A 144,179-nucleotide genomic window follows, 5' to 3' on the forward strand; every position below is an offset into this window, starting at 1 on the left:
TTGCCATAATATTGAGTGATTGACCAAATCGAAACCGCTGCTAAGGTCAGCAAAGCACAGATATAATGAGCCAGACTTAGCCTTTGTGTAATTTCCAATAATTATGCCTAAATTAACACATTGCTACACGTTTCTCAGCCCTTTTTTAAACCCATACTGGACTTCAGTCAGTACAGAATTGGCATTAGCCCACTGCTCCAATCTTTGTAGGAGGACCCTCTCCATCAATTTTGCTGAAGAGTCTAGTAGCGGAATTGGGCGGTAGCACTTAGGGTCTGATGTATCCCTGTTCTTAAATATACGGGCTATGATTGAATCAGCCCAACTAGTGGGGGTCAAAAATTTCACAGCTGCATGAAGTACCTGGGTCAGAATGGAGACCCAGAGCTCTCCCTTTGCCTTAAAGGCATCAACTTGGATGCCATCTGGACCTGGTGCTTGTCCCCCTTCACTGCAATCTACGACAAGAAAAACTTCCTACAAAGTTATATTTAGGGTTTTTCTCTCTTTAAAGCTATCTGTCTCATTTATGAACATCCAATGAGGATCCGAAGATGCCTGAAAAATGCCCAACACAGATATTAGATGGAAGAAAAGAGGTGAGCTTTGAGGCTGCATCATCTTTCAAAAATGGAGCATTTGCCTTATTCCTGAACAGAAGAGCATCATTAGCTGCAGCTGTTTGGGTTAAATTGGCCCAGGCTTCTTCCCTATGCATCCTTTTCCTATTTCATAGAGCACCCTGGTAATCCTTCCTAAATTGATTAATAATAATATAGTCCTGTGGGGATTTACGCAGTGCTGAATGCAACCTTTTAGCATAATATGCATAGACATACTCAAACCAGCCATGCTTTCTTCCAGATCCAGGCTTAGGCTCCTTAGTCAAAAGCATATTCAGTGTCCCAATCATAATTTCAAACATGTGTATCAGTTCCTTATTGTCAATATTATCCCCTAGACAGTACGCAAATTCTGCCTAACAGCTTCTCAAGTATTGCTGCTGGATTTTCTTCCATCCATTTAATTCTAACACCACCCGGTCTTACAGCAACTATATTATCAGCCTTATATCCAATCCTCTGTTCCCCTGATTTAATTAATATTGTAGCAACTAGTGGGTTATGGTCGATTATTGTGGTCTCCACTCTCTATAGTCTAAACCTGCACTCCTTAAGGAGAAGGAGTCTAGGAAATAAACAATTGTCATACTAGCTCTTCTACCAATAAACAAGGGAATCTGAGGTTGGCCCACTCCAACTATGGTCTCTAATAAGCGTAGATCATATTTAAAGATAGGATAATTTAGTGACCCCCATATCCATTATGTAAAAAATGAGAAACTCTATTGCCTGCGTGATCAGTTATATCACATACTAATTTGGCATAATAGGTACAATTCTGAGTACTAAAGTCCGCCATCCATATAATAAAACTACTTAGGGGGAAACCCCCTAGAAATAATTCTAGATCTGCTTCTAGGGATTCAACCACAACACTATGGCCCTCATTTTAACATTGGCGGCAAATCCCGCTTACTGCCACGGTGATGACCGCCAACATATCGCCTCAGTGGTGCATAGCCATTCCTCATTTTATGACACACACACCAATCAGACAGAATACTGCCACACACACAAATCCACCAGCCCAAAGGACAGTGTTAAACTGTCGGTACCAATACTCAAACCGTTACGCCAACAAAACAATGCCCACCACATCATGACCTACGAACCGAGATGGACATTCAAAGGCGGTAAACCATTGGCGGCCATTGGCGGTACATACCGCCACGTTCAGATTGGACACCCAAATACAAAACAACACTACATTGGCCAATACCAAAAACACACACCTGACACTTATACACCCACCACACCCACCCACAGCACCATAAAACACACACCTACATTACTCACAACCCTTCACCAACAACAATTACTGCCAGAGACAACTAGACACTCTCACCACATACAACCATACACCTCTCACGCACCCCACATCACACACCCCACCACATTACTCAACACACTCTCACCAACACACAACACACAAAATCCAGGTCCCCACTAAGGCAACCTTGTTTCACTGATGAGGAGTTAAGGGTCATGGTGGAGGAAATAGTCAGGGTAGAGCCACTGCTGTTTGGAGCACAGGTACAGCATATCTCTTTGCCAGGAAGATGGAGCTATGGCGGAGAATCGTGGAAAGGGTGAATGCTGTGGGACAGCACCCAAGAACAAGGGACGACATCAGGAAGAGGTGGAATGACCTTCGGGGGAAGGTGAGTTCTGTGGCAACAAGGCTCCAGCTCGTCATACAGAGGACTGGTGGTGGACCCCCACCTCCTCTCCCACAGCTCACAGTATGGGAGGAGCAGGTCTTGGAATTACTGCATCCTGAAGGACTTGCTGGAGTAGCCGATGTCTGGACACTGGTAAGTCAACATTTACCACTTATCACCCCTATACCTGCATGCCATCACAGCCCCCTCACCCTCACCCTCACTCCCATCACTCCACTCCATCCCACACACAGCACCTACACATCTGACTTACCCCAATGCCAAACCCTGCGTGCCATACCAATGCATGGACAGCCCTCCCAGCCCTGCATGGACACCCATCACTAAAGCATGCACATCACAGGGAAACTAACAATCCCACAATACATCACCATACACAAACAAAGGTGGCAGGGCAACAGCAACGATCAAGGGGAAGCCAGGGATGTACAATATGTCACAGACATGAAGCATAATACATCACTTACATCCCCACAGGTGCCCCAGCCACTGTCAGTGGAGAGGAGGTGCCACGACTATGCAGTCCCCAACAGAAGATGCCCCCAGTGATGACAGTAACTCTGGACTTCAGGATCTGGATCAACAACCTGGCCCATCAGGGACCTATGGACAGTCGGCCACCCCAGCCCGCTCCCAGTCCACCACAGAGCCTCCCCCATCAGTATCCAACACCACAACACCCACCCAGTGTACCCACACCTCAGTCCCCAGGACCCTTTAATCAGCAGTGTGACCACCTGTACAGGTACCCCAGTCCACACCTTGCCCCCAAGACAATCAGGGACCTGGGGTCGGTGTCAGTGGGCACACCGTTCAGGGGACAGAGGCACAGGGCAAAAGGGACACTGGGAGGACCGCTGTGTGCCAGGGGGAGGACAGGCCCAGGGAACCGACTCTCCAGGAGGCACTTACCGAGATGGTAGGAGCCTACCAAATATTCCCCGGACACGATGGGCCAGATCTTTGACAACATGCAGAAGAATAGGCGGCTGCAGGAGTGACAGTATCAGGGGATCAGGGAGGACGTGCAGGCCTTCAACACCACCTTGATCTCCATAGCAGGAGTGCTGGCAGACATGGCCAACATCATGAGGGAAGAAACAGCACAGCAGTGGGCCCCTACCAATAGCCAGTCCATTGACCAGCCCTCCACTTCCGCTGCAGCTAGTGGGCAGGAGGCCCCGCCATAGAACCCTCAGGCCACCAGCACCCCTCTCCCTGCAGAAGGTGAACCACCCTGCAAAAGTTCCCTGCGACCTAGACAGAAGCCAGAGACACTTGCCAAGACCACCAACAGGAAATTAGACTCTCCTGGTTGTCCCCCTTGTGTCCCACCCTGTCGGCTTGTCCACTTTGAACTGCCTTTACTCCCCATCCTATGGTCCCTTGGACAATGGGCATGTGCTACAAACAGTCTGGAAAATTACCCTGGACTTACCTCTACCATCACCCCATTCCATTGCATTTTTCCCTCAATTGCATAGCACTACAATAAACACCCTTGAACACAACTTGACTATTAGTATTTTATGTGTTGAAAATGTGCATTTATGGAAACAGTCACATCTAGTGCAAATGATCTGAACACTGTGAGAGCATAGAAATAATGACCTATAACTGTCTGCAGTCATCACAACAGGACACAGTTGTCATGTCATCAACATCTGTAAAATGACCATCCATGGGTGACAGTAAGATGAGATGCAATGGAAGTTAATGCCATCATGCTACAGCCACAGAAAAAAACATCAATAGTCAGATGAATGATCAGTTGCAATGTCTCACCTGTGTGTCATTGGATGTATTGACGTATAACTGATGTTCTGTTGTCCTCATCCTCATCCTCTGCCTCCTCATCCTCACTGTCCTGAGGGTCCACTGCTACTACAGGGGCATCTCCCGTCTCCTCCTCCTGCAGAAAAAGTCTGAGGGCCAGGTTGTGCAACATGCAGCATGCCGCTACCATCTGGCAGACCTTCCCTGGTGAGTAGCACAAGGATCCACCTGTCAGATGGAGGCACCTGAACCTGGCCTTCAGGAGCCCAAAGGTCCTCTCAATGATCCTTCTGGTTCTCGCATGTGCCTCATTGTAAAGCTTTGCAGTCCCTGTCCTGGCATTCCTCACAGGGGTCAGGAGCCACAATAGGTTTGCATAGCCAAAGTCACCTGCAAGTATTGAGGGACAACATTTAGCCTTACACAATGCTATGGGGATGACACCTGAAGCCATACACTAACATAAAGTGGGTGGGGACCCTGGCTCACCTATTTGCCACACTCTGTGCCTCTGTAGTTGGGCCTTCACATTTGGGATGCTACTATTCCTCAGGACAAAGGCGTCATGCACCGGCCCAGGTTACTTGGCAGTGACGTGGGAGATATACTGGTCCGCCAGGCACACCATTTGCACATTCATTGAGTGGAAACTCTTACGATTCCTGAACACCTTTCATTCTGGGGAGGGGGGTGGGCAAACGCCATATGTGTCCCGTCAATCGCCCCAACAATATTGGGCCAAATATTCTACCTGTTGGAAATCTATGTAGATGCACAGGTGTTTCACCAGGGCAGACAAAACTCTTGCCAGCACGATTGAAAACAATGGCTGTGACATTCCTGCTGCCAAGCTCACTGTCACTTGGAAAGAACCAGTTGCCAGGAAATGGAGCACTGATATTACTTGCACAAGAGGCGGGATCCCAGTCGTATGACAGATAGCTGAGATCAGGTCAGGCTCCAATTGGGCACCCATCTCTGTGATTGTGATCCTGTCCAGTCTATAGGTGAGTATAATGTGCCTGTCCTCCAGTGTAGCCAAGTCCACCAGGGGTGGGTACACAGGGTTGTCTCCTCCTCCTGTTCATCCGCAGCGGTAGGTATCTAAGGGACACAAGAGTGAGTAGGCTGTCACAATTTGAACAATGGAACCACCACCTCAGTGTACTTAGTGCATTTATGTGATGGGACAGTGGGACTGGTGAGGTATGTGCAAATCTAGGCAGTGATGCAGTTAAGGTTGATTTGATCATTGTCCAACACCATGAAATGGCGACCGCCTGTCCTGTATGACAGGTAGAAGTGAGGTAACTCTGCCGACGCTTGGCATCGTGGCAGAAGGTGGTCTTGCACCTCTATGCAATTCCTCATTGGATAATATGGGGCTCTATGGAATACAGTGGCAAATGAAGATCAGCACTGGCAGTGATGGTGTACACCGCCGCAGATGTGACGGTGTACACTGCCACGGATGTGACTGCCATTTTCCATCAGATTCCTCACTTGTTTCCTGACCTTCAACAGGAGAACACCTACACTGCGTGTGCTGCTGTGACCTGTGTTTGGAACCTACCATGGCCCGTATGACCCGGGAAAGTGCCCCTGCCTTCACTGCGGAGGATCTGAAGCGATTGGTCGATGGGGTCCGACCCCAGTAAGGACTGCTATATGGGCCTTCAGACCAACAGGTGAGTACACATTGGGCTTGATGCATGTGTGAATGATACATGGAGATATGTGTGCAAGGATCGTGTCATCAGGGGGGGATGTCTTGTGGTGTGTACATGGTGGCCTCCCAATGAGGAAGGGTTGCCCATCGGAACTTGACCCCCCTGATGGCCCGCATACTGGCGGTGGCCTACCCAGAGCCGGATGGGCGCTTGAGGGCCTCACAGCAGCCACAAGGGGGTTAGTACAGTGGGCGTTACAACTATAATTGGTAGGTGGTATGGGATCCAGGTGGTGGTTGTGAGTTAGTGGGTGCCCCTTAATGCCAGGTCAGACATTGCAGCATGATCCAGCTCAAGGGTAATGGGTGTATGGCAAATGCAGGTAACCTAGCTTGCTAGCATTACATGTCAGTCAGGGCTTTGTGGGTCCCAGGTGGGGTCCAGTTGGTGGTGTTTGGCCCTCATCTTGCCGTGGCATCTAGCCAAATCAATGGCAGTGCAATGCATAGTACTCAATCCTGTTCCCTGTGTGTGATGGTGCTGTGTATGCTAACTGTGGTGTTGGTGCAATAATTGACCCAGTGTTTCCTTTCTCTCTCCCCCCCCCCTTTTCTTCTGTCATCTTGTCCATATGTGTATTAGCATCATCTGGTGGAGGATCAGGGGCACCGGCGATAGAGGGAGCTGCATCACATAGGACCCAGGAGGCAGAGTCCACCGAAGCTGAGGGAACCAGTGGGATGGAGGGCAAGGGGAGCACCACAGCGGAGCTAGGAGGTGAAAACACAGACTCAGATACCTCCTCCGATGGAAGCTCCCTGGTGGTGGCGGACACCTCTGTGACCCCGCCAGCTGCAGGTACAGCTACCACCCACGTACCAGCACCGCCCTCCCAGTAGCCCCTCAGCGAATTGCCCATGCCCACTCACCCAGGAGGGTGGGCATCTCCTTCGACCCAGGCACTTCAGGCCCTGCCCTAGTCAGCCCTGCTGCCCTGACTGAGGAGGCTATTGACCTCCTGAGATCCATCTTTATGGGGCAGTCAACCATTGTGAATGCCATCCAGGGCCTGGCATCCCAGATGCAGTAATGTAATGCATTCCTGGAGGAAATCCAGGGTGGATTGGCGGCACAACAGAGATCGTTTCAGGCTCTGGCCTCCTCTAGGATGGCAGCCACTGCCCCTGTTCCTTCCGTCCCCCTCCAACTACCACTTCCCAGTCCCAGTCTCCTCCACCCCAACCTATCCCATGCACACATACAGATGAGCATGCACACAAGACAACATACATGAGTGGCACAGACAAACATAAGCACCACACTTCATCCCACGAGTACTTATGCAAACACTGGACAGTTGCAGACACAACCACATTCACTGCCTCCACTGTCTCTCCTTCCTCCTCCTCCTCTTCCACCTCCATCCCAGTCACGTTCACAATCATACCTGCATGCACTGCATTAACATCCATCACCAGCATCACCACACCAAGCAGCACACACACCTCACTTGCAGACACCTCCACTACATCTATCCACACCTCTCCTGTGTCCTCTCCCACCCTGCCTGTCCCCCAAAGGATGCAAGCACTTAGACACCCAACAGCCATCCAACTCACATCAGCACACTGCCAATGCACCAGCACCCATGTCCAGCAGACATACACCTCCAACAACCACTCCCTCAACCTCCACTCCCATCCCTCCTCCCTCATCCCGCCCCACTGTCCCTAAGAACGGGCTTTTCCTTGCCCAACTTGACCTCTTCCCTCTCCCTCCTCCCCCGTCCTGCCCATAAGAGCAGGGTCCCAATGAACCAGTCCAGCACCTCAGCCAAACAGTCCACGCGGAGAGGGAGGCACTTCCTAGTCATGGAGGCAAGACAGTGAAGGATCTCACTCCACCAGCCAAGAGGGGTAAGGATCCCACACCTCCTGCCATGAAGGGGAAGAAATCCTCAACCCCTGCCAGGAAGGGTAAGGATTCTACACCTCCTGCCATGAAGGGGAAGAAGCCATTGACTCCAGCAGAAACTGTCAGGGTGGCACCACCACCATTACCACCACCACCACCAGTGGTCATGGAGCCCTCACGATCATCTGAGCCAGTGCAGCCCACTCCTCCTGCAGAGGCTGCCCAGGAGGCACCTTCACCTGATGAGACAGTACAGCCCTCACCTCCAGATGAGACAGTGCAGCCCTCTCCACCAGTGGAGGGCATGTAGGCCACCCTCCAGGGACTGCTGTACAAGTGGCCCCATCCAGAAGCAGTGGGCAAGTTCCCCACCTGTGAGACTATGAGCTTGCACTCCCAAGCAGAGTGAAATGGGCATGGAGCCCCCTCCAGAAGCAGTGGGAAAGTTCCCCACCTGAGAGACTGTGACCTTGCACTCCCCAGCAGTGGGAAATGGGCATGGAGCCCCCTCCAGAAGCAGTGGCCAAGTTCCCCACCTGAGAGACTGTGAACTTGCACTCCCCAACGGAGAGAAGTCGGCATGGAACCCCCTCCCGAAGCAGTGGGCAAGTTCCCCACCTGAGAGACTGTGACCTTGCACTCCCCAGCAGTGAGAAATGGGCATGGAGCCCCCTCCAGAAGCAGTGGCCAAGTACCCCACCTGAGAGACTGTGACCTTGCTCTCCTCAGCAGAGAGAAATGGTCATCGAGCCCCCTCCATAACCAGTGGACACGTTCCCCACCTGAGACACTGTGACCTTGCACTCCCCAGCAGAGAGAAATTGGAATGGAGCCCCCTCCAGAACCATTGGGCATGTTCCCGTATTCAGCTGAGGTGTCCCCATCCCCCTGAGGTGCCTGCCCACTTGCAAACTGATGCCCCTGCAGGGTTCTATCCGGATGATGCCAGGAGTCGAGTTGGGCCTTGGACTGTACCCTGTGGCCACGTGGGCCCTTAGCACTTTGGACTGGGCATTGGACCTTTGTGTACATTTGTACCTATCTGTTTTTCATCCAATTAGTTCATTTGGTGGCTGTTCGCATTCAATACATTATCATTAAGCATTCTTATTGTCCTTGCATTATTATGCCGTGTATTGTGTGCCATTATTTTTCGTGTGCAGCTGGCTGTGTATATGGTGTGTGTGTGTCGGGTGTGTGTTGTGCGTGTGTGTTTCACTCTCCTTTTCCTCCCTCCCTCCCTTTTGTGCTAGGCAGCTGTACTCACCATCGTCGTCTTCAACGGTGTTGTTGTTCCAGGTGGAGCACGGCATAGATGAGCACGGGGAAGACTTGCAGTTCTGGTTCCATGACTGCTTTGTCCTTCTCTGTGTCCCTGATGGTGAATCTTTCATCTTCTGTGTTCTGTTTCTGCCAGGCTTTTGATGGCATTGGTACCGCCAAGAAAATCATGGCAGTTTCCTGTGTCATGATATGGTGGGCGATACTTTGTCTTCTGCCAGGCTGTTGACAGCTACTGCTGTGGTGAGTGTTGCCAACGCCCTGGCAGTTGGTGTGGTACATTGGCTGTCTATGGGAGTTCTCACCATCATGGTCATAATTTGGCAGTAATTACCGCCAGCCTGTTGACGGTAATACAGCCACTTTAAAAGTCACCGCCAATATCATAATGAGGGCCTATGTGAGGAGTCAAAGATATTATTATAATAATTGATTAGGACTAGATCAGGTCCTCCCAAGTAAGACAACCACACAAATTAGAAATAAGAAGAAACACAGAATGTTCTCTTAACTATCACATTTGCCAAATTAGAAATCAAAATTTGGAGGCCACCATTTGGATCACCTGGTGTCATAGGATCTGCTGGAGTAAAAATGGCCAGGAAACCCTTAATATGGGAAGGACTTACTTCCCATGTTTCCTGTAGGCATATAATGAGCAAGGTACTAGTAATTTGGACTCACTCAGGGGCATCCAAATTATTTTTAAAACCAAATATGTTCCATGATATGATTACATGTGCCCCTTTATGTTCCTTTATTTCTAGGGAGAAAAGTACATCATTATCATAAGCTGTTCCTACAACTTCTGTTCCTAATACTAGCAGGCGTGGTGTACCATTATCAGAAGCTGTTCCTCCATCTTCTGGGTCTAATTGCTCTATGCTACTATTACTGGAACTTACAGCAGATCTAACACTCCACCCCTTATTAATGCAATGAGAGCCATATAAGGGATCATCTATGTGCACCCAATCACCTGATGTCCATTCCCATTCTGTCAATCGACACCTTGTAACTCACACAAAACAAAAAATCTATTGTATGTAGGAATAGCAGATTGATAATTATTCGGCTGGGATTGGATGCATATGACAGGGGCTGGTGTCTCTGTGGAGTGGCCGCAAATGACGACATAAATATCCTAAGAGTAGAACTGCTATACTCCTAGGGTTGAGATTAAACATTGAGGATTTGAATAGAGTTTCCCTTGTGGCTCAGAGATGTTTAACATTCATGAAAACACAATACCCCGTGAAAGCTTTCCTAGCTGGTCCAATCCAACTACCTTTTCTCATTATAATTATAGAGTCAGCTTTTGCTAATGGGAAGATGGACTTCAATTGCAACCAATGAAGGACCTTGTTTCTCAATTGTTCTGTGGACTCAACCTCATTCTGTGGCAAAGGATGGATATTGGCCATACTAGCCACATAGGAGGAACAAGCAGGAGGTAAATCGATAATCAAGTTACTGTCTACATTCATTGGTCTTACCCTCTGTCTCTCCGTCTGTTCAGATTTAGCAAACTGACGTATACCATTCAATATTCTTCCTAGGGAAGATGTAATAGGAAGGCTTTCAGTGGCAGAGGGCCTTTTGATATCTATTCTAGCAGTGGCCAGCTGAGTAGGTACCAGAGCCGCATTGATGACACCAGAGTTAACACCTGAGAATCCTATGGCATCTAAGATAGTGCCTTGATTCCCGATTTCAGCCTTAATCCTCTTTGTAGCAGGTGGCCTAATGGGAGCCACTGCGATAGCGGCAGTGCTCCCTGGGCTACCTAGATTATTATTACCTGGCAGTAAGACATTTTTTAGGTCCATTAGGACACTCTCTATTTCTCTAAACAGGTTTGAATTGGTTCCAGCATGTTCATAATATGTGTTGTCAGCCATTCACATATCTAATCTACCATACTATGCACAGGTACTGTAGATTTATCACTTATGCTGTGACTCAAACTGGGACTTGTACTACACAAAGACTCTTGAGGGTCATGGCACTGCCTTTTTGAATTGTTTACTTCATCAACCCTCCTCCTTTTCCCTCCATTCTTATTTATTGTTTTTGCCCACACAGTAATTTGTGCCCACTCTGAGGTACCCAAGTTATCCAAATTCCCCCCAGTACCTACAGGTCTGCCTCCTAGAGCCCCTCTATTTTGTCTAGTATCTAAATGGCTTAAACCACACTCAGTATTATCAGAAGAGGCAACATATTGCATTAAATTAATGTTCATATTAGCTGAGGATGTCCCAGATGGAATCAATTAGGACTCCGATACTGAAGTCAGTGGCAAAGATAAACAGCATTCCATGGTTTCAATCACTTTATCGATTGCACCTACAGCCCTTTGTAAGTAATCATTAACAGTAGGTCCAGGTGTGGGCTTCAGTAGGGCTGTTCTGCGCTTCCCCATAGCAGAGCAAAAATATGAAAAGGTGCAAGGGTAGAAGGTCTAACTGCTTTAGACTTAGAGCTAAAGTTAACGTTTCTCACAATAAAGCATATAAGTTATTTAGAAAGCCACAAAATAAAATATCCACCGTTCCTTTGGAATTACTGCCAGGGGAGGTGGCCCAGCACAGTCTATTCTAGGCTATGATGAGCTAAGACGGGCCGCATGGCTACTTTTATGTGTCTCTGGGTGCCAAAGATGACGATGAGTGACCTGCTGCCATGTTGTGTGCCGGTTACTGGATTGCACATCCCTTCCCGGTCCAGGCTGGAAACAATTTATCACTCAGTGTGATACCCCACACAGTAGGGCAGTGAGACTACTTTTATGCACCTCCGGGTGGCAAAAGTGATGATGAGCAGCCTTGTGTCTTGTTGTATGCTGGTTACTGAAGTGCACGCCCCCCAGCCCAGCCTAGAAACAATGTATCACTCTGGTATCCTGCGCAGTGAGGCCGTTAGAATACGTTTAAGCACCTCTGGACATGAAAGGTGATGATAAGCGGCCTCCTGCCGCATTGTATGCTGGTTACAGAAGTGCGGGGGAACACCCCGAGCAACACTCATGGAATGCCCCTTTCTTGCAGTGTTATGTGTGAAAAGGGTCCATATTTACAAGGCCATGAAAAGCCTTGCAATGTGGCTTTTCAAGGTCATGTAAATAAGGGCTGGCACACTGCACCACCAGACTGTCTAAAAAATGGTGCTTCAGTGGCGCAGTGTGCCTCTAGGGCCTTGTCAATGAGGACCCTTGTCTTCACAAGCATTGCTTGTCCCTTCTGATCTCGATGTTCTGGTGTTTGTTTTACTTTTTGGCAATATTTTACTGCCCTTTTGCTTCTGACTTAGCCAGTGTACTGACATCCAGGGGCATCAGATAATCACTTCTCAGGGCTGTGTGGGTCATTTTCCCAAGCTGTGTGGTAATACTGACTAATCCAACCCACTGATCTCTCTTCACCTCCACACACGTTTAAGTGCCATTATTCACATGCTTTGGAGCTCTTGTCAGTTGTGTTGTCTTTAGGGTGGGCAGAGCTCGCAATGTCCCACTACACGAAACTCTTTGAAGTGGTCAAAAATCTCTCTTGTGCTATGTGGACCTCAACAGTTGGAGTTTCTCCGTCTCTCCCATTCACCTTGCATTTTATGTCAAACTCACTGGGAAGTAAGGGCCAGATGCAGGAAACGATTTGCGAGTCGCAAACGGCAAAAATTGACGTTTGCGACTTGCAAATCGCATTTTCCTATACATTTCAGAATCACAAATAGGAAGGGGTGTTCCCTTCCTATTTGCGATTCGGAGTGGTATGCAATACCATTTGCGACCACATATGCGACCCCTTCCACTTTGTGAATGGACCCAAAACAATTTTTTCAGGGCAGGTAGTGGTCCAAGGGACCACTGCCTGGCGTGAAAAAATACCGAAACTAAAGGTTTCGTTTTTTTTTTAAAGTGCAGCTCGTTTTCCTTTAAGGAAAACGGGCTACACTTAAAAAAAAAAAAACTGCTTTATTTAAAAGCAGTCACGAACATGGAGGTCTGCTGACTACAGCAGGCCTCCATGTTTGCGAGTGGCCATAGTCGGTATGGGGCCGCAATTTATGACCCACCTCATTATTATTAATGAGGTGGGTCTCTGCGACCCCATACCGACTCGCAGACGGTGTCTGAGACACCGTTCTGCATTGGAAATTGCGACTTGCAATTTGCAAGTCGCTCCGACTCGCAAATTGCAAGTCGCAATTTCCAAGTTTGTTACATCTGGCCCTAAGTTCTTGTGATCAAAACAAATGCAAACGGCATCACGCAGTTCACATGGGTGTGGCCATCTTGTTTTTCTTTGGCGCTAGGACTATATTTTGAATCCTTCTATCTCATTTCAATCCTTGTCCTCCTATTTAGTCTACCTCTCATTGTATTTTTTGTATTAGTGTGTGTTTTTGTATCTGTCTATATCACTTTTTTAAAAACATTTTTTTAAGTTTTCATGGCTTTTTGTATTTTTATTTGTTTCATTTCCTTCCCTCCTTCCTTCTTTCCTTTCTCCCTTCCTTCTTTCCTTCCCTCATTCCTTCCTTCTCCTGTTTCTTTTTGTTTTCTTTACCCACCGAGGGACATGGCAGAGCAGGGCAGCACGCAGGGAAGCTGCGGCGCCAGGTCCACCTGAGAAGCCAGCCGCAGCACCCACCTATATTGTGGGCGGAGGCACCATCAAGAAGTGCAGTCAGGGTCCATCTTTTGTGAGCTAGAGGTGGCAGCACTGTTTTTTTTTTATGTGTAGAGGCATCTCCACTCCATGCTAGCAGCTGGCAGCATGCCTGGCAGAGGGTACTGCCTGAGGGAGTGTTGGCTGCATTGGAGGAGGGTGCATAGGTGTGTGCAGTGTACCAGCCAGGTCCAGCGACACACCGTTGGGCAGATATCCTCAAGTAGGAGCAGGACCTCCTCAACCAGCGAGGTGTTGAGGTTCCAGGGTTGGGTCAGGATTATATTATTTTTTGCGTTTGTTTCTACAATGCTAACTTTTTTCCCCAAATAGCATTCTGTTCACACTCAGAGGAAAGTTACATTTTGTTTACATTAAGAATACTATTATGTGGTCAAGTTTCAGCTAGGCAGGTGCTCGGGACTAGGTAGTTGAACTGATCAGTGCTCACTTTGGCTGATTAGTGTCCAGGGTGAAATGGAAATATAATACACCTAAAGAAACTGAATGCTGTATCGCGGCTGTGTACCTTTGGTGGATGGATGGATAGATGGATGGATGGAAGGAGAACTTGATAGATGAATGGATCAAAGGAACCTTCTGAATAAAAAAAATGAAATCAAAATGAAAAAGGTAAACAATTGAAAAAAAAAAAAAAAAATTCAATTTTGAATAAAATATAAAATAAAAAAAAATAAATTAACAATTGAAGAAAAAATATTTAAAAAAAAAAAGAAAAGGAAAGTTAAAATATAAAATAAAAATCAAAAAGAAATGTAAATTAAACACATGATTAAGAATTGCTGATTTTAGTATTCAAGCCCATGGCAAGGGTACACTTGCTGAATGCACACAATGGCCGCCAGCCACATGGTCAAACAACAACAGCATGGAAGCACAGGGAACACAGAACACATGCAAGCCTAAGGCAAAGGGACCTTGGCTTGGTACACAAAATAGCCACCAACCACATGGTCAAACAACAACAGCAAGGAGGCACAAGGAACAAATAACACATGTGAGTCTATGGCAAAGGAACACAGTCTGGATGCACAAAATGGCAACCAACCAGATAGTCAAACAATGACAACAAGGAGCAAGGAGACATTGTGTCAGCAACATAGTCAAACAACAACATAGAGCAAGAAGGCATGTCAAACAAAGAACACCTGCAAGCCTATGACAAAGCAACATGGCTGGATGCACAGAATGGCCATCAGCCACATGGTCAAACACCAACTGCAAACAAGGAGGCATGGAGAATAAAGAATACATGCAAGCCTATGGACATAAACTACACAAAAGGGCCCCTGGTCAAATAGCATGGAGAAGAAAGACAAATGGTGGATGACAACAAACACACACACACTCATACACACTGGTCATAAGGAGGCATTGTGATAACACTGAAGAAAACACTACAATTAATTCAGCAATGCAAAACACAAAACTTAACCGAGCTATAAAAAATTCACAACAACAAAAACAACCTCCTATGCCATCAAATATTACCTCACAACATACATACTTTTTGCAAACAAAATATGAAATGTAACCAATAGCCAACAATTTTAATTTAATCCAATGCCACCCATGCCCTATATGAACTTTTAAAAGTATATATCACTGAAACTTTTATTTCATACATTGATGACTTCTTGTACTGGGCCTACTGGCTAGATGGCCCTTTGGAAATCTAGACCACATAGTAAAATAATTTTACAAATGTTACAAACATGTAGAAAAGGTACTAAGCGGTGCAGCCATTTTTCCTTACAAAACATGAAAAATCAATTAAGTGCAAAATAATTAATAACTAGGCCCAGACATAAACTCCAGGCCACCACAATACTATTTAAAAATCAAATTAAAGGGCAAATAAATTCAGGTTCATGCCCAAGCAATCAAACAACATTGTTATGCAATAGTTGCTGATCTTACTTGTGTGATTTGCAAGCTCCTTGTGCCACCAGAACATCACTTTTTGTGATTCTCCAGTTGTTCTGTGCACTGCACCATATTTACAAGGTGGTGCTAAGCCTCTTTTTTTTACTTAACGCTGCCTTGTAAATATGGGCCCCTTCAACACAGTTTTCTTCAGCAGAGGGGCGTGCAATGGGTGCTGCTGTGGGAGCTCTACAGCAACACCAATAAGTTTTGATGCTGTCCCAGATTTACAAGGAATCATAAATCTCAGGCAGAGCCAAAAATGAATGCTACCCCTGGGGTGGCGTTAGCATGGCACAACAAGGAGAAATCCTTTTATTTCTCCTGGTGTCTACATTTTGCAGCACACTTAGAAAGAGCAAAACACCATGAATGAGTGTTTATATGCAGGAAAGTGTCCCTTCCTGCACAAAAACAATCATTCAATTATGATGATTTGTTACTTCTATGTGTGCCGCATTGTGCAGCACACATAGAAGTGTCAAATCACCATTGTAGATTGTTTATGTGGAGGAAGGGACACTTTCCTGCACACAAACAATCATTACCTTCAATGCAGACACCCTTGCACTTTGGTGCAAGTGTGCTTACATTGGTGCTAGGCAGCTAAATTTAGCACCAGCAGTAGGGGAAACCCAGGGATGCACCATATTTTTGTAAATATGGCATATCCCTCCATTTCATAACTGATGCAACTCAGCATTGCCAATTTTGGAACCGGACTGCGCCAGTTCCTTGTAAATCTGGCCCAAAGTCCTTAAATCCAAAGGTATATCCGGGAGACAAAGAGAGTAAATCTTCCGCCTCTAAATCCAAGTGAAAAGTGACCAGGAGATGTACAAAGCACTTGGAGGAGCCTGTTAGGCAGGGACAGGAAGTTGGAGTCTCTGGGGCACTCCTTCCTGTTTGAAAAAAAAGACTTCTCACATAAAAAAAACTTGAAAGGTCCACTGGAGAAGAAAATCAAATCAAAACCTCTTTTTGACTAGACACAGATGCATTTTCCAGCAGAAAATCCACTCAAGGTGTGTTCGTACTCGCGAGTGGGGCTGTTTTAGTCACTCCTGCGGCCTGAAGCAGAGCGAATAAACGCAGTCTCTCACATGCGGCTAGGAGCATGTGCAACACAAAGATGCAACACAAAGTCTCACACGCGGTCGTTGGTGGCCCAAGAGTATCATGGCGCTCGCAATTGAGCACCAAAAACAAATCTTCATGTGCACACGAACTCCAATTACAGCCAATGGCAGAATTCAGGAACTTCATGCTACTCCACATAGTGCAAACTGCCCGAATTCCACAAACTCTACTCGCAGAGCATGGTTCTCCACAGGGGACTAGTCCTATTCCAGCAAAGGCCACCTGGGCATGATAAAGTGGTGGAGTATAGCTGATCAAGCTCATGATGGCCACAGGGACTCCTTGACATGGGAACATGGCAAATAGAACTGGTGGTTACCTGAGTTGGTGGGTGCATGCTCTGGGACATCTCTTTTGCAGTGCAAAGGATTTGAAGTCAATGCATGCTTAAAGCATAAGGGCACTCAATAGCAATTAAAGCAAAGTTGTTCACAAATTACAATTATAAATGGCAAAATCTAGGTCTGGACTCAATCTTTTCCATGGGATTTTAGATTTTTTTTTTTCAGAGTGCCTCCTCTACTCACCAAGCACAGTAGCCAGCCCCCCTGGGTCAGGTAAAAAGAAGATATATCCATGCCTATGGCATGCACTGCTGCTACTAATCAGTTCTGCAGGCACAAGGAATTATTCAATACGTCACAGCTTCAGCGCCACTGTCACTTGTTCCTGCAAACAGCAGCTTCTTTGACAGGTCTGTGAGTCAGAACTCGGGGCAACTTCAGCTCCACATCAGTGCCCCATTGGTCCTCAACCAGAGAGCAAACTTAGGCCTTCATTACAACCCTGGTGGTAAATGCTGCCTACTGCCGTGCCGACGGCCGCCAATATACCGTGACCGCGGGGATATTACACTACGGGTATTATGACCCACACTAAGAAATCCACTACTATACAGACACCCATACAAGTCTGCCAGACCAAAGGTCAGTGATAAACTGGCGGTACAAAAACCCACACCATTACGCCAACAGGAATACGCCCACAGTATCACGACCCATGAATCACCGCAGCGGTCTTTCAATCGCGGTAAACCATTGGTGGTACACACTGCCGCGCTCAAAATACACACATACTTACAAGACACCCCCACATTGGACAATTCAAATTACACACACCTGACACACATACACACACCACACACCCACACCACTATAAAACACACACCCACCTTACCCACAACCCCTTACAGTGAAAAAAAAGATAGCAAGCAGAGAGAGACAAGCCAGGAGCACCCACTCAATCAGAGGCACACAACATCATTACCCATACACCATCCACGCACCTCACAACACAACACACCAAACATCATCCCACACATACCACTCACACCACATCCATGGCACCCCAAAGACACCCCAGGTTTTCAGCGGAGGAGCTAAGGGTCATGGTGGAGGAAATCATCCGGGTAGAGCCACAGCTATTCGGATCACAGGTACAGCAAACGTCCATTGCTAGGAAGATGGAGCCATAGTGGAGGATCATGGACACGGTCAATGCCGTGGGACAGCACCACAGAACTAGGGATGACATCTGGAAGAGGTGGAACGACTTACTATAGGGGAAGGTACGTTCTGTGTTTGCAAGACACCAGGTAGCCGTACAGAGGACTGGCGGTGGACACCCACCTCCTCTACCACTACTAACAACATGGAAGGAGCAAGTCTTGGCAATAATGCATCCTGAGGGCCTCGCAGTAGTAGCAGGAGGACTTGACTCTGGTAAGTCAAATCTTTACTACTGCAGCCCCCCACCCTACCTGCATGCCATCACAAAATCCTACCCATACCCTCACCCCCATCACTCCACCACCTCACACATACCCAACTATCACAACCCACCCATCCCAATACCAAGCCCTGCATGTAACACCAATGCATGGACCCCCATCACAGACCTGCATTGACACCAATCACCACAGCATGACCAGTAGAGAGACTCACCCACCCCACAAAATCACCATGCACACATGGCAAAGCTGGCAGGGAAATCACAATCATACAGGGAAACAGACCCGTGCACAAGATGGCACACGCAGATACAAGAACACTGCTTTTGCATCCCACAGGACCCCTACTCAAAGTCACCGGAGAGGATGTGCCAGCTACATCCAGCCCCCCCAGAAGAGGCCCACAGTGACAACAGCAGCTCTGCATGCCTGGATCAGGATGACCAACCTGGCCCATCAGGGACCCCTGGACAGTCGGTTACCTTGCCACAGTCCCAACACACCACAGAGCTTCCCCCTCAGGAAACACCAGCACAGCACCCACCCAGCGGGCCCATGCCACTGTCCCCAGGACACGTCAATCAGCAGTGTGTCCACCACTACATGGACCCCAGGCAACCCCACAAACACAGGATGATCAGGGACCTGGGGTCAGTGGCAGTGGGCACATGGTGCATGGGACAAAGGCACAGGTCAACAGGGAAGCTGGGAGGACTGCTGTGCGTCAGGGAGAGGACAGGCCCAGGAAACCCACTCTCCAGGAGGCACTCTCCAAGATCATGGGAGCATACCACTATTCCCAGGAGACCATGGGCCAGATACTGTACAAGTTGCAGGAGACCCAGCAGCTGTAGGAGGGACAGTACCAGGGGATCAGGGAGGACCTCAATAACATCTACACCATCCTGGTCACCATTGCAGGGGTGCTGGCAGACATGGGGAAGACCATGAGGGATGCATTGGAACACCAATGGGCCCCTGACACTAGCCACACCGAAGAACAGCCCTCTACCTCCGCCGGCGCTACTGGACAGGAGGCCCCACCATAGGACCAACAGGCCACCAGCACCCCAACCCCTACAGAAGGAGAACCAGCCTGCAAACCGTCTGTGCGATCCGGGCAGAAGCCAGAGAACATTGCCAAGACCCCTGCCAGGAAATAATACGCTCCTGATTGTCACCCTTCTGTCCCACTCTGTCACCTTGTCCCCCTAAAACTGCCATTACTCCCCTTCCTATGCCCCATTGGACAATGTACCTGTGATACAAAGAAACTGGACTCTAAGTGGACATTCCTCCACCATCACCCCAGCCCACTGCACATCCCCCTCTACGTATGAGCACTTAAATAAACACTCTTGGAACAAATACTAATCTTGAGTCTGTCAAATGATTGAATCATGTAGTAGTATGACATTCTGAAAACATTGCAAGTCATATCTACTGTCATTTATACATTGGTATGACCTTTAGTGGGTAGCAGTAAACATACCAGGAGCCAGAGAGGGCCACAGAGATCTGAAAATAGAGATGCCAAAGGGTACAGTAAGTGCCCATAGACATACGGAAATCAGGCTGCCATGTACAATGTCCAACAGAAAACTGAAATGTAAAGTGAAGTTACAGTGTCTTGCCTGTGTGTCACTGGAAGTACTGCTGTATTATATTACTTCTGTTGTCCACGTCTTCTTTCTCTGCCTCCTCTTCCTCACTGTCCACAGGCTCCACTGCTGCCACAAGACCATCTCCAGGCTCATCATCCTGCAGAAAAGGCACCTGGTGTCTTAAGGCCAGGTTCTGCAACGTGCAACAAGCAATGATGATCTGGCACACCTTCTTGTGTGAGTAGTACAGGGATCCACCTGTCAGATGGAGGCACCGGAACTTGGCCTTCAGGAGGACAAGGTCCTTTCAATGATCCTCCTTGTTCGCCCATGTGCCTCATTGTATGGTTCCTCTGCTCTTTTCCTGGCATTCCTCACTGGGGTCAGTAGCCATGAGAGGTTGGGGTAAGCAGAGTCACCTGCAAATATCGAGGGATACCTGTTAGACACACTAACCCTTAGGGACAACCACATACCCAGACACAAACTTGTACTGGGTGGTGACCTTGGGCTTACCTATTAGCCACACTCGGTGCCTCTGGAGTTGGCCCATCACATGTGGGATGCTGCTATTCCTCAAGATAAAGGCATCATGTACAGTACCAGGAAATTTGGCATTCACACAGGAGATATACCTGTCCGCCAAACACACCATCTGCACATTCATAAAGTGATAGCTTTTTCTATTCCTGTAAACATTTCTGCGGGGTGTGACAAATGCCACATGTGTACCATCACTGGCACCAATGATGTTGGGAATATGTCCCAGGGCATAAAAGTCAGCTTTCACTGTGGCCAAATCATCCACCTGGGGGAATATGATGTAGCTGCGCATGTGTTTCAGCAGGGCTGACAACACTCTGGTAAACACGTTAGAGAACATTGGCTGAGACATCCATGATGCCATGGTCACTGTTATTTGGAAGGAACCACTTGCCAGGAAATGGAGCACTGACAGGACCTGCACTAGAGGGGGGATACCTGTGGGATGGCAGATAGCTGACATCAGGTCTGGCTCCAATTGGGCACACAGTTCTTAGATTGTGGCCCGATCAAGTCTGTAGATTAGTATAATGTGTCTGTCCTCCATTGTCGCAAGGTCCAACAGGGGTCTGTACACCGGAGGATGTCGTCATCTCATATTCAGCCTCAGCAGTTGCAGCCTATGGAAGGAAACGGTGAGCAGGGGGTCATATTCACACATCTATTGCACTAATGATGATTGTTTTCCTTTACAGAACCAGTATGTGAAACTGAGAGTCAGTTGCTGTGCCAATGTCTGCTGTGACGCAGTTAGGTGCCATGCATTGTGCCCACCTGAAATAGAGGCTGCCTGACCTGTGAGGAGGGACAAGTGGAAATTAGGTAATTCCGCTGGCGTTGTGAGCCGTCGCGGTGGGCGGTCGAAGACCGCCTCGCAACTTCGCATTGGTTATCATTGGACCCTTTGGGTTCCAGGACCCAATGGTGATGTACGCCGGCAGTGACGGTAAACACCGCAGCGGATGTGACCGCCATTTTCTCTCTGTTCACTCACTTGCTACCTGGCCTTCAACAGGAGAGGACCTGTCTAGAATCGACAATGACTCATGTGTCTGGGGAAAAGGCCCATGCCTTCACTGTGGAAGAGTTGGAGAAACGAGTGGATGGGGTCCTACCCAAGTACACGTTACTCTGCGGTCCTCCAGACAAACAGGTGGGTACACTTTGAGCACGATGCGTGGCCATGAATGTATGGAGTGCTGAGTGTGTAAGCCACATGTAGGGGGGGCTGAGGGGTCGTGGGCAGAGTTCTGCATGTATGGTGGTCAATGTATGTGCGTAAGGTGATGGGAGGGACATGGTGGGCCGTGAGGATGACAGTCCGGACGGTATGACTAACCCTTTTTCTACTGTCTTTTCCCTGCAGGTCAGCGCCCACCAGAAAAAGGGTATTTGGCGTGCCATCGCCAAGGAGGTGCGGACCCTGGAGGTCTTTGACAGGCGGAGCACCCACTGCCACAAAAGTTGGGAGGACCTGCGCCACTGGGCAAAGAAGATGGCCAAGGCCCAGCTGGATCTGGCCTCCCAACGAGGAATGAGTGCCCGTCGCACCATGACCCCCCCTGATATTCCGCATCCTGACAGTGGCATATCCTGAGTTGGGTGGGAGCTTGAAAGCTTCACAGCAGCCACAAGAGGGTGAGTACAGATTCTGAATTATGACTGTGCACCCGTTAAGAGTTACCTGGGTGGGGGATGTGGGCTATGGGTGCCCTTAGGCCTGAGTGAAGATGGCAGGGTAGGTCCCTTGTTGGGCAGGCTCTGAAGCACTCCAACCCCAATAGTGTTAGTGGGTATCTACTACTGGGCAGGGTCCTGTGGATTTCAGGTGTGCAGATAATTGCGGTAGGCATTGTACCCCATGACCTGGTAACTATCTTAGTAACTGGTAGTGCATGGCCTACTGCATAGGGCTGCTCCCTGTGTGTTGTATACGCCAACGGTAGTGGTGTTGCTGGCATTGACCAAGTGTATCCTCTGTCTCTCCCCCCCTTTTTGTTTTGTCACCCTGTCCTTGTGTGCATTAGCATCATCTGGTGGAGGAGCAGAGGCATGGGCGACGGAGGAAGCTGCATCCCACATGGGCCTGGAGGCCGAATCCACCGAGGGTTAGGGCAACTGTGGGACAGAGGGCGAGGGAAGCACCACGACGGGGACAGGAGGGAAGACCACAGACAGCGACTCCTCCAACGATGGAAGCTCCCTGGCGGTGGCGGACACTTCTGTGCCCACCCCAACAACAGGTACAGCATCCACCCCCCCTCAGCGTGTTTCCTGTGCCCGCTCACCCAGTAGGGTGGGCATCTCGTTCGCCCAGGCACCTCAGGCCCTGCCCCAGTCAGCCCTGCTGCCCTCAGTGAGGAGGCTATTGACCTCCTGCCTCCTGAGATCCCACACTGTTGGACAGTCAACCATACTGAATGCCATCCAGGGTGTTGAGAGGCATTTGCAACAAACAAATGCATACCTAGAGGGCATTCACTCTGACGTGGTGGCCCAACAGGGAGGATTTCAGGCTCTGGCCTCAGCACTGATGGCAGCCCTTGTACCTATCTGTAGCCTCCCCCTCCAACTTTGTCCACCCAGACCCAATCCCCTCAACCCCAGCCTATCCCAAGCACACCTTCAGACCAGCATTCACCCAAATCAACACACAGAAGTGGCTCAGACAAACACAAGCACCACACTTCCTCTCACAGGCACTCACACAAGCACCATCCCCATGCAGACACACCAACATCCACTGCCTCCACTGTGTCCCCTTCCTCCTCATCGTCCGCCTCCCTTCCAGTAGCATCTCCATTCACACCTGCATGCACTACATCCTCATCCACTACCTCCATCACCAGCACACCCATCACAACACGCCCCTCATGGGCAGTCACCGCCCACATGTCCCCTGTGTCCTCTCCCAGTGTGTCTGTGAGCCCTCCTCCCAAAGTACACAAATGCAAGCACCCATTCCCCTCACAGCAGCATCCAGCCCATGTACCTGCACCCAAACTCAGCAGACAGACACCTCCTATAACCACTTCCTCTTCCTCCACTTCCAAACCCTCTCCCTCTTCCAACCCCAGTGTCTATAAGAAGCTTTTCCTGGCAAACATTGACCTCTTCCCTACTCCTCCCCCGTCCTTCCCCTCGGGCCAGGGTGTCCAGAACCCAGGCCAGCACCTCAGCCACCAAGTCGATGTCCGCTGTGGTACCTACAACTCACAGAGGCTCAAAGGGGGCACCCGTCAGCCCAGCCAGTGTGCCACCAACCCCTGCAAAGGACAAAACCATTCCACCACCTGCCAAGGTGAAGAGGGGGACAGCATGCAGCAAGGGCAAGGAGCACAAACCTCCCAGCAAGGCTTCCTCAAAAACTCCAGCTGCCAGACCCAAGGTCACACCACCATCTGCCAATGTGAGGAAGGGGCAGAAAACACCAGGGAAGGCACTTCAGCCATCAGAGGCTGCAGGTGAAGGCCTGGTGGCTACCAGCACTACTGCCAGCCCTGCCACCTGCACTGTGGCCAGCTCCGCCAGCAGCCCCACCGCTAGCACCGCCACCTGCACCGCCACTAGCACCACTACTGTCAGCAGCAGCAGCAGCCCCAGTGGGCAGCTGTCCGAGGCTGCAGGAGAAGGGCTGGAGCCTCCCTCTACCACTGGCAGTACCGGCACCTTCACAACAGCCAGCACCGCCACCTGCACTGTCACTAGCACCGCCTCAGGCCCCACCACAAGCACCGCCACCCGCACTGCCACCTTCACCAATGACAGTAGGACCACTACCAACAGCAACATACCCAGTGGGCAGCCGTCCAAGGCTGCAAGAGAAGGGCTGGAGCCTCCCACCACCACTGCAGCACCCGCACCAGCACTACCACCAGATTGCAGCCTTAGCCGCCCCAGGATGGAGTCTAGTCCTGCCTCCGTGGACTATCATGCAACCTGTTTCCTGCAAATCTTGTGCCTCAGACACCAGGTGAGAGACTGTGACCTTGCACCATCCGGGATAAAGGACACTGGTCACAAAGCCCCCTCCAGAACCAGTGGAGATGTGCATCCACTCACCACCTCCTTGGCAGGATGAAGCACACTGGGCACAAAGCCCTCTCCAGAACCAGTGGAAGAAGGCATCCACTCACCACCTCCTTGGCAGGATGAAGCACACTGGGCACAAAGCCCCCTCCAGAACCAGTGGAGATATGCATCCACTCCCCACTCCTTGGCAGGATGAAGCACACTGGGCACAAAGCCCCCTCCAGAACCAGTGGAGATATGCATCCACTCCCCACTCCTTGGCAGGATGAAGCACACTGGGCACAAAGCCCCCTCCAGAACCAGTGGAAGAAGGCATCCACTCACCCCCTCCTTGGCAGGATGAAGCACACTGGGCACAAAGCCCCCTCCAGAACCAGTGGAGATATGCATCCACTCATCCTATCCTTGGCAGCATGAAGCACATGGGCACAAGGCCCACTCTAGGCCCAGTGAAAGAAGCCATCCACTTGAAAAACTGTGGCCTTTCAGTCCCCAGGACCAAGCAGTGGGCATGGAGCCCCCTCGAGGAGCAATGTCATTATTCCATCTTCCGGCTGAGTTGGCCCCCCCCCTCCCAATCCCCCTGAGGTGCCTGTGTGTTTTCGACCTGATGCCCCTGCAGTGTTCTCTCCGTATTGAGGCAGGAGTCAAGCTTGGGCTTGGCCCATGATTTTTGGCCCAGTGGCCCACGGACATTTTGAATGGACAATGTACTGTCTTATGTACATATTGTATATTTTTGTAAATACTGCTTTTTTATTTATTACGTATATCTGCCTATTTCTAAAAAATCACTGTTTAACTCAATTCCTTTTGTCCTTGCGTTCTTCCAGGGGGTTACAGGGTGTAAATGTAATGTTGATGCATTTGTTTGTGTGTATGGTGTTGTGGGTGAGGGTGGGGGTATTGCGTGTTACATGTGTGTGTCACTCTCTTTTTCCTCCTCCCATCCCCTGTGTACTAGGTGCAGTACTCACTGTGGTCGTCGCCGGCGACTTTCGTATTCCTGGTAGATAAGGAGGTATACCAGCATGGGCAGGACCTGCAGCTCGGGCTCCATGGCATCCTGGTTCTTCATTGAGTGTCAAGAGGTGAGTGGTTTCCCTTCCAAGTCCTTTTTCCGCCGTGCTTTTGATGGCGTTGGTACCACCCCTGAAAAGCTGGCGGATTGGCAGGTTGTGATGGGGTGGGCTGTACATTGTCTTCCGCCTGGCTGTTGGTAGATACTGCCTGTTTGTAGCTATCGCTCTGGCGGTCCGAGTGTTAAAGTGGCTGGATGTGTTGGCGGTTTCCACCGTGGTCGTGATCCCATTTTTTGTACCGCCAGCCTGTTGGCGGTATTACCGCCGCTTTAACACCGACCACCAGGGTTGTAATGAGGGCCTTAGTGTCAGAAATCCAAAGATAAAAAGACCAACTGTCTCTTTTTGGGGGCTACAGTGCAACAATAGAAGCCAACAGTTTCCACACCTTCAAAGATCAGTTCAGCAGGGCCTACAGATAGGCAGTTTTGATATGTGGATAATCTTCTTAGCTTAAATGCCCAAACAATTATGACCCCCCTGTCTCTAGTTTACACTAGGCCTGGAACTTGTGGATTTTTGCTCTGTAGATTTCTAAAAAAAAAAACCTCTGGGAAATTCACTGGAACTCTGCAAATAGGTGGAAGAATGCTTGTTTGCCCATTCACATTGCTTGTTCAAGCCAATATTATGTTCTGAGCTGAAAAAACAGAGCAACCAGCACTACTCAGTATGCATGGAAGTGTTGCTGGGCTTGCTTTTTGAATCCAGTTTTAAAATCTTTCCCATCCCACTCGTCTACCCCTGATTTACCTTTTTATCTATGTGTTTCTTCCGGTGTGTGTATTTTACTTCTTTGTCTTTTTTTTTACTTTTTCCATGACTTTTTGTGTTTATTTTGTTTTCGCTTTCTGCTGCACCCCTCAAGGGTCATCACTTAGCCCCACTCTGTTCAACACTTACAGAACCCACTGCCACAACCTTATTTCTTACACAGATGATACTCAGCTTATCCTCTCGATCTCAGAAGACCCCACCTTAACGAGGTTCAACCTCCACTGCTGCATGACTAGTGTCAGTGACTGAAAGAAGACCAACTGCATGATACTCAACACGGACAAGACAAAAGTACTGATCTTTGGGAACAGCACCTCTTCATGGAACAACACCTGGTGGCCTTACGAAGTCCGATTCACACTCACAGAAAACGCCCGCCATCTCAGCATCATCCTGGCCGCAAACTCACTATGAAATACCAGATCAACACAGTCTCCTCCACCTGCTTTCACACCCTCCCCTTGCTCCAATAGATCTTTAGATGGCTCCCCATCAACACCAAGAAAACCTTTACTCAAGGCCTAGTTACCAGCTGGTTGGACAATGCAACACATGTTACACAGGAGTCGTCACCTGTTAGAAATAGGGTCTTTGGTTGGCAGTCATGTTACCCCCTGTCCAAGAACGGTCCCTCACTTTAGCCAGCGCAAAGGAGAAAGACACCTGGTTAACCCCCACTAACCCTCTGTGGTAGCTTGGCCCGAGCAGGAAGGCTTAACCCAGAAGCAATGAGTAAGGTATTTGAACCAACACACACAGTGATACAGTGAAAGCACAACAAAATAGACAACACACCAGTTTAGAAAAATAGGTGATATTTATCCAAACATGACCAAAATGAGAAAAATCCAACATACACAAGTCAAGATATGAATTTTCAAAAGAATAAGAGTCTCATTCCATAGAAAAAAATGGAAACATTGATCTCACACAAAGTACTTGGTTTGTGTCAAAAATAAAGCCACACAGGCGAGCGTGCGTCGGAAAAGTCAGCGTTGCATTGATTTCTTACTCACGAGTGAGGTCGCGCGTCACTTCTTCTCCAGTCGGGTATGCGATGAGTCATTTTTCTGTCCCGCAAGAGAGCGATGTGTCGATTTTGAGATGGGGTACCTCGGATCCAAGCAGGTTCACGATCACTTTGACGCCCAGCGACGATGTGTGAGAAATCCAGCCGCATGGGGTTGGAAAACCATGCTATGTGGGGTTTGCATAAATATCAGCAGCAGCAAGCAGGTGTTGTGTCATTTCTCCAGCCGTGATGTGTCGATCTCCCAGCCGCATTGCAGGTGGAGCGTTGATTTTTGCAGCAAAGCCAGTGGCGTGTCGTTTTTCAGCAGTGTTGCAGGTGGCATCTCAAAATTTCCCTGCAGGGTGTTCTGTGCCTAGATTTCAGTCCATGTTCTGTCAACTTTACCTCTCAAGGGCCCATAGACTGGACAGGGCACCAGTTGGCAGGGCAGGAGTCTCAGCAGATAGTCCAGGTGCTGGCAGAAGAAGTCTTTGATGGCCCTGAGATTTCAAAACAGGAGGCAAGCTCAGTTCAAGCCCTTGGATATTCTTTTCAAGCATGAATACACAACAAAGTCCAGTCTTTGTCCTCTCTCAGCAGAAGCAGCAACTGCGGGCCAACCCAGCAAAACAGTTGCAGGCAAAGGGGCAGAAATCCTCCTTCAACTCTTCAGCTCATCTCCTTGGCAGAGGTTCCTCTTGATTCCAGCTGTAATCTAAAAGTCTGGGATTTTGGGTCCACTACTTATACTCCTTTCTGCCTTCGAAGTAGGCAAACTTCAAAGGAGAGTCTCTGTTGTTCACAGGATCCTGCCTTGCCCAGGTCTGTCCCAGACACACACCAGGGGGTTGGATAATGCACTGTGTGAGGGCAGGACCAGCCTATTCAGGTATAAGTGACAACTCCTCCCTCCACTCTAGCTTAGATGGCCCATCAGGATATGCAGGCCACACTCTAGCTCCCTTTGTCTCACTGTCTAGAGGGGATTCACAAACAGCCCTACTGTCAGTCTGACCCAGACATGGAATCCACAAACAAGCAGAGTCACAGAATGGTTTAAGCAAGAAAACGCCTACTTTCTAAAAGTGGCATTTTTAAACTGACAATTTAAAAACCAACTTTGCCAAAAGATATATTTTTAAATTGTGAGTTAGGAGACACCAAACTCTACATTTCTATCTGCCTCCAAAGGGAAACTACACTTAAAAGATACACTCATGCTAACCTATGATAGAGATAGGCCTTGCAACAGGGAAACCCGAATTTGGCAGCATTTCACTGTTTGGACATGTAAAGCTCATCAGTACATGTCCCACCTTTAACATACACAGCACCCTGCCCATGGGGCTATCTAGGGCCTTCCTTAGGGGTGCCTTACATGTACAGCAAGCATTTGCAATGCAACAGGTCTTACATTTGCTCGAGTTAGAGCTATTAGCGTTATAAACTCCTAACAGGTCGTGCTGAAATTGAAAACCAAAAATCTGAGCACGATCGCAGTATGTAAAACCCAGAGCAATCGGGCTGTGTGGAAAATAAAAAGATAAAGTAGTGCAGAACCCAGGCTGAAATCATGGAGCCTTGTATGTTTTCCATAGAGGGCTAAACACCGGAAACAGCAGAGTGTATGCATGCCTTTCACTAATGAAATCAAGAGGATTTTAAGAAGGCAAGCTCACAAACCAATGAAAGTGACAGGCGTGACATGCGCATGGTTAAAAGCCCAAAGAGAGATTACAAAAGGGACAGAGCGCGGGTGTGCTCAACCCTAAAAAGGGAAGGTTTGGGCCTTGCAAGTGGGTACACTTGCCAGGTTGAAATTGCCAGTTTAAAACTGTACACACAGACACTGCAGTGGCAGGTCTGAGCCATGTTTACAGAGCTACTTAAGTGGGTGGCACAACCAGTGCTGCAAGCCCACTAGTATCATTTGATTTACAGGCCCTGGGCACCTCTAGTGCACTTTACTAGGGACTTACTAGTAAACCAAATATGCCAATCATGGAAAAGCCAATTACACATATAATTTACACAGGAGCAGTTGCACTTTCGCACTGGTCAGCAGTGGTAAAGTGCCCGGAGTACCAGAAACTGCAAAAACAGAGGTCAGCACACATCAAAACATGGGGACCAGAGACAAAAAAAATGGGAGACCACGCCAAGGATGGCGGGTCTAACACCGCTCATCTCATGAAGAGACTGCAGACTATTTAGAACACAGCTTCTACACTCATCTGTGACCTCCCCAAACAGACCCACATCACCCCCACCTCAGAAATCCCACTTGCTCCCTAACCATAAAAGATTCATCTTCAAGATACTTACACATGCCTCCACAACTTTGCTTTTCTTGCCCTTACACACTCAACACATCCACTGCAGCTACAGTAGAGGATGATCCTTTTCTACCTCTGTGCCAAGGCCTGAAACAACTTCCACCTCTAAAAAGCACCCTCTCTACAGGAATTAAGGCCCATATTTATACTTTTTGACGCAAAACTGCGCCAACGCAGTATTGCGTCAAAAAAATTAGCGCCGGCTAACGTCATTCTGAAGCGCCATGCGGGCGCCGTATTTATTCAATGACGTTAGCCGGCGTAAGCCGCCGGCGCTGTCTGGTGTGCGTTAAAAAAAACGACGTACACCAGGCAGCGCCGGCGTAGGGGGAAAATGGCATATGGGCGTCCACAAATGGTGCAAGTCAGGCTGAGGCAAAAAAATCGCCACAACCCGATTTGCGCCATTTTTTTACGACGCCCATCCCCCATTGAAATGACTCCTGTCTTAGCAAACACAGGAGTCATGCCCCCTTGCCCAATGGCCATGCCCAGGGGACTTCTGTCCCCTGGGCATGGTCATTGGGCATAGTGGCATGTAGGGGGGCACAAATCAGGCCCCCCTATGCCACAAAAAAAAAAAAAAAAATACTTACCTGGACTTACCTTAATGTCCCTGGGGTGGGTCCCTCCATCCTTGGGTGTCCTCCTGGGGTGGGCAAGGGTGGCAGGGGGTGTCCCTGGGGGCAGGGGAGGGCACCTCTGGGCTCATTCTGAGCCCACAGGTCCCTTAACGCCTGCCCTGACCCAGGCGCTAAAATCCGGCACAAATGCGGGTTTTTTAGACCCGCCCACTCCCGGGCGTCATTTTTGCCCGGGAGTATAAATACAACGCATATGCATCGCAGTCATTTTTTAAGACGGGAACGCCTACCTTGCATATCATTAACGCAAGGAAGGTGTTCACGCAAAAAAATGACGCTAACTCCATGAACTTTGTCGCTAGACGCGTCTAACGCCAAAGTATAAATATGGAGTTAGTTTTGCGTCGAATTTGCGTAAAAAAAAAAGACGCAAATTTGGCACAAACGGAGTATAAATATGCCCCTAAGTACTTGGCTTTTAGACAGAGCCCAACAAGAACCCAGTGCCGATTTGATTGATTGACTGATCGATTTCTTCCTTTAGATCTTCATTTCTGTTTTGCTATTTTCTTTTATTATTTTTATTTTTTGTCACCCCAGTGCGATAAACAAAAGTTAGCAAGCGGCAGCACAAGTGCCACTGCAATAAGCTGCACACACTGCAGTCACCAGGGCCACCAACAGGTGCAGCTCTGCCCATTTTTTCTGAGGTAGAGGTGGCTGTGTTTTTTTTTTATGTGTGCAGCTGACAGGCCTGGGAAAGGGTATACCCTGCGGGAGCATCAGCTGCTATGGGGAAAAGAGAGACAGTGTGTACACCATAGCACTGGGGTGCAGCATACAACATAGCTGCTGATGCACTGCTTGGCAGACCTGCTAGATCGCAAACAGGGCCTGCTTGACCTGCTAGGTGTCAAGGTTGCGGGGCTCAGTGAATAATTATTTATTTTTTGCTATCTAAAAATACTATTTTTTTCAAATATCATGCTACTTACACTCAGAGGTAAGTTAAGTTTATGTTGTGACTAATACTGATTCAGCTTGACCTAGCCAGATGCTCAATGATACCTACTCATAGTCGTTGGTGCTCACTTGGGCTGATTATTTAAGAAGTCATGCAGACTCCACTGTCCTGTCACTAAGCTAGTGGTAGTATATCAGTGAGTTAGTGTTCTCTGTGCCTTTCGTTATTTAGCTCATACAGTCCCAGTCTCCCAATCATGTGTAGTATCTTGCCATTGAAAAGGAGGAGTGAGTTGGCCCATAAAGGGGGTTGAGAAGTGAAGATCATTTGTTGCCATGCACTAGTTATTCAAAATGTAGTTTAGGTTTAGGATAGCAGGAATAGGGCATAGTTTCAGGAAATTAGGAATAGATCAACTCAATACTAGTACTATAGACAATCTTATTTAGAAAGGTTCAATGCTACTATGTCTGCTTGTCAAAATATTTTTGGGAGATTAACTGTATCATTAATAAAAAAATGTAACTTCTTTATTTCTTAACTCAGCACTCAAGGGCAAGATGGCATCACAGGCAGGTAAAGAGGCTGCCACCACCAGTGCCACGGAAGGTGCACCCCCCACCAACACTGTGTTGGATAGTTCTGCTGGCACCAGTAAGTCCTGTTATTATAATTATTTCCTTATCTTTTGCCTCTCCCCAACATTAGAATATTATTTTGCCTTCTTTGTTTTTTTACAATGTCTCTTTTTTCAACTCCTCTATCTAATTTTTGTTAATAAATTCTTGTTATTCCTGTATTATCCTTTTTTCTATGACATATTTCTGTAGCTGACTTCCTCCTGTCTGTATTCTGTAGCTGTCTTTGTTAATAAGCTTTCTCTCCCCCTCATATGTCTTGTGGTTATGTATGACTACAGCCTGATTTATACTTTTTGAGGTTTGCGTCAAAAAGTTTACCGCCGGCTAACACCATTCCTGGATGCCAGCTGGGCGTTATATTTAAGGAATGACGGTAGCCGGCGGTAAGGTCCGGTTAGCGCCAAAATAAATTACGCTAACCGGGTGGGGGAGGCACAGGGGAAACAGGAGGTTGTGCGTCGAAGAATGATGCAAGTCAGGTTAGAGTCCAAAAAAAAATGACGGTAACCTGACAAGCGTCATTTTTTGACTCACAACCCCCATGGACATGACTCCTGTCTTAGTAAAGACAGGAGTCATGCCTCCTTGACCAATGGGCATGCCCAGGGGACATATGTCCCCTGGGCATGGTCATTGGGCACAGCGCCATGTAGGGGGGCCCATGTTAGGCCCCCTATAGCACTTGTAAAAGAAAATTTAAAACATACCTGGACTTACCTTAGATGAGTCCCCCCATCCTTAGGTGTCCTCCAGGTGCGGAAGTGGCTGGGCGTGTCCCTAGGGGGCAGGGAAGGGCACCTGGGGACTGCTTCCATGGTTGCAGACCATGGAAATGAGCCCATAGGTCCCCTAACGCCTGCCCTGACCCAGGCATTAAATAATAGCGCTAAACAGGCTTAGCGCCATTAATTAAGGCCATCCTCCTCCCGTGCGTGATTTTTGCACAGGAGGTTAAATAAGGCGCAAAGGCCTTAGAGTCATTTTTTGCCCGGGAACACCTACCTTGCATCTCATTGACGGAAGGTAGGTTTTCACAGTAATGAAATGACGTTAATCCCAATATTTTGATGCTAAACGGGTCTAGCGTCAAAATATAAATATGGAGTTAAGTTTGCGCCGGATTTGCCCCCAAAAAATGACAGAGGTCCGTCACAAGCAGAGTATAAATATGTCCCTCAGGGGCTCGTTATGAGTTTGGTGGTCCCGCCAGAGGACCACTAAACTCATGGGCAGGACGTCACCACCATGGCGGTGACATCCCTCAAGCGTATTACAATGTTCATGTGGGAACCAGCGGAAACAGTGCTAGGAGATTGGCCTTGGCTCACTTAAGAGAGTCAAGGCCAATATCCTAGCACTCCAGCACCCTCAGAATGCGCAATGTCTGCAGTGCAGATAGTGTGCATTCAGACAGAGCTGGGTAGGTGGTCACCACCATGAAAAGGCTGGTAGAAAGTGGGGTTGTAATCATCTAGGAGGCTCTGAGTTTAGAGCCGCTATGCCTGGTTACAAGACCAACCACCGCCAAACTGTCGGGATCTATGATCCTGGTGGGGGCGGCGGTCATTAGGCAGGTCTGCCTGCCAAAGTTGGTTTTGCCGGTTGTGCAACCTGGAGTGTGAGGATTCAACGGTCAACGTGAGATTGGCGGTCCTCGGACTCGTAACGAGTCCCCAAAGAACAGATTTTTGGTATGAAGGTTGCATGCCAAAGTAATCTATTATTCACCACACATGTTTGTTGGGTGAAACCATCAAAAGGAGAGAGTGGCCATGGTGATGGACCCCTCTAATGTTGTGTTATCAATTTGTTTGCACAGTATACCAGCAGTTTCCATAACAGTGGAGCAAGGCAAGAAAGTATGAGATCCCATTGCATTTGCCAACCAAGAATATGGGCCAGATGTATCAAACATGTTTGCGATTGCAAACGGTCCGCTGGGGCAAAAATGCGTTTTGGTCTGTAACAAGTCTAATTTGCGATTCAGTAACTTATTACCGAATCGCAAATTGGATTTACGAATATATACCAATTTGGTATTAGGTAGGGGCGTGTCAAGGGCGTCCCTTCTTAACACTGAATCGTAGAGGTATGTATGATTGTTTTGTGACTGTGAATGTCGTCGCAAAAGGTGGTAACCCATTTGCAAAGGGGAAGGAATCCCCAAGGGACTCCTTCCCCTTTGTGAATGCATGCAAAAACGTTTTTTAAGAGGAGGCAAAGGAAACTTTTAATTTTTCATTTTTAAACGCATCCCATTTTCCTTTTACGGAAAATGGGCTGCATTTAAAAAAAAAAAAGATTGCTTTATTGAAAAGCAATCACAGACATGGTGGTCCACTGAGCCCAGCAGGCCACCATCCCTGTGACTGTAGCCATTTGCAATGGCTCACAAATTGCGACCAACCTCATGAATATTGATGAGGTATGTCCATTTGTGAGCCCTTGTGAATTGCAGTATGGAACTCCTGGAGTTTCATGCATTCCAATAGCGATTACTTAATTGCGATTCACAAAAAATCGCAATTGGGTAATTGCTTTTTGATAAAATGATACATCTGGCCCAATATGTCCTTCATTGACCATCCCACCCCTTCATGGCACTTCAATGACTCTGAGTCTTGGTAACTGTGCCCCTCCATTATGAAAAGGTTTTTGGTTGGCTTGACTATAAGGCTTTTCTATCACTGTCAACCAACATACCTCCCACAGTGATAGTTTGCATTCCCTTAAGCCTTGTCACTTAAAACCAAGCCACTTCAGAGGCGGGGTCTGATTCTTCTGTTGCTGGTGTTTTTGCTGGTGCTGTTGATGGTGGTGGCTTCTGTGAGACAACAGCACTGCCCTCCATGGAGGTTGAAGGATGCACACCATAAATCCTACCAGGGTCTCTAACTTCCAGCTGTTCCTCTTCCAAGTCTCTTGCTTGCTGAACAATCCACATCTTGCATAGAGAAACATTCTCTTCTGAAAATGTAAAGAAAGTGGTCAGTATTTTTTGTACTGTGGATCAAGTATTGTGGCACAGAAGTATTTTTTGGGGAACACAATCTCTTTTCGGAGCCTTCGATTGAAAGCCAAGCAAAGGATTAAGCTCCAAACCAGCTCATATGCTTCTCTGAATGTCGTTCTCACTGGTGAACCTTTGCTACACCCTTTGTTAACTGGCCTTGTAGGAGATGCAACAACAGAATAGCTTGGCTTATTGTACTGTCTGCCTTGCTGGCTTCCCATGTGAAAACCTCAAAAGATATTGCATTTGTGTCAATGTTTGACTAGGGTCCATTTGTCCACCTCCATAGTCACGCTTTTCCCAGTTTTATCCCCTCTTTCAGTTACATAGTTGGTAAGCAATCTGTACTGCTTAAACAGATGTTGCAACATGTAGTAAGTTTAGTTCCAATGTGTTAGCACCTCCTGTATGAAGGCTTTAACCGATGTTCTAGTAGCACGCTGAATGATCCTCAAATGCTTCCACACTTTAAAATAATGACTGAAGGTAGTGGAGATTCTTCTGCAGGTGGTCAGTATGTTGCTGAATATGTCTTCTTTTTTTAGACAATCCTGCACAATCAGGTTGAGGCAAAGCACCAAACACAGGACCATGAAATATCCACCATCTGCCATGTCTCTGCCTAAATAACTGTCATTATCTGTGGCAACAAATCGAATTCTGAGATCTCTGCTTCACAGCCATTCAAACATCTTGCTGTTAATTATTCCAGGATGTTTTCAACTGGATTTCTCGATGGTGAACATCGCTACTGTTGCATGCCACCAAATGCCCTTCAACGTTTCTTCAGCATTACGACCTCAAGATAGCTGTTGCCTAACCTCTCAAAAGAGATCCATTGTGCAGCTATACACATGTAATCAGTTACTTGACAATTAGTCCACACATCTGTCACCAGGAAGATAGCGTGAACAGCACCCTGCTTCAAAGCTTATCCAACCAATTGCAACACATTATGCAAGAGTGCTGGAACAGCAACTCTGGCAAAATAGGTCTGACTGGGAACCTTCCATTTTGGAAAGATGGCTGCCACAGATTCTGAAATCCCACTCCTTCCACAAAATAAAAAGGGAGGAGGTCCAGTGCTAACATTTTATCCAGCTCCCCATTGTACAAATGCCATTGGGTGGTTGCTTTCATAGGGCCCATCTTGCCTCAACATGCCCATAATGGTAGCTTGTATTGTTTTCTTTTGTGGTGCTGTGAAACAAATGACTTTCAGAGAGGACCAGGAGGTGGTAGACTCAATGTGGGTCTTGGGGTAGCCATCAGAGTATGCGTTGGTGTCTCCATCTGAGCCTTGTGTCAATTTGAGGTTGCAGGTGTGGGTGATGATGCTGGCACACTGCTGGGGACAGGCCGTCTTCCATCCTCTTCTTTCTCATTACCTCCGTGATCTGAGTTGATTTCCCTCTCCCATCAGCATCATCACCTGCACAATTTTTTTAAAGTGCTCCTTATACCAGATTGTGTGACTTTTTTCATATTGGTCGTTTGGCCTCCAGTACCATAGTGTTAACCACGCTTACTTAGAAGAACATTCATGTGGCAAATGGAGCATAATACAATGTTATCCTCCTGCTTGATAATTCTAAAGATGTCCTGAACTAGGGAGGAGAACTTTTTTAGTGTGCCATTGGTGCAACTGCCAATGCCTGAAGAACTGGAAGTAGGTCCGTTTGTCGACAATTGCCTCTTTGCAGTGCATACCTCGACTGAGGTAGTGGTAAATGCATTTCTCAGGGGGCTTTACAAATATGGAAGCTGGTGGTGGTGATGGATCCAATACCATTTCCCTCTGAGCAGTCTGAAAAGGAGAGGTATTGTCAGCTTCCATGACAATGACTGGCTCATCCTCCTCCTCTTCCATAATTCTAAGGCTTTCAGGAACACTTCTTTACCCTTGTCGCTTGTGGCAAGTCTCGGACACAGCTGGTGCCCAATCCATGTCCAGATCATCAGAGGTAACATGGAGAAAATGGTAGAGTATCCTTGATTTTCTTGCTGGTGATCGGGAAGCAAATGGTTCAAAAAGAGAAGCATCTTACTCAGCAGGAACCTCAACCTCCTTTTCTGCTCCTACTTCCCAAGTAACTATTCCTGGCTCTGGCTGCAGCTCCTCTTGTCCAATTTGCTCAGTTTCCTGTGATGATTGGGTTTGTGGGTGACTAGTCTGTGGCTGAGGATGGATGACTAGTTTGTGGCTGAGACAACTCCAACTCAGACTTACAACTCATTATCAATCAATCAATCAATCAGGGATTTGTACAGGTGGCTATTCACCGGTGAGGGCTCAAGATGCTGGGGGAGTAAGGGTGGGGTAATGAGGATCAGTCAAAGAGCCAGGTCTTGAGGTCCTTCCTGAACTGAGACAGGGTTCTAGATTGCCTGAGGTGGATGGGGATGATGTTCCAGGTCTTGGCAGCGATGTGGGAGAAGGATCTTCCTCTGGCTGTGGATTTCCAGATGTGGGGGACCTTGGTGGGGGCCTGGTCGGCAGAGCGGAGTTGTCTGGCAGGAGAGTAGAAGGAGAGTCTGTGGTTTAGGTAGGCTGATCCGGCGTTGTGTAGGGCTTTGCAGGTGTGGGTCTGGAAATTGAAGGTGATTCTCCTGTCGATAGGCAGCCAGTGTAGGTCTCTTAGGAGAGCAGAGGTGTGGCTGTGTCGTGGGGCATTCTTGATGAGGTGGGTGGAGGGATTCCGGATGCGTTGTAGTGTTTTTCAGGTCTTGGCAGTGGTTCCTGCATAGAGAGCATTGCCGTAGTCAAGGCGGCTGCTGACAAGGGCCTGGGTGTCGAGAAGGGGCAACTCACCTGAAAAGCAGGATGTCTGCAGGGGCGATGGTATGCTCCTTGACCTCCTGGAACACCTCTTGGCACTTCCTGGTGGACACAGAAGCCCCACAGGTGTCCCAAAAGGAAAGGGGGAGTCGAAGAGAAAGAGACAAAACACTGCCACATCTTGCCAGTCCAGCCAGGCACCCTGTATCCTATTGGAGGGGCCAGGTCATTGTTGACAGAGTGATAGTAGAATGAGTGCACTTAACTTCCTTGAAACTGAATCTCTCTTTCTGATAAGGGCACGGGAGCGGTAGAAGAACACCAGGATGATAATAATAACTGTTGGCACAATTACTAACACTGCCTTACCAAAAACCCAAACTGAGTACCATAACAATAAGTACTGAGACACTAGGGCTGGCTTCAAAGAGATTCACTGTTGCACACTACAGTTAGAACTGTGGTTGCACTTATCATGAAAAAGAAAGACGAACAAGGGCATCAATTATATCACATATATAACTTTCCTGCATGCATAGGATTAAACTAAAAGGAACAAAAACAATCCAAGAAATACAAATGTCCACTCTGGGTTCAAACAGTTAGGGTGGCACAGTTTGGTTTGGTTTCACTGTGTGTGTGAAAAAACCCTTCAAAAAGCAAATTTCCCAAACCTGAAACACAGGCATGAATGACACAATTTAAATCCACAAGTTATGCTATAAGAGAAAGAAAAGTCATGTAAATGCTCTTTTAAAATTGCACTGTCAGTTTTTGTAGTACTTGAGCCCAAGCAGATTTCCTGAAGCACATTTAGGCAAGTAACTACAATAATAATGTTGAATGTTCAGAAATGAACTTGTCTCTTCAAGATAAGCACTCTGCCAAAATAAGAGATCTGAAATACACCAGCTGTTCTGTGAAAGCGCAGCGCTAAAAGAACAAACTCCCTGGAAAATATTAGTTACTTAGCTGCAGTCTTTTCCGATGTGCTGGAGGAATGTCTGGTATCAGCTGGTACAGGAACAAAAAAAATAATTGCCTCAAAAGTCCTGAATACGAGGATGACAGCAGGGGCTGGACTGCCAAGTCAGATGCTGAGATCAAGAAGCAAAACAAAGCCAAGCAGGGAGGAAAGCTTCACTCTGCTATTTTAGCCAATCAGGAAAGCAGTTGAGTTTCCACATGTGGATGAGTCACCACACCCAATTAGAAGCACATGTCTACACCACACCCAATTGGAAGCACATGTCTACACCTGCTCACATTAGCAAACATGCATTGGTAAAACAAGCATTGATAAAACCAATTGTGTAGCACAGCAAATTATGGCCCTCATTACAACCCTTGCGGTAAATGCCACCTACCGCCGTCTGATGGCCGCCAACATACTGTGACTGCGGCGGTATTCCGCTACGGGTATTATGACCCACACTGAGAAATCCGCCACTATGCAGACACCCACACAAGTCCGCCAGACCAAAGGTCAATGATAAATTGGCAGTACCAAAACCCATACCGTTATGCCAACAGGAATACACCCACAGTATCAGGACCCACGAATCACCGCTGCGGTCTTTCAACCGCGGTAAACCATCGGCGGTACACACCACTGTGCTCAAAATGCACACACACTTACAAAACTACTCCACATTGGACAATTCAAGCTACACACACCTGATACACATACACATACCACACCCACACACCCAATCCAATATAAAATATACACCCACATTACCCACAACCCTTTCCACAAAAAAAAAAAGATTGCCAACAGAGAGAGACACAAGCCAGGAGCACCCACTCAATCTGAGCCACAGAACACGATCACCCATACACCATCCATGCATCTAACACCACACACCACAACACATCACCCCACATATCACTCCACACATCCTCACACATACCACTCACACCACATCCATGGCACCCCAAACACACCCCGGGTTTTCAGAAGAGGAGCTAAGGGTCATGGTGGAGGAACTCATCCAGGTAGAGCCACAGCTATTCGAATCATAGGTGCAGCAGACGTCCATTGCTAGGAAGATGGATCTATGGCAGAGGATCGTGGACAGGGTCAACGCCGTGGGACAGTACCCAAGAACAAGGGATGACATCAGGAAGAGGTGGAATGACCTACAGGGGAAGGTGCGTTCCGTGGTTGCAAGACACCAGGTAGCCGTACAGAGGACTGGCGGTAGACCCCCACCTCCTCCCCCACAACTAACAACATGGGATGAGCAAGTCTTGGCAATAATGCATCCTGGGGGCCTTGTAGGAGTAGCAGGAGGACTGGACTCTGGTAAGTCAAATCATAACTACTATATCCCCCACCCTACCTGCATACCATCAGAAACTCGTACCCCTACCCTCACCCCATCACTCCACAACCTCACACATACCCCACCATCACAACCCACCAATCCCAAAACGAAACCCTGCATGTAACACCAATCCATGGACCCCCATCACAGACCTGCAAGGGTAGGTCGCTCCCCCTGCCGCTGCAGCTCTTCCAGGTTCCTGAGTTCCTGAGTTCCTGAGACCCACCTCACAGTAAGTACCCCCCGCCTCCCAGCCCCTCGCTCTGCCCCGCGCTACTCACCCTCTCTCCTGTTCCTGCTTCTTTTCTTCTTTTCTTCTTCTCTGTTCTTCTGTTCTTCCTCCTCGCTCCTCGTCTGTAATCTTCTTCTGTACTCTTCTTTCCCCCGTCTTCACTCTTCTTCTCTTCTTCCTCATCTTCTTCTGTGGTCTTCTGCCCTCTGTTCTTCGTTTTCTGTATCTTCTTCTGTGTTCTTCTGTGTTCTTCTGTGTTCTTCCGGTCTTCCTTTCTTCTCTCCTTCCGGTCTTCTGATCTTCCTTTCTTCTCTCCTTCCGGTCTTCTGTTCTTCTGTTCTTCTGTTCTTCTGTTCTTCTTGTCTTCTGTTCTTCTTGTCTTCTGCCTTCGGCTCCTCTGCCTCCTCCGTCCTCTTCTCCCCGCGCCTGCCCTCCTGCTCCTGCCTCATCCCCCTCCCCCACTCGCATCCCCCTCTCTATCTCCCCTATCTAACTCGTTCACTATCTACCTCCCTCACTCCTCCTAACTACCTATCTCTCTATCTCTCTATCCCACTATCTAACTCCCTCACTCTCCACCTCCTCCTATCTTCCTATCTCTCTATCTATTTCCCTATCTATCAATTTCCCTATCTATCTATTTTCTCTATCTATTGCTCTATCTCTCCCCCCCTCCCTCACCCCCTCTATTACCTATCTTCCTATCCTCTCACTCTACCTCTCAACCTCACCCACCTCTACAACCCCCCTCCCCTATCTTCTCAACCCTACTCCTATCTTTCTCCCTTATCTCCTAAACCTCCTAACACTCACCCACCTCCACCCTTAAACCCTCCTCCCCCAGCTCTTCTCACTCTACCTGTCCCCCCCCTCCCTCGCGCTTTCCCGCCGCGACCTCCTGCACGCCCCCGCCCCCCAGCTCCCATTGGCCCCCACCTGACCCCTCCCCCCTCCTACCTCATATGGCGGCCGCTGCGCGACAGTGGTAGCGACCCTTGACCCAAGGGTAGGTCGCTCCCCCTGCCGCTGCAGCTCCTCCAGGTTCCTGAGTTCCTGAGACCCACCTCACAGTAAGTACCCCCCGCCTCCCAGCCCCTCGCTCTGCCCCGCGCTACTCACCCTCTCTCCTGTTCCTGCTTCTTTTCTTCTTTTCTTCTTCTCTATTCTTCTGTTCTTCCTCCTCGCTCCTCGTCTGTAATCTTCTTCTGTACTCTTCTTTCCCCCGTCTTCACTCTTCTTCTCTTCTTCCTCATCTTCTTCTGTGGTCTTCTGCCCTCTGTTCTTCGTTTTCTGTATCTTCTTCTGTGTTCTTCTGTGTTCTTCCGGTCTTCCTTTCTTCTCTCCTTCCGGTCTTCTGATCTTCCTTTCTTCTCTCCTTCCGGTCTTCTGTTCTTCTGTTCTTCTGTTCTTCTGTTCTTCTTGTCTTCTGTTCTTCTTGTCTTCTGCCTTCGGCTCTTCTGCCTCCTCCGTCCTCTTCTCCCCGCGCCTGCCCTCCTGCTTCATCCCCCTCCCCCAATAGCATCCCCCTCTCTATCTCCCCTATCTAACCCGTTCACTATCTACCTCCCTCACTCCTCCTATCTACCTATCTCTCTATCTCTCTATCCCACTATCTAACTCCCTCACTCTCCACCTCCTCCTATCTTCCTATCTCTCTATCTATTTCCCTATCTATCGATTTCGCTATCTATCTATTTTCTCTATCTATTTCTCTATCTCTCCCCCCCTCCCTCACCCCCTCTATTACCTATCTTCCTATCCTCTCACTCCACCTCTCACCCTCACCCACCTCTACAACCCCCCCCTCCCCTATCTTCTCAACCCTACTCCTATCTTTCTCCCTTATCTCCTAAACCTCCTAACACTCACCCCCCTCCACCCTTAAACCCCCCTCCCCCAGCTCTTCTCACCCTACCTGTCCCCCCTCCCTCACGCTTTCCTGCCGCGACCTCCTGCACGCCCCCACCCCCCAGAACCCATTCGCCCCCACCTGACCCCTCCCCACCCTCCTACCTCATATGGCGGCCGCTGCGCGACAGTGGTAGCGACCCTTGACCCAAGGGTAGGTCGCTCCCCCTGCCGCTGCAGCTCCTCCAGGTTCCTGAGTTCCTGAGTTCCTGAGACCCACCTCACAGTAAGTACCCCCCCCCAGCCCCTCGCTCTGCCCCGCGCTACTCACCCTCTCTCCTGTACCTGCTTCTTTTCTTCTTCTCTGTTCTTCTGTTCTTCCTCCTCGCTCCTCGTCTGTAATCTTCTTCTGTACTCTTCTTTCCCCCGTCTTCACTCTTCTTCTCTTCTTCCTCATCTTCTTCTGTGGTCTTCTGCCCTCTGTTCTTCGTTTTCTGTTTCTTCTTCTGTGTTCTTCTGTGTTCTTCTGTATTCTTCCGGTCTTCCTTTCTTCTCTCCTTCCGGTCTTCTGATCTTCCTTTCTTCTCTCCTTCCGGTCTTCTGTTCTTCTGTTCTTCTGTTCTTCTGTTCTTCTGTTCTTCTTGTCTTCTGTTATTCTTGTCTTCTGCCTTCGGCTCTTCTGCCTCCTCCGTCCTCTTCTCCCCACGCCTGCCCTCCTGCTCCTGCCTCATCCCCCTCCCCCACTCGCATCCCCCTCTCTATCTCCCCTATCTAACCCGTTCACTATCTACCTCCCTCACTCCTCCTATCTACCTATCTCTCTATCTCTCTATCCCACTATCTAACTCCCTCACTCTCCACCTCCTCCTATCTTCCTATCTCTCTATCTATTTCCCTATCTATCGATTTCCCTATCTATCTATTTTCTCTATCTATTTCTCTATCTCTCCCCCCTCCCTCACCCCCTCTATTACCTATCTTCCTATCCTCTCACTCTACCTCTCACCCTCACCCACCTCTACAACCCCCCCTCCCCTATCTTCTCAACCCTACTCCTATCTTTCTCCCTTATCTCCTAAACCTCCTAACACTCACCCCCCTCCACCCTTAAACCCCCCTCCCCCAGCTCTTCTCACTCTACCTGTCCCTCCCTCCCTCGCGCTTTCCCGCCGCGACCTCCTGCACGCCCCCGCCCCCCAGCTCCCATTCGCCCCCACCTGACCCCCCCCCACCTCATATGGTGGCCGCTGCGCGACAGTGGTAGCGACCCTTGACCCAAGGGTAGGTCGCTCCCCCTGCCGCTGCAGCTCCTCCAGGTTCCTGAGTTCCTGAGACCCACCTCACAGTAAGTACCCCCCCCTTCCAGCCCCTCGCTCTGCCCCGCGCTACTCACCCTCTCTCCTGTTCCTGCTTCTTTTCTTCTTTTCTTCTTCTCTGTTCTTCTGTTCTTCCTCCTCGCTCCTCGTCTGTAATCTTCTTCTGTACTCTTCTTTCCCACGTCTTCACTCTTCTTCTCTTCTTCCTCATCTTCTTCTGTGGTCTTCTGCCCTCTGTTCTTCGTTTTCTGTATCTTCTTCTGTGTTCTTCTGTGTTCTTCTGTGTTCTTCCGGTCTTCCTTTCTTCTCTCCTTCCGGTCTTCTGATCTTCCTTTCTTCTCTCCTTCCGGTCTTCTGTTCTTCTGTTCTTCTGTTCTTCTGTTCTTCTGTTCTTCTTGTCTTCTGTTCTTCTTGTCTTCTGCCTTCGGCTCTTCTGCCTCCTCCGTCCTCTTCTCCCCGCGCCTGCCCTCCTGCTCCTGCCTCATCCCCCTCCCCCACTCGCATCCCCCTCTCTATCTCCCCTATCTAACCCGTTCACTATCTACCTCCCTCACTCCTCCTATCTACCTATCTCTCTATCTCTCTATCCCACTATCTAACTCCCTCACTCACCACCTCCTCCTATCTTCCTATCTCTCTATCTATTTCCCTATCTATCGATTTCCCTATCTATCTATTTTCTCTATCTATTTCTCTATCTCTCCCCCCCTCCCTCACCCCCTCTATTACCTATCTTCCTATCCTCTCACTCTACCTCTCACCCTCAACCACCTCTACAACCCCCCCTCCCCTATCTTCTCAACCCTACTCCTATCTTTCTCCCTTATCTCCTAAACCTCCTAACACTCACCCCCTCCACCCTTAAACCCCCCTCCCCCAGCTCTTCTCACTCTACCTGTCCCCCCTCCCTCGCGCTTTCCCGCCGCGACCTCCTGCACGCCCCCGCCCCCAGCTCCCATTCGCCCCCACCTGACCCCTCCCCCCCCTCCTACCTCATATGGCGGCCGCTGCGCGACTGCGCAGCGGGCGCGCCAGAGGCAAGCCCGTCTGCGCCCATCCGTGCCTGTCCCGCGCCCAGCGCCACGACCCCTGGTCCCCAGCTCTCCCAAGCCCCGCTGACCCGCTACGACCCCACCACCCTCCACGCCCTCAACCCAGGACGCTCCAACACTTGCTTCCAAGCTCACCCCAAATGCACCCATGGACCCTTCGCCTGCAACCCCTGCAAACGCACCTTCCACCACGCAACAACCACGACCACAAGCCCACGCGCCATCAACCACCTCAAGTGCATCCTAGTAAACGCTCGCTCCGTCCACAAACACGCCGTTGAACTCTGGGACCTCCTGGACTCCATAGCACCGGACGTTGCCTTCATCACGGAGACCTGGATGAACGCCTCCTCGGCCCCTGACATCGCCACTGCCATCCCCGAAGGCTACAAGTTCTCCAGAAAAGACCGCACCAACCAGGTAGGAGGAGGTATCGCCATCGTCTTCAAAGACTTCATCAGCGTCACCACCTCCACCGAAGACACCCCTCTCGCCGCTGAACACCTGCATTTTCAGATTCGCACCGATCCGAAGACCACCCTCAGAGGATCCCTCGTCTACCGTCCTCCCGGGCCACGCGCCCCTTTCAGCGAAGCCATCGCCGACTTCATCTCCCCGCACGCCCTTGCCTCGCCGGACTATATCCTCCTAGGTGACCTCAACTTCCATCTGGAACAAAACAACGACCCCAACACCACCACCCTGCTCGACAACCTCGCCAACCTCGGCCTCAAACAACTGGTGAACACCGCCACCCACATCGCCGGACACACGCTTGACCCCATCTTCTCCGCCAGCAAACACATCTTCTTCAGCCACGCCTCCGCCCTACACTGGACCGACCACAGCGGCGTCCACTTCACATTCCGACGCGAGACCCGCCACCTCCGCACCCAACCCATCCCTCGTCGACAGTGGAACAAGATCCCCGAAGAGCAACTCTTCTCCGCACTCGCCGCCACCCAACCCACCCTCACCACCGACCCCAACGACGCAGCCCTCAACCTCACAAACTGGATCTCCAACTGCGCAGACATCCTTGCTCCCCTCAAACGCACGCATCGACAGACCAACACCAAAAAACCTCTCTGGTTCTCTGACACCCTCAAAGAATCAAAGAAAACTTGTCGCGCCTTTGAGAAAGCCTGGCGCAAGGACCGCACAGCTGACAACATGACGCCCTCAAGAACGCTACCTGCGAACACCACCACCTGATCCGTCCTGCCAAAAGGAACTTTTTCACTGACAGACTGGACAAAAACCGACACAACAGCAGAGAACTCTTCAGCATCGTCAAGGAGTTCTCCAACCCCAGCGCCAACGCCAACGCCGTCACGCCCTCACAGGATCTGTGCGAATCCCTCGCCACTTTCTTCCATCGCAAGATTAGCGACCTCCACGACAGCTTCAGACACCAGACCCAACCAAACAACACCGAACCGGCATCCACGGCCATCACCCTCAACAACTGGTCCCACATCAACACGGAAGAAACCAAATCCATCATGAACTCTATCCACTCCGGCGCCCCTTCAGACCCCTGCCCGCACTTCATCTTTAACAAAGCCGACGACATCATCGCCCGCACCTCCAGACTGTCATCAACTCTTCTTTTTCTTCTGCTACCTTCCCCGAATGCTGGAAACACGCCGAAGTCAACGCCCTACTAAAGAAACCTACGGCTGACCCGAGCGACCTGAAAAACTTCCGCCCCATCTCTTTTCTGCCTTTCCCAGCCAAAGTAATAGAGAAGACCGTCAACAAACAGCTGACCACCTTCCTTGAAGACAACAACCTGCTCGACCCCTCACAAACCTGATTCCGAACCAACCACAGCACTGAAACCGCCCTCATCTCAGTCACTGACGACATCAGAACCCTGATGGACAACGGTGAAACAGTCGCCCTCATTCTGCTCGACCTCTCGGCTGCCTTTGACACCGTCTGTCACCGCACCCTAATCACCCGCCTCCACTCCACCGGAATCCAAGGCCAGGCCCTGGACTGGATCGCCTCCTTCCTCTCAAACCGTTCCCAAAGAGTTTACCTCCCTCCGTTTCGCTCAGAACCCACCAAGATCATCTGCGGCGTACCCCAAGGCTCATCACTCAGCCCGACACTCTTCAATGTCTACATGAGCCCCCTCGCCAACATTGTACGCAAGCACGACATCATCATCACCTCCTACGCCGACGACACCCAACTTATACTCTCCCTCACCAAGGACCCCGCCAGCACCAAGACCAACCTACAAGAGGGTATGAAGGACGTCGCAGACTGGATGAGGCTCAGCCGCCTAAAGCTGAACTCTGAAAAAATGGAAGTCCTCATCCTCGGCAACACCCCGTCCGCCTGGGACGACTCCTGCCCCACCCCCACAGACCACGCCCGCAAACTCGGCTTCATCTTGGACCCTCTTCTCACCATGACCAAGCAAGTCAACACTGTGTCCTCCGCCTGCTTCCTCACCCTCCGCATGCTCCGCAAGATCTTCCGCTGGATCCCCGCCGACACCAGAAAAACCGTGACCCACGCCCTCGTCACGAGCCGCCTAGACTACGGCAACACCCTCTACGCCGGGACCACAGCCAAACTCCAAAATCGCCTGCAACGCATTCAAAACGCCTCAGCCCCCTCATCCTCGACATACCCCGCAGCAGCCACATCTCTGCACACCTGAGACACCTGCATTGGCTCCCAGTCAGCAAAAGGATCACCTTCCGACTTCTCACCCATGCACACAAAGCCCTCCACGACAAGTTACCGGAATACCTCAACAGACGCCTCACCTTCTACGTCCCCACCCGCCTCCTCCGCTCCTCTGGCCTCGCTGCTGTCCCTCGTATCCACCGCTCCACGGCGGGTGGGAGATCTTTCTCCTTCCTGGCGGCCAAGACCTGGAACTCCCTCCCCTCCAGCCTCAGGACCACCCAGGACCACTCCGCTTTCCGGAGACTCCTAAAGACCTGGCTGTTCGAGCAGCGATAACCCCCCCTTTTTTCCCCTAGCGCCTTGAGACCCGCACGGGTGAGTAGCGCGCTTTATAAATATTAATGATTTGATTTGATTTGATTTGAAACCCATCACCACAGCATGCACACTACTGACAAGCACTTAGCCAACCCAAGCACAACTCACACAAGCCAAAGCTGCCTTGCTAATAACAACCATAGAGGGAAACATACCCATGCACAAGATGGCACACGCAGATACAATAACACTGCATTCTCATCCCCACAGGACCCCAAATCAACGTCACCAACATCCAGTACCCCCCAGAGGAGGCCCACAGTGATGACAGCAGCTCTGCACGCCTGGATCACAATGACCAACCTGGCTCATTAGGGACCTCTGGACAGTCGGGTACCCAGGTACAGTCCCAACCCACCACAGAGTCTCCCCCCTCAGGAAACACCAGCACATAACCCACCCAGTGGGCCCATGCCACTGTCCCAGGACACGTCAATCAGCAGTGTCTCCACCACTACAGGGACCCCAGGCAACCCGACAAACACAGGACGATCAGGGACCTGCGGTCAGTGGGCACATGGTTCAGGAGAGAGAGGCACAAGACAACAGGGAAACTGAGAAGACTGCTGTGTGACAGGGGGAGGACAGGCCCAGGGAACCCACTCTCCAGGAGGCACTCTCCAACATCCTGTGAGCATACCACCATTCCCAGGAGACCATGGGCCAGATACTGTACAAGTTGCAGGAGACACTGTGGCTGCAGGAGAGACAGTACCAGGGGATCAGGAGGACCTCAATAACATCTATGCCATCCTCTTCACCATTGCCGGGGTGCTGGCAGACATGGGCAAGACCACGAGGGAGGCAGTGGCAAATCAACGGGCCCCTGACACTAGCCACACCGAAGAACAGCCCTCCACTTCCGCCGGCGCTAGTGGACAGGAGGCCCCGCCACAGGACCAACAGGCCACCAGCACCCCACCCCCTGCAGAAGGAGAACCACCCTGCAAAAGGTCCCTGCGATCCAGGCAGAAGCCAGAGAACATTACCAAGGAAATAGTACTCTCCTGATTGCCACCCTTCTGTCCCACTCTGTCACCTTGTCCTCTTTGAACTGTCATTACTCCTCTTCCTATGCCCCATTGGACAATGTACCTGTGATGCAAAGAGACTGGACTCTAACTGGACATTCCTCCCCATCACCCCAGCCCATTGCACATCCCCCTCTACGTATGAGCACTTAAATAAACACTCTTGGAACAAATACTAATCTTGAGTCTGTCAAATGATTGAATCATGTATTAGTACAACATTCTGAAAACATTGCAAGTCATATGTACAGTCATTTATACATTGGTATGACCTTTAGTGGGCAGCAGTAAACATACCAGGAGCAAGGGAGGGCCACAGAGATCTGAAAATAGAGATGCTAAAGGGTACAGTAAGTGCCCATAGACATAGGGAAGTCAGGCTGCCATGTACAATGTCCAACAGAAAACTGAAATGTAAAGTGAAGTTACAGTGTCTTACCTGTGTGTCACTGGAAGTACTGCTGTATTATATTACTTCTATTGTACACATCTCCTTCCTCTGCCTCCTCTTCCTCACTGTCCACAGGCTCCACCACTGCCACAAGACCATCTCCAGGCGTATCCTCCTGCAGAAAAGGCACCTGGCATCTCAAGGCCACTTTGTGCAACATGCAACATGCAGCGATGATCTGGCACACCTTCTTGGGTGAGTAGTACAGGGATCCACCTGTCAGATGGAGGCACCAGAACCTGGCCTTCAGGAGGCCAAAGATCCTTCCAATGATCCTCCTTGTACGCCCATGTGCCTCATTGTAACATTCCTCTGCCCTTGTCCTGGCATTCCTCACTGGGGTCAGTAGCCATGAGAGGTTGGGGTAACCACACTCACCTGCAAATATCGAGGAATACCTGTTAGACACACACTAACCCTTAGGGACAACCACATACCCAGACACAAACTTGTACTGGGTGGTGACCTTGGGCTCACCTATTAGCCACACTCAGTGCCTCTGGAGTTGGCCCATCACATATGGGATGCTGCTATTCCTCAAGATAAAGGCGTCATGCACATAGCCAGGAAACATGGTATTCACATGGGAGATGTACTGGTCCGCCAAACACACCATCTGCACATTCATAGAGTGATAGCTTTTTCTATTCCTGAACACTTGTTCATTTCTCTGGGGTGAGCAAATTCTACATGTGTACCATCTATGGAACCAAAGATGTTGGGGATATGTCCAAGGGCATAAAAGTCAGCTTTCACTGTGGCCAAATCCTCCACCTGGGGGCATTCAATGTAGCTGCACATGTGTTTCAGCAGGGCTGACAACACTCTGGTCAACACGTTTGAGAACATTGGCTGAGACATCCCTGATGCCATGGCCACTGTTGTTTGGAAGGAACCACTTGCCAGGAAATGGAGCACTGACAGGACCTGCACTAAAGGGGGGATAACTGTGGGCTGGCGGATCGCTGACATCTGGTCTGGCTCCAATTGGGCACACAGTTCTTGGATTGTGGCTCAATCAAGTCTGTAGATTAGGATAATGTGTCTGTCCTCCATTGTCGCAAGGTCCACCAGGGGTCTGCACACCAGAGGATGTCGCCATCTCATATTCATCCTCAGCAGCAGAAATCTATGGAGAAAAACGGTGAGAAGAGTGTCATATTCAAAAATCTATTGAAATAATGATACATCTTTTATTTTACAGATCCTGTATGTGAATCTAAGAGTCAGTTGCTATGCCAATGTCTGCTGTGATGCAGTTAGGTGCCCGCCTGAAATGGCGGCTGCCTGACCTGTGAGGAGGGACAAGTGGAAATGAGGTAATTCTGCTGGCGTTGTGCGCCGTTGCAGTAGGCGGTCTACAACCGCCGCGCAATTTCGCGTTGATTATCATTGGGCCCTATAGGTTCCAGGAGCCAATGGCAATGTACGCCAGCGGTGACGGTACGCACCGCCGCGGACGTGACCGCCATTTTCTATCTGTTCACTCACTTGCTACCTGATCTTCAACAGGAGAGGACCTACATTGCAAGTGCTGCTGTGACCTGTGTCTGGAAGCGACAATGGCTCATGTGTCTGGGGAAAGGGCCCCTGCCTTCACTGCAGAGGAGTTGGAGAAACTGGTGAATGGGTTCCTACCCCAGTACACGTTAATCTACGGTTCTCCAGACAAACAGGCGAGTACACTGTGAGCATGATGTGTGAGCCATGAATGTATGGATTGCTGTGTGTGTAAGCCACACGTGGGGGGGGCTGAGGCGTCCTGGCCAGAGTGATGCATATATGGTGGTCAATGTATGTGCGTCAGGGGATGGGAGGGATCTGGTGGGCCATGAGTGTGACATTCTGGATGGTTAACTAATGCCCTTTGCTGCAGTCTTTTCCATGCAGGTCACCGCCCATCAGAAAAAGGGTATTTGGTGTGCCATTGCCTAGGAGGTGCGGACCCTGGGGGTCTTTGACAGGCAGAGCACCCACTGCTGCAAACGGTGGGAGGACCTGCGTCGCTGGGCAAGAAAGACGGTGGAGGCCAAGCTGGGGCTGGCCTCCCAACAAGGAAGGGGTGCCCATCGTACCCTGACCCCCCTGATGTTTCGCATTCTGGCTGTGGCCTATCTGGAGTTGGATGGACACTTGAAGGCATCACAGCAGCCACAAGGGGGTGAGTACAGATTCATGACTTTGCGCGCAGTTTACCTGGGTGGGGGATGTGGGCTGTGGGTGCCCCTGGGCCAGGGCAAACATGGCAGGATAGGTCCCTATGTTGGGCAGGCTCTGAAGCACGCCACCACCAATAGTGTTAGCGTTCATCAACTACTGGGCAGGGTCCTGTGGGTTTCAGATGTGCAGATAATGGCGTTAGGCATTGTACTTCATCGGCTGGTGACTATCTTAGTAACTGGTAGTGCATGGCCTAATGCATAGGGCTGCTCCATGTAAGTTGTGTACACCAACCGTAGTGTTGTTGCTGGCATTGACCAAATGTATCCTCTGTCTCTCCCCCCCTTTTTGTTTTGTCACCCTGTCCTTGTGTGCATTAGCATCAACTGGCGGAGGAGCAGAGGCACCGGCGACGGAGGGAGCTGCATCCCACATGGGCCTGGACGCTGAATCCATCGTCGGTGAGGGCACCAGTGGGACGGAGGGTGAGTGGAGCACCACGACAGGGACAGGAGGGGACACCACAGACAGCAACTCCTCCTCCGATGGAAGCTCCCTGGCAGTGGCAGACACCTCGGTGCCCAGCCCAACAACAGGTACGGCCGCCAACCCGCCTAAAAACCAGCACAGTGGATCAGGTCTTCAGGCTGGCTATTTTATACTGGACATATGTAGTCCTCGCCAAGCAACATTTATACGTTGTTTTTGTTTATCTATGATCTGCTTTTGATTTGGTCCCAAGAGAAAAACTGTGGGAAGTGTTGCATAGATTGGGAACCCCATCCAACATAATGCAACTGTTAAAGCGATTGAATGAAAATACATATGCACAAGTGCGTTGGGGCAATCAAGGTGAGTTGACTGAAAAAGTCCCCATTCAAAGGGGAGTTTGTCAAGGCTGTGTGATGACTCCACTATTATTTACCTTATTTAGTAATGAGGTGGTGCACCTTGCTTTCCTGCCAGAATGATGCCCCTTCTTTGAATGCACAGAAACTTCCCATTCTTCTTTTTGCTGATGATTCACTTCTAATCTCAAAGACACCGATGGGTCTACAAATTCTTGTCGATAGATTCAATTAATTTTGTAGGGAATATGGGTTGGAGGTGAATATCAGTAAAACCAAACTGATGGTGTTTAGCTCGAGTCCTGAGAAAAGATGAATTATTAAATTGGATGGAGTCCCCTTGAGCAAGGTTAGCTCAATAGATTATTTGGGTGTGAGGTTGAACAGCAAATAAAATTGGGAGGACCAGATTAGTAAAAGTGCGGGGCTATTAAACCACAGAACAGCATCTATCCTGCACTTTTATAAAAGTTCAAAAACAAAATCAGTATCTCCAGCTATTAAGATTTATATGGCTAAGGCGCAGGGAGCTGCTGTCTATGGTGCAGAGGTATGGGGATCCTCCAATAGTAATAAGCTAACTGTGGGAGAAAACAATTTTGCGAGGGCTTTGATAGCATGCCCCCACAGCACACCACTGATCCCAATGTTCCTTGACCTGGGGCTAAAGCGAGTAGCTGATTTAATTTCTTTAAGACTTCTGTTATACTGGATTAGGATTTGGACCACCCCCTGAATTTGATTTATACAAGGCCTCATTGCTCGATTTGTTAAAGAGACCAAATGCTGTTATTATTCTCTGGATGAAACATGTGTCCAATTGGTTTCGAATTCTGGGGTTGGGAGACTATTGGGAGAATCCCAATAAATTAGTGAAATCCCATAAAACTGTTTTGAAATCAGCTTATTGGTCCTATGAATGGAACAACTATATTTGTTGTAAATCTCATGGTCGATTAATTAACCTTTTTATTGATTTTTAGTGGTACCCGCAGTATGAATCTTATTTAAATATTATACCATATTCACAGGGTAAAGGTTTATATGCTAGATTCCGTTTTGGGTCCTTACCGTTGTCGTCTTTGACCTGCAGCTGGGGGCCAATTACTACTTCAGATATATGCCCGGCATGTGGTGGTGCCCCAGAAACAGTTGAACATTTTATGCTTTTTTGTCCTGCATATTTTATTCCGCGGTCAAAATGGATTCGAAAAACCTGTCGAGAAATGGGGCTGAAAAATTGTAGTATAGCAATAAGGGTTTTAAAAAGCCATAGTTCAAATGAATTAATTTTAGCAGTTAGCAAGTTTTTAATGGCAGCATGGGATATACGTTATTGCCTTTTAAATAAGGACTCATGAAGTGTGCCCAGGCAGGATTTTAGATGAGTAGTTCGATATTATACGTATGTATTTATTAATGTGTTTTTTATTAAATTATTTAATCATTGTACAGATTATAAAATGAGATGAGATTTTTCTTTTAATGTATGTGATGCTTTGATGGTTAATTGACTGAATAAAGCATTGATCTGAAAGTCGCCACACCCTACCAGCACCGCCCTCCCAGCAGCCCCTCAGCGTGTTTCCCGTGACCGCTCACCCAGGAGGGTGGGCATCTCCTTCGCCCCAGGCACCTCAGGCCCTGACCAGTCAGCCCTGCTGCCCTCAGTGAGGAGGCTATTGACCTCCTGAGATCCCTCACTGTTGGGCAGTCAACCATACTGAATGCCATCCAGGGTGTTGAGAGGCATTTGCAACAAACAAATGCATACCTGGAGGGCATTCACTCAGGCGGCCCAACAGAGAGCATTTAAGGCTTTGGCCTCAGCACTGATGGCAGCCATTGTCCCTGTCTCTAGCCTCCCTCCTCCAACTTCCTCTACCCAGTCCCAATCCCCTCAGCCCCAGCCTATCCCAAGCACACCTTCAGACCAGCATTCACCCAAATCAACACACAGAAGTGGCTCAGGCAAACATAAGCACCACACTTCATCTCACTGGCACTCACACAAGCACCATTCCCATGCAGACACCCAACATCCACTGCCTCCACTGTGTCCCCCTCCTCCTCGTCATCCACCTCCCTCCCAGTAGTGTCTTCCCTCCCACCTGCATGCACTACATCCTCATCCACTACCTCCATCAACAGCACGCCCATCACTGTACACCCCTCACTGGCAGTCACCACCCCCATATCCATGCACACGTCCACTGTGTCCTCACCCACTGTGTCTGGGACCCCTCCTCCCAAAGTACACAAACACAAGCACCTACACACCCAACAGCCATCCAGCTCACAACAGCATCCAGCTCATGCACGTGCACCCAAACTCAGCAGACAGACACATCCTACAACCACTCCCTCTTCCTCCACTTACAAACCCTCTCCCTCTTCCCTCCCCAGTGTCTCTTAGAAGCTTTTCCTGGCAAACATTGACCTCTTCCCCACCTCTCCTCCCCGTCCTTCCCATGGGGCAAGGGTGGCCAGAACCCAGCCCAGCACCTCAGCCACCAAATTGTCATCCGCTGTGGTTCCTGCAGCTATCGAAGGCTCAAAGGGGGCACCTGTCAAGCCAGCCAGTGTGCCTCCAACCCCTGCCAAGGCCAAGGCCAAAGCCATTCCGCCACCTGGCAAGGTGAAGAGGGGGAAAGGATCCAGCAAGGGGAAGAAGCCACAACCACCCAGCAAGGGCAACTCAAAGACTCCAGCTGCCAGACCCGAGGTCACACCACCATCTGCCAAGGTGAGGAAGGGGGAGAAAAAAACAGCCAAGGCACTTCAGCCGTCCGAGGATGCAGGTGAAGGCCTGGTGTGTACCAGCACAACTGCCTGCACCGTGGCCAGCATTGCCAGCAGACCCACCGCTAGCACAGCCGCAAGCACCGCCGCAAGCCTCTCCACCTGCACCGCCACCTGCACTGCCGCAAGCACCTCTACTGTCAGCAGCAGCAGCAGCCCCAGTGGGCAGCCGTCCGTGGCTGCAGAAGGGCTGGAACCTCCCTCTACCAACCGGCAGCACCAGCACCTGCACCACGGACAGCACCTCCACCTGCATCGCCGCTAGCACCGCCGCAAGCACTGCCACCTGCACCGCTGACAGTAGCACTACTGGCAGCAGCAACAGCCCCAGTGGTCAGCCGTCCAAGGGTGCAGGAGAAGGGCTGGAGCCCCCCTCCACCACTGCCAGCACCCCCCCAGCCCTGGCACTACCACCAGTTTGCAGCCGTAGCCGTAGCCGTCACTGGGTGGAGTCTAGCCCTGCCTCCATGGACTATCATGCAACCTGGTCCCTGTAAATCTCCGGCCTCAGACACCCAGGTGAGGGACTGTGAACTGCCACACCTCAAGTGTTGCATCACTGGGCACATAGCCCCCTCCAGAACCAGTGGAGAACTGCATCCACTCACCCTAGACTGTGGCTTTGCACTCCCCAGGACCAAGCAGTGGGCAAACCACTCACTTGAGAGACTGTGGCTTTGCACTCCCCAGGACCAAGCAGTGGGCAAAGCACCCACTTGAGAGACTGTGGCCTTGCACTCCCCAGGACATCGCTGTGGGCATGGAGCATCCTCCAGGAGTAGGAGCGTTGTCCCATCTTGCGGCTGAGGTGCACCCCCTTGACCCTCCCCATGAGGTTCCTGTGTGTTTTCGACCTGATGCCCCTGCAGTGTTTCTCTCCGTATTGAGGCAGGGGTCAAGTGTGGGCTTGGCCTATGAGTTTTGGCCCAGAGGCCCACGGACATTTTGAGTGGACAATGTACAGCGTTATGTACATATTGTATATTTTTGTAAATACTGTCTTTAGAAAATTGCTTTGAAAACTGGAAAAATGGGATTAATACTACTTTGGGTGACCAACTGAAAATGGCTGCTGGCCACACAGTCAAAAAACAACAACCACAAGCAAGGAGGCATGGAGATCAAAGAAAACCTGCAGGCATATTGCAAAAGCACACCGACTGCCCACATGATATGGCTGCTGGCCACATGGTCAAACAACAACAGCAGCAAGAAAGGAGGCATGGAGCACAAAGAGCACATGCAGGCCTATGACAAAAGCACACTGCCTACACAAAATGGCCACCAGCCACATGGTCAAGCAACCACAACAGCAAGCAAGGAGGACAAAGAACATATGGAGGCCTATGGCAAAAGCACACTGGCTACCTACACAAAATGGCTGCCAGCCACATAGTCAAACAAAAACAACTGCACATGGAGGCATGGAAAACAAAGAACACATGTAGGCCTCTGGCTAAAGCACACTGACTGCCTACACAAAATGGATGCTGGCCACATGGTCAAACAACAATAACAAGCAAGGAGGCATGGAGAACAGAGAACACCTGCAGGCCTATGGTAAACAACACTAACTGCCTACATAAAATGGACACCGGCCAAATGGTCAAAAAAGAACAACAGCAAGCACGGAGGCATTGAGAAGAAAGAACACATGCAGACCTATGACAAAAAAAACACCCTGACTGCCTACACAAAATGGCCACCAGCCACATGGTCACACAACTACAAGGTCAAGCAAGGATCCATGGAGAAAAAAGAACACATGCAGGCCTATGAATGGATGCTGACTGCCCAAAATGGCTTCTGTCCAGATGGCCTAAATAGCAAAGACAAAATGGTGGCCTGTGCCAAACAATCACACACACACACACACACACACACTAGCCAGACAAAGGAGGCACAGTAAACCATGAGGAAACCACTCCCATTAATTTAGCAATGCCAAAAATGAAAAGTGAGCTATGGACATTTTCACAACAACAAACATCCTCCCAAGGCACAATAGCATATTGCCCCACCAAAATACACTTTTTGCAGAAAAAAGAGGGGAGTACAAAAAAAGAGAATTAGCACTCAATCCATGCCGTCCCTTGCCTAAATAATTATGGATGAAACTTGCATCACAGAAAAGGCAATTATATATACCCCATGACGAGTTCTGGATGAATGGCTTGTGGGTGGACTAGGCCACATGGTAAAATAAATTAATAGTGCACATTTAACAAACATTGAGAAAATGTACTTAACTGTGCAAACTTTTTCCCTTCTTAAAGAGAAAAAGTAAATACATAAAATTAGGCCCCTACTGCAACTCCAGGCCACCCACCACAACTACAATAAAATGTAAAAATTAAATAAATGTACAAATATAATACAGGTGCATGCTCTCCATCAAACAACACCCTTATCCAAAAGTTTTTTTTAACTTACTTGTGATATCACAAAAACAAAGTCCTTAAAATCCAATAGTATATGCAGCAGACGGGGGTCTTTTTATCTTGAAATCCAAATGAAAATTCACCATGAAATGGACACAGCACTGAGAGGAGCCTTCTGGACAGGAAGAGGAAGTTGCAGCCTCTGGGGCACTTTATTCCTGTTGAAAAAAAAGCAAAGTAAAAAAAAAAGCTTTTTGCACTAATAACAACTTGAACTGAGTGTTGGAGTAGAATTTTAACTCAAAATTGTAACTCAAAAAGGGATTTTAGAGTTGATATACCTGCTTCTTGAGTTTAAAACATGTATTTGAGAACCAGAGACACAAGATTTTGTGGTCACTGGCCTCACAAAACAGAGCAGGAAGCCTCTGTGGTGATGAGAAACCACACTAGCAGGTGAGAACGCTTGTTTGATTTGAGTTGGAGATTTATAAAGTGCATAGAAATACTCTGAAGTGTCTAGGAGCTATAAAGGACAAGGAACAGTGCAACTAAACCCTGCAGATTAGGTGGCCATCAAGCATTCAACTGCGCCGACTAAAGATCTAGATTTTTTTGAACGTTTTTGAAACAAAAGTAAGGATGTTACAGATTTTTAACAAAGCCTCAGGTGCACTAATGGAAAATAATTCTGCCACACATCATACGGTGGAATTACACAGCATGGCGGGGAAATTAGTGCACAAATATATACCAAAAATGTGCCTGGGCCAATCCATGGGCCAACATACCACCAGAAAAACAGTAACAAGAATGTAAAAAATCAACAAAGATAAAAAGCAACAAATAGACATCAACAACAATTATCCCACCCAAATACATTCACAAGTTGCAAAAATGTACATTATTCAGTCATCTCACATAGAAGACAAATGGTGAACGAACATGTGGGGAGAAAGGTGGCCATGAACAAAGTAAAATGTCCAGCTACATGGGTCTGTCCTTCTGGGGCCAATTCTTCCCTAGTCCAAACACATGTAGCCACAAATCATCTAAATTTGGCATGAGTTCAAACCAATCGAAGGACCCCTAAAATGTTTCTAGCAAAGCTGCAATGAAAATGTGAAAAATTATATCAGACCAGACACTCTTGGGTGGTATACCCCAAACCTTTTGATTTCACCCCTTCTGTGTTGCTGTATTTGTTTTTGTTGGCTTTAGAACTCTGAGCACAGAAACACAGCTACCAGTGCTAAAGTGGTTGCACTCATTACTCCAAGCACATTGCATTTTGCTTAGACCCAATTGACGTATTTCATTTTCTTGTAGGACCCTAGTAATCTGGTACTGTGTGTGCCCAGGGCCTGTTAATTAATTGCTATTAGTAGACCTAAGCATTCATTGCACCACCTACTTTGATAGCCTTTCTAAACATATCTCAGGACTACCATTAAAAAAGGAAGATTGGACCTGCTACTTGAACTGAGACCCATCAGAGTGACTCCAAGGGCTAGCGGACTGGCCTCCTGTTCTAAGCCACAGAGACATAACGTATACTAGAGGCCTGTCCTCTATCTGCTCAGCTGCAAAGACTCAACTGGCCCTGCCTCTGCCCAGCTTCTGGACCCAGGAGTGAGTTCTGATCCCCAAGTGGTGTACACCTGGTCATAGACCCTTGGCTAGTATTGAAGTGTGCTCCTTCTGGCCCATCGGTGGGCTTCCTGAGAAGTGATCAAGCATGACATAACACAAGGCAGTGTGACATAGGACTTCACATCACAACAATTCGCAGCTCTGGATCAGCAGCCTTATCAGAACTGAATCAACTTGTAACTCCAGATCAAAAATGATGCAACTTGACACAGCACAATTCAGGAACTCACATCTCAATGCAATTACAGCCAGATACATTGTCAAGCAGGCTGAATTCAGTCCTATACCAAGCCCGTGTTCCATAGCATTTGGCTTGAACTCGTGACTTTGTCCCATTCCATCATGACCAGATAACCCATTAGGGGTTATGACCTTTTTGGTGCTACTTATACTCAAAATGTGAAATCACACATCTCAATTTATACTGATTGGATCTTTGTTGTTTTAGTATCATTTTATTCATTAAAATTTATCCTAGTTCTCTAAATTGAAGTGGAGTAGTTACTCAGTGGTGTTGTCACGTTTTTACTTTTTGAGTTAGTGGTGCATAAATACTTTACACATGTCCTGTAAGTAAAGCCTGACTGCTTTTTTGCCACACTATGAGAGTTAAACATAGCTTAACTTAGGGCCTGATTTACATCTTGGTGGACAGGTTACTCTGATACAGACATGATGGTTATTCTGTCTGCTGAATTGCAATTATCATAGGATATAATGGTATAGTAATACAGCAGATGAGATATCCATCATGTTTGTGAGTAAACATGTCCGCCGAAATCTAAAACAGGCTCTTAGTGACTTTTGTGAATCATCCTGACAGGGGTTGTGGTTGTTGCTTGAGAAAGGTTACCACTTCCTCAACCTAAATTTAGTTAATTTCAAAGCCTACAGCAGATTAGGTTCCAAACCATAAAAACACCACAGTATAATCCAAAAAGGAGGAAACATATCTTATCCCAGGACTCTACTACATCAAAATATACATTTTCATTACACTCCAATTCAATAATCCCACATGCACTCTCTCGTCCAATATCTAGGCCATCCAGCAGCGCACCAACAAAATGAAAAGAAAAATACCAAAATAAATTATAATTGTGACTGTTTCCTTCCAGGATCTAATTCTAATATGATCAAGTGCCTAACAAAGAACAGGGAGAATTTTTCAGGACAGAAAGAGGAAGTTGGTACAGTATTTTCAGAAGCCTTACTTAAATGCCAAGTCACCTGTAAAGAAATACTAAATAGATTTTTAAAAGCTGCGTTTTGCACTACCAAAGTTACTTGAATGAATCACTTCAGTAAAAGTTCAAAACTAAATGGATTTTGGACTGAAGGGAAGGAAGGGAAGGAAGGAAATAACAGTTACTCCTGTTCAGTTCATTTGCGTTATCCCAGTGATCCCACAATTCTTTTTTTTTTTACCCAAAAAAATGAGTATACTTGACATGGCCTAATCTCACGCATTAAGCATGCCAGAAATTACAGGAGATTTTGCTGTTGTAAAGGAAATTTCGCTTGGACTCAGTCAGACAATGGTATGACAATTTTAGGAGGAGAGCAGTGTGAATGATGAGTGATACTGTGGAATCTTTGACAAGACTGCAGTGTCCGGTTGATTGTAGGACATAATTACTTTGTGCCACATACTATTCTCTAGTTAAATTTGTGTAGCCTCATACCCTTCACAGTATTGGGTAAGAACTTTTCTACTGCTTCCTTAATCCTGTGTGGGACCGTAGGAGGAGCTGAATTTGATCACAAACACCTCTGGTTGTTCTCTATTGTTTGTTAACTTGACCCAGATCCACAGATGAACTGGATGGAGCCGCCTTGTTATCCTCACAGGTTTATCCCACTCACATCTTTTCTTTCATTTATGACATGTGGATCAGATGACTACACTCAACAGGTCATCAGTTGCTTAGGAAGGAAAATCACCACTTGCCTAAAGACGTTGAAAGATTAAATGTAACTGGGTGAGAAAAGGATATTTCTAAAGAATCACTCCACTGTAGCACCCTGATCAGTCTTGTTGTGTCATACAAGAGTGTTGAAATTGTCTGTGAGGATCCTATCCACCTGGATAGATACCAGTGGGCATTTGGTTTTTGTTAAACTCAAAATACAGTCCCTTTATTCTGTCTTAGGCTTGGTCTATGCCGCAAGTGTCTTTACAACACGATATGCTATAGGGACACATGTTTGAAGGAACCTGTCCCTCTAAATAGTGTGCAAAACCAGGCACACTGTGTGGAGCGTCAGGGCAGCCACATGTTGGTTTACAGAGGTAAAAACTAGACTAGCTAATGCTCTAATTTTTACGGTAGCTTGGTTGAGCAGTTAGTCTAATCTTGAAGAAGTACAAAGCATCTGTTGTAACTCAAATTGTTAATAAAGCAAGACACACACTCAAAATAATAACTCAAGATCTTTTTTAAAAAATACTTCAGATTTGTATTCATTGATTATAACCAAGATCATCAAAATTATGAATTTTTAAAGTTTAGAAAATGTCTATGTGAATAAGCACCGTATGAATCAATAGAGAAATACTTAAAAAATGAATATAAAATCAGGCAGTGCGTTTACCAATGTCTCCTCTTACAGAGAGGCTCAAGTCATAAGAGGACTCTGAGGACCAGCTGCAGAAGTACGGGCAGCTGTGGGTTTCAGCAGGAGCAGTTGCAGAAAGTTGTTGCAGCTGATGTAAGGCCACTGCAGGAGACCACTTGGAGAAGCACTGCACAGGTAGACTTTAAGGTGAGTCGGGGGGTCCCCTTGGACTGTCAGGGTCACAAGGGGTGTGGGACCCTTAGAATACAGCTGAATCTTCCATGCTGGGCACAGGGCAGAGAGGTGCAGGGCAAATCGGTAAGCCATGAGCAGTGTGCAAACATGCCCTTGGAAGCAGGAGGTAGGTAGCTTTGAGGGTCACTTGCAGTTCAGAAGGGAAACTCTGGTGTGGAGTCCTGGTGTTTTCTGAAGTCCCTCGAACGGGGCTTCCTCCTGGCCCTTTTTCAGTCCAGAGAGGACTGTCCTTCTGGGTAGCTCGACATTGAGTGACCAGTGCCTGGGACTATTGCACAGTTTGGCCACTGGATGACACAGTGCCACCAAGCTTGGCACACTGGTAGACTTCAGACTTGGAGTCTGTTGGGTGACATTTGATCTGGCTGTTGCATCCAGTTCCTTGGTCAGCAGCCAGTCAGTGAACTGGACTTCACTAATTTTTTAGGTTGGGTGCAGGAGAGTGATATCTTCACTCTGAAGGGAGATGTTTGGCAATTTTTAGAAGAGTGGAGGTCCTCTGGGTGTTTGTAGAGTCTGACTGATGTCCAAGCAACCCCTCAGAGATGATTGACGAGTCCTGGGTGCCGCAGGCAGGGTTTGGTGCCTTCTTCTTGGGGCAGCAGGACTTCAGTTCTCGAGGATTGGGTCTTCTTTGCTGCTGGTCTTCTTTTGACCTTGGAATATGAATCTCTGATCTGGGGGTGGTCTAGGGGTGCCACCTAAATACTGTATTTAGTAGGAGTTTAGGGAAGTTCCTAGTAGTGACCAATGGGTCATCAACCTTAGGGTGACACCCTCTATGTGATCTCTTCCTGTGGACAAAGGGGCATATTTATACTCTGTTTGCGCCAAATTGACGCACATTCAGCGCAAACCTTTCACCATATTTATACTATGACGCCAGACCCAGCGGATGTCAAAATTCCTCCATGTGCGTAATTTTTTGGATGCGGGAAACCGCCTTGCGTTAATGACATGCAAGGTAGGCGTTCCCGTCCAAAAAATGACTTTAAGGCCTGTGCCCCTTATTTATACTCCTGCATCATTTTGACGCACAGGAGGGGGCGGGCCTTAAAAAACGGCACTCAGCCTGATGTGTGCCGTTTTCTAACGCCTGGGTGAGGGCAGGCGTTAAGGGACCTGTGGGCTCACTTCCATGATCTCTGAACATGGAAGCAGTCCAAAGGTTCCTTTCCATGCCCCCAGGATTACCCCCTGCCACCCTCGCCCACCCCTGGAGGACACCCATGGATGGGGGGATCCATCCCAGGTAGGTACAGGTAAGTTGGGGTAAGCATAATTTTTTATTTTTTTAAAGTGGCATAGGGGGGCCTAATTCGGGCCCCCCTACATGCCACTGTGCCCAATGACCATGCCCAGGGGACAGAGGTCCCCTGGGCATGTCCATTGGGCAGGGGGGCATGACTCCTGTCTTTGCTAAGACAGGAGTCATTTCAATGGGGTTGTGCCTCAAAAAATGGTTCAAATCCGGTTTGAGCCATGATTTTTTACTCAAACCTGACTTGCACCATTTTTGGATGCACAACCCCCATTTTCCCCTATGCCGGCGCTGCCTGGTTTGAGTCATTTTTTTTTCCCTCTGACTAGCCCGCAGCACCTACTAATGTCAATCCTTAAATAAGGCACCTGCCTGGTGCGTAGGAATGGCGTTAGCCGGCGGTAAACTTTTTGCCGCAAACCAGCGACGGCGCTGGTTTGCATCAAAAAGTATAATTATGTGCCAGAGTTCACTGCCCTATCCCGGTTAGGCTATTTTCCTGCCATGCAAGATGCAAGAAAGTGGAATGGAGGTGTCACCTCGCATGCAGCACATTAGGGGTGGTGCAAGAAAGTAGTGGCCACTCCTCCTGTCCTTTGTGCATTTGACCACTGTTAGACTTTTCATCCTTGGCGTGGTCTCCCTTAACTTTTTGCCTCTGTTCCCCAGGTTGTTGATGTGTGCTGGACTCTGATTTTGCTGTTTTTGTTACTCTGGGCACTTTACCACTGCTAACCAGTGCTAAAGTGCAAGTGCTCCTGTTTAAATTATATGTAAGTGGTTCATCCATGATTGGCATATTTGAATTACTAGTAAGTCCCTAGTAATGCGCACTAGAGGTGCCAGGGCCTGTAAATCAAATGCTACTAGTGGGCCTGCAGCACTGGTTGTGCCACCCACATAAGTAGCTCTGTAATCATGTCTCAGACCTGCCACTGCAGTGTCTGTGTGTGTATTTTTACACTGTAAAGTCGACTTGGCAAGTGTACCCACTTGCCAGGCCTAAACCTTCCCTTTCCTTACATGTAAGGCACCCCTAAGGTATGCCCTAGGTAGCCCCAAGGGCAGGGTGCAGTGTATGGATAAGGTAGGACATATAGTAATGTGGTTTATATGTCCTGACAGTGAAATACTGCCAATTTCGTTTTCACTGTTGCAAGGTCTGTCTCTCTCTCATAGGATAATATGGGGGCTACCTTTAAATATGATTAAAGTGTAGATTCCCCTAGAGAAGAGATGGACAGGTGGAGTTTGGGATCCCTGAACTCACAATTTAAAAATGCATCTTTTAGTAAAGTTGATTTTGAGATTGTGAGTTTGGAAATGCCACTTTTAGAAAGTGAGCATTTTCTTGCTTAAACCATTCTGTGACTCTGCCTTGTTTGTGGATTCCCTGTCTGGGTCAGTTGACAGTTGGGTTGTTTTTCACCTCACACCAGACAGTGACACAAAGGGAGCTGGGGTGTGATCTGCATTCCTGATTAGCCATCTCTGCTAGGAGGGAGGGGTGGAGTGGTCACTCTCATCTGAAAGGACTGTGCCTGCCTCTGACAATGCTGTCTCCAGCCCCCTGGTGTGTGTCTGATGCCTTGCCTGGGCAAGGCAGGATTTCACAAGAAGGTGTGAGTCCCCTTTGAAGGAAGGTGACTTCAAAGACTAAAATGGGTATAAGAAGGGCACCCAAACTTACAAACTTTAGAAACACTTCTGGAATCAAGGGGAACCTCTGCCTGGAGAAGAGCTGATCGCTGAGGAACAAGTGCTGCCCTGCCTGTGACTGTGCTTTGTGGAGCTTTCCTGCAGTGCTGCTTCTGCCAGAGTAAGAGGGCAAAGACTGGACTTTGTGTGCCTTCCATCTTGAAGAAGAAATCTCCAAGGGCTTGATGTAGAGCTTGCCTCCTGTTATTGAAGTCTCAGGGATAGCAAAGACTTCTTCCTGCCAGCACCTGGAGTCTCTGGAGAGACCCCTACTCTGCTCTGTGGTGCCCTTCCAGTTCCTGGGACCCTGAAAGGAGAGGCTGGCAGCCTAAGGACAAAAATACACGCACCGCGCACCGTGCGGAGAAAAGATCGACGCGAATCCGATCGCGGCTGAGAAAACGACGCGACGCCGGCTCCGCAGCTGAGAAACGACGCCGCTGGAAACGCGACCGGAGAATCGACGCCCGGAGCAGGAGAAACGACGCGCAGCATCGCTGACGAAGGCTGAGAGATCGCAACCAGCGCCGCGGGACTTCGGACCGTCGCGTGGCTGGCTTTTTCGACGCGCCTCGCCGAGCCGAGCTGTTTTCGACGCATATACCCGTGCCGGGTTATTTTCGACGCACACCGCCCGTGCGGGGTTATTTTTGCCGCAAACCAGGTACATTTACACGCTAGCAGCGCTAGTGTGTTGTTACAACTACCTAAAGACTCTTTTTATTTTAAACCTTTTAAAAATCATAACTTGACTTGTGTATGTTGGATTTTTGTCGTTTTGGTCTTGTTTTGTCTAGATAAATATTTCCTATTTTTCTAAACTGGTGTTGTGTCATTTTGTAGTGTTTTCATTAAGTTACTGTGTGTGTTGGTACAAATACTTTACGCCCAGCACTCTGAGGTTAAGCCTACTGCTCTGCCAAGCTACCAAGGGGGTAAGCAGGGGTTAGCTGAGGGTGATTCTCTTTTATCCTAACTAGAGTGAGGGTCCTTGCTTGAACAGGGGGTAACCTGACTGTCAACCAAAGACCCCATTTCTAACATTGGTGACCAGCGGTCGGGATTTGGACTTGTATTTGTACTTGACATACAGTAATTAAGTGTACACTACTGTTTTGATCTCAGACCACTACGTGACCACATACTACTAGTCTTGTGATTTTTGTTTTTTTACTTGGACTGTTTTTCTCTGCATTCAGTTTCTTTTTTTTTCACTGATCCCGGGATTGACTTTGCTGAAACTTCATTTGAGAACTTGCTTTTCTGTTTTTGGAACTGTGCATATTTTTTTAACCTCTCATCATGTCTCAGTCTGGAGATGCCCTAGCTGAAACTGCTTTTGATTTGGAGAAATTGGAGAGCTACAAGGTGGCTCAGTTGAAGCAGTTTTGTAGGAATGTTGGCTGTCCCATTGAGAGCTCATCCAAGAAGGATGAGTTGCAAAAGGCGCTGAGGGCCTGGGTGACAGCCAAAGCAGCTGAGGGGCACACAGATGAGGAGCCAGAGGGGGAAGAGGAGTTGCAAGTCACTCACACTGATGTAGTGGGTGGGCCTGCTATGTCTCAGGGGAGAATCTCCAGGGCAGGTAGCAGTGTGTCCTCCAAGAGTCTGACACCTGGAGAGTTACAGGACAGACAGGCAGAGAGGGAGTACCAGTTGGAGTTGAAAAGGCTCAGTCTAGAGGTGGAACAGAGAAAACTGACCCTTGAGGGGGAACAGAGAAAGCTGACCCTTGAGGTGGAACAGAGAAAGCTGGCCCTTGAGGAAAGGAAGATAAACATGGCTCATGAGCTCAGTTTAAAAGAGATTGATCAGAGGAGTCAGTCCAGTAGGGATGGTGGCAGCAATTCTACAGTGCAGCCTGAGAGAAGGGTACACATCCCAAAAGACCTTGTGAGGGATTATAAGAGGGAGGATGACATCTACTTGTGGTTCAAGGGTTATGAGTCAGCTCTCCACATGAACCTGGTCCCTGAAGCTCATTGGGGGGCAGCCCTGTGGAAGCATTTTGAGGCAGAGGGGAGGGACACACTGACGGCCTTAGGGGATGCTCAGAGTCTCACCTACCCTGCCATGAAGGAGGCCTTACTTACCAGGTATGGTCTCACCCCTGAGCAGTACAAAGAGAAGTTTAGATCCTACAAGAGAAAGGAATCCCAAACATGGTTGGAATGTGTTGATTCTTGTTGCAGGTCACTGGATGGTTGGGTGAAGGGCAGTAAGGTAAACACGTATGAGGGGCTTTACAATTTAATTGCTTGGGAGCACTTGTACAGTTTATGTTTTCCAGAGCTGCGCCAGCACCTCATTGACAGCAAGCTGACTGACCCCAGGAAGCTTGCACAGGAAGCGGACCGCTGGGAGAGCACCAGGGTCCAAAAGAGGTATGGGGGAGACCACGCCAAGGGTGGGCAGGGTCCCTCTCAGAAGAAAGGGGGGGGTAAGGGCAAACAGGATGAGTTCTCTAAAGGGCCCCAAACTGATTCCCAGGGTAAGGATTCCCAACCCCCCAGTGAAAAGAGGCCATGGTTCTCCAAAGGGAAGCCAATGGCAGGTGGTCCCCTACGTAAGTGCTATTCATGTGACCAGGTGGGTCATGTGAGGGGGGACCCCAAATGCCCCAAAAGTACACCGGCACCCACTGGTGCACCGTCCCAGGGTTTGGCCAGTGTAGCGCTTGGGGAGGAGTTGGTTTCAGGTAGGTGGGAACCAGCAGAAATGACCCTTGTCTCACTAGGGGACAGTGAGATGGTCCAGAGAAACCTAGTGCCTGATAACACTAAGAAGTACAGGCAATGGGTGACCATCAATGGACAGAGGGTGGAGGCTCTGAGAGACACAGGAGCCAGTGTGACTACAGTGAGGAGTCACCTGGTGTCTGAAGAGCAGATTGATCCCCGGGTACTTCACCAAGTAGTTGCAGTAGACAACTCTGAGCGCCTCTGCAGAGTGGCGCAGGTTCCCTTTGAATGGGGGGGGGTCTCAGGTTCCTGGAAAGTCGCTGTGAGTCCAACCATGCCTGTTGATTGTTTGCTAGGCAACGACCTGGAGGATTCCCCTTGGAAGGAGGTGGAACACAGGTCTCACTTAGAGATGTTGGGTCTGCCTGGGTGGGTATGCGTATCCACCCGGTCTATGGCAGCCAATCAGGGTAGTCAAGAGCCCCTGGAGCCTGAAACAGTGGCCCAGGGGACCGCCAAGAAGAGGAAAGGCAGGAGGCGCGGGAAACCCGCCCCAGAAGTTCCCACGGTCCGGGAGGAGGCAGAGCCTGAGGGTGATGCCCCGGAACCTACAGGGGAACAGGTGGCTGAACTGGGGGAGGTCCCTGAGCTGTCGCAGTGGCAGCAGGAAGGGGGACCCACCAGGGAAGTATTCTGCACAGCGCAGAAGGAATGCCCTACTCTTGAGGGACTGCGGCAGCAGGCTGCAGCCCAGGCGGCTGGCGGAGCGCCAGGTACTCACCTGATTTACTGGGAGGATGGCCTCCTGTATAGTGAGCCTAAGGTTCCTGAGCCGGGGTCAGCTCGTATGCTGGTGGTACCCCAGGGCTTCAGGACCTTCCTACTGGGTTTGGCTCATGATGTGCCTTTGGCAGGACATCTAGGGCAGGACAAGACCTATAAGAGGCTTGTCTCCCACTTTTACTGGCCCTTGATGAACAAGCAGTCAGCTGCTTATTGTAGATCTTGTCAGACTTGTCAGGCAAGTGGCAAGAGTGGGGGGAAATGCAAAGCTCCCCTCCAACCTTTACCGGTAGTCAGTACTCCCTTTGAAAGGGTAGGAATTGACATTGTGGGGCCTCTGGATCCCAAGACAGCCCTGGGCAACAGGTTCATCCTGGTCTTGGTGGACCATGCCACACGGTACCCAGAAGCTATTCCTCTAAGGACGGTCACCGCCCCCGTGGTGGGACGTGCCTTGATGGGGGTTTTTACCCGCATGGGGTTCCCCAAGGAGGTAGTATCTGATAGGGGTACAAACTTCATATCCACTTATATGAAGTCTCTGTGGAAGGTGTGTGGGGTAACCTACAAGTTCACCACCCCTTACCACCCCCAAAGTAATGGTCTGGTTGAGAGATTCAACCGCACCTTGAAAGGCATGATTCAGGGCCTGTCAGAGCCCTTGAGGCGTAAGTGGGACGTCCTCTTGCCATGCCTTCTGTTCGCTTACAGGGAGGTGCCTCAAAAGGGACTTGGCTTTAGCCCCTTTGAGCTCATCTATGGCCACCCTGTGAGGGGACCGCTCAGTCTGGTGAAGGAGGCTTTGGAGAAAGCTCCTAGTAAACCACCCCAGGATGTATTTAGCTACATGCTGGCACTAAGAAACCAGACTGCCCGCTTCAGGCGTCTCGCTCAGGAGAACCTGGAAGCAAGCCAGGAGGACATGAAACGGTGGTACGACCAGAATGCCACTCTGGTTGAGTTTCAGCCTGGACAGAAAGTGTGGGTCATGGCACCAGTAGAGCCTAGGGCTCTCCAAGATAAGTGGACTGGGCCTTTTGAGGTGGTGGAAAGAAAGAGCGAGGTCACCTATCTGGTAGACTTGCAATCCCCCAGGAACCCCTTGAGGGTCCTACATGTCAACCGCCTCAAACCCCACTTTGAGCGAACTGAGCTATCCATGCTCCTAGCGACAGATGACGGGGTGGAGGAAGAGAGTGAGCCTCTTCCTGACCTCCTGTCTGCAGGAGAGAAAGATGGGTCTGTGGAGGGAGTGATCCTCTCCCCCTCCCTGACTGAGGAACAGCAGAGGGACTGTCGCCACGTGCTGGGACAGTTCGCCTCACTGTTTTCCCTGATCCCAGGAGTCACACACCTGTGCACACATGATGTGGACACTGGGGACAGTACACCTGTTAAACATAAGGTTTACAGGGTGACTGACAGGGTGAGGGCTTGCATTAAGGAGGAAGTCTCCAAAATGTTAGCCCTAAGGGTTATTGAGCACTCCAGCAGTCCTTGGGCCAGCCCAGTGGTCTTGGTCCCAAAGGCTACTGCTCCTGGTGCCACTCCAGAACTTAGGTTCTGTGTGGACTACCGGGGTCTCAATGCGGTCAGCAAGACTGACGCACACCCCATCCCCCGAGCTGATGAGCTCATTGATCGGTTAGGAGCTGCCAAGTACCTCAGTACGTTTGATTTAACCTCTGGGTACTGGCAGATTGCCTTAACTGAAGGGGCAAAGGAGAGGTCAGCATTCTCTACCCCCGATGGGCACTTCCACTTCAATGTGATGCCCTTTGGGATGAAGAATGCCCCTGCCACCTTTCAGAGGTTGGTCAACCAGGTGTTGGCAGGACTGGATGAGTTCAGTGCCGCCTACCTGGATGACATTGCTGTGTTTAGTTCCACATGGGAGGAACACCTGCAACACCTCTGGAGAGTGTTAGAGGCCCTGCAGAAGGCAGGCCTCACTATTAAGGCAAGCAAGTGCCAAATAGGGCAGGGTTCTGTTGTGTACTTAGGACACCAGGTGGGGAGTGGCCAGGTGGCACCCCTACAGCCTAAGATTGACACGATTCTGGCTTGGGAGCCTCCCAAGACCCAGACTGAAGTGAGAGCCTTTTTAGGTCTCACAGGATACTATCGGAGGTTCGTTAAGGGATATGGTACCATTGTTACCCCCTTAACTGAGTTGACTTCTAAGAAGCAACCCAAGAAAGTGATCTGGACAGAGGCTTGCCAGAACGCTTTTGATGCCCTGAAGGCTGCCATGTGCACAGCACCGGTGCTGAAGGCACCTGACTACTCCACGGAGTTTGTTGTACAGACAGACGCCTCAGAGCATGGTATTGGAGCAGTACTCTCACAGCTGAATGAAGAGGGCCTAGATCAAACCGTAGCCTTCATTAGCAGGAGGTTACTACCCAGGGAACGTAGGTGGAGTGCCATAGAACGTGAAGCGTTTGCTGTGGTCTGGGCACTGAAGAAGCTAAGACCCTACTTGTTTGGGACTCACTTCCGAGTTCAGACCGACCACAGACCCCTCAGATGGTTAATGCAGATGAGGGGTGAGAACCCAAAACTGTTGAGGTGGTCCATTTCCCTACAGGGGATGGACTTTACGGTGGAACATCGACCCGGTACAGAACACGCCAATGCTGATGGTCTGTCCAGGTTCTTCCGCCTTAGTGATGAGAACTCCCATGAGGTTGGGTAGTTGCTCCCCACTTTTAGCTGGGGGGGACACGTGTTAGACTTTTCATCCTTGGCGTGGTCTCCCTTAACTTTTTGCCTCTGTTCCCCAGGTTGTTGATGTGTGCTGGACTCTGATTTTGCTGTTTTTGTTACTCTGGGCACTTTACCACTGCTAACCAGTGCTAAAGTGCAAGTGCTCCTGTTTAAATTATATGTAAGTGGTTCATCCATGATTGGCATATTTGAATTACTAGTAAGTCCCTAGTAATGCGCACTAGAGGTGCCAGGGCCTGTAAATCAAATGCTACTAGTGGGCCTGCAGCACTGGTTGTGCCACCCACATAAGTAGCTCTGTAATCATGTCTCAGACCTGCCACTGCAGTGTCTGTGTGTGTATTTTTACACTGTAAAGTCGACTTGGCAAGTGTACCCACTTGCCAGGCCTAAACCTTCCCTTTCCTTACATGTAAGGCACCCCTAAGGTATGCCCTAGGTAGCCCCAAGGGCAGGGTGCAGTGTATGGATAAGGTAGGACATATAGTAATGTGGTTTATATGTCCTGACAGTGAAATACTGCCAATTTCGTTTTCACTGTTGCAAGGTCTGTCTCTCTCTCATAGGATAATATGGGGGCTACCTTTAAATATGATTAAAGTGTAGATTCCCCTAGAGAAGAGATGGACAGGTGGAGTTTGGGATCCCTGAACTCACAATTTAAAAATGCATCTTTTAGTAAAGTTGATTTTGAGATTGTGAGTTTGGAAATGCCACTTTTAGAAAGTGAGCATTTTCTTGCTTAAACCATTCTGTGACTCTGCCTTGTTTGTGGATTCCCTGTCTGGGTCAGTTGACAGTTGGGTTGTTTTTCACCTCACACCAGACAGTGACACAAAGGGAGCTGGGGTGTGATCTGCATTCCTGATTAGCCATCTCTGCTAGGAGGGAGGGGTGGAGTGGTCACTCTCATCTGAAAGGACTGTGCCTGCCTCTGACAATGCTGTCTCCAGCCCCCTGGTGTGTGTCTGATGCCTTGCCTGGGCAAGGCAGGATTTCACAAGAAGGTGTGAGTCCCCTTTGAAGGAAGGTGACTTCAAAGACTAAAATGGGTATAAGAAGGGCACCCAAACTTACAAACTTTAGAAACACTTCTGGAATCAAGGGGAACCTCTGCCTGGAGAAGAGCTGATCGCTGAGGAACAAGTGCTGCCCTGCCTGTGACTGTGCTTTGTGGAGCTTTCCTGCAGTGCTGCTTCTGCCAGAGTAAGAGGGCAAAGACTGGACTTTGTGTGCCTTCCATCTTGAAGAAGAAATCTCCAAGGGCTTGATGTAGAGCTTGCCTCCTGTTATTGAAGTCTCAGGGATAGCAAAGACTTCTTCCTGCCAGCACCTGGAGTCTCTGGAGAGACCCCTACTCTGCTCTGTGGTGCCCTTCTAGTTCCTGGGACCCTGAAAGGAGAGGCTGGCAGCCTAAGGACAAAAATACACGCACCGCGCACCGTGCGGAGAAAAGATCGACGCGAATCCGATCGCGGCTGAGAAAACGACGCGACGCCGGCTCCGCAGCTGAGAAACGACGCCGCTGGAAACGCGACCGGAGAATCGACGCCCGGAGCAGGAGAAACGACGCGCAGCATCGCTGACGAAGGCTGAGAGATCGCAACCAGCGCCGCGGGACTTCGGACCGTCGCGTGGCTGGCTTTTTCGACGCGCCTCGCCGAGCCGAGCTGTTTTCGACGCATATACCCGTGCCGGGTTATTTTCGACGCACACCGCCCGTGCGGGGTTATTTTTGCCGCAAACCAGGTACATTTACACGCTAGCAGCGCTAGTGTGTTGTTACAACTACCTAAAGACTCTTTTTATTTTAAACCTTTTAAAAATCATAACTTGACTTGTGTATGTTGGATTTTTGTCGTTTTGGTCTTGTTTTGTCTAGATAAATATTTCCTATTTTTCTAAACTGGTGTTGTGTCATTTTGTAGTGTTTTCATTAAGTTACTGTGTGTGTTGGTACAAATACTTTACGCCCAGCACTCTGAGGTTAAGCCTACTGCTCTGCCAAGCTACCAAGGGGGTAAGCAGGGGTTAGCTGAGGGTGATTCTCTTTTATCCTAACTAGAGTGAGGGTCCTTGCTTGAACAGGGGGTAACCTGACTGTCAACCAAAGACCCCATTTCTAACAACCACCGTTTCTCCAGCCAAAAGTGGGGGTTTCCAATGGGGGGCGGCCATCTGCTGCTAGCAGTAGGCCCAGGGATTGAATTTCAAAGATGGTAAGCCCTTTTAAGCTCACTACCAGGGCAATGCACATTTCTGAGGAGGGAGGTGTGACACCTCCACCCAGGATGGGCTATGTTCTAGGATCCAGAGAGCAGGAGCTCTCAGGGTTTCAGAACCTTGTATGGTGGTGGCAGGCTCATCGTGACCGGCCAGCAACCATGCCAGTGTTAGTTAGCTTTGCAGGGATCACCTGTAAGTGGCCCGGGTACATTTTTCAATAAATCCAATACTGGTACGAGATTGGATTTATCATTCTGAATTGTTTGACACCAAACCAAACAAATCAGAGTAGCTATCAAGTAGCTGTGAAACTCGTACTTACCAGTGTCCAGCACATGCATTTAACATGGATGCTCTATTCACTATGTCCCAGGTTTGACAAGGAGACAGTAGGGGCATATTGCTCATGCATTTATGTCCACACATACAGTATAGTGCACCCTGCCTTAGGGCTGGAAGGCCTGCCAGAGGGGTGAGATACCTATATTGCATGCAGTGAGTAGCGGACAGGGCACTCAGAGTGTGTGCCATGTTGAGTTTGCATTTTAGTAGTGCACCAGGACACTCAGCCTGCAATGGCAGTGCTGGGTGCCTCTGGATGCATGTCCCATAAGGGTGTCACAATCTGTGCTGCTGCCTTCAGGGGCCTACCCTTAGTACCCCATAAACTGGGTCACTAAGTACCATTTACTAGGGACGCATAGTGGCAGCTAAAGGTGTTGCCAATTGTATCAACACCTTTGCAATTTTAGGGAAAAAACACTGGCACTGGGGACCTAGTTAGCAGGATCCCAGTGCACTCCAGTCCCAGTTGCATTAAGAAACTAGGCAAAAAGTGTGTGTGGATACTGCAACAGGGTGCCAGTTTCCCACACAACTCCCTCCCAGCCCACAGGCCAGGAGACTTAGCCAATATCTGGGAGAGGCTTCCTAGTCTGTTAAGCAAGGAAGAGAAGGGAAACAGGCTGGTTGGTTGCAGGGCCTACTCTGCCTCACATCATGCTGTCCAGGTCATTCCATCTGGGGAACTGATCCACCTCAACAGCTATAGGACCCAATCTGAAATGTCTTGGACCTGTACCACCAGTGTCTGCACTTTCCTTTTCTGTATTGGGGGCAGAGGTATCCACCTCTGCTATCTCTATCTTAGCCAAACGTTTGATGAATCTTCACAAACTTTTCCCCAAAAAATGGCCCGTTGATTCTTGTTGCACACAGGAAGTTTCAGGGTCATCTCTCAAGTGGAGGCTGAGTAAAAGGGGGCTCAAAAAATGTTTTTTTCCCCCTGTATATTCTCATAGGACCTGTAATTACATCTGCAGCCCGATCCACTGGACAGAATTACACCGAATTTGGGGGAAACCTAGCTGACGGTACACATATTGAGCTTTTTGTTATGTGGCGTAAATCCATCCAGTAGTTTAGGAGATATTTAAGGGCGAATACAATTGTGTATCTGTATGCAAATATTTCACGATTATTTCATGAATAAATCATGAAACTTCACACATTTTTGCGAATACACGTGAAACAGAAAGTGTTGCAATTGGCTGACTGCAATCTGACTAGAAAGTTGTGACCACCACTTTATTTCACAGGACTCAGTCCCTGGGGCTAAAAATGCTACTTGAAAGTGGCATAAGGGGTCATGGTGAAGGAACCCTGACCCCAGAGGTGTGATATAGGTTTGTTTTAGAGGCAAATTAGAAGTGCAATATAATTTATTATCACAGCACGCAATACTCATGGTAATCTGTGAATTTTTGTGAATTTCCATTATTTATTTGCAAAATATTTGCAATTGTGGAAAAATTTGAAAGACTCATTCATACACTAATTAATTCCCCCATACAGGCACTCAGAGACTCAGGCGTCCACTCACACACCCACTCATACACTCTTACACCCACTCAGACTCACTCATAGACTCACACATCCACTTTTAGACCCACTCAGACACTCAAGCACTGATTCACAGATCTACTGACCGAGACTGGCATGTGGCCGACCTTCACTGAGCACGGCCAAAGGCCATGTGTGGCGCGGGGTTGGGTGGTTATATGGGCTTGGCTGCTAGGCTTGGATGGAGGTCAGTCCTTGCAGCCAACCCCCTGCCGTGCACATCCTTTGGAATACCATATAGTAATTAAAATTACTTTACAGTAACAAGCCATAAAAATTCACTGAAAATACCAAAGGTTACAGGGACATTATAGTTAGGTTTTGAATTTACTCATACAAAAACATGGAAATTCAGCAGTTATAGGTAGAGTTCTTTCAAGGGACTATAACTCGCACCCTAAGGTAACTATAACTTGCGCCTTCACCATGCACAGTTAATTACTCCACTTAATATACCATTGATGAGATGTTGTATGGCATCTTTGATATTATCATTGCAATATTTGCAATAAAATTATTGATAAGATAATGATGCATGGCAAGTGCGTGAATTATAGTTATCTTAGGGTGCGAGTTATATTCACTTGAAAGAACTGCTGAATTTCTATGGTTTTATATGAGTAAATTCAAAAACTAACTATAACGTTCCTGTATCCTTTGTGTTTTTTCATTGAATATATATATTTATATGACATACTGGTGGTCCCCAGTTGGTACTTAATGTTAGGACCTAATTTCCATATGAAAAGCTTTTTTTGGTTTGCTTATAACTTTGGTGCCATTTGATGAATCTTCACATAATTTTTCAAAAGAAGTGCCCTAATTTGTCTATTTCTGCATATAAAGTTTTGGGATGATCTATCGAGAGGAACCACGAAATGGGCAGGGTCTGGTCAAAAAAGGTGCATTTCCTATGTTAATTCCAATAGAGATATTAGACATGACTAAACACTGAACGGAATTACACCAAATATGGCAGAGAGCTAGATCTTGGTCCAGAAAGATCTCTTTTTGTAATTTTGTGTCAGTCCATTCAGCAGTTTCAGAGATATTAAAGAAAAAATAAATTTAGATATCTAGGGACACGGATCCTCCACAGATCAAATAGATCTCCTGCTGAGATCTGATTGACTGCCAATTCTTCAATGAGAAAGTGTTGGAAGCCATCTTGGGACTCAGACTCAGCTAAGTCACAAGAAGAAAATAAAACAAATAAGGGGGCAGTATAGGAATACCCTGACCACATAGGCCTGGTGGTGGGGTCAAAAAAACTAAAATAAATAAAGTGTGGTCTTCTGTGCTTGTTTATACTGCAGCCCCCTGGTGGGACAGGTTCTGAGTGTCCATGGGGAAACTAGAGATTCACTGCAATAAACAAAGGTTACAGGGACGTTATATATAGGAAATATAAATAACAAAACCTTAGAAATTCACCAAAAAAACAAGGGTTACAAGGACGTTTTAGTTAGATTCAGATCTTTAATGTACAAAACCATAGAAATTCAACAGTTATTGTTATATTTATCCCAAGAAACTATAACTCATGTCCTAAGGTAACTGTAACTTGAGTCCTTGCCATGCACTGCAATTTACCCACATATTACATCAGTAATGACATCTTCTATGACATTATTCATTATATAACTGCAACATTTGCAATTAAATTATTTGTGAGAAAACTGTGCATGGAGGGGGTGTGAGTTAGAGTTACCTTAGTGCACAAGTTATGAGCTGCCACAGATAAAAGTATCTCCTTCGGCAACTCAGCTGTGTATGTATTTTGCAGGGAATTCATGAATTGAGAACTAATCCATTTTCCCTTTCCCTTAACTCTCAGGGAAAGGCCAAGGGGGGTTTAATGTTGGCTGTGGCTGTTTTCCCTAATACTAACCATATTTCTATCCCGTATATTTTCAGAGGTATCATGGTTTATTGACCCAGCCTGGCCTTCATGTCTATAATTCAGTTCAAAGGGTGATACTGGAGCTCGAGGTCAAATGCAATATACAGTAGTCCTCATTTTCCATTACGTTTGACAATGACAAACCATTTATGAGACAAAAGCCCTTATGAACAGTAACTGGTCTGTGTACGTACTGTGCTCCATGCCCTAGTTGTCCAAATTGCCAGAAATTTACTCCTCACAGTACATAAACATTTCTACCTTGACACTGAGCCAAATCAAGAGATGTTAATCATAGTGGACTGATAATTGGTAATTTTTACATAAGGGCGGGCACATGTTTTAATATGCCCATATACTCGGATGAATTATAACATGACCATTTTTTGGCCAGGGGATGTACTGGATAGAGAATCCTAGTGTACAAAATTGTGGATGTGCACACGCACCGTTTAGTAATCACCACTAACAGTCTGCATGGTTGCAGTTGGGTACCCCTTTGGGGCAGAAATATGCAGGTACAAGAAGGTGGGTTTGGCAGCAATAGAAGCTTGAAATATGTTGGGCCTGTGGACTTAGGCTCTGGAGCAAGGTGGCTTGACTGTCACCTGTCCCCTTTTTCACGGAGCAGACCCATGTGGCACTTAAAACCGTTTTCTGCTGAGACAAGAGCTGCTGCTAATGGCCAACTGTAGTTGAAAAAATGTTCACACGCTTAGGCCTATATTTATACTTTTTGATGCAAAACAGCCTTTGTGCAGTTTTGCGTCAAAAAGTATAGTGTCGGATTCTGCCATTCCGGGATGCCAGCTGGGCGCCAAATTTATGGAATGGCACAATCCGGCACACAGGGTGGGCTAGCATCATGGAAAATTATGTTAGCCGGGTGGGGGTATGGGAGATGGGGGTTTTGCACCAAAAAATTACGTTAGGCTGGTTAGAGTTAGAAAATGACTTTAACCAGCCTAGCATCAATTCTTGACGCAACACCATCCATACCACATGACCACCCCAATGGCAAACACAGGGGGCAAGGGTCCCTTGGGCATGGCCATGGCAGCCAGTGACATGTTGGGGGACCCATTTCAGGGCCCCCAATGGCACTTTGAAAAAACAAAATACTTACCCTATTTACCTGGGATGGGGTCCCACATCCTGTGGTGTCCCTCTGGTGGGGGTGGGGGTGTTCCTGGGGCATAAGAAGGGCTCCTGTGGGCTCTTTCCATTGTGTTTAACCATGAAAATGGGTCCAATGGTCCCTTAACGCCTGCCCTGACCCCGGCGTTAAATAATGGCACTAAGCAGGCTTAGTGCCATTATTTAGGCCCTCCTGTGTACCATTTTTGCACAGTAGGATAAATAAGGCGCCAAGGCCCTAGAGTCATTTTTTGGATGGGAGCACACACCCTGCATCTCATTGATGCAAGGTGGGTTCATGCATACAAAAAATGACTTAACTCCAATATCGGGACGTTAGACTAGTCTAGCGTCAAAATATAAATATGGAGTTAAGTTTGTGTTGAATTATCGTAAAAGCAATGACACTAATTCAGCAGAAATAGAGATTGTAAATCTGGCCTTTAGTTTTTTAAATGTTTATACCAGCACATGCTCAGACCCCTACTGCCCCCCATTACTCAATGGATGCTAACAGGGGGTGGATATACCAGGTCCAGAGTTACTGTGTCTGATTCTCTACCCCAGTTCATGTTCATTTTGGGTTTATGGCTGAGAATGAATAATAAAATGCAAGCTGCAGAGTGACTGAAACAATTCTGCATGACTTTCCACGATTCTCGGATATACCATACAACTTGCTTTGTGCAAGAGGGAAATATGTTCCACTCTACATTACTAACCTTTTGCGGCAATGAGCTAGGAAAATGTAGGGAACATGGTAGACGTGACAACATATTTGATTCAATAAAACATTCTGCTTTCAATTTTTAGTTTCAGAGAAATGGCATTGTAAATGAAGATTTAGGAAGAGAACTGAGAGCGGAGAGTTTTTCAAAGACAGCTGAGACCTCTTGACTTTTGTCCATAAATAGTTATTAGAATGGTCTTTCCTCAATTTTTTTTCCTGTTTGCCTCATATTTTGCTGATATCTTTTTGTTGGCTTAGGACTCAGACCACTTTACCACTGCTGACCAGTGCTAAACTGCTTGTGCTCCCTTCCCTAAACATAGTTTGATGCCACATCCACAATTGTCATCTTTAATTTACCGATAAGTCCCTAGTAAAGTGAAGTACATGTGCCCAGGGCTGGTAAATTAAGTGCTACTAGTGGGACTACAGCACTGCTTTTGCCATCCACTCAGGTAGCCCTTAAACACGTTTCAGGCCTGCCACTGCATAGCCTGTATGTGCAGCTACACTGCCATGTCAATTTGGCATTTAAAACATCTTGCCAAGCCTTAAAACTACCCTTTTATTATAAAGAAGTCACCAATAAGGTAGGGCCTAGGTATCCCATGGGGCAGGGTGCTATGTAAGTAAAAGGCAGGGCATATATTTTGAAATGTTACAAGTCCTGGTAGTAAAAAACTCCCAAATTTGTTTTTCACTACTGTGAGGCCTACCCCTTTCATAGGTTAACTTTGAGAATTCCTCATTACATTTAATATGCTGTAATTTAAAATTGAGAAGGAGTAGAAATATCATGTATAGTACCTATTTCATTGTAATAACAAATCCTCTTTAACCCCTTTAGTGCCAGGAATGCAATGATTACGTCCTCTGCAGTGCTTGCACTGTGCCGAGGATGTAATCATTGCATCCTGGCACCTACCCATGGGAAATCACTGGCGCTCCCCCCCATGAGCCACACACCCACAGGCCCCCACCGGGGATGGTGGCAGAAGACCTTTCCGCTGCCAACCCCGACCCCCCCTCAGTGATCTGATAACATGGGCACGCGCATGGCGCACCAACATCATCAGAGCCAGCTGGACTGCACTGGAATATTTACTTCCAGCATTGTCGGAGGAAAGACAAGTATATTTCCTCCAGGGAGGGTTTGAGACAGCAAAGAGGCATCAGAGGAAAGGAAAGAGTTTTCCTTTCCCCTGATGTCTCTCTGTAGTGCATTCCTGTTGTGTGATTGCGGGTAGGGCTGTGATCATGTAGAAGAAATGCCCCCTCTAGTCCACCAGGGATATTTTGGGGCATTGGGAGCGGCCCATTGTTCAAGGGCCACTCCCTTTTAAATTGTGGGCAAACTTTGCCCACTTCTACCCCCCTGTAGGGCAGATGGCCATATGTCTGGCCAATCTGCCCCCAGGGGAGCAGAAGCCCACTAGACACCAGGGATAGTATAATTTGGCATGTAGGGGAGTGGCCCCTTAGGCAAGGCCACACTCCTTTTTGGGGGCATTATTTTGGCCATTTCTGCCCCCCTTGAGGGCAGATCAACTATATGTTCTGGTTGATCTGCCCCCAAAGGGGGCAGAAACCCACTAGACACCAGGGATATTCTAATGTGGCATGTGGTGGAGCAGCCCCTTAGGCAAAGGCACTCATTCTTTTTTGGGGGGGCATTATTGTGGCTGTTTCTGCCCCCTTGGGGGCAGATTGGCCATATTAATAGGCTGATCTGTGGTCAGAGTCTCCACATCCTCGGGGTCTGTGCACGTTCCCAACATGTCCACCACAAGACAACTCCAATACTCTGATTAGAATGTCACATAGTCTAAGAGAGTCCAAGTGAGGAAAAGGGGATTAGGTAGGGAACAGCTGGGAAGGAGACCTGTAGGAAGCAAAAGGTTAAAACACACAATATCAAGATTATATCATATTAATAATTACTAGACTATGACTCTAAGCATTGTCATACAGGAAACATGGATAACTTAAGCATGGACTAAATAACTAGGCCTCAAAATGTCTGGTTACCTGTGAAGGAATTAAGAAGGATTAATACAACTTTTCAATGAACTTCTCAATGGAATGTTACACATGGATTAGAAACATTTAACCTTCTAGGATTACATTTTCAAATTCAAGCATAGTCTTTTGCATAAGGACAAGAAAATAATTTGAATGAATTCTATAACACCATAGGAATTGTTCTTAAGGGACTTATTATGCACATACAATACAACATCTAGAATACTAGCACTTTAGTTTCTAAGAATGCAGGAACATAAATTGCGCACATTGCAGATTTCCACAAGAATTTGTAAATGCCATGAAATGGTTGTGCACAATGAATACCATGAGTTAGGCACAAGAACTGAATTGCGCGTCTTGCCGATGCGAAGGCCACCAAGTAAATGCCATGCAATGGTAGCGCACAATGAACATCATGAGTTAAGCTCAAGAAATGAATCGCACTTCTTGCCGATTTGAATACCACCATCTGAATGCCACGAAATGGTAGCGCACGATGAATAACAAGAGTTCAGCACAAGAAATGAATTGCGCGTCTTGCCGATTCGAATGTCACCACGTAAATGCCAGGAAATGGTAACACACAATGAATATCATGAATTAAGCACAAGAAAGGAATTGCGCGTTTTGCCGATTCAAATGCTACCTAGCGAATGACATGAAATGGTAGCGCACAATGAATAACATGAGTTCAGCACAAGAAACAAATCGCGCGTCTTGCCAATTCGAATGACACCATGCAAATGCCAGGAAATGGTAACTGTTAGAAATGTGGTCTTTGGTTGACAGTCAGGTTACCCCCTGTTCAAGCAAGGACCCTCACTCTAGTCAGGGTAAAAGAGAATCGCCCTCAGCTAACCCCTGCTTACCCCCTTGGTAGCTTGGCAGAGCAGTAGGCTTAACTTTGCACCAACACACACAGTAACTTAATGTAAAACACTACAAAATTACACAACACCAGTTTAGAACAATAGGAAATATTTATCTAAACAAAACAAGACCAAAATGACAAACATCCGACATACACAAGTCAAGTTATGAATTTTTAAAGATTAAACTCAAAAATAGCACTTAGAAACAAAAATCCTTCGATGAGATGTTAACACGGCGTCGTGACGAAGTTGTTCCCAACAAGCCGACACCAGCGGCGCCGGACACGAAGTCGTTTAGACCCCCAAGTACAGTACCTTTGGTGAAGAGTGAAAACAAGCCGATGCGCGAAGTCGGGGATCGCGGCGTCTGTGCGAAACGTTGAATCCACGCGCTTCGAGCGGCGTCGGTCACGACGGGTTGCAGCGACTTCCACGGAGCCGCGGACTTCAGCGGGGCTGCAGCGGCGTCGGGCCTGCGAAGAGCGTCGCGTTCCAGCGAAGGTCACGGCGTCAGGTGCAGACGGCGTTACCGGATTCAGCAGCGGCGTCGGTCCGGAGTCGTCCAAAGTCGATTTTCTTGGATATCCACCAGCTTTCCTTTCAAGGGCCCAGGGACTGGATAGGGCACCACTTGTCAGAGCAGGAGTCTCTCCAGAGACTCCAGGTGCTGGCAGAGAGAAGTCTTTGCTGTCCCTGAGACTTCAAACAACAGGAGGCAAGCTCTAAAATCAAGCCCTTGGAGATTTCTTCACAAGGTGGAAGGCACACAAAGTCCAGTCTTTGCCCTCTTACTCTGGCAGAAGCAGCACTGCAGGAAAGCTCCACAAAGCACAGTCACAGGCAGGGCAGCACTTCTTCCTCAGCTATCAGCTCTTCTCCAGGCAGAGGTTCCTCTTGGTTCCAGAAGTGTTTCTAAAGTCTGTAGATTTGGGTGCCCTTCTTATACCAATTTTACTCTTTGAAGTCACCTTTCTTCAAAGGGAACTCACACCTACTTGTGAAATCCTGCCTTGCACAGGCAAGGCCTCAGACACACAACAGGGGGTTGGAGCCGGCATTGTCAGAGACAGGCACAGTCCTTTCAGATGAGAGTGACCACTCCACCCCTCCCTCCTAGCAGAGATGGCTAATCAGGAAATGCAGGTTACACCCCAGCCCCCTTTGTGTCACTGTCTAGTGCAAGGTGAAAAACAACCCAACTGTCAAACTGACCAAGACAGGGAATCCCCAAACAAGGCAGAGTCACAGAATGGTTTAAGCAAGAAAATGCTCACTTTATAAAAGTGGCATTTTCAAACGAACAATCTCAAAATCAACTTCACTAAAATATGTATTTTTTAATTGTGAGTTCAGGGACCCCAAACTCCACATGTCCATCTACTCTCTAGGGGAATCTACACTTTAATCATATTTAAAGGTAGCCCCCATATTATCCTATGAGAGACACAGGCCTTGCAACCGTGAAAAACAAAATTGGCAGTATTTCACTGTCAGGACATATAAACCACATTACTATACTGTATGTCCTACCTTATCCATACACTGCACCCTGCCCTTGGGGCTACCCAGGGCCTACCTTAGGGGTGCCTTACATGTAAGAAAAGGGAAGGTTTAGGCCTGGCAAGTGAGTACACTTGCCAAGTCGAATATGCAGTGTAAAAATACTCTTACAGACACTGCAGTGGCAGGTCTGAGACATGATTACAGGGTTACTTGTGTGGGTGGCACAACCAGTGCTGCAGTCCCACTAGTAACATTCGATTTACAGGCCCTGGGCAACTCTAGTGCACTTTACTAGGGACTTAACAGTAAAACAAATATGCCAATCATCGAGAACCAATTAAGTACACATTTTAAACAGGAGTACTTGCACTTTAGCACTGGTTAGCAGTGGTAAAGTGCCCAGAGTAACAAAAACAGTAAAATCAGAGTCGAGCACACATCAACAACCTGGGGAACAGTGGCAAAAAGTTAAGGGAGACCACGCCAAGGATGAAAAGTCTAACAGTAACACACAATGAATATCATGAATTAAGCACAAGAAATTAATCACACGTTTTGCCGATTCGAATGCTACCTTGTGAATGCCAATAAATGTTAGCGCACATTAAATATTCATGAATTAAGCACAGGGAATGAATCGTGCGCCTTGCCAATTCGAAGGTGTGAATGCCATGAAATGGTAGCGCACAATGAATAACATGAATTACGCACAAGAAATGAATCGCGCGTCTTGCCGATTCAAATGCCACCATGTGAATGCCATGAAATGGTAGCGCACCATGAACAACATGAATTAAGCACTAGAAATGAATCGTGCATCTTGCTGATTCAACTGCTACCTTGTAAATGCCATAAAATGGTAGCGAACAATGAGTAACATGGATTAAGCACAGGAAATGAGTAACATGGATTAAGCACAGGAAATGAATCGTGTGACTTGCTAATTTGAATGCTACCTTGTAAATGCCATAAAATGGTAGCGCACAATGAATATCAAGAGTTGTACACAAGCAAAGAATTGCGCGTCTTGCCGATTCGAGTGCCAGCATGTAAGTGCCATGAAACACCAAACTCACATTCACACGCACAAGAGCAAAACTGTTTTATCATGCAAATTAGGCACAAGAACTCGAAAGCCTTCGAGAACGGGATCAGGGGCCCAGCCTGACCTCCGTCTTACCGCCCTGATCAGGGATCACCGACAAAGTGAAAAGGGCAAGGCCTGGAAGATCAAAGTAGGCCTCCGGAACAGTAGCTCAGGAAGTTGCTGCTGCTCTGCACCGGGACTTCTGAATAGTGAGCACGTGGAGCTGGGCTGGCTCCCTTATATAGAGTCTTGGCCCAGCCCACAAACCACACCCAGGCATGCTGCAGAGAAAGCTTCTAGAAGGCCCTGGAAAAGGACCACACCCTGACACACTCGGAAATCCTGCAACAATACATTGCAAATGAACAGTATTTATAAGCACCTTGAAAATAAGTCTCCAGGATTCAACTCTGCAATGCAAAAGGTTAGACAACAGCATATCAGCACAATGCATAAATTACGTTATCTTGAAAGTGCTGAGTTCTTGCATTCTAGTCACCCGTAGAGCGCGCACTGCCCTGATGTTGACATCTGTCCAGAAACCCACAAGAGGGATATGGTCACTTTGGCTTGTGGGGAGGCAAGGGCACTAGCATTTTTTGGGGGGCATTATTTTGACCATTTCAGTCCCACTTGGGGGCAGATCGGACATATTTTTTGGCCGACCAGCCCCCAAGGGGGGCAGAAACACACTAGACACCAGAGATAGTCTAATTTGGCTTGTGGGGGAGCAACTCCTTAGGCAAAGGCACTCACCCATTTATTGGGGGTATTATTTTGGCCATTTTTGTCCCCCTTGGGTGCAGATCGGCTGTATTTTTAGGCCCATCTGCCCCTAAGGGGTGGCAGAACCCCACTATACCCCAGGAATATTGTAATTTGGCATGTGGGGGAGCGGCCTCTTAGGCAAGGGCACTTCCTCTTTTTTGGGGCATTATTTTGGCTATTTCTGCCCACCCTTGAAGGCACTTGGGCCATATTATTAGGACGATCCGCCTACAAATCTGCCCACATGGGAGCGGAAACCCACTAGACACCAGGGATAAATATTTGCACAGTAAGGGGAGCGCCCCTTTGGCAAGGGTCACTCCCTTTTCATTTGGCTGCATATTTTGGTAGTTTCTGTCCCCCTTTGGTGGCAGATCAGACATATTTTTAGGACCATCTGCCCCCAAGGCGAGCAGAAAGCCACTTAATTAGATTTACATGTCAGAGAGAGGAGAGGGTTGCTTCCCTTTATTGGAGCAATATTTTTCCCATTTTCTGCCCCCCTGGGGGCATATTGGCTATATTTTTACACCGATCTGCTCCCAGGGGAGGTAGACAACTACTAGACACTAGGGAAAGTTTCTTATTGTGTGTGAACAGGACTTCAGCTGACAATGTGCGCATACTGGCATTTGGCTGGCGGTGTGTGGAGACTGGCACTTGGCTGGCAGTACGTATGGACTAGCCGGTGGTACATGTGGACTGTCGTGTGGCTGGTGGTGCATGCGGACTGGCATTTGGCTGGTGGTGCATGTGGACTTCCGCTTGGCTGGTGGTGTGTTTAGACTGGCAATTGGCTGGAGGCGGTGCTTGTGTACCTGAGCTTGGCTGGTGGTGTGTTTAGACTGGTAATTAGCTGGCGGCGATGCTTGTGTACTTGAGCTTGGCTGGCAGTGCATGTGGACTGACAATTGACTGGTGGTATATGTGGACTGGCACTTGAAAGGTGGTGCACATGGACTTGGCTAGTGGTGTATTGTGTTGGACCCACAGATAGCAGTGTGAACATGTTTCTGTGTTTGTTACATGAAAGCCATGTGAATGGACTGTAAAGCATTTGGTGCCTTGACATGGCTTTACAGCTCACAAACTGGAAGTCAGTGGTTCTTTGATCGTTTGTTGAAATTATTAATAATGACTTTCGCAGATTTTTTTTTTTTTAAACTCATTGGCAAATATAGTTTTGTATTAACCATTTACGTACCCTCATGCCAAATCCAACCAGTAAGCTTGTGATTGACTAGTGGGGGGATGTGCAATAAAATGTTGGTGTTTTTTTTTGCTTTTTACCCTCTATGCATACTCTCTCTGTAGTGAGTACCATCACATCTTTTTGGAAAGTGGTCATTAAGAGGATAATATGTAGTATGTTTTGTGTGGATCCTACAAGGTTTACTTACTGAGAAGCACATGGAATTGGCTGATTAATTGACAAAAACATATAGGCCCTCATTCTGACCTTGGCGGGCGGCGGAGGCCGCCCGCCAAAGTCTCGCCGTCAGATTACCGTTCCGCGGTCGAAAGACCGCAGCGGTAATTCTGACTTTCCCGCTGGGCTGGCGGGCGGTCGCCTTCAGACCGCCCGCCAGCCCAGCGGGAAAGAGGCTTCCACGATGAAGCCGGCTCGGAATCGAGCCGGCGGAGTGGAAGCTGTGCGACGGGTGCAGTTGCACCCGTCGCGTATTTCACTGTCTGCGCAGCAGACAGTGAAATACATGTAGGGGCCCTCTTACGGGGGCCCCTGCAATGCCCATGCCAGTGGCATGGGCACTGCAGGGGCCCCCAGGGGCCCCGCGACCCCCCCTACCGCCATCCGGATCCCGGCGGTCCGACCGCCGGGATCTGGATGGCGGTAGGGGGGGTCGGAATCCCCGCGGCGGTGCAGCAAGCTGCGCCGCCGTGGAGGATTCAATGGGGCGGCGGTACACTGGCGGGAGCCCGCCAGTGGTGCCGGTCCGACCGCGGCTTTACCGCCGCGGTCGGAATCCCCATTGGAGCACCGCCGGCCTGTCGGCGGTGCTCCCGCGGTCCTCCGCCCTGGCGGTCAAAGACCGCCAGGGTCAGAATGACCACCATAGTTTCCTCACATTCTCATATTTCTGTGTGGGAAAGTTGTGGGATCACTGGGACAGCACATATTTCTTACCACTGAGCGTTCCCCCCAGTCTCCTGAGTAAAATGATACCTCACATGTGTGGGTGGGACAAGTGCCTGTGACAGGGAAGGGCCAAAAACATGTAGAGATTGAGGCGATATCACAGTGTGTTGATAAGTGAAATTATTTTTTACATTTTTAGACTGATACTGCTTTGGGCACCCACACAAGGGAATTATCATTTTTATCGGGAGTCCAAGGGGTACAGTTGGTGGTAGGAATTGTCTGCTGGCACAGTGATCCCAGAGAAGGTTTGCAAGGGATTCTGGGTAACAGAACTGTGAGAAAGTAGCCTCTTTCTAACATGGTTACCCCCACATTTGGCCTGTTTGTGAGTGTGTGTCAGTGTGTTTTTACTGTGTCACTGGGATCCTACTAGCCATGACCCCAGTGCTGATAGTGAAAACCCTATACATCAGTGTGCTTTGCCTGTCTCACTGGGATCCTGCTAGCCAGAACCCCTGTGCTCATAGTTTGTGGCCTAATGTGTGTGTTGTCAGTAGTGCTTAACTGTGTCACTGAGGCTCTGCTAACCAGAAGCTCAGTGCTTATGCTCTCTCTGCTTCCAAATTTGTCACTATAGGCTAGTGACTTTGTCTACCAATTCCAATTGGCACACTGAACCCCCCTTTTAAGTCCCTAGTATATGGTACCTATGTACCCAGGGCTTTGGAGTTCCAGGAGATCCTTATGGGCTGCAACATTTCATTTGCCACCTATCTGGAGCTCAGACAAACCCTTCCACAGGACTGCCACTGCAGCCTGCGTGAAATAGTGCACACACTATTTCACAGCCATTTTCACTGCACTTAAGTAACTTGTAAGTCACCTATATGTCTAACCTTCATTTACTGAAGGTTAGGTGCAAAGTTACTAAGTGTGAGTGCACCCTTGCATGAGCAAAGGTGCTCCCACGCAGTCCAGGGCCAATTCCCTGGACTTTGTTAGTGCAGGAACACCATTACACACATGCACTACATATAGGTCAATACCTATATGTAGCTTCACAATGGTAACCCTGAATATGGCCATGTAAGGTGTCTAAGATCATGGAATTGCCCCCCAAACCACATCTGGTATTAGGGAACCAATTCCATGCATCCTGGGGGCTCTACCTTGGACCCCCAGTACTGCCAAACCAGCTCTCTGAGGCTTGCACTGCAGCTACAGCTGCTGCCACCTCACAGACAGGGTTCTGCCCTCCTGGGGTCTCAGCAGCTCAGTCCCAGGAAGGCAGAACAAAACATTTCCTTTGGGAGGAGGGTGTTACACCCTCTCCCTTTAGAAATAGGTGTTACAGGCTTGGGAGGGGTAACCTCCCAGAGCCTCTGGAAATGATTTGAAGGGCACAGATGGTACCCTCCTTGCATGAGCCATTCTACACCAGTTCAGGGACCCCCAGCCCCTGCTCTGGTGTGAAACTGGACAAAGGAAAGGGGAGTGACCATTCCCCTGTCCATCACTACCCCAGGGGTGGTGCCCAGAGCTCCTCCAGTGTGTCCCAGACTTTAGCCATCTTGTTTTACAAGATGTGGGGACACTTTGGAGGCCTCTGAGTGGCCAGTGCCAGCAGGTGATGTCAGAGACCCCTCCTGATAGGTCCATACCTGATAAGGTAGCCAATCCCCCTCTCAAGGCTATTTAGAGTCTCTCCTGTGGGTTTTTCTTCAGATTCTACTTGCAAGTTTCCAGCAGGAATCCTTAGCAACCACCACTTCATTCTCTGACCTCGGATCGACAGCAGATTGCTCCAGGAATCGCTGTAACTGCAACAAATTGTCCAGAAGGGCTACTTTTCCTCTGGAACTTCAGCTCCAGCTAGCAACTGCAACAATTTCCATGATGTGCACGCTCTGGGGATTCCCTGTCTTCACCCTGCACCAGATGGACCGAAGAAATCTCCAGTGAAGTGACTGAGTCACTTTCCTGCTCCAGCAGGCACCTTCTAAGATGATGACCGGTTCTCTTGAACTCCTCTCCTGGTCGACGAGCGTGCTCCTTGGAACACAGGTGGTGGACCCCTTCGACACAGCCTGTCCCAAGGTCCTGCTGTCCAAATTTGGAGGAAGTAAGAGCTTGCCTTCCCCATTTTTGGCAGTACCCCTGTGTTCCACGTCATCTTCACCTCCTGAGGCTTTGTGCACTATTTGCAAGAATCCTTCATGCACAGCCTGGCCCAGGTGCCAGCACTCTATCCTGTGATGCTCAATTCACTGAGTTGTTCTCCAGCGGTGTGGGACCTTCTTTGTAGTGCTGCAACAACCACAATTTGCACCCTCTTTGTACCCATGTCCTGGGACCTCTGTGAGTGCTGCCTGGTCATCTGTGGGTTCCCTCTAGTGTTGGGAGCCCCCTCTGCCTCTTCAGTCCGAGTTGAGGCCCCCAGGTCCCTCCTGGGTCCAGGCAGTGCCACTTTGATGCAAACTGTGACATTGCTTGAACCAAGGCTTGTTGGACGAATCCAGCGCCAAAACTCACCTGCATCCAACATCTCCAAGTGGGACATCCATTGCATCATGCAGGAACCCACAGCCATCTTCCTTGGTGCTCTTCTGCAGTCTTCTTCCAACCGGAGACTCCTCTTTTGCACCTTCTTTTAGGTTGGCAGGGGCTCCAGTCCTTCCTGGAATTTTCTGAGACTTCTCGACTTGTTCTCCTCTCTTTACAGGTCTTCAGGTCCAGAAATCCACAATTTTTTGTTTGCAGTCTTGCTTGGTTCTTGCAATAACTGTAATCACGACTTGTAGTATGTCCTAAGGAAACTTGTAGTACTTTACTCATACTTTCCTGGGTTCTGGGGTGGGATATTTTACTCACATTTGTGGTATTTTTACTCTCCCAGCAATTCTCTACACACTACACTTGTCTAGGGTAGAATTTGTGATTCGCATTCCACTTTCTTAGTATATGGTTTGTGTTGCCCCTAGACCTATTTTCTCCTATTGCATTCAATAGCTTTTTCTATTGTTTACACTATCCTATATCTAATTACTTACCTTATTTTGGTGTCTAGTGTATATATTGTATATAATACTTACCTCCAGAAGGTGTATTGCCTCTAAGATATTTTTGGCCTTGTGTCACTAAAATAAACTACCTTTATATTTGGTAACAATGAGAATTGTCTTTACTTGTGTATACGTACTGGGTAACTATAGTGGTACTGCAGTAGCTTTGCATGTCTCCTAGTTCAGCCTAAGCTGCTCTGCTACAGCTACCTCTATCAGCCTAAGCTGCTAGAACACTACTACATTTCACTAATAAGAGATAACTGGACCTGGTATAAGGTGTAAGTACCCAAGGTACCCACTACAAACTAGGCCAGCCTCCTACAAGAAACTGGTGAGAGCCCAACCAGTCACCCCATCCTGGATTCCCCATGGTGTCTAGTTCAAAACTGAATGGTTTGGTAGATTAACATAAGTTCCGGCTGAGCTAGAACCCAAAATCCACAGCTAGGCACTTTGCAAAAACTTGTCAGTTTTCAGTCTAAAAATGTGTTATGTCCATGTTGCGTTTTGGGTCGTTTCCTGTCGCGGGCACTAGGCCTACCCGCACAAGTGAGATACCATTTTTATCAGGAGACTTGTGGGAATGGTGAGTAGAAGGAAGTTTTTTGGCTCCCCTCAGATTCCACAACCTTAGCTTGTCAAAATATGAGGAAAATTTTGTTTTTTAGCCATATTTTGATGTTTGCAAAGGATTTTGGGTGACAGAACCAGGTGAGAGTCCCACAAATCATCCCATCCTGGATTTTCTTTGGTGTATCGTTTTGAAAAATGTACACGTTTGCCATGTTTCCCTAAGTGTCAGCTAAGCTAGAGCCCAAAACCCACAGCTAGACACTTTGCAAAAACGCACCAGTTTTCAGCGTAAAAATTTGCATTTTGGGGCATTTCCCATTGCGGCAATAGGCCTACCCATAAAAGTGAGGTAACCTTCTTATCAAGAGACAGAGAATGGCAGAAAAGTGTTATTACCAATTGTCTTTCTCTGCATTTGTGTCTTCCATATGTAAAACAGTGTGTAAGAAAGAAGTAACTTTGAGAAATGCTCTATAATTCACATGCTATTATGGGTACCCCCAAATTCAGAGATGTGTGAATAACCACTGCTCATAAACTCCATATCTTGTTCCTATTTCAGAAATACATAGTTGTCCTTGATATTTATTTGTCACTCTCTATATTTTACCAAATGATTGCTGTAGACATGGTACACAATGAAAACCCATTGCAAGGCTTAGCTCATTTATTGACTCTGGGTACGTTGCGGTCTATATATACCCACAACCAGAAATATCTCCCATAGTTGAAAAAAGTTACAGATGAAAACGTAGGAAGAAATGGCTGTTTTTTCAACTCAATTTCAATTTTTTTATTTCAACTGCTATTTTCTATGGAAAAACCTTGAAGGCTATACACAACTGGCCACTTGCTGAATTCAGAATGTTGTCTACCTTTAAGAAATGTATAGTTTTCTGGGATTCACCATTGTTTTTATACCCACATTTATCACTAACTGGAAGGAGGTTTAGAGGACAAAAAATAGGAAAAATGTGGTATGTCCCAGTAAAATGCCAAGACTGGGTTGAAAAATGTGTTTTCTGATTCTAGTCTGCCTGTTCCTGAAACCTGGGAAGATGGTGATTTTAGCACTGCAAACCCTTTGTTGATGCCATTTTCAGGGAAAAACCAACACCCCTCAAACGGGCTGCGGGCTCCAGTCTGCATTGGGGAAGCCTGCCCATCACGGTCTGCTATACGCACCTGATGGCGCTTTTGGGCATGTAAACCTAGCTGCGCTCCCACTGCTTTAGAAAGCCACAGCAGCTAACACAGACTGCAGGTTCCAGTCTGCCTTGGGGCAACCCACCCGTCATGACCTGCTATTTGTGCCTGGAGGCACTTTGGGGGATTTAAACTGAGCGATGCTCCCGCTGTTCGAGAAAACCACTGCACCTTATACGAACTGCAGGGTCCAGCCTGCCTTAGGGCAGCATGCCCTTCCACGATCTGCTATTGAGGCCCATCTGTGCCTGTCAATGGCCAACTGAGACCAGGCTGGGCTCCCTCTCTTGGTCCTGGGATTCAGGCCTCTTCCTATGGTAAGGATAATTGTGTATCACACCACTCAATATGGGGAAAAGAAAGCAGATATAAACCAATATTAACAATAAAGTACCCCATACCCCAAGAGGCAATTTGATCACTATCTATCTAATGGATGTTACGGGCAGATTGAATGAGAAATTTGAAGTGCAGAAGTGAGGTTAGTGGCCACTAAAAGGACCTTGTGGAATGTTATTGCAGAGGCCAGTGTTGAGTCTCTTACTCTGATTAACAACCCTGTGATACCAATTGAGGGGAATACAGAATCTCTTGGTGCTAAGCCCAAAATAATTATTCCCTCATCTTGCTCCATCTGTACATACTCTGACAATAATGGAACTGTTGGTTAGTGGTGATGGATCAAAACCACCGCCTCCCAAGAAAAGTAGACAGATACTGAAAGCAGCTGCAACTAATTTACAAAGGCCAACTAATATCGATACAAGTAAAGTAAAACTAGAAGCAAATGGACGGATGGTACAGGGCTTACTTGAGACCCATGATGCCCCCATTCCTAAAGGTTTGGAAGTCCTGCTAAAGAGGATACATAACAAACTAGATAATATAGAAACCAAGGTACTGGCTGAAACTAAGGATATAAAAGAATGGGTGGCCTTGATTGAAAAATCAATAGCAATTTTTTTTTGTTGACAAAATAAATGCCATCTCTACGGGACATGTGGCCAGGAATGGGAATCAAACATACATGGATTCAACTCTGACGGCCTTGTCCATGAACACGAATCCTAGCAATCAAGAGATACTTATGGCTGAAAGCAGAAGGAGTCTTCACATACCAAACCGCTTGTTAACATTCAGGTAATATATCCTGGACAGAAGCATAGTCATGAGAATGTGACTAGCTGGCTGGTCCCATCTGACTACCTACACTTGCTCCCAGAGGAACCACCATATGTCATTATTCAAAAAAATTGACCCAAACTAAGAGCAGGAACAAAGAAGTTGGAGTCAGCCTTACGCTATAAGACTCTATGGGCCATATTTAGACTTTTTGACGCAAAACTGCGCTAACGCAGTTTTGCGTCAAAATAATTAGCGCCGGCTAACGCCATTCTGAAGCACCATGCGGGCGCCGTATTTAATCAATGACGTTAGCCGGCGTTAGCCACCGGCGCTGCCTGGTGTGCGTGGAAAAAAACGACGTACACCAGGCAGCGCCGGCGTAGGGGGATATGGAGCTTGGGCGCCAAAAAATGGGGCAAGTCAGGCTGAGGCAAATTTTTCGCCTCAACCCGATTTTCGACTCCCAACCCCCATAGAAATGACTCCTGTCTTAGCAAAGACAGGAGTCATGCCCCCTTGCCCAAAGGCCATGCCCAGTAGATTTCAGTCCCCTGGGCATGGTCATTGGGCATAGTGGCATGTAGGGGGGCACAAATCAGGCCCCCCTATGCCACAAAAAAAAATTAAAAAAATACTTACCGGAACTTACCTTAATGTCCCTGGGATGGGTCCCTCCAGCCTTGGGTGTCATCCTGGGGTGGGCAAGGGTGACAGGGGGTGTCCCTGGGGGCATGGGAGGGCACCTCTGGGCTCCTTCCGAGCCCACAGGTCCCTTAACGCCTGCCTTGTCCAGGCGCTAAAAAACGGCGCAAAAGCGGCCGTACGTCATTTTTTTTGACCCGCCCACTCCCGGGCGTGAATTTTGCCCGTGAGTGTAAATACGGCGCACATGCCTCGGAGTAAATTTTTTCGACGGGAACGCCTACCTTGCATATCATTAACGCAAAGTAGGTGTCCACGCTAAAAAATGATGCAAACTCCATGGACTTTGGCGCTAAACGCGTCTAACGCCAAAGTATAAATATGGAGTTAGTTTTGCGTCTGAATTGCGTCAAAAAAAACAACGCAATTCCGGCGCAAACAGAGTATAAATATGCCTATATATTCGCTCTCGAAGGATATATGCGCACCAACTGTGCTGTACCAGGACATCATCATGGTAAGACATGTTCAATGGGTGGGGTCCTCTAGGAAGCAAGAAAAAGGTGACTGTATAGTGGTTAATTTCTGCTATCCTTCATTTGCTAATTTCCTTTTTTCTGACCTCTGTAATAGAGCGAAACAATCCAGCTATGGGGAAAGAGATCACTGCTTTTTCTCTAAGCCAATAAACAGCATTAGCGTACGACAATAGGGCGGTATAAGACAAGCAATTAAGAATCAAGCAGGAATTGAAAACTGTAAAATTTTCAATAGATTTTCCCCTTTGAGCAACTGTGATGGTTTGGATTGACAGCTGGGGTGTTCAGATGAAGAGGGAATATTGAGTGCTAACGAAGTGACATCGGTGATGGAAGAATTGGCTGCAATCAACAATATCCCTGCATGTCCATGAGATAGGCTCCCTATGGACTGTAAGAAAGAAAGTTTTATTATCCCAAAAGGTGATTTAATTACAATCATGTCATCAAATGTAGCCAGGATAAATAATAAGATAGCAAATAATGAATGGCTCTCTGCACTAAGTTCTGCCCAAATGATCTGCTTACAAGAGTCTTGACACAAGGAGGTGGGGTTATATTGAAGGATATTCATCGTTTATCACTTCTGCTTCACCATCCCCTACTGGGAGAGTGAAAGGGGGACCAGCCATGATGATTTAAACTCTAACCCCATTCACTTTGATAAAATCATTTAATAACTTGCCAAATTTCCAGCTTTTGTACCTTCAGTTAAAGGACAGGATGGGAATAGTATCGATAAAGTATTATAATAACATATTTGATTCTTCCCAAAATATGGTGGTGTTTATACTCCAGGAGGAATTACAACATTAAAAGTGTTTTTAGATGGTATTGTACCTTCATATATGTTGGTATGATTAGGAGATTTTAATATCACTGCATGTCAAATGACGAGCGGGAAAGGCCTGTGGATATATAGATGAATCGGAAAATGACTAACTTCACTTTATGCATGATAGGTATGGGACTGCATTGAACGAAATTATACATGGATATGATTTGGAACAGGATGGAGATCTAGAAAATACTAAGATCCCTATGTACCAGTGGAGGCAGGGGTTTAATCCTCGGTTATCGACTATTTCTTAATCTCAAGAACGGTCTATCTATGTTTGATTCACTCAGGGTTGCACCTACTATCTTTAGTGATCATCAACAACTGCTTATAAAGTTTAATAGAGGAACAACTTATAAAACAGGGGAACAGCTAGTGAGGAATCTAGAGGTCGAAGGCCAAAATGGAAATAGGCTAAGGTGGGCGGGTATAAATAAAGCAGATCTAAAGGCAAAAATGATTAAAGGAAATAAAAAAGAAATAGTTTTATGTACAGAATGAAATCAGTGTCCACGGAAAATATTACTTGCTTATCACAAGCTCACTGTGGCTGTATCTGGGAGTCTAATACTGTGGAATAAAAACAGAGGGACAAAAAAGCTAGGATGGTTCGATAATATTTGCACTCGAGCAAGCCAAGAGCTTAGGTAAGTCTCACAAGTTTGGCCAAGAAATAGGGGAGAGATTTTTAATAAATGTTTTATATATAAGCAGGCATTGGAGGATTACTAATCCCAATTGAGAGAAAGACCATGAGAGGATCTACGCCAGGCAGCCACATTGAGGAATGGTACCTTATTCTGGAAAACTGTAAATCAGCCATTCCTCAGAGATATAAATATGCCAGAAATCATAATGCATGTTCAACCAGCTGATTGGCTCTCCTACTTTGGAAGGATATCTAATCCAGATAGTAAGGCAATGGCTCCCCTCTACGCAGAAATAATTGAGATAAGTCCACCCTTTATAAACACTTTTACTTTGGAAGAAGTCATGGCTGCTTTAGCAAAATGTGCAAAAGGTAAGACCCCCTGCACAGATGGGGTACCAGTGGATGCTTTCAAGTTGTATTCAAATTTATGGGGTCCTATTTTAACCCTAGTGTGTTTTGCATTATATATATGCTATGTAATAGCTTCCTGGACAGAAAGTGTAATGGTCCCTATTCTTAAAAAAGGAAACAGGGGAGATGCTAAATGTTATAGACCAATCTACCTTTTAGACTCCTGACTCCTAGGTTAAGTTGCTACAAAGAATTGTCCTAGAAAAATTGGAGGCTTGGGCGGTAGACAATGGTGTGCTCGCAGAGACACAATATGGATTTAGACCTGAGGTTGACACCTTAGAACATCTAATTAATCTCATCTTATAGGGAGCAAATGCACTAAAGCAAAAAAGGGCCATCTACAGTATTTTAGAGTTCTGCAGACCTTAGTAGTGCCTTTGATCCTATTAATCATGCAAATTGTGGAAAGTCCTTATAGATCTAGATGCACCCCTAGATATAGGGCCTGATTCTAACTTTGGAGGACGGTGTTAAACCGTCCCAAAAGTGGCGGATATACCACCTACCGTATTACGAGTCCATTATATCCTATGGAACTCGTAATACGGTAGGTGGTATATCCGCCACTTTTGGGACGGTTTAACACCGTCCTCCAAAGTTAGAATCAGGCCCATAGTCTCTTTTTAGCACAGTTGTATAGTCATCTAACTGCCAGAGTACGTTATGGGACAAATGGAGAGTGTACCCCAAGTTTTAGAATTACGAGAAGCATCCTACAGGGGTGCACCACTCCTGTATTAGCTTTAAGTTAATGCGGTGGATTCCTATTTACAACAACTGCACCAAAGGTCCCAGTACTTCTATATGCTGATGATGCAGTCCTCCTGCCTCTAACCGCAAATGGACTGCAGTATCTGATTGAGTATTTCGTAACATTTCTGGAAGAAAGGGATATGCGACCTGTGGACTGGAGAAGGCTAGAAAAAATATTATATGGTTAAAGGAAAGAAACTTATGGAGGTGAACGGTTTTACATACTTGGGTCTACATTTTTCTATCAAGGGAATATGGAGCTGTAATTTAGAGATCATGAAAAAGAAATTTGGAAAAACAACAGAGGCTGTCTTCAGGTTTACAGCTAAAATTGGCAGCAAACCCATTAATAAACTATTACAGCTCTATCAAAGTAAAAGTATCAGTACCTTTACGTATGGCTCTGCTCTGTGGGGTTCTTCAAGTAATCAATCATTGCAAAAGATGGAGAATACATCTTTATGTAGATTGCTGGCAGGTCCTAGCTCTACTCCATCGTATATGGTACATAAAGAATTAGCATTACCTTTTTTGGGAGACTCGATCCACATAAGTGGCTAACATGGCATGGAATATGGTCAAAAATTGGTACCGGGTTTAACAAGAAAATTATTACAGATTGTTTAGCACTAGATAATCACAATAAAGTCCCATGGTTTGCACATTTAAATACATTTATTAAGTGTTTAGACATGACACTTGCACTGGATGTCCCTCTCGGCATCTTATATTACAGTAAGAAAGAGATATGAAAGATACTGATGGGTCAAAGAGAGGCTGAGAGGGTTGCTATAGAGTGTACAAAACCTAATGTTAGATGGTATACGATTAGCCATGTGAAAATTGAGATCCAATGTTACTTGTCAACTGTTTCAAATGTACAAGACAGGTTTAATTTAACTCGTCTGCATTTTGGGACTTTGCATTTTACAGTAGCATTCTGAACAATGGGTGAATGGTTGATGTTCTTACCAAAATGTCCATGCAACAGCCGATCTGCATCGTCTGTACTGCCCTTTATTCTATTTTGTAAATGTTATTGTGATATTAGGATAAGCTTTTTAAAACCTATATTTAGTGTTAATAAATTGTATTGTTTTCAAGAAGCCTTTTTATTTGTGTGAACTAAATATTGTAGAAAACTGCCTTGCCATAACCAGATTTATCACTTACATGGTAAAGCACAGGAAAACATACACTAATTTGGAGGATCTGGGTTATGAGGACAGGCAGCATGATGGCAGTTCTTTGGTGTAGATAATCCATATTAACAATTTCTCTGCATCAGTTTTAATAATGTTTGTATCATTGTCTTTGCATAATTTATGGATTTATATCCAAATAAAGATTTGTTTGAATGATTGATTGATTGGTATATTTTTCTGGCATCCACTGTTGTCTTCACATCCATATCTATCACTAACTGGAAGGAGGTTAAAAGCACAAAAAATAAAAAAAAATGGGAATGTCCCAGTAAAATGCCAAAACTGTGTTAAAAATTGTTTTTCTGATTCTAGTCTACCTGTTTCTGAATGCTTGGAAGATGGTGGTTTTAGCACTGCAAACCCTTTGTTGATGCCAGTTGCAGGGAACAAAACAGATGCTTTCTTCTGCAACACTTGTTGCCCATTTCCCCCCCAAAAAATCCAACTTTTATCTGTGTTTTGGCTAATTACTTGGTCTCCACCAGGGGAACCCACAAACCATGGGTACCTTTAGAATCCCCAGGGTGTTTTTGAGAAAATGAAGCACATTTGGTGTGGACAGCTTATGTGGCCAAATATTATGGGGTCCTGAATATGAACTACCCCACATATAAAAAAAGGCTGGGCATAGAATGTGGAAAAGGCCTGGCAGTGAAGAGGTTAATGGTGAAGTCAGATTTATTGTTACAATTTTGAAAATTCCACTTTTAGAAAGTTGCCATGTTCCTGGCCTTATCCCTGTGTGCCTGCAGCCTGCCTCCAATACACGTCTGAGGTAGGGCGACAGCTGGGCGTCTGCATTCCCTCTAGACAGCCACACACAAAGGGAGCATAGGTGAGACTGATGGGCCATCAAGATCCTGATGGGCCACCCGGGGCAGGATGGGAGGGAAGAGATGGGCATAGTCTCACACTTACACCTGAACAGGCAGTGACTTGTTCCCACAAAAAGGGCTACATATCCCTCTATAGTTTATCTGGAGCTAGGGCAGGAGTAAAAGGCCTCTGTGCACTTCACTACCCTTCTTTAAGGTCACTTCCACTTCAAAGACACAACAGGATATAAGTACTGGACCTCTGACCCTACCAACCTATTACACTACTGAACCTGTGAAGAACTCTGCCAGGCGGAAGGACTGCTGTGTTGCTACAAGAACAGCCACTCTGCACTGCTGTTCTGAAATAACTGTTTTTCTGCTGTGATGACGTGCTGCCTGCTGTCCTCTGTCATGCTGAGGCAATACTGGACCCATCTCACTTGAACCCATAGTGACTCCAAGGGCATATTGGCTTGCCCCCTGTTATGTGTCTCAGGGACATCATATACTTTTCACCATCCTTCAACAGCACCTGGACTTTGCTTGCTGCAAGTCTTGCCCTGACAAGTGATGCCTATCCAGTCCTGGACCTTTGGGAGTGGGTAAAGTGCTGCAACTGCCAGGATCAGTTCATCAATGCCATTGTGCCAATTAGAATTGGTGCATATCCCTCAATGTGGACTCATTGCTGCTACTGTAAGGATTGCAGACACCTCATTTCCAACTGTGCGGTGCATTGTCTCCTGCATCTGATTAATTTACAACTTTACACGACTCAGAACCAACGCATCACCTACATCCAAAGGATGGATGTGTTCTCTGTGCTACTGTTTCAAGTGTCAAATAAGTACTTTACACATTACCTCTTAAGTTAAAACTGCCTACTTTGTGCCCACCTACCAGCGGGTGAGTTCAGGTTATTTTAGGATCAAACTTACCCTGACTTGGATTGTGGTTCCTACTTGGACAGGGTGCATACCTCTGCCAACCAGAAAACCAGTTTCTGACAGTCAGCCATGCCATTCTGAATTGCAGTCCTCACAACATAAAAGCTATAAAATTGTTTGGATTCATATCTTGGCCACCAAAAAGGTAAAATGCTCTCTGGTTTATTTTTCTATATATATTTTTAACGTCTCTACATTTTCTAGCTTTCATTTAAGATTTTTTTTTAATACATAGGGTGTCAGTGTGTTTGCGAAGGGAAGGTGGCAGACTGCCTACCAGCTGAACAGAAGCCTTGCACTCTACCACCACAGTGGTGAACTATCTACTGTATTTAGAAATCAGAGTTACCCACCTACCTGGCAAGGAGCTCTGTGCTGTGAGAAGAGCCTCCTCTGTGTCAGGTCTCTTCAGGACACTGCATATTTGAGGAGGGCACCACTTTATTTATACTGTACAGCAAATAAACTTGCAAAACAGGACTTTATTTTCTGTAAAGTCAATAATGGACCTGACATGTATAGAGGTTTCTCCCTGAGTGTCAGGGCCACTATTACATTATCCCTGCTCTCAATCGGGCTGTGTGGCCACCACTATGATACTATAATCATGTGACAGACAGACTGCTGGGTCAGAGTCTACTGTGAGGTGAGGTTGGCTGCTGTTATTCTGCCAATGGTAAGTTATCAGTTTCCCCCACCTCTAAATGGGTCAGAGAACGACAGGTTTAGTGGTGCAATAGAACTACTCCTTTACAGCATTCCTCCCACTACACAACCATTCAACTAGATCTATTATACAGACAGTCCATTGGAGTTCGTTGTATATGACTACACTCTGAAGCTATATCTGAGTTCCAAACCTACGGGAATAGCTTTGGCTGTTCTACCAATTTGCCAATAGTTTAAAGTTCAGTGGGAGTACCCTGCTTATGCAAACGAAGTGCAATTGTGGCTGAAGCCCTGTGACAGAACCGATAAATGACACTGCCATCCAACGTGAAAAGCACTCAGTAGCCTCATGTTGATACTGTGATACCACTCGTATAAGCACTTGAGGTAACCCTAGTTAAGCATTCTCTTTCATCTGCGTTTTTGTCTTTTTCTGACTATAAGCTTTAAAATGGTTGGTAATACACATTTACATTGCAACAAGACCCTATTTGCTACAAATAGGGTGGACAGGACATCTACAATTTTGGGTAGATGTCCCACATTTGCCAAACTCTAAATAAGATCCACAATCTACAGTTGTCATTAGAGCTACAATCCTAAGCAACCTAATTCCAATGGCATTTTAGAAAAAGTCTGCTGGATGAAATAAAAGCGTTTAGTATTATAAAATTAGTTGAAAGTGGACCAGTGTCAACTGCCCATCTTCAACAAAACACCACTTACAATGGTAGACATAAGTACCTTTGTTGAATGTTTTAGGAGACAAGCAGTCGTTGGCAGGTATGCAGGATATGTGAATCAAAAATATAGGCCCGTATTTATACTTTTTGACGCTAAACTGCGCTAACGCAGTTTAGCGGCGAAAAATTTTGCGCCGGCTAACGTCATTCTGAAGCGCCATGCGGGCGCCGTATTTATTGAATGGCGTTAGCCGGCGCAAGCAGACCGGCGCTGCCTGGTGTGCGTGGAAAAAAAACACGTACACCAGGCAGCGCCGGCGTTGGGAAAAGTGGCGCTAGGGCGTCTTAAAAATGGTGCAAGTCAGGTTGACGCAAAAAATCGCCTCCACCCGATTTGCGCCATTTTTAACGATGCCCAGACGCCATTTACATGACTCCTGTCTTAGTAAAGACAGGAGTCATGCCCCCTTGCCCAATGGCCATGCCCAGGGGACTTATGTCCCCTGGGCATGGTCATTGGGCATAGTGGCATGTAGGGGGGCACAAATAAGGCCCCCCTATGCCACCCAAAAAATAAAAAATACAAAAAAATATACTTACCTGAACTTACCTGAATGTTCCTGGGATGGGTCCCTCCATCCTTGGGTGTCCTCCTGGGGTGGGCAAGGGTGGCAGGGGGGGTCCCTGGGGGCAGGGGAGGGCACCTGTGTGCTCATTTTGAGCCCACAGGCCCCTTAACGCCTACCCTGACCCAGGCGTTAAAAAGTGGCGCAAATGCGGGTTTTTTTGACCCGACCACTCCCGGGCGTGATTTTTGCCCGGGAGTATAAATACGACGCATTTGCGTTGCCGTCATTTTTTTAGACGGGAACGCCTTCCTTGCATCTCATTAACGCAAGGAAGGCGTTCACGCAAAAAAATGACGCTATTTGCCCATACTTTGGCGCTAGACGCGTCTAACGCCAAAGTATAAATATGGCGTTAGTTTTGCGCCGAATTTGCGTCGAAAAAAACGACGCTAATTCGGCGCAAACGGAGTATAAATATGCCCCATAATGTATTAATTACCATTTTAGATTTTAGAGTGAAAAAAATACTGATGGAAGGGAATGCGTGAGCCAACGATTCTGGATCTTCTAAATTGTGAGTACGATTCCGTACTGCCGTTTTTAGCTTGCCTGTACCATTGCAAAAGTTGACCTGATAAATTCAATTCACAATTTTCGTCGCCCGAAGTAGCAATCCAGCCTGAATTGTTAGGCCTTGTTCCTCTTCGCTGTAGAGAAGGCTACCCCGGATACATCAAGACTTCCTTGGAACTCAAATAAGAAGTGAAAATCGAGTCCTTCAGTACAGTGAATTTAAGACCCACTTAAGGGCAAACCCCTTACTGCGACGAGCACTTACAGCACAGTTGAACCAACTCTTCTTAATGATTGCTCATTTCTTGGGAAAGAACTCAAATCCATTTTTAGCTGTTCCATGACATTAAAGAAGTCAATTGCAAGAACTGTAACTTGCAAGGCTTAACATTTTGTTCAGAAATATTTGTGATGCAACATATTGTCGTTTTTTAAAAGTGTCCTTATTAATCATTGGGATTAAAATAATATTAATTGTGCATTTTTTGCAAATTTTTTGCCAAATAATAGAACTTCTCTTCAGAAGATTGTTGTTTACTCCCTTTACGAGTTTCTCTTTCATTTTTCTTCTTTAATGTTTGTTTATGTCAAATAAACTCCTAAAAAAGCACACTATATTTCACTAGTCCTGTGCCTAAATTGTATTTCACAAGCTTTCATTTTTTGTTTTCCTCACTGTAACTGTGCAGCTTTCTGTCACAAGAGAATTGGTTCAAGCAGATGTGTCTCTCAGAGCTGTGAAGCTAGATGACTTCGAAGCGTGATGTGCTAGCAACGTTCACTAGGCGACTTACTAGAAAGTGGTTGAATGAGAGGCATAGGCACACAAGATCATTTATTTTCATGAACAGATGAAGGAAATATGGTTTTTCAAATGAAAAACGTCCCTAAAGTTTCAGTTTTCAAAAGGATACCTGGTTCACACAACAAACTAATGTCAACTACAGGTGCTACGAAAAAAACTATGCAACATTGTCCAGCACTCTATATTATGCAAAATAACCACATAAATCAGGTCCTTAATCACTTTCCCATACTATCTCTCTGTAATATGGGTTTTCATAAATCTTTTACAAGAAAATCTGAATTCCCTGAATGCCATACAGGGTAGTACTTAATCACATCTTGCGTGTAAGTCAAACAGCTACCCCTAGAAATTGTTGGTCGACTAATTGGTGATGCCGATAACGTCCCAGTCTAGTTTTACAAGGTAAGCAAAGAACTGGTTTAAAAGCCACTGGAGGCCTGAGGAAGAACAGATTATTCATACATAGAACAAAGAAACAGAACTTGCTTCGATTAACAGAAATGGATACCACAGACACCTCATTTGTGGTGTAGAGTCTTGCATTTGAAAGTTTTTAAAGTGACTAACCTTTTCTCAGGTTCGTGGAAAATGTAATACATAAGTGAAATGGTTGCTTTCACTGTTTGCTATCAGCTGTAATTAAACAGTTCAAGCAAAATATTATCTTCTGGACCTGGCCAGAACCTACATGCAACTTACTGAAAGTTCATAATGTTTGTTTAATAACGCTTGATTGTGCATCATGACTGGCACTTTCAAATGTCCTACATAATCAGTTGGGGGGCCAGAAGCAGGTACAACTGATAGCAAAATACTGGTCGCAATTTGCAACCAGTATTTTTGCGACCAGTTTGGGAATTCGTAAAGTAACCTATAGCCTAATAGGTTAATTTGCAAATTACTGAGTAGAGGGTCGCAATTCTACCTACCTCACTAAATATTCACGAGGTAGGTCACAAGGTGTGACCCACTAGGAAGCTCAGCAATTACAGGGCTGGTTGCCTGCTGAGATCAGAAGACAACCATGCCTTTGATTGCTTTGAAATAAAGCATTCTATTCTTTAAACCAACCCCGATTTCCTTAGCGGAAACTAGGATGCATTTAAATAAAAAATGAAAAGTGTAACTTTTATTTTTTAAGTGTAGGCAGTGGTCCGCTCTACCACTGCCTACTCTTAAAAGATATTTTTTCAACATTGCAAATGAGTTACCACCTCCTTTGAGGTGTCAGTAAAATAATGTTTTGTGATCACATTTTTGTCGCAAAACATTAATTACATAACATTATGATTTGGTATTCGGAAGGGACACCCTAAACGTGCCCCTTCCAAACACAGAATGAGTATTTGGTTACAAATCCAAATTGCAATTCGATAATGTGTTACCAAATCGCAATTTAGGTTTGATACATTAGAAAAATACTTTTTGCATTTGCAAACCACCAAATTCTGCAGTTCGGGCGATTATCAACTGCAATAAGACTTCGTACATCGGGTCCCTAGTTCACAAAACGTGTTCTCTTAGCTTTTTCTTCATTTAAGTGTTTAAGGATTTCTCTAAGTCACTGTCCCTGAGAATCTGTTCTAAGTTGCACTGTGATTACATGTGTGGTGTGAGCCTAGACTACAACACTGTTTCCTACTCGATTTGCTGACAGTCATACTGGTTTCCATTGTATGTCTTAAGATGCACTATACAGCCCTCTGTAACCAGGCTCGGTGGAGTTTGCTTCGTAAGTAATAGCTGTTTGAACAAACCTGATGTAACTGTGGTATGAGAACAGAAGAAATAGGTAAGCCAAAAAAGTTGCAGATAATATACATTCACATCAAATTCATAAAGGTGCCAAACCCCACTTTAGTTCATCCACACTCTCCTAGGATGCTATTTAGAAAAATGTGCTCTTTGCAGTATAGATATGGCTTTTGGCTTTTGGCTGGGTCCCTGATAGTAGGTGAAGGAGCACCACTGAATATCTGCATCAGGCTCAGGATTCCATGTTTAACCACCCCTCGGCAGTGAGTGCCCTGAAATCTATAAAGACCTTGAGATCTATTATTTGCACTATGCAATTTGAAGAAGAGACACTGTTAAGTGGTTGTTGATGATCTACCTGAGTGCCACAAGCCCGATCAATTTTAATGCGTATAGGCCTTCTCTATATGTTGCTTAATAAGCGGATTTCATTATGTCTATGGTATGTTTGTATTGTGTACTGTGCTGTTCAACACATGTAAATATGCCGTGCAAACAACCACTGAACTGCTTCATAACCAGAGTCCTTTAACCAAAATCAGGCATCTGGCACTTATCAAACGTCAAGACAATTGCTATGTATACGTACTAATGTTTGATGTGCAAATAAGCACTTATGTTCTACCGTATGTTTTACATAAGCAAAATAAAAAATAAACATACTTCAATCTGCCTTTATGTACAGTAATAATGTCTTCCTATTGAGTTGCCCTCTTCTATACAAGTTTCTCAAGTGACAGCCCTTTGAACAATACTCTTCATGAGTTATGGTTTACCCTTCTTGAGTTATTTAAGGCATTTGACAGTCTCCCTTCCTGACAATACTCTTTGCGAGTGCAGGCTGTTATTATGTTTCTTCAACTGCACATTTCACCCTAAGGAGAAAAACAGCAGAGCTAATTCAAGGAACAGTACCCGACATCAAAATGAGACAAAATATCACAAAAGTAGTGGAAAGCCTGCGTTTATGTACACATGAATAAACATACTAGATGTTAGTGCATGACTTAAAAAGAAGACTCACACAGATTACTGACTAGTCTGCTAAGCTATTCTGTTGGGGTAGGAAAAAATACTACCCACTGTAGTCTGTGTCTTCACGTTCCTTTCAGCAAAGGAGAGAGATAAAGGGCCTGATATAGATTTTGGTGGACAGATTATTCTGTTAGAATGGTGACTAATAACCCGCCCACCGAAATCTAAATCTCATTATCTCCTATGGGATTTAGGTTTCAGCGGACATGCTATCATTGCTGTGATGGAGTAACCCGTCCACTGAAAGCTAAATCAGGCCCAAAGTTTTTGGAAGGTAAATGTAGCTCTAGACAGTGTTGTGACATTTGCCCCTTTCAGCCCCCAGGGGGTAGGTGTCCCATACTCCAGGGCCCCTCTCAGCACAGGAGACACGGTGCATGAGAGCTCCTTACTGGTCGGGGAGGGAATGGAGGCCCTCAATGTACTTTGCATGGGTCTACTTCAAAATTCATTACGCCACTGGCCGTAAATCCAACCACATGGATCTATTTCATAGACTTTCACATCAGTAAGTGCTTTTCTGCTGTACACAAATGTATGCAAATGTGTCATTTAGGGAAATCAGTATTCATTAATTAGGGGTTTCTAAAAAAATCTGAGACTGATTGGTCCACAAAGAAAATTTGGTAGAGTTGAAGACATGATTACACATCCAACGAACACATTAAGTGATTAGCTATACCATTGTTCTTCCTGCTTTTCAAGGGCAAATCTAAATGTTATGTTGTTATGTTGTTTAATACAGATTTGTGGAGTGCACTAGCATCTTGGAGGGTTTCCTGGCACTGAACACGTGTGAGTCTATCCACACCTAGGGCCTATTGGGACTACTTAAAAAGCCAGTTTGAGTAATTGGGTTGTTGGTTGAAGGGGTGTGAAACTCTTCTCCAGCAACAACCACAATCCTCGTCAGGGCGAACCAAAAAAACCCACTAAATTAACCTATGCTCACCTCTCTAGTAATTTGCCACAAAATCAGGCAGGCTTACATGCGAGGCAAAGTATGAAGTATTTATGCAGCACACAAACAGTAATAAAGTAAAAAATAACAGAAGAAAAATCCCACATAAATCTAGAAAAATAGAGTAAAATCTATTAAACAACATTATATCACAACCACAAATATCCAGTCAGTAGAAATGGAGATATGCAATATCAAAGTCTTAGGTAATAATAGCACCAAAAATTGTAAGGGGCAATTGAAGTTATCTGGGCATGCCAGATAAAGTCACAAGTTCAAACCAACCACAATGGAGCATGGAATTGGTACAGGACCGAGTTCAGCTCACTGGTCAATGTACCTATTATACTTAGACTGAAATGCAAGGTAGTTCATTGTGAATCATCAAATTGTGTCAGATCTGATGAGGCTGTTGGAGGAGGAGCTATGAAGTGTTCTGATGTGAGGTCCTGCATCAAGATGTTGTGCGCTACTTCTGCTCTAGTGAGGAGATCATTCAGGAGCTTTGAAGTTCGGTGATGCAAGGTCCTGTGTCAAGATGCATAGCGCTGCATTGATTCAGATGAGGCAGCTGATCAAGAGCTGCAAGGTGCTGTGATGCGAGGTTCAGTGTCTCGTTGCACTGAGTTGCATAGCACTGTGTCGTTTCTGAGGAAAGCCACAGTTGGGCCAGGAGGAGTACACTCTGATGCCATCTAAGGGTCTAGGAACCAGGAGCACCTCTTAGAGATCAGGATTCACTCTAGCAGAGTCCAGCAGTAGGGCAAAGGCAGGTCAAATTAAGTCTAAACAGCTGAGCAGATGCAGTTTTGGTCTCTGGAGCTTGTTATGTCCCTGTAGCTCAAAACAGGAGGTCAGTCAGCTAGGTGTTGCGGTCACTCTGGAGGTCCAGTTTTCCTTCCCCAGGCAGCAGTTTAGTAGAGTAGTCCTTCTTGCTGCAGAGCAGCCCTTCTTCTGAATCTTCCATAGGTCCAGAATATATCTAAAGAGTTGACCTGAGGAGCCAATATTTATACTTGGTGCCAGCTTTAAAGTGGAAGAAACTTCTAGGCTTCCTCTCACATCTGCTTCCAGAATTTCCTACCTTCCTCTGTCCTGGTCCCAGGTTGTCTGTCATCACATAAATGCTAATATGAAGTTCTTTGTGTGTGTGCTGACACAGCTCCTTTGAAGTGCAAATGTGGTAGATGACAACCCTGGCAGTCCCAATAAGACAGGATGGCCCATCCTGCCAACACTCAATCACCCTTTGTAATACACCCCGGGAGGAATACACAAGGTTCACCTGCCAACAACGTCAAGTCATGTAAACCAAGGAAATAGGCTACAGGCACCAAATGGTTGGGGTAGGAAAGTGTCAGTTTTCTAAAAGTGAATAGTGACTTTAAATCCAAATTTACCATTATAGAGGATTTTGAATTGGAATGTATTAGAGACCAAAAATGACATTTCTACCTATTCTCAAACAAAAGATATCACTTATTAAATGTAATATGGTGACCCAATGTTATCCTATCGGAAAGGTATGCTTTAAAAAAGTGAAAAGAAATTAAGAGTTTTTTACTAACAGGACATGTAAAACTTAAATGTACATGTCCAACTTTTTAAGTACACTGCACCTTGAGCTGTGGGCTGTTTAGAGCCTACCTTAGGGGTGACCTGTTAGAAATGGGGTCTTTGGTTGGCAGTCAGGTTACCCCCTGTCCAATCAAGCACCCTCACTCTAGTCATGGTAAAAGAGAATCACTCTCAGCTAACCCCTGCTTACCCCCTTGGTAGCTTGGCACGAGCAGTAGGCTTAACTTCAGAGTGCTAGGTGTAAAGTATTTGTACCAACACACACAGTAACTTAATGAAAACACTACAAAATGACACAACACAGGTTTAGAAAAATAGAACATATATATCTAAACAAAACAAGACCAAAACAACATAAATCCACAATACACAAGCCAAGTTATCAATTTAAAAGCAAAAAGAGTCTTCATGTAGTTTTAAACACACACTAACACTGTTAGTGTGAAAATGTACCTTGGGTGCGTCAAAAATAACCCTGCATGGGCGAGTGTGCGTCAAAAAGGACTTGCGATGCGTTTATTCCATTCACAAGTGAGACCTCACGTCGTTTCTTCTTCTGTCGGGTCGGGCGCATCGTTTCTTCTCTCCGCAGGAGAGCAATGCTTCGATCCGGTCAGCACTCTCAGGTCCGGTCAGGACTTGAATTGTTTTTACACGCCCAGCGGTGTTTGCTTCGGAAATCCAGATGCCCGATGATAGGAAAAGCAAGCAGCGCGGGTTGCGATCTCACCAGCCTCCGTCAGCGATGCTGCGCTTCGTTTCTCCAGCTCCGTGTGGCGATTCTTCTGTCGCTTTGCAGGCAAATGTCGATTTTCAGCCGTGAAGCCAGCGGCGCATCAATTTTTCAGCCGCAAATCGGAGTTGCATCGATCTTTTCCCGCACGGCCTTCTGTGAGTGGATTTCTTCCTCTTAGGCTGCCAGATTCTCCTTTCGGGATCCCAGGAACTGGATGGGCACCACAGGGCAGAGTAGGAGTCTCTCCAGAGACTCCAGGTGCTGGCAGAGAGAAGTCTTTGCTGACCCTGGGACTTCAAACAACAGGGTGCAAGCTGAAAATTAAGCCCTTGGAGATCTTCACAAGATGGAAGGCACACAAAGTCCAGTCTTTGCCCTCTTACTCTGGCAGATGCAGCAACTGCAGTGGCTACATGTACAATTGAAATTGCAGGTACATCAAACAGAACATAGTATAGGCGATGTGTGGCTTCAAATGAATTTAGAAAAGTTCCAACCTGCTTATTAAAATTACAATGTTTTATCATTTATGTGTTTGATGGAATGTTTGTTTCTGCATGTTTTGTGTGTTGTTTTGCGGTTCAAATCATCTACAATACTTAGGGCCGGGTCCCTGGCTTCCAGTAATGACTCAGTGGGGGCACACTACAAAATGACACAGTGCAGGTTTAGAAAAATAGAAAGTATTTATCTAAACAAAACAAGACCAAAACGCCAAAAATCCACAATACACAAGTCAAGTTATCACTAAAAATGAAAAAAGAGTCTTCATGTAATTTTAAACATGCACTAACACTGTTAGCATGAAAATGTACATTGGGTGCATCAGAAATAACCCTGCTCGGGCGAGTGTGCATCAAAAAGGGCTTGCGATGCGTCAATTTCACTCATGAGCGAGACCTAGCGTAGTTTCTCCTTTCGTCGGGTCGGGTGCTTCGTTTCTTCTCTCTGCCGGCGAGCGATGCGTTGATCCAGTCAGCACTCTCGGGCCGGGCAGGCCTTGCGTTGTTTTTACACACCCAGCGGTGTTTGCGTCAGAAATCCAGACGCACGATGATCTGAAAACCATGCGATCTCAACAGCCTCTGTCAGCGATGCTGCACGTCATTTCTCCAGCTCCGTGTGTCGATCTTCAGGTCGCTTTGCAGGCGAGTGTCTATTTTCAGCCACGAAGCCAGCGGCGCATCAATTTTTCAGCCGCAAATCGGAGTTACATCGATCTTTTCCCGCACGGCCTTCTGTGAGTGGATTTCTTCCTCTTAGGCTGGCAGATTCTCCTTTCAGGGTCCCAGGAACTGGATGGGCACCACTTGGCAGAGTAGGAGGCTCTCCAGAGACTCCAGGTGCCGGCAGAAAGAAGTCTTTGCTGTCCCTGAGACTTCAAACAGCAGGAGGCAAGCTCTAAATCAAGCCCTTGGAGATCTTCACAAGAAGAAAGGCAACACAAAGTCCAGTCTTTGCCCTCTTACTCTGGCAGCAGAAGCAGCAACTGCAGGATAGCTCCACAAAGCATAGTCAGAAGCAGGGCAGCTCTTCTTTCTTAGCTCTTCTCCAGGCAGAGGATCCTCTTGGTTTCCATAGTGTTCTAAAGTCTATGGTTTTGGGTGCCCTTCTTATACCCAAATTTATCCTTTGAAGTAGTCCTACTTCAAAGCAAAGTCTCTCTTGAATGTGAAATCCTGCCTTGCCCAGGCCCCAGACACTCACCAGGGGGATGGAGACTGCATTGTGTGAGGGCAGGCACAGTCCGTTCAGGAGTGAGTGACCACTCCTCCCCTCCCTCCTAGCACAGATGGCTCATCAGGAAATGCAGACTTTACCCCAGCTCCTTTTGTGTCACTGTCTAGTGTGAGGTGCAACCAGCCCAACTGTTAAGCTGACCCAGATGGAGGGAATCCACAAACAGGCAAATTCACAGAAATGGTATAAGCAAGAAAATGCTCACTTTCTAAAAGTAGCATTTTCAAACACAGAATCCAAAATCAACTTCACTAAAAGATGTATTTTTAAATTGTGAGTTCAGAGACCCCAAACTCCACATGTCCATCCGCTCCCAAAGGGAATCTACACTTTAATCAGGTTTAAAGGTAGCCACCATGTTAGCCTATGAGAGGGACAGGCCTTGGAACAGTGAAAAACAAATTTAGCAATATTTCACTGTCAGGACATATAAAACACATTACTAAGGTGGTCATTACAACCCCGGCGGATGGTGTTAAAGCGGCGGTAAGACCGCCAACAGGCCGGCGGTAAAAAGTTTGGAATTACGACCGTGGTGGAAACCGCCAACAAAGACAGCCACTTTAACACTCAGACCGCCACGGCGATACAGACCAACAGCTTGGCGGTCACCGCCAACAGACAGGCGGGAGACAATGTACTGCCCACACTATTATGACAGGCCAATCCGCCACCTTTTCCGGGGCGGATACAATGCGGATAAAAACACAGTGGAAACAGGCATTTCGAAGGAAAAACGCTCACCTCTACACACTCCACTAGGAAGGAGGACACCATGGAGCCGGAACTTCAAATTCTTCCAGCGCTCGTCTTCCTGCTCTTCTGCGAGGATCACCAACACCGGTGGCGAAGAGCACGGTGAGTAGTGCACCTACGACACAGGGGATGGGGGAGGCAAATAACAGGGACACACACACTCAACACCCCAACCCCCACCCCGACCCTCAACCACTACAACACACACACACCAATGCTTATCTATACATTACAGTAACACCCCCCAACACCCCCGGAAGAATGCAAAGACAAAAGGAAATTAGTGTAACTATTGTAATATATCCCAAATCATTAAGCAAAAATATACATATATATATATATATATATATATATATATATATATATATATATATATATATATATATATATATACACTATAAACAGAATTTACACCACGATTATTAGTGCAGGTTGTGCATCATTCATAGTCCGTGGACCACTGGGACCAAAATGCATGAGCGAGGCCCACACAAGATACCTGAACATGACGGAGAGAACACTGCTGGGGCATCAGATAGAAATACAACAGGCACCTCAGGGGGAAGGGAAGAGGGGGGCACCTCAGCCGGATGAGTGCACAACGCCAGATCCACGAGGGGGCTCCATGTCCATTGATCAATCCTGGGGAGTGCAAAGCCACAGTCTCTCAAGTCTCTCCAGTGGGTGGTTTGCCCACTGTACCATCCTGGGGAGTGCAAAGCCACAGTCTCACAAGTCTCTACAGTGGTTGGTTTGCCCACTGTACCATCCTGGGGAGTGCAAAGCCACAGTCTCTCAAGTCTCTACAGTGGTTGGTTTGCCCACTGTACCATACTGGGGAGTGCAAAGCCACAGTCTCTCAAGTCTCTACAGTGGGTGGGTTGCACACTGTACCATCCTGGGGAGTGCAAAGCCACAGTCTCACAAGTCTTTACAGTGGTTGGTTTGCCCACTGTACCATCCTGGGGAGTGCAAAGCCACAGTCTCTCAAGTCTCTGCAGTGGGTGGTTTGTCCACTGTACAATCCTGGGGAGTGCAAAGCTACAGTCTCACAAGTGGATGACAGTCTCCACTGGTTCTGGAGAGGGACTGGTGCCCAAAGTGCTTCATCCTGTTAAGGACAGACGGAGTGGATGCATGTCTCCACTGGTTCTGGAGGGGGACTGGTGCCCAGAGTGCTTCATCCTGTGCAGGACAGAGGTAGTGGATGCATGTCTCCACTGGTTCTGGAGGGGGACTGGTGCCCAGAGTGCAGCACACACCCCGTGACGGTCCCAGTTGCGTCACTGCCCCTGCCGCAAATGGGCTAGCGGTGTTTTCCATGGCGGTCTTTTCCCTGTTCAGCGGTGCTTGCCCTGTTCAGCAGTGCTTGAGTTTGCAGTTTCTGACTGTTCAGCGGTCCTTGCCCCGTTCAGCGGTGCTTGCCCTGTTCAGCGGTGTTTTCCATGGCGGTCTTTGCCCTGTTCAGAGGTCCTTGCCCTGGTCAGCGGTGCTTGAGTTGGCAGTTTCTGACCTGTTCAGCGGTCCTTGCCTCATTCAGCGGTGCTTGCCATGGCGGTCTTTGCCCTGTTCAGCGGTGTTTGAGTTGGCAATTTCTGACCTGTTCAGCGGTCCTTGCCCCGTTCAGCGGTGCTTGCCCTGTTCATGAGTGCTTGCCATGGCAGTCTTTGCCCTGTTCAGCGGTCCTTGCCCTGTTCAGCAGTGCTTGAGTTGGCAGTTTCTGTCCTTGCCCCGTTCAGCGGTGCTTGCCCTGTTCAGCGGTGCTTGCCATGACTGTCTTTGCCCTCTTTGGCGGTCCTTGCCCTGTTCAGCGGTGCTTGAGTTGGCAGTTTCTGACCTGTTCAGTGGTCCTTGCCCCGTTCAGCGGTGCTTGCCATGGCGGTCTTTACCCTGTTCAGTGGTGCTTGCCCTGTTCAGCGGTGCTTGCCATGGCGTTCTTTGCCCTGTTCAGCGGTCCTTATCCTGTTCAGCGGTGCTTGAGTTGGCAGTTTCTGATCTGTTCAGCAGTCCTTGCCCCGTTCAGCGGTGCTTGCCATGGCGGTCTTTGCCCTGTTCAGCGGTCCTTGCCCTGTTCAGCGGTGCTTGAGTTGGCAGTTTCTGACCTGTTCAGCGGTGCTTGCCCTGTTCAGCGGTGCTTGAGTTGGCAGTTTCTGACCTGTTCAGTCGTCCTTGCCCCGTTCAGCGGTGTTTGCCATGGCGGTCCGTCATTGCCCAGCTGGCCTGTGGCTGGCGGTCCTTCATGGGTCAGCTGGGCTGTGGCTTGCGGGGCCCTCCTGGGCAGTGACGATGGGGCTGACGGTTTCCTCTTCCTGGGCAGTGACGATGGGGCTGGCGGTGTCCTCTTCATGGGGAGTGACGATGGAGCTGGCGGTGGCCTCTTCCTGGGCAGTGACGATGGGGCTGGCGGTGGCCTCTTCCTGGGCAGTGATAATGGGGCTGGCGGTTGCCTCTTCCTGGGCAGTGACAATGGGGCCGGCGGTGACCTCTTCCTGGGCAGTGACGATGGGGCTGGCGGTGGCCTCCTGGCCGGCGGGGATGATGGCGGTGTTCTCCACCGTGCTGCTCCTCACAGAGGCTGGCTGGAGTCTTCCCACTCTCCCGCCGGGCACTGTCCAACTTCTGGTGCTTCACCGGGGGGGACTGGCTGTGCTGTGGCTCCGTGCCACACTGGCTGCCCTGGTGGCCGGTGCACTCCACATACCTGTAACAACAGGCACCACTGGTCCCGGAGATGTTGGCTGAGGTGCTAGTACGGAACCTATGAGTTGGAGGGGGGGTGGTGGGAAATAGATTAAGGGTGGACAGGAAAAGTTTTTGGGACACACTGGGACGGGTAGCTGGAGGGGGTTTGAGAGTGGAGGAAGAGGTTGTGGCTGTAGGAGGTGTATGTTTTGTGGATTTGGGTGCAGGTGCATGCACTGGAGGCTGTCGTGAGGTGGGTGGCTGTTGGGTGGGTGTGTGCCTGTGTTTGTGTATCTTCGGAGGGGGCGTCACAGACACACTGGGAGAGGACACAGGGGACGTGTAAATAGTAGTGGGGGTGGTGAGTCCACGTGAGCAGGGTGTGGTGGTGGGTGTGCTGGTACGGGACGTAGTGGCTGTAGTGGTAGTGCAAGCAGGTGTGTGTGTAGGTGAGACTGGGAGGGAGGAGGGAGACAAGGAGGAGGGGGACACAGTGGAGGCAGTGGATGTTGGTGTGTCTGTATGTGTGTGATGCTTGCGTGAGTGCCTGTGGGATGTGTGGTGCTTATGTGTGCCTGAGCTTCCCTTGTGTGGTGAGGTGTGTGCAGGCTGGTCTGATGGTGTGCTTGGGATAGGCAGAGGTACAGGGGATTGGGTCTGGGTGGAGAAAGTTGGAGGGGGGTGGCTAGATACAGGGACAATGGCTGCCATCAGTGAAGAGGCCAGAGTTTGAACGGTTCGATGAAGGGCAGCCTGACCAGAATGAATGCCCTCCAGGAATGCATTTGTGTGTTGCAACTCCCTTTCTACACCCTGGGTGGCATTCAAAATGGTAGACTGCCCAACAGTGAGGGAGCTGAGGAGGTCAATGGCCTCCTCACTGAGGGCAGCAGAGGTGACAGGGGCAGGGGCTGAGGTGCCTGGGGCGAAGGTGATGCCCACCCTCCTGGGTGAGAGGGTACGGGGCGAAGGCTGAGGGGCTGCTGGGAGGGCGGTGCTGGTAGGGGGGTGGCGGCTGTACCTGTAGTAGTGGGGGGCACGGATGTTGCCGCCACCACAAGGGAGCTCCCATCGGAGGATGAGTCTGTGTCGCTAGTTGCAGATCGTGTGACCGCCGTGGTGCTCACCTCGCCCTCCGTCTCACTGGTGTATTCTGAGTCCGTAGTGTGGGCCTCTGTGCCCATGTGGGATGCAGCTCCCTCGTGCTCCGGTGCCACTCTACCTCCGCCTGATGATACTAATGCACACAAGAACAGGGAGACCGCCAAAAAAGGGGGGGAAACAGTAGAAAGACAGGTTGAGTGCATGGCTTACCGCTACCGTTGGCGGACAATACAGACACAACAGCCCCCTGCACTACGTTGCGCTGTTTGCCTCTACAGTGCAATCGCATGGGAAATGGCCTACAAGGCTATGGACGACATCTTCACGCATAGATGACCCTGGGGCATGAATAGCAGTACTTGGAACTCTACAGAGGTGGTGTGGGGGGCCACAGGGCCATGCCTTATGAATGGGCCTAGCCTACAGAACTCACCCTGGCCTAGGGGAACCCACAGCCCTTCTCCCCCACCCAGACACCTTCACTGCACGCAAAGTCAGCTGAATGATAGTGTTCTCACCCCCTTGTGTCTGCTGTGTTGCCCTCAAGCGCCCATCCAACTCAGGGTAGGCCACCGCCAGGATCCGGAACATCAGGGGGGTGTCATGGTTCGACGGGCACCCCTCCCACGTTGGGAGGCCATCCCCAGCTGAGCCTCCGCCGTCTTCTTGCTCCAGCGGCGAATGTCCTCCCATCTCTTCCGGCAGTGGGTGCTCCGTTTGTGGTGGACCCCCAGGGTCCGGACATCCTTGGCGATGGCACGCCAAATATCCTTCTTCTGGTGGGCGCTGACCTACATGAAATGTACAGGGGAAGAAGAGAAGTCATTACCAACTGCACCGTCAAAGTGATTGGCCCCCATCCCTACCCTTGCCATGTGGCACATGTATTCCCCGTCTTTCATGCACTCAGAACTCTGGCCCCTTCCTTCTTACAACCAGCCCTCTCCAGACAGGCATAGCCCATACAACATGCTCCCTGTGTACTTACCTGTTGGTCTGGAGGACCGTAGAGTAGCGTGTACTGGGGGAGGACCCCCTCGACCAGCTTCTCCAACTCCTCTGCAGTGAAGGCAGGGGCCCTTTCCCCAGACGCACGAGCCATTGTCTCTTCCAGACCGAGGTCACAGCAGCACTTGCAGTGTAGGTCCTCTCCTGTCGAAGATCAGGTATCGAGTTATTAAACAGTTAGAAAATGGCGGTCACGTCCGCGGCAGTCACGTCCGCGGCGGTGCGTACCATCACTGCCGGTGTACATTGTCATTGGCTCCTGGGACCCATAGGGTCCAATGTTAACCAATGCAGGATTGCGCTGCGGTCTTCGACCGCATACCGCGACGGTGTACAACGCCAGCGCAGTTACCTCACATCCCATTGTCCCGCTTTAGAGGTCAGGCAGCCGCCATTTCAGGGGCCCTCATGGCCTAATTACCAACTGCGTCACACATACCTAGGCCTACTCTCAACACACATACAGGCCACATTTTGTGTATGACTGGTGTTCTGTGTAGACTGTGGGTACATACCTCTGAGTTGTTTGACTCTGTGGTCACTGTTGTCCTTCATAGGCACCGTCCGCTAGGACATGTGAGGAGATGGCGGAATCCTCCGGTGTACCGACCGCTGGTGGACCTGTCGACAATGGAGGAAAGACATTTGATCATCACCTACAGGTTTGACCGTGCCACAATCCAGGAACTGTGTAGCCAGTTGGAGCCAGACCTGATGTCAGCAATCTGCCATCCCACAGGAATCCCCCCTCAAGTGCAGGTGCTATCAGTGCTCCATTTCCTTGCAAGTGGGTCTTTTCAAACAACAGTGGCCATTGCATCAGGGATGTCCCAGCCTATGTTTTCCAACGTGTTGTCCAGAGTGTTGTCTCCATTTCTGAAACACATGCGGAGCTACATCGTTTTCCCTCAGGTGGAGGATTTGCCTACATTGAAAGGTGACTTTTATGCCCTTCATATCCCCAACATCATAGGTGCCATTGATGGGACCCATGTGGCTTTGGTCCCCCCCTACAGGAGTGAACAGGAGTACAGAAACCGGAAGAGTTATCATTCCATGAATGTACAGATGGTATGTTTGGCAGACCAGTACATCTCCCATGTGAATGCCATGTTCCCTGACTCAGTGCATGACGCCTACATCCTGCGGAATAGCAGCATCCCTTATGTGATGGGTCTACTACAGAGGCACCGGGTGTGGCTATTAGGGGACTCTGGTTAACCCAACCTGTCATGGCTACTGACCCCAGTGAGGAATCCCAGGACCAGGGCAGAGGAATGCTACAATGAGGCCCATGGGCGTACTAGGAGGGTGATCAAACGCACCTTCGGCCTCCTGAAGGCAAGGTTCAGGTGCCTCCATATGACAGGTGGATCCCTATTCTACTCACCAAAGAAGTTGTGTCAGATCATCGTGGCCTGCTGTATGCTTCATAATTGGCTTTGCGACTACAGGTGCCTTTTCTGCAGGAAGATGGGCCAGATGGCGGTGTTGTGGCAGCTGTGGAGCCTGTGGGCAGTGATGAGGAGGAAGCAGAGGAAGAAGACATTGACAACAGGGACTGAGTCATCCAGCAATATTTCCAGTGAAACACAGGTGAGAATACATTCCTGCCTACTACAAGTACTTTTACACTTCTACCTCTATCCTGTCTGTCGATTTCACCCAGTGTATGGTCACTGAGTTGTCACTTTCTCTTACGGTTTCACAGGTGTGGGTCCCAACGTGTGTCATCTGCTTAGATTCCTCATGGACTAGAGCTGTGTGACATAGGTATGTTGACATTACTAAATCCTGGAAATTTTGTCACTGAAATTGCAAATACACTATTTCAAAATCACAGACAGACTCCAGATCTTGGTGCTTTAGGTGTGTTTATTTAAAAGCTAAATATTGGAGGGGGAAGTTAAATGGTGATGGGTGATGGTAGAGGAGTGTCCATGGCAGAGTCCAGTCTATTTGTCTCATAGGTGCATTGCCCATATGGGCATAGGAAGTGGAGCTGGGGCTGTTCCAATATGGATAGGGTGACAAAGTGGGACAGTGGATTGACAATCAGGGTGGTCTCATTTCTTGGCTGGGTCTTGGCATTGTGCTCTGTCTTGTTCCTGGATCTCAGGGACCGCTTGCTGGGTGGTTCTCCATCTGCAGGGGGTGGGGTGCTGGTGTTGTGGTCCTGTGGTGGGGCGTCCTGTCCACTAGCGCCGGCGGAGGTGGTGGGCAGTTCATCATCCATGCTAGTGTCAGGGGCCCCTTGGAGTGCCACAGTGTCCCTCCTGGTGTTTAGTATTTCCTTCAGCACCCCTACGATGGTGCCCAGGGCGGAGCTGATGGTTCTGAGTTCCTCCCTGAAGCCCATATACTGTTCCTCCTGCATGCGCTGGGTCTCCTGAAACTTGGCCAGTACCGTTGCCATCTTTTCCTGGGAGTGGTGGTATGCTCCCATGATGGAGGAGAGGGCCTCGTGGAGAGTGGGTTCCCTTGGCCTGTCCGCCCCCTGTTGCACAGCAGCCCTCCCAGTTCCCCTGTGTTCCTGGGCCTCCGTCCCCTGGACTGTGTGCCCACTGCCACTGCCCCCAGGTCCCTGTTGTTGTTGGGGTGGTGGGTTATCCTGGGTTCCCTATAGTGGTGGACACACAGCTGATTGACGTGTCCTGGGTACGGAGGTATGGGCCCGCTGGGTGGGTGCTGTGCTTGTGTTACCAGAGGGTGGAAGGTCTGTGGTGGCATGTGCCTGTGCGAGGGGAACCGACTGTCCCGAGGCCCACGATGGTCCGGGCTGGTCATCTGGATCCAGTTGGACAGAGCTGCTGTCATCACTGTGGGCCTCTTCTGTGGGTGGGGTGGAGATGTCTGGTCCCTCATGTCTGGTGACGTTGGGTAGTGGTCCTGCAGGGGTGTAAAAGCTTAATTATTGCATCTGTGTGTGTCATGGTGGGCAATGGGTGGGTGACCGGTGTACCTCAGTGCTTGCATTCCTATGTGGGGACTTGTGTGATGATGGTTTACGGGGTTGTATTGGTATGTGCAGTTGGCATGCTATAGTGATGGGTGTCCATGCGTTGGGGTTGCATGCAGGGCTTGGTATTGGGATGGGTGGTTTGTGATAGTGGGGTAAATGTGAGTTGGTGGAGTCCTGAGGGTGAGGGTACAGGTAGGAGTGTGTGATGGCATGCAGGAAGGGTGGGGGATATATTAGTAAAGCTTTGACTTACTAGAGTCCATTCCTCCACTGACTCCTGCGAGGCCCTCAGGATGCAGAATCACCAAGACCTGCTCCTCCCATGTTGTTAGTTGTGGGCGAGGAGGTGGGGGTCCGCCGCCAGTCCGCTGAACCGCCAGGTGGTGTCTTGAGACCACAGAACGCACCTTCCCCCGTAGGTCGTTCCACCTCTTCCTGATGTCATCCCGATTTCTTGGGTGTTGTCCCACTGCATTGACCCTGTCGACTATTCTTCTCTATAGCTCCATCTTCCTTGCAATTGAGGTGTGCTGCACCTGTGCTCCAAATAGCTGTGGCTCTACCCGGACGACTTCCTCCACCATGACCCTGAGCTCCTCCTCCAAGAACCTAGGGTGTCTTTGCCGTGCCATGGGGTGGTGTAGGTGATGTGTGGGGTGGTGTGTGTGGTGATAAGTGTGGTGATATGTAGTGGTGTGTGGTGTTTTGTACGTGGAAGTTGTGTGGGTGATGGTATTGAGTGCCTGTGGCTGCTAGTTTGTGGAGGGTGGTGTCTCTCTCTGGCCTTCTCTCTGTAATAGTGGTCGTAGGGGTTTGTGGGTAATGTGGGTGTGTGTTTTATATTGTATTTCGTGTGTGGGAGTAGTGTTTTTATGTGTACCAGGTATGTGTATTTTGAATTGTCCAATGTGGGGATGTTTTGTAGGAGTGTGTGTATTTTGAGCGCGGCGGTGTGTACCGCCAATGGAATACCGTGGTTGAAAGACCGCCGCGTGGATTCGTGTGTCGTGATAGTGTGGGCGTATTTCTGTTGGCGTGACGGTGGAGGTTTTGTTTTCGCCAGTTTATCACTGACCTTTGGTGTGGCGGACTTGTGTGGGTGTCTGAATTTTGTCGGATTTCGAAATGTGGGTCATAATAGCTGTGGCGGACTTCCGCAGCCGCGGAGGTATGTTGGCGGTCTTCTGCACGGCGGTAAGCTGCTTTTACCGCCAATGTTGTAATGACCACCTAAATGTCCTACCGTAACCATACACTGCACCCTGCCCTTAGGGCTACCTAGGGCCCACCTTAGGGGTGCCTTACATGTAAGAAAATGGAAGGTTTAGACCTGGCAAGTGGGTACACTTGTGAAGTCGAATTTACAGTTAAAACTGCACACACAGACATTGCAGTGGCAGGTCTGACACATGATTACAGAGCTACTTATGTGGGTGGCACAACCAGTACTGCAGACCCACTAGTAGCATTTGATTTACAGGACCTGGGCACCTCTAGTGCACTGTACTTACTAATAAATAAAATATGCCAATAATGGAAAAAACAATTACATACACGTTTTGTAAAGGAGCACTTGCACTTTTGCACTGGTTGGCAGTGGTAAAGTGCCCAGAGTAACAAAAACAGCAAAATCAGAGTCCAGCACACATCAACAACCTGGGAAACAGAGGCAAAAAGTTAAGGGAGACCACACCAAGGATGAAAAGTCTAACACGTGTCCCCTCCAGCTGAAAGTGGGGAGCAACTACCCAATTTCATGGGAGTTCTCATCACTAAGGCGGAAGAACCTGGACAGACCGTCAGCATTGGCGTGCTCTGTACCAGGACGGTGTTCCACTGACTGTAAAGTCCATCCTCTGTAGGGAAATGAACCACCTCAACAGTTTTGGATTCTCACCCCTCATCTGCATTAACCATCTGAGGGGACTGTGGTTGGTCTGAACTCGGAAGTGAGTCCCAAACAAGTAGGGTCTTACCTTCCTCAGTGCCCAGAGCACAGCAAATGCTTCACGTTCTATGAAACTCCACCTACATTCCCTGGGAAGTAACCTCCTGCTAATGAAGTCTATGGGTTGATCTAGTCCCTCTTCATTAAGCTGTGAGAGTACTGCTCCAATACCATGCTCTGAGGTGTCTATTTGCACAACAAACTCCTTGGTGTCGTCAGGTGCCTTCAACACAGGTGCTGTGCACATGGCAGCCTTCAGGGCATCAAAAGCGGTCTGGCAAGCCTCAGTCCAGATCACCTTCCTGGGTTGCTTCTTTGAAGTCAGCTCAGTCAAGGGGGTAACATTGGTACTATACCCTTTGAAAAACCTCCTGTAGTATCATGTGAGACCTAAGAAGGCTCTCACTTCAGTCTGGGTCTTGTGAGGCTCCCATCCAGAATGGTATCAATCTTTGGCTGTAGGGGTGCCAGCTGGCCACTCCCCACCTGGTGTCACAAGTACACCACAGAACCCTGCCCTGTTTGGCACTTGCTTGCCTTAATAGTGAGGCCTGACTTTTGCAGGGCCTCTAACACTCTCCAGAGGTGTTGCAGGTGTTCCTTCCATGTGGAACTAAACACAGCAATGTCATCCAGGTAGGAGACACTGAACTCATCCAGCCCAACCAACACCTGGTTGACAACCCTCTGAAAGGTGGCAGGGGCATTCTTCATCCCGAATGGTATAACTTTAAATTGAAAGTGTCAATCTGGGGTAGAGAATGCAGACCTCTCCTTGGCCCCCTCAGTTAAGGCGATCTGCCAGTACCCAGATGTTAAATCAAACGTACTGAGGTACTTGGCAGCTCCTAATCGGTCAATGAGCTCATCAGCTCGGGGGATGGGGTGTGCGTCAGTCTTGCTGACCACATTGAGTCCCCAGTCGTCCATACAGAACCTGAGTTCTGGAGTGCCACCAGGTGCAGCAGCCTTTGGGACCAATACCAATGGTCTGGCCCAAGGACTGCTAGAGTGCTCAATAACCCCTAGGGTAGGCATTTTGGATACTTCATCCTTAATGCATTCCCTGTCAGTCACCCTGTAAACTTTTTTTAAATGGGTGTACTGTCCCCAGTGTCCACATCAAGTGTGCACAAGTGTGTGACTCCTGGGATCAGGGAAAACAGTGAGGCAAACTGTCCCAACACGTGGCGACAGTCACCCTGCTGCTCCTCAGTCAGGGAGGGGGAAAGTATCACTCCCTCCCCAGACCCATCTTTCTCTCCTGCAGACAGGAGGTCAGGAAGAGGCTCACTCTCCTCCTACACCCATCATCTGTTGCAAGGACCATAGACAGTTCAGTCCACTCAAAGTGTGGCTTGAGGCGGTTGACATGCAGGGCCCTTAAAGGGTTCTTTGGAGACTGCAAGTCCACCAGGTAGGTGACTCACTCTTGCGCTCCACCACCTCAAATGACCCAGTCCACTTATCCTGGAGCACCCTAGGCTCCACTGGTGCCATCACCCACACTTTCTGACCAGGTTGAAACTCGACCAGAGTGGCATTCCGGTCGTATCACTGTTTCATATCCTCCTGGCTAGCTTCTAGGTTCTCCTGTGCGAGACTCCTGAAGCGTGCTGTCTGGTTTCTCAGAGCCAGCATGTAGCTAAATACATCCTGGGGGGTTTACTAGGAGCTTTCTCCAAAGCCTCCTTCATCAGACTGAAAGGTCCCCTCACAGAGTGGCCATATATCAGCTCGAAGGGACTAAACCCAAGTCCCTTTTGAGGCACCTCCCTGTAGGCGAACAGAAGGCATGGCAAGAAGACATCCCACTTCCGCCTCAAGGGCTCTGACAGGCCCTGAATCCTGCCTTTCAAGGTGCGGTTGAATCTCTCAACAAGACCATTACTTTGGGGGTGGTAAGGTGTGGTGACTTTGTAGGTCACACCACACACTTTCCACAGAGACTTCATATACGTGGATATGAAGTTGGTACCCCTATCAGATACCACTTCATTGGGGAACCCCATGTGGGTAAAAACCCCCATCAGTGCACGACCCACCACAGGGGAAGTGACTGATCTCAGAGGGATGGCTTCTGGGTACCGGGTGGCATGGTCCATCAAGATCAGGATGAACCTGTTGCCCAAGGCTGTCTTGGGGTCCAGAGGCCCCACAATGTCAATACCTACCCTCTCAAAGGGAGTACTAACGACAGGTAAAGGTTGGAGTGGAGCCTTACATTTCCCCCCACTCTTGCCACGTGCCTGACAAGTCGGGCAAGATCTACAGTGTGCAGCAGAAAGCTTGTGCATCTGAGGACAATAGAGGTGGGAGACAAGCCTCTTATAGGTCTTGTCCTGCCCTAGATGTCCTGCCAAAGGTACATCATCTGCCTCCTCCTGGACCGTGGGAACTTCTAGGGCCGTTTTCCCGCACCCCCTGCCATTCCCCTTCTTGGCGGTCCCCTGGGCCACTGTTCCAGGCTCCAGGGGCTCTTGACCACCCCGACGGGCTGCCATTGACCGGGTGGATACACATACCCACCCAGGCAGACCCAACATCTCTAAGTGAGACCTGTGTTCCACCTCCTTCCAAGGGGAATTCTGCAGGTCATTGCCTAACAAACAATCAACAGGCATGGTCAGACTCACAGCTACCTTCAAGGAACCTGAGACCCCCCTCCCCATTCAAAGGGAACTTACGTCACCCAGCAAAGGCGCTCTGAGTTGTCCCCTGCAACTACTTGGTGTAGAACACGGGGATCAATTTGCTCTTCAAACACCAGCTGACTTCTCACTGTAGCCACACTGGCTCCTGTGTCTCTCAGAGTCTCCACCCTCTGTCCTTTGATGGTCACCCACTGCCTGTACTCCTTAGTGTTCTCAGGCACGAGGGTTCTCTGGACCATCTTACTGTCCCCTAGTGAGACAAGGGTCATCTCAGCTGGCTCCCACCCACCTGGAACCAACTCCTCCCCAAGCCCTACACTGGCCAAAAACTGGGACGGCGCACCAGTGGGTGCCGGCGTACTGTTGGGACATTTGGGGTCGCCCCTCACATGACCCACCTGGTCACATGCATAGCACTTACATGGGGGACCACATTCCATTGGCTTCCCTTTGGAGAACCATGGCTTCTTCTCACTGGGGGTTGGGAATCAGTTTGGGGTCCTTTAGAAAACTCCCCCTGTTCACCGTTACCCCCCATTCTTATGAGAGGGACCCTGCCCACCCTTGGCATGGTCTCCCCATACCTCTTTTGGACCCTGGTACTCTCCCAGTGGTCTGCCTCCTGTACAAGCATCCTGGGGTCAGTAAGCTTGCTGTCAATCAGGTGCTGGCGCAGCTCTGGAAAACAGAAACTGTACAAGAGCTCTCAAGCAATCAGATTGTAAAGCCCCTCATACGTAGTTACCTTACCGCCCTTCACCCAACCATCCAGTGACCTGCAATAAGAATCCAACCATTCCAACCATGTTTGGGATTCCTTCTTCTTGTATGACCTAAACTTATCCTTATACTGCTTAGGGGTGAGACCATACCTCATGAGTAGGTCATATGTCATGATAGTGTAGGTGAGATTCTGAGCATCCCCTAAGGCTGTCAGTGTATCCCTCCCCTCTACCTCAAAGTGCTTCCACAGACTACTCCCCAATGAGCTTCAGGGACCAGGTTCATATGGAGAGCAGACTCATACCCCTTAAACCACAAGTATATGTCGTCCTCCCTTTTATAATCCTTCACAAGATCTCTAGGAATGTGCACCCTCCTTTCAGTTTGCACTGTGATGTGGCTGCCACCATCCCTACTAGACTGGCTCCCCTGATCCAGCTCCCTCAAGCTGAGCTCATGAGCCAACAACAACTTTTTCTCTTCAATGGTCATCCTCATTTTCTCCAACTCCCTCTGGTGCTCCCTCTCTGCCTGTCGGTCCTGCAATTCTTCAGGGATCAGACCCTTAGATGAGACACTGCTACCTGCCCTGGAGACCCTCTCCCTGGGTGTAACAGGCCCACCCCCAATACCATTGTGGAAGGAATGCTCTTCCTCCTCCTCATCCTCCTCCACTTCTGTGTGCCCTTCAGTGCTCTTGGCTGTCACCCAGGCCCTTAGCACCTTTTGCAGCTCCTCCTTCATGGATGAGCTCTCAATGGGACAGTCACAACTTTTACAGAACTGCTTTAACTGAGCCTTGGTATGACTATTCAATTTCTCTAGGTCAAAAGCAGCTCCATATGATGCATATCCAGATTGGGACATGATGAAAAGCCAACAAAAGTGCAAAGTTCCAAAAAGCAGAAAACAAGTTCCCAAATGAAGTTCAGAAGTCAATCAAAAATTACCACAAAAATGGATGTAGGGAAAAATCCAAGCAAAAGAGAAAAATCAAAAATCACAAGACAAGTAGTATGTGGTCACGTAGTGGTCTGCACTCAAAACAGTAGTGTACACTTAATTACTGTATATCAAGTAAAAATACAAGTCCAGTCCCACTGCTGCTACATATGTCATAAATGGGGTCTTTGGTTGGCAGTTAGGTTACCCCCTGTCCAAGCAGAGACCCTCACTCTATTCAGGGTAAAAGAGAATCATCCTCAACTAGCCCCTGCTTACTCCCCTGTAGCTTGGCACGAGCAGCAGGCTTAATTTCAGAGTCCTAGGTGCAAAGTATTTGTACTATCACACACAGTAACTTAAGGAAAACACTACAAAATGAACCAGCACAGGTTTAGAAAAATAGAAAATATTTATCTAAACAAAACAAGACCAAAATGACAAAAATCCACAATACACATGTCAAGTTATCACTAAAACTGCAAAAAGAGTCTTCATGTAATTTTAAACATGCAGTAACACTGTTAGAGTGTGTAGGAAAGTACCTTCTTGCCTGGCATGTTACCCCCATTTTTACATGTATGTCAGTTTGTTTTAGCCTGTCTCACTGGGATCCTGCTAGCCAGGACCCCAATGCTCATAGTTTGTGGCCTGAATGTGTGTACCTGTGTAGTGACTAACTGCGTCACTGAGGCTCTGCTAATCAGAACCTCCGTGCTTATGGTCTCTCTGCCTTTAAAATTGTCACTATAGGCTAGTGACCATTTTCACCAATTCTAATTGGCACACTGGAGCACCCTTATAATTCCCTAGTATATGGTACCTAGGTACCCAGGGTATTGGGGTTCCTCACTTTGTGAAGGTTAGGTGCAGAGTTACCAAGTGTGAGGGCACCCTGGCACTAGCCAATGTGCCCCCACATAGTTCAGGGCAATTTCCCCGGACTTTGTGAGTGCAGGGACACCATTACATATGTGCACTACATATAGGTCCACACCTACATGTAGCTTCACAATGGTAACTCCGAATATGGTCATGTAACATGTCTAAGATCATGGAATTGTCCCCCCATGCCAGTGAGTAAACAAGTGACTCCGTCCTAATATTCTCCCCGAACTTTACACAATCAGATCATAAGGTAGGATCCAGCTTCTGGGGTGTTACAAATAGGACTTGAGGAGTGAGCTGTGGAGTAAATTCTGCACACATTTTTGGTGATAAGGTATGCTCTGTAGGGGAAATTAAATGAAAGCAAATTAGATTCATGGATATTGTTATTTAATTCAATATGAGCTTCCAGTCTTTCCTTCTCTAAATCGGTGAAGCATTTTCCCTGAGAACTTACAGTTCACATCTGGTTGCATTTACTAATGTGTAATTGCTCTTTTCGCTCTCACCCACAGTGAAAAATAAGGCAAATGTCTTATGTGATGGGTGTTCCAGTTCCCCCACATAGACCTGTTGGAGTTGTCATGTTATTTTCCCATACATTAGACATTTTCTAAGCTTGACATTATTGCTTCATATCAATTCACAAATAGGCCTGAGGTATCCTGTCTTATAGGACTCACATGATGTTTGAAACTCCTTTCTGTACCAGAACATCATCTATTGGTTTCCAATACTTTCCTTGACCCATATGAATTAAAACAAATTAAAATGTTTTCCAAGTATAAGTATATACGTATGGAGGAAATGTTTTACTTTGTTATGGAATCAATCACTAGATGGAACTGCTGAGGGATTACTGGGATTGCTTGTTTCTCTCACAGAAGTCAAGCAAAATTAGATCATAGAGGAGTGTTTTTCTTACATAATAGCCTAGATTCACTATGACATTTTCACCTGTAACTGTACCTCTGCTACTGTGAAAATGGCTTCATTTGCACCTGTCAGAAATTCAAAGAAATATTCCGAACAGGCGAAAACTGCTTCAATTTTTTGCGACATTAGTGGCACCAAAACAGCTGAAGTTACTGCCATGCAAAGTGAGTGAAAGTTGGTGTGGTTTGATTTTGAAAGTATGTGGAAGCACACAAACTTATGAGTTTGTTGCCATTCACTAACTCCGATCTGGCCTTTTCCCACCCTGGAAATGGTAGGATGTTAATTTCAATAAAAGACTAGAGCAACTTCTCTTATAGGGTGGGAAAGGGAATGGATCACCTCCAAACCTGGAGCAGCTTTCCCCAAGGACTGCTAATGTTTGTAAATTCCAAAAGCAGTACAACCACGCTCTTCATAGAACTACTACTTTTGGCAGATATACCACCTTTCGTTTTGAAATACTTGAAAACCATATTGTACTTCTTCTGCATATTAAGCGCCAGTTTGTGGATTAGAAGAGTGCGGGCGTCGCACTCTTGACTAGCTTGACTAGCTTTATCATTCTGAGAAGAGCTGCAACATTCACACCACTGGAAATGTAATTGGAATTGGGCCTTGGGAGACAGCAGCGCTGCTTCAGTAGCTGCACAGTGTGAAGGCGAGGCCCATTATTTCTCCCAGTGTGCCAAATGAAGCTGTTAGGTGCATTAAAAATTAAAGAATTGATGAGAACCTGAAATAAAGGGATCGCACTGCAAGCGGGAGCATTTTTATGAATGCATGGAGGGGCGTACAGGCGATGCAGGCCGCTGGCGACATTATGTGTGCGATATTAACTAATCATGCTGGAGAACACGCCGCTGATTCAGTAATCAAGTCATGATTAAAGGCCGACTGAGGCAGGCAAGGATAAAGCCCAAGAGACAGAGTAATTGCCAGTGAGGTTTCTAGCATAGGTTATCAGCCACACCAAGGCGAAACGTGCGTGTTTTCTAGTGGCAGCTAACCACGAGCATAAATGGGCACTTAAAAATATAAAACTGGCCTGAATCCAACGTGCGTGATTGATGGCCCAATGACAAGTGCAAAAGCAAGCGCTTACAGAGCATTTGATGCATTTATTTGAGGAAAATTCGTCCTATTTCGAAAATGTTTCTGTGTGCAGTCGATCCTCGTAATCATCGTGAAACGGAGAATAAATGTCTTTCAAGTGTCTTCCATCCCATTAACTTATTGACACTCCAAAAAAAAAAAAAAATCCCAAGCTATTGCCACCATTTCCGAGCTCTAGGTTTTTTCCTGCAGTATTCCGAGTCAGAAATATCTGGGCCAGCCCCCTGAATGATACTACCTTGCTCAGATTCTGGGTAGCAGTCACGTTTAAGGACTACTCTTATGAGATAATACAAGAAGGGGTGGCTCCTTCGCATTGGTTTAGGGGCGTGGCCCCCCTGTCCCAGAACCAGAAACTGAAAAATAAAACGATATTTGATTATCGTTTTATTTTTCAACTCTGAGCCAGCATGTGCAGAGGGTCGGGGGTGGCCATGGGAGGATTGGGGGTGGAGTGAGTGCAATTAAGTGCGAGGTGTCAGTTTGGCCAGCCATCTTAGGCCATCAAACTGACATGCACACTTAGGTTTCTCCAACCCGGTTGTATTGCACAGCCGGGTTGGAGAAAGAGCAGAGACTCCAACGTGGTGTCTGAACAGCAGACTAAGGCACTCAGACCGATCCTGACACTGCTTACATGCTAGGTATAGCATGAGAGCAGCACCAGGATTGCATGGGGAGCCTGTGCTGGTGTCCCAGGAACAGCGGGGAAACCAACAATATCAGGAGAGAAGAAAGGCAGCTGGCGGAGAGTTAAGTGTTTTTTTTTTTTATCTATATTTTATTTTATTGTTCCCTGTCTCCCTGTTCCGACCTTGAGATTTGTGGTGGCCGCCACTGGATATAAGTTGCCAAGTAATTGAATTTACAAGTAGGGAAATACAAATATCAAAACTATACATAGTTTAGAAATATAAACATTCATTAAAGTGGTGAAATATATATTAAAAAAGTACAAAGTGTTAGGAGAAATCAATAGCTCATCTTCAAAAGGGAACTTGGCCATCAAAATGTTTTCACTATAATTAAAGTAAGCAATATATAGTAATCACTACTAAATAAACGATTAGAATGGAGATCAAGGTGCTGTTAAACCTGGCATCCTTGGCATGGTGTCCACCTATTTTTTTGCCCCCAGTGCTTCTGTTTACTAATTTTGTTTTACTGGCTTTAGGGTTCTGCACACTTTACCACTGATAACCAGGACTAAAGTGCTTGTGCTCTCACCTTAAAACACGGTAGAATGGGTTTATCCACAGCTTATTTCATTTACTTGTAAGTTGCTAGTATAGTGGTACTACCTGTGCCCTGGGCCTGTAAAATAAATGCTCCTAGTGGGCCTGCAGCACTGATTGTGCCATCCACCTTCAATCTTCTGGACTCCTCTCAATCCAGATTCCACAGCACCAAAAGCACCCTTTTCTCTACCACGGACAACATTACAACCGTCCTTGAACTTGGAGAAACTGCAGCCCTGATCCTCCTCGACCTCTCAGCAGCATTCAACATCGTATCCCACCACATCCTTATCAAGAAGCTTCATCACATTGGAATTCATGGAGGCACCATCACATGGATCACCTCTTTCCTCACCAGAAAAACCCAGAGAATCCACCTATCACCTTTTCCCTCGGAACCCTAAAACATTATCTGTGGCGTCTGTCAAAGCTCATCTCTCACCCCTACATTGTTCAACATCGACATGACCCCGTATCAACACTGTCAACACCGACAGAATGAACATCATATCTTACGCAGACAACACCCAGCTCATCCTTTCACTTTCAGAAGACCCCTCCACCACAAAGGCCAACTTCCACAGATGCATGCCGGGCATCGCAGACTGGATGAAAGGATGAAATGTTACTGCCTAAAACTCAACACAGAAAAAACAGAAGTGCTGATCTGAAGGGTTGATCTTTGGGAATGACACTTCCCGAAGGAAAAACTCCTGCTGGCCTTTCAAACTAGGACCCACACAGAGGGCTGGACTGGCCATAGCAGGCATCAGACATTTTCTCCAGATGCTGGGGTTACTCTGGTTTTGCTGCAGAGGGGGCTGGTTTTGTTACCGGGGGTTGATTTTGCAGCGGTGCTGCTATTTCAGCTCCCAGTAACAAAAGCAGCAGTGCTTCACATTAGTACCCCCATGGGGGATGGTCCAACAATGTTCCTAGGGCTACTTTGGGGCCCCAGTCCGGCCCTGCCTTCTCTGACAGACTACACTCGCAAACTTGGCATCATATTGGACAGTAAGTTCATCATGAAGAACTAGATCAATTTAGTCTTTTTTCAAATGGCTCCACGTCAACACCAAACAAACCATCAATCAAGCCCTAGTCACCAGCTGGCTGGACTATGGCAACGCACTCTGTATAGGAATCGCCACTCACCTCTCGAAGAGACGATAGGCAATGCAAAATTCAGCGACCAGACTTATCCTTGACCTCCCCAAATAGACCCACACCACGCTTCACCTGAAGAAGCTCCTCTGCTGCCCCATTCAGAAGAGATGTTCTTTTAAGATGCTGATACATATCTACAAAGACCTTCACAATCAAGGACCTGGATGCACCAACAACCATCTGAACTTCCTCCAATTTTGCAGACACCTGTGCTCTGCTTTCCTCTCCCTCGCACAACATCCCACATCTGCTGAAGCAACAGAGGAGGGCGCTCCTTCTCCTACCTCACTGTGACACACTGGAACAACCCCCCCTTCACCTTCAGACCTCATCCTCTCTTCTAGAATTCAGGAAAGGGCTCAAGACCTGGCTATTCAACTGAGCCCCAAAGCAGCTATGCTCACAGCACCTGGATACTCTCACATGTGATTATCCATGCTATGGAATTCCTGAGTTATTGATTGATTGGCCTAACTTATATTTTGCCATTGCAGTCTGTTTGTGCAGTTTTAAACTGCCTTTCTGACCTGGTGAAATAACCATTTGCCAGGCCCAAACCTTCCTTTTTAAAGCACCTGTCACACCTAGGTTAGACCCTGGACAGCCAGGAGGGCAGGGTGCAATGCATTTAAAAAGTAGAACATGTACTCTTCAGTTTTTCATGTCCTTGCAGTACAAAACTGCTGAATTAGTTTTTCACTGTTTCGAAGCCTACCTCTCCCATAAGATAACATTGGAATCACCTTATTACAGTTAATAAGCTTTAACCTCTAAATGGGAACAGGTAACTCTCTCATGTCTGATGTCTTTTGAATTGTAATGAACAATCCTAACCTATGGTGAAGTTGGATTTTAAATTACTATTTTGAAAATGCCACTTTTAGAAAGTTCTCATTTTCCTACAGTAGCCATTTTGTGCCTGAAGCCTGTCTCTGTGTTACATGAGTGGGTGTAGTTAACAGTTGGACTTTGTGTTTTACTTCTGAATAGCCATACACAATAGAAAGCTTAAGTGTGCCTGGATGGGCCGTCACTAGCAGGATGGGAGAGAGGAGGTGGGGACTGCCCCACTTGCACTTGAATAGGCTGTATCCTGCCTCATCACAAAGGAATACCCTCTTTAGTTAGTCTGGAACCAGGACAATGACAGCAGGGCACCTGTGCACTTCAAAGAGAAACCTCTAGAAGCTTCTCCCTCCTCAAAGACAGAACTGGGTATAAATGTCAGACCTCAGGCACCCACTCAACAGTACAGATTTGGACCCGTGGATACTCTGCCAGGAAAAAGGAATTATGTGGTGCTGTCATTGCCCTCTGCAGACTACTGCCCTGAAGGACTGCTTCTCTGCTGTGCTGTCCTGCTGCCTTCTGCCCTCTTGCCTAGGTGAGAAAGACTGGATATGCTTCTGTTGAACTCAGGACCTCAGAGTGACTCCAACGGCTAGTTTGCTGGCCTCATGATTTGAGTATCAGTGATCGAAGACTCTAACAACCTTGAGCCCAGCACCTTGACTCTGCTACTGGCAAGTCTACCCTACTAAGTGGTGCCACCCCAATCCTAGACTTTTGAAGTGAGTGTTCTGCCAGCCATTGTGCACCCAGCGGAACGGACAAATCTTCCATGGTGCACGGCACAACCCCAAGGAGAACCAAAGCATTGTCACTTTTGCATGGATCTTCCTCATCACAAAGACCTGCATCACATCACAGCCCACCACCTCATCAGAACCGCCACTGTGCAACGCATCTTCAGTGCAGGCCCTTGCATCCCTCGTTGAAGGCAGCCTTGATGATGACATCAGACTCCGCATTGCAGTCTTGCAGCTCCTTGGAAGCATAGCATCTCCCTGACTGGCCAACGCATCCTCAATGCCAGACTTTGCATTGCAATCCCTTGTTGATGGGTTCCTCATTCCGACGCAGGACCTCGCATCGCAGCATCATCGAATCTTGTAACCGATTTGAATGCTCGACGCATTTTCAGCCTGGACCCTCACAATGCCCTACAAACCTAAAATTAAGGAACTTTAGTCAGTGGGCCTAACTGGGTCATGTAGCGAGCTTGTGTTCCATCGCAGTCTGCCTGCACTTGTGACTTTGCCTTGGTCCAGTGCAAGCCGATATCTATAGATTTGTTTTGGTCTATTTTTTTATTATAAAATTATCTTTGTGGGACCTGATGGCGGCGGAGGGGTGAGGAGGCCCCGTCTGCGGGGGGACGTCGTGTCGGATTCTCCCCGGTGGAGACCCATCGGCCTGGTGGGTGTCTCTGGGGGCCAGGAGCACTTGCGTGAGGCCACAGACCAGGGGCACTGACTGATTTCCTGCGGAAGTGGGCTGAGTAGGACCACGTGTGATGCAGGGACTGCTGGGGGCTTTCGAGGCCAAACTGGATGCCGAGGGTTGGTCAGACCAGCCCCCTGATCGCCGGTCGGGCGAAGGAGAGGTGCCAGAGCGCGCTGGTTTAAAGGATGGACAAGATGGGCCTAGTGGAGTGGAATCCCGGGGGCACTTGAGTGGCTGCTGGGCAGGTAGGAGGCGACGTGATCAATCGTCAGAGAGCGGGAGCAGGTCGGGGTCCGGCGAGGAAAGGAACATTTGGGATATAATACAGGCCTATGGACTCCTGGGAGCACCGAGGCTGTTGGGAGACATGAAATAAGAGCAGCTGCGTTGCGCACCTGGAGAAGCAAGCCATCCTTCCACATGAGGATCTGGGATAGGGTGGCTTACCAATCGGACCAGAGACTGCCAGGGGCCTGGGGCTACAGGTCGGCAAGGGGTGGGTGAGCGAACACTTCCAACCCATAAACCTATGTGACTGCTGCTGTGTTTGGCCACCAACGGCGAGGCAGGTGAATGACGTGGAACATTCCTGGGCACCTTAACCCCAGCACAAGAACTGTGACAGAGGCTAAATTTGGGGGAAAACTTGGTACTAGGAAAGGGGTGCTCTGCACGACCCGGAGACTGGACTGAGAGCTGACACCGGACAAGACAACTCAGGTATCAGTGATGGTACAGAGACACTCAATGAGCCGGGGACGCAGCTGGTGGCCTATATTTCCAATAAGGTCAGTGATCGCTCACAGGATGGTGGCGATGACGTCCCAGAGACATAACAAGAAGGAGGGTTCCCTCAAGGATCTCTTCAACAAAACTCCCACCAAGAAGGCACAGGAGAGTCGATAGACCAAGGAACACGGGGAGACAGAGAAGAACCCCTGACTAGATCCTTCATGGAGCAGCTATTTGGGTCCCTATGTGGAGACTTTGCCACCTTGAAACAAGAAATAGCGGCGGAGGTCAAAGAACTTAAACAAGAAGTTGTGGATCTGGGGCAACAAAAAGACACACTAGAACAAGCCAGTGATGCGCAATAGGAAGAACTGGACTGCCACAGGCGGGAGCTCCTTACCCTGCAGGACAAGAATCAAGAACTGCAATACCAGATCGAGGACTTGGAGAAATGGCGCTCCAATATTTAATTAAAGGGCATACCATTGCAAGCTGTGACGGGAGTGCTAGAGGAGTTTGTGGTGCGCCTTTTCCAACACGTGGCACCGGCCCTAAAGGATCAGACTGCGGCGCTTGACAGAACACACAGGGTTGGCCATCCGGCCCGCTCATCAGGTCAAGATCAGGACATATTGACCTGCCTGCACCACTACAAACAAAGGGAGACCGTAATGGCAGCGGTCCGAGACCGACTATTAATTTAATTTGAGGGCTTTCAAGTTGGCTTATTCCAGGACTTGTCGACACTGACGCTACAGCGTCAGAGAGCTCTCCGACCTATAATGGACTTCCTAAGAGAAAGTGGTATTTGATATAAGTGGGGCCATCCTTTCTGCCTCCACTTCGTCTGGCAAAATGAAACTTGCAGCATCCAGACATTGGAGGAGGCACAGGCCATGGAGGGAATGCCATCCCACTTCAGAGACATGGCACAGTCGCCAAAGGAACAAGAGCAAGGACCATAAACTGATGGGGGGTGCTCAAAAACTCAGGCCAGACGAACCAAACATCATAAGCCCACAATGGCAGAGAGCAAAAAAGAGAGGGTGGCATTACTTAAAAGCCTACCCAGCCATGACAGGATCTTGGATGTGGATTCGGACCAATGAAGACCTACAAGATCCACATACAATCCTCTCGTTGACAAAGAACTGCGGCCTGATGGGCAGTTAGAGAAGCAGAGCACGATCTGGTGAAGGCAAAGGGACACTTTATTGAGACAGCCATATGGCGGAGCTCCGATCCCCTGAAGAGTGGTGGTCACCTGACAAAGGAATGAAGACCGGGCTCACCCCCAGATTGATCTACGTTTGTTCCCAGGTGGGGAACACTTCTCAAGTTTATACCTTGTTGCTTGTTCTCTCTTTCCCTATTTCCTATCCCTCTATCCTGAGCTTGCAGGGGCCACATCTTACCCCCTCGCCAGTCATGGGTAAACATACCTGGGTCTTTTTCCTATTGGGTGAAGGGTTCAATCAACACCGTTGGGGTAAGCCTCACCATCCCCATGACCACTGTCCTTAGTCTAAATATTCAGGGCCTTAATGCAGCTGTGAAACGTGAAGCACTGCTGATACAGTTCTGAGATGAAAGGGCTGATCTTTGCCTGCGACAGGAAACTCATCTAGTTTGCTCAGACTGGAAAAGGCTGAGGTCACGCTGGTTTGACAGACAATTTCCCTCTGGGAGGCGGGCAGGGGTAGCAATCCTTTTGGCCACCAACTTCCCGGGATGGTTACTTGGTGTACATGCCGAGATTCCTGGGAGACTTCACTCACTTCACATAGACCTTTGAGGCCATAGGCTGACAGTAGCTGCCACTTACCGTCCGAACGAACAGCAGGAACAATTCTTAAGAGATGCCCTGGGAAGGGTTCTGGCTACCCTGGACGAGGACATTGTGGTGGGGGAAGACTTTAGCCTAGTGGCAGACACCCAGCTTGACAGATCAGTTCAGAGATATGGCCAGATGGGTGCCTTCCCAAAGGATTTCTGGGAGTGGGTGGGGGCGACGGGACTCATAGATGTCTGGCGCAAGCAGCACCCGACGGAAGGGCATACTCTTTCTTCTCCACTGGACACCAGACCTACGCACGCATTGACCTTTTCCTCACATCACCAACTGGGTAACTAAGACTAAGATCGGGGTGGCATCCCTGTCGGATAACACCTCGCTCACGCTGTCACTCGCCCTTTCACTGTACTCCCCAGATGCCAAATGTTGGCACCTTAAAACGAGACTCCTAACACACTAGCGGAAATTGAGGACACGATAAAGCATCACCCAGACACAAATGATACTACTGAGGTCAATGTTGCCACTTTATGGGAAACTCTTAAGAAATCATTAGGGGAAAGTTCATAGCGATAGCGGTAAGACTAAATCAGGCCCGACGGGAAAAATTTCAGAAGCTAGAGGATGACTTAAGGAGTCTGGAAGTCACCCATGACCGGACTGAGTCTTTGGTAGTGAGGAGTCAACTTACCACTCTCTGTAAGCAGCTACGAGCCTTAAACGGGGAGAAGGCAGATAATGCCCTATTACGGACTAAGCAGAAATACTATGCAGGAGGTAATAAAGCGGGCCACTTACTGGTTCACCAACTCCATATGCAGGCTGCGGGATGATGTGTGGCGGAGCTCCAATTGCCTGATGGCACGTGGACCTGCCAAGAGGAGCATATTTTACGCCAGTTTGAGCAGTTCTACTCTGACTTGTTCACAGTGGAAGAACTTGATGAGGAGGGAGTGGAAGGCTATCTAAACTCTTTCCCCCTGACCTGAATCCCCCCAACTGCTAGTGAACTAATGGACGGTGATATCACTACAGCAGAGGTCCTTGCGTCCATACACTGTTTACAACCGGGTAAAGAGCCAGGTGCAGATGGCTTTGGAGTGGAATTCTATAAGCCCTTGTGTGCCCAGCTAGCGCCACTGCTGGCTTGATTATACAATACTTTAAGCATGGCTTCCTCCCACCCCCAAGATGCAACTAGGCGTGGTGACCGTTATCCCTAAGCCGGGGAAGGACCCGCGTCTGTGCTTCTTATACTGATCCATTACACTGAATGTGGACGCTATGATCTTTATGGGAGTCCTGGCCCACAGGCTGAACCCATACATGCAGGGCCTGATCGACCCGGACCAAACTGGGTTCATCTCTGAGCGCTCCTGTAGCGATATTACTAAAAGATTATGCCATTTACTGGACAAGGTACATAGTTCCCAAATCCCTGCCCTTCTTCTTTCTATTGATGCAGAAAAGGCCTTTGACCGGGTCCACTGGCAGTACCTCCATGAGGTTCTGAGGCATTTCGGACTTGGTTCCGCGACTGGATATGCTGCAATTATGATAAACCTAGAGGTATGGTATCTGTGAATGGCAGATTGTCCCAGCAGTTTCCTATTTCAAGGGGCACACAGCAGGGCTGCCCCCTCTCACCCCTAATATTTGCCCTATACATAGAGCACTTTGCTGAACGTATACACAAACATCCAGATATAACTGGCCTACCGATGGGTGGTAGAACGCATAAACTGGCTCTTTACAAAGAAGATGTACTGCTCCTTCTCTGTCAACCTCAAATCTCCCTGGTAGGGGTCATGACTGAACTGAGAACATTTGGTGAAGTCTCAGACTTTAAAACCAATCTCACAACATCATCAATACTGAACTTAACTGTCCCGGAGGCAGAGAGGTGCTCTCTAGAGGCGAGGCGACCCTTCTCGTGGGCTGCACAAGAAATCATGTATCTGGGCCTGAAAATACATCCCACGCCGAAGCGACAGCAGCATGTAACTACACTTGGATATTAGATACTGCTCCACTGAACTGACGAAATGGAGGGCCTATGGCCTCTCGTGGCTGGGTCGTATAGCTGGTCGTATAGCTGAGATTAAGATGACTCTTCTGCCTAAAATACTTTACCTCATGCAGAAACTGCTGCTGCCCCCCCACCTGCTAGACAAAATGCAGGCACTTATATGGGAGTATATTTGGAGTGGCAAGTGGGCTAAAATGTCAAAGGGCTAGGCATACCTACCTCAGGCAGAGGGAGGCCTGGCTGTCCCACATCTGCTTAGCTATTATTATGCAGCTCAGCTGTGCTATATTGTTGAATGGGCCTGCCCGCAGACAGACAAATACTGGTGTTTTATCGACCAGGCGGTAGCGGGAATGCACATATGGAAGGTGCCATGGCTTCCTAGAAGGCACCGACCACCTGGAGAGTATGTTTCCCCAGTCCTGCGGGTTACGATGGGAGCATGGGACAGAGTACAGATGGCAAAGGGGCTGTCCTCGCCGATCTCCCCCCAGACACCCCTTATCTACAACTTAGATTTCCCCCTGCAATTGGGGAGCCAGCTTATCTAACGTGGCTGGACTCACAGTGCAAGAGAATCGGTGACCTCTTTGATGAGAAATGTTTCATGGACTTTAGCAGACTACAGGCAGACAATCCACCACTGGGTAACCTCCCCCACAATACGTCCGCATGCAAGCAGACCCCTAACTTGCTTCTAACAGTGGCTCTTAACTAGGGAAACGGACAAGCGACTCTTGTCCGATATTTACGCCTTTTTGGTTACGCCGACCACGCTCCTCGCCACACCAGTCAAACGCAGATGGGGGTTCGAATGCGAGTGCACCTTTACAGATCCAGAGTGGTGGGATAGTTTACACAGGGCACAAGTGACAGCCGTGCCACAACCACCAAAGAAATGTTCCTGAAAATAGCCCACTACATGTATTATACACTCTTTCGGATGGCTAAATGGGGGGTGCATAGCGATGGTAGGTGTTGGTGTGGATGCAGACTGGAGGGCACACTCACTCACTTGTTGTGGCACTGTCCGAAAGTTACCTCCTTTTTGGGGCCCGATTCTCCAAGCAATAGATTATATTTATGACATCAACATACCACAGTTTCCAAGTATCCTGCTGGGCCTCTCCAACCCCCAAACATACCCGCTCTGCTACGCTAGGGGCGGCGCTATTACTCTGGCCTTGGGAGCTGCTAAGCAGCTACTGCTGACACGCTGGGGCTCGGAGTCCATCCCCACTCACGCTGACTGGTTACACAAATTGTGGACACTTATGGGCATCAAAAAACTGACAGCAGCATCGATCGGTACACTACCCCTCTTCGATAAAACATGGGGCTTGGCTCTTAGATATATGACAGCAGAGTTTAGGGAACTAACCTGCCCCTCATACCTCCGCATCCTGCGGCTAACCAGGACAGTAGATTCTCATGACTAAACCAATAGACTTACCCCTGACAAACAATTCCAGCCGATAATCCGAGCTCTGGGTGGGCCCAACGACTGACAACAGCAATCAACTGAAATAAGGTGTGTCCCCCTACACCCCTCTCCCTTCTCATCTTTCCTTCTTTTTTCCACCCCCCGGCCAATGGTTGTAGGTGGGAGATGTTGTAATGTTCTTCAAAATCAATAAAAGAGATCTTAAACCATAAAATAATATTTTTTCTAATCTGGTGAGGGGTCAATTTTGTGTGTTGTTTTCACTCTATTACTGTTTGAAGTATTGCACAAATAATTTGCATATTGCCTCTAAGTTAAACCTGACTGTTCAGTGCAAAGCTACTAGAGGTTAATTTAGGGTTGTCTTATGCCTCACACTGACAAGGATTGTGGTTCTTTCTTGACCAGGACTCACATCCCATTCAATCAACAACACAATCCCTTACAAGTGCCTGCAATAATGGTTTAGGTTTGGAAATGATGAGTAAAAAACACAAATTGTCCATGTGTAGAGATAACATTTTAATAATCACTGGTACAGTATCGGAGAATGAAACTACTGTGAACAGGTCCTTGGCTCTTGGAAGTAAATTTTCACTCAACATGAACGTCCTTTAGAAAACAGCAGCAAGCAGCCTTATGCATATTCCAGATAGTGCCCCGCCCACAGCAAGACCTCACCTGCTTTACCTTGGGGCCCTACTCCAAGTATGAAGCTCTGTAGACAAGTGGGCCTCTTTTCAGGTTTGATCATTTGCTTTTTCTTTGATCAGTTTTTCATGTTTCTGTAAGTTGTGACCTGCCACAGGAAGGGAAGCTGTTCAAGTTTGTATGATATTTTTATAAATGCGTACTTGCTGCACTTTTGTGGCACTTTGCAAATTTTACTGCTATATAATTGTTGGAATATTTGGGACCTGTTTATGACAGGTCACAATCATAATTATTGTGCTATTTTTACTCCTGAAAAAGGTGTTTTTCTCACCTTCAGCAATGAAACATATCCTATTAGCTTTCTCCTTCTGAAAAAGAGTGAGCATTAAGAAGATATTGGCTTCACTGTTCCATTTTAATTTACAATTAGTAGATCATCGGTCCTCATACAGCAGCACACAGAATAAGTACAATGCATCAGAATCAGGGTGCATCACTTACAGATGAATGAATACACATAAATTAAAATACTTGTTCTGTTTGATTTATGTTGGAAGCCTTTATCGTGAATTCCAGATTCTAAGTCTAGTTAATCACTGTTAACTGTTTTTATCTCATAAAGGAATTCCAGGATGTTTTGAGAGGGCTGTCTGATAGCCTGTCAGTGCAGCGCTGCCATTCAATCCCAATGGAGAGCAAAAATAACAGCTCTAGGTACGAAGGAAGAGTTCCGCACAGTGGTTGGTGTATGTGGCTGGTAGGAGGCCAATTAAGTTTTTATAACTGGGGCATTTGAGATGACGCCTTGCTACTATGGCTACCCTATTACTCTTCTGTCCCCTTGTAGCAGTTGAAAAAATGGACAGGTGATTTTGGGCTATATACAGCATAACATTATAGATATGCAAAAAACGAAAACAGGGAAGATTTTTGGAGGATTTTGAATGATATCATAGAAAATTCAAGGTTCACTCTTGCTGTCTATTTGAAGGCACTAGCATTTCTCATTCAAAACTATTCTTGTTATTCACTGTTACTCATCTAAAAATATATAGATAAGCTTTAGAAATAGTTTAAGAATTTTCCCACTGCAAGCAGGTTTTTGCACAATATCTACTAAAAAGGGGAAACGGCCTAAACTGCGTGGGCAATCAATCAATCAAGAGATTTATAGAGTGCACTCCTCACCCGTTAGGGTCTCAAGGCGCTGGGAGAAGCTACTGGTCGAAGAGCTATGTCTTGAGGCGTTTTTCTGAATGTCAGGAGGTCCTGGGTCTGGTGTAGGTGGAGCGGTAGGGAGTTCCAGGTCTTGGCGGCGAGGTGAGAAAAGGATCTTCCTCCGGCAGTGGTGCAGTGGATGCGGGGGAAGGAGGCGAGGCTGGCGTAGCGAAGATGGCGGATGGGAGTGTGGAAGGTGAGTCTGTCATTGAGGTAGGCTGGGCCTGTGTTGTGGAGGGCTTTGTGTGCGTGGGTTAGGAGCTTGAAGGTGATCCTCTTCGATACGGGTAGCCAGTGTAAATCTCTGAGGTGGGGTGAGATGTGGTTGCGGCGTGGGACATCCAGAATGAGGCATGCCATGTGAAGCACAAGGCAGCAAGCTAAAAAACGCTTGCCTGAACAAGGCATATGTCTTGACTTTGCTTTTGTGTGGTTAAGGCAGGCCATGTATGCATTGTTCAGGCAGCAGTCTAACTGTGCGGATGGGCGGGCAAGCAGGAAGGAGCAGGAAGAAGGATCGGTAGAGGTAAGTGGGGCTGGGGGAGTTTTATTTTACTTTAGGGGTGCATGGGTGGGGGTTTAGGGTTCCGAGCTGGTGAGGGGGGTTTGGGGTAGATTAAAGGGCCAGGGGCCTGGGAGGTCAGGTAGTTTGGTGGATGTCGGCATAGAATAAAGGGCAGAGGGGCTAGGGGGAGGTTTTTAGGATGTACATGGGGGAGTACAGGGCTCAGGGTGTGGGAGAATTGTCAGGCAAGCAGGAAGAAAGGTCAGACAAGGTAAGTGGGGCTGGGGTTGTTTTTAGGGGTGGGAGATTTTTTTTAGTTAAGGGGTGCGTGGGGTGGGGGTAGGGCTAAGGGCCGGGGGTGATTTAGGTTAGATTGAAGGGTATGCGGGTCGGGGGGTCGAAGTAGTTTGGTGGATTTCGGCCTCAGGGCGGGGGAGAGGGATCGAGGTAGTTTGGGAAGGGGCAGTTTTTAGGGGTGCATGGGGGGTTTTAGGGCTCAGGGCGGGGTATTTTTTGGAATTTAGCCCTAAGGGTGGAGTGGGGAGGTTAAGGTAGTTTGGGGAGGTATTGAGGGGTGCATAAGGGGGTTTTAGGGCTCAGGGTAAGGGGGGTCAGGTAGTTTTTGGAAACTAGGGCTGAAGGCCCGAGGGGGGGGGGGCTTAGGGGGGATAGGGTAATTTTGTGGATTTGGGGATCAGGGCAGGGCGGGCGGGGTAGTTTTACAGGCAGTGGTGGGGTGGACAGCTGGTGTGTTTTATGGCTCAGGCCACGGGGTGCGGGTACATTTTAATTTTAATTTTAATGGTAGGAGGGGTGGGGGATTCGGGTAGTTTTGTGGATCTAGGCCTTGGGGTAGTTTTAAGAGCAAAGATTTAAGAACAGAGGAGGTCGATGTGGTCGGGGTAGATTTTTAGGTTCAGGGCTCAGGCAGGGTGAGGGGTAGTTTTTTAAGTACAGAGGCATGTTAGGGTGCAGGGCAGAGGGGGGGAATTTACCATGTATACTTATTTATCACATATGCTTTTACAACAAAATTTGTTGTAAGGGCATTTGTGGTAAAGCCATGCATGGTAAAGATGCAGTCGTGGTTCTGACCGTTTTGTTCAGACATGCGTTGTTTTTACAACCACTAAAAAGTACTGACCGGCAGAAATATCTACTCCAGAACATTGACTACTATTCAATATTGTAACTCTACTGCAGCTAACATTAATAATACACTCCGAGCTGATACTGTGGATTCTATGGCCCATATTTATACTTTTTTAGAGCTGCATTTGCATAATTTTTTTAAGCAAAAGAGACGTAAACTTACAAAATACAATTGTATTTTGTAAGCTTGTGCCGCTTTTGCGTTAAAAAGCAGCGCAAATGAAGTGCTATAAAAGTATAAATATGGCCTATGTACCCTATCAAATAAGGTAAAACTGAGGGTACAACTGTGCTTGTGGCCAAATTTCCTTTTCAGTACCTGTGAGGAATTCACTAAATGAGTTTCTCACAGCGGTAAGAACATTGAGAGGAATATAGATCTCTGAAGCTGTAAATTCCATTCAAGCAGTAGGAAGTGGACATTCCAATCCACAGTTGTTTGTGGGTGTTCCCAAACTTAGGGCTTACTTACAAGCCCCGTGGCTCAGGGCAGCACAGCAAGTGACAAGATAAAGTACACTTTTGTCCTCTACCTCTGTGCTGGCGGACAATGGGCTGCCTAGAGCAAACGCAGAAACCCTTGTATCATCTTGAAAGGGTGTCTGTGTCACAGACAGGATTGTTTCTGTGCAGGAAGAGACACTTTCCTGCGCAAAAAAAATAATCAATGAAAGCCTTTTCTCTTTCTACGTGTGCTTCAGAATGTAGAACACATAGAAAGAAATTAGAAGGAAATAAATATATTTCTCCTCATTGTGCCTCGTCTGGGCCTTGTAATGCCTTGTAAATCTGGGAATGTGCCTTATAAATCTGGGAATGTGCCAAAGCCCATGGGAGTTGCATGGGAAAACCCACCACAATGCCCATGGAACTCCTCTCTGGCTCAGTGTAAGGGAAGGCAGCAACTTGTGCTGTGTTGCCTTACACCATATTCACACGGCACTGACCTGCACCACAAGAAAAGGACACAAATGCGCTATATCTGCAAGATGCAATGCATTTCTGTTCTTTACCCCTTGCGCTGATGCACAAAGGCTGCATGCATTCCCAGGTTTACAATGCCTTGGTAGTTGTGTGGGAAAACCAACTGCAATGCCTTTGGAACACCTCTTGGATGCAGGGTAAGGCAACACAGCGACTTGTGCTGCGTTGCCTTACACCATATCTACAAGGCCATGAAAAGCCACGCAAAGTATCTT

This window comes from Pleurodeles waltl, chromosome 9 (genome assembly GCF_031143425.1).
Source record: "Pleurodeles waltl isolate 20211129_DDA chromosome 9, aPleWal1.hap1.20221129, whole genome shotgun sequence".
Taxonomy (NCBI): domain Eukaryota; kingdom Metazoa; phylum Chordata; class Amphibia; order Caudata; family Salamandridae; genus Pleurodeles; species Pleurodeles waltl.